General features: G+C 43.2%; 2 protein-coding genes across 6 annotated transcripts; both read left to right on the forward strand.

The window, feature by feature from the left end:
• The first annotated feature begins 5,131 nt into the window (after window positions 1-5,131).
• Window positions 5,132-23,507, forward strand: LOC132378909 (leucine-rich repeat-containing protein 20-like). The gene is made up of 5 exons (XM_059946214.1): window positions 5,132-5,311; window positions 5,847-5,921; window positions 9,929-10,078; window positions 15,170-15,337; window positions 22,132-23,507. Exons 2-5 carry the CDS (start codon window positions 5,852-5,854, stop codon window positions 22,263-22,265), a joined length of 522 nt encoding a protein of 173 aa, XP_059802197.1. The 5' UTR covers window positions 5,132-5,311; window positions 5,847-5,851; the 3' UTR covers window positions 22,266-23,507.
• A 16,916-nt stretch (window positions 23,508-40,423) lies between these two features.
• tbrg1 (transforming growth factor beta regulator 1) lies at window positions 40,424-90,334 on the forward strand. 5 transcript variants are annotated; one of them, XM_059946216.1, is made up of 10 exons: window positions 40,424-40,839; window positions 43,684-43,850; window positions 48,456-48,513; window positions 52,256-52,944; window positions 63,408-63,490; window positions 68,333-68,369; window positions 72,491-72,553; window positions 74,292-74,531; window positions 83,751-83,821; window positions 88,189-90,334. In XM_059946216.1, exons 4-10 carry the CDS (start codon window positions 52,588-52,590, stop codon window positions 88,541-88,543), a joined length of 1,206 nt encoding a protein of 401 aa, XP_059802199.1. In that variant the 5' UTR covers window positions 40,424-40,839; window positions 43,684-43,850; window positions 48,456-48,513; window positions 52,256-52,587; the 3' UTR covers window positions 88,544-90,334. The 5 variants fall into 5 exon arrangements, with proteins under 5 accessions (XP_059802199.1, XP_059802198.1, XP_059802203.1 ...); XM_059946219.1 differs by lacking the exon at window positions 52,256-52,944 and having other exon boundaries at window positions 40,443-40,914; window positions 88,189-88,430; window positions 88,752-90,333; XM_059946215.1 differs by lacking the exon at window positions 52,256-52,944 and having other exon boundaries at window positions 40,436-40,914.
• The last annotated feature ends 39,487 nt before the right edge of the window (window positions 90,335-129,821 follow it).

Consider the following 129,821-nt stretch of genomic DNA (forward strand, 5'->3'; position numbering starts at 1 on the left):
ATCTGGGAGGATAGAATATAGGGCTGAGCATCAATCTCTACTTCAGCTGGGTCAGACTATCACAACAGGTCATCTGCCTTAGTATTCTTCGAGCTGGGTTGGTAGGAGATGGCCAAGTTGAATTGTTCAAAGAAGAGGTCTCAGCAAGCATGACGTGGATTAAGTTGGTGGGTCCTTTGAATGGATATGAGATTGTAGTGGTCAGTACCGATCAGGAAGTCTCAGTGTTTCCCATTTGCCAATATTTCCATTCCTCTGAACCACTTAATGGCATGTAACTCCCTGTTTCCTTCTCCATAGTGGCACTGTGTAGAATTGAATTTCCAGAAGACACGTGGGTGTGTCTTCCTGTCCGGTCCTTGTTGGGAGACGATGGCCCCATCAGATGCATCTACCTCTACCACAGAAATCCGGAGGGGTTTGGATGGAGGAGAATGGGAGGGTGGTACAGCATCTCTTGGCCTCCTCAACAAAGTGATCCATTGCACCAGACCAGGTTATCTATGTGGTAGGTGAGGGGAGTGGCAATTTGGTTATAGCTTCTGATGAAACAGAGGTAGAAATTGGAGAAAGCCAAGATATGCTATAGCTTTTGAGAGGGTGCACATTTGGGGCCGTTCAACAATAGCGTGCGCTTTCTCTGAGACCATGGTAATGCTTTGGGGTTAAAGCACATAATCCAGGAAGCAAACGGCTCGGGTGTGGAGCTGGCATCTCTCTCACTTGCAATACAGTTGGTTTTCAAGGAGATGCTGAAGGACTGAATGGATGTGACGGATACAGTCTGGGGGTCCTTGGAGAAGATGATGTTGTCAAGGTAGATGAACACATACTTGTATGGCATGCCTCATAGGATCTCATTGATGAAGGCTTGGGACACAGCTGCACTGTTGGAAAGTTTGAATGGCATCCTCCAGTGTTCACAGTGGTCAGCATGTATTGTGAGTGCTGTCTTCTGATGGGTGCAGATCAGGTTGTATGCACTCCATGGATCCAGTTTGGTGAAGATCTGGGCTCCACGAGGTCTTCAAACGCACTATCCATCAAGGGAGAGGATAGTGGTTGTTAATGGCAAAGTTGTTAAGTATCGATGCAGGGACAAAGACCCCCATCTTCCTTCCTGATGAAGAAGAATTCTGCATTGGCTGGGGACTGGGTTTGTCAAATGAAGCCGTGCTGTAGCGCTTCGATGATGTTGTCATTCAGGCTTGGGTCTCCAGAGGGGAGAGGGAGAACAGATGACATCGGGGAGGGGTGGTCAATCAGCAGGGTGCTGGCTTCTCTTATATTGAAGATGATGGCTAAGTCAGGAGTTTGGTGAGAATGCTTCCTCCGTCTCCGTGGTGTTACAGCTGAGATTGCAGGCAGGTGGCCTGGCAGGACCCTGACTTAGCAGGGAGCTAAATGACCAGGCAAAGAGAGTGGAGAGCCAGAGCTGTATCGAGGCAGAGTTGGTAGAGTGGAGAGTAGTTGGCCAATGGTTTCCTGCTGCTTCTGGATAATGTGCTCCTGTTGATGGATGACTTCATTTAGGCAAGCAAACTCTGCTGGGTGAATCTCTGGTTCACCCATCCTGTCAGGAAACATAGAGGAAGCTTCACCCAAACACAGAGGAGCAGAGACAATTTGGCGGTGAGTGAGATCTTTGATCACAAGCAAACTGAAAAATAACAATGCACAGGGGGTTGGGGCACAAAACGAGAGAGAAGATACTTGACACGACAAGGCAACATATTCTGCATCTTGCTTATAAGGACAGGTACCCCATGTGGCTTCCTTGTCACCTTACCTATCTGTGACGTCACCTTTAAGGATCCATACACTTATTCACCAATGTCCTTCTGTTCCTCAGAACTCTGTATAGCCCTACCATTCATACTCTTAGTAGATCTCTCAAACTACTATGCCTTGTATATCAGGATTAAATTCCATCTACCATTACTCTAACTTAGCTACTGATCAATATTGTTCTTTCTACCAAAACTACCCCTATATCTATCCACTGAATCTGCTCTTTATACATTTTGATATACATCTTCCAATAACTTCAATAAATTGTTCAAATATTTTCTTTCAGGAAAAACAACGTGATGTCCATGAATCAGTCGAAATTACTTCTGACATCATCAGAGATTCAGTTTCATTTATCACATGTACATTGAAACATTCAGTGAAATGTGTCATTTGCATTAACAAGCAACACTGCCAAGGATGCGCTGGGACAGCCCACAAGTGGCACCATACATAATAGCACCAACACAGCCTGCCTGCAGTGCTTGGAATAACAACACAGAACGCAGCAAGCAATGAAACAACAGCAAAACAAGCCGTTTCTCCCCTTCCAAGAGTTTCCATTATTTTCCTGATAACCAGTCCGTGTTTCATTCCTCTCCCACCATCTCCACTTCTGTCCTCCTGTCCCATTTCATCTTCTCATCCCACTCTTCTCACCCTCCCTCCTTTGCCACATTGCTCTACCCCTCTCCTGCTCACTTCATCCTACCCTTCCCTCCCTACCTCCATCCTTCTCCTCCCTCCCACCCTCTCTCCTCTTTCCATCCCAGTTCCACTCCCTTCCTCTCCCTCTCCTGTCAACCTTTATTTCCCACTTCCCTCCCTCTCTACACACCCACCCACCTCCTTTTCTGCTATTGCTCCTCCGTACCAACTCACTCCCCACTTATGCTCTCTCTCCTATATTCGTACATCTTTCTCCCTCCCACACTCTTTTGCCACCTCCGTCCTTCTCCATTTCTTTCTTCCCTCTCATCTCCCTTCCTTGTCCTCACCCCTTCCTTTCTCCCCCTCATTTCCTCTGTCTCCCCACCTTGTTTCTCAATCTCACCCCCCTCAACCTCCTCTATGCCTCTCCCCACACACTCACTCTCCCTCTTTCCTGCCCTCACCCAGCCTTATGCTCTCTAGCCACCTCCCATCTACTCCCTCATTTGCCCTACCTCTCCCTCCCTCACCATCTTTCCCACTCCCCATCCTCCTCTCTCTCCTCCACTCCATCTACCCAATGAACCCCCTCCCTCATATTCCATCTTCCTCTACCTCTCCCTCTTCCTCACTCCCACCCCTCCATCTCCCATTTTCTGTCTTTTTCTGTCCCCTTCCCCGTCCCTCCCTCTCTCACCCTTCCTCCCCTCTCATCCCTCCCTCTCCCCACCCCCTCTTCCCACTTTCTTCCTCTTCTCTCTCTCCATCCTTCCATCACACCCATATTCCCTCCATCCCTTTCAACACACTCTTTCCCATACCCTTCTCTCCCCTCCACCTTCTTCCTGCCCTTCCTTCTCTCCTTTCATCTCTCCTCTTCCCTCTCTTCCTCACCTCCCTACCCATGTCCCCCTCTTCATATCTATCTACCCCTCCCTCCCTTCATCTGTTTCCTTCCTCCATTTTCCCCTCCCTTCCATACTGCCCTACGCCATCTTACCCCTCTCCCTTCATCCCACTGTCCACTCACTCCACACCCACTCCCTCCCACCCTCCCCATCCCTCAGCCTTCGTTCCTCTCCCAATCCCATCCCTCCTCCCCCACTCCATCTCCCCACTCAAACTCTTGACTCCCCCTGTCCCTCTACCACCTCCCATAATCATCTCCCTCTGGTCTCCTCTCCCTTTGTCCCTCTATCCCCATTACACCTCTCCCACACTCACTCTACCTCTTCATTCCTCTCCTCCCTCCCTTTCTCTTTCCAAATATTCATTCCCTCCTCCCTCCCCATGACACCATCTCCCACCTGATAACCATCCTCTCATTCGCTCACTCCCACTGCCTCTTCCCTCTTGTTTGCATCTCTCTCCCTCCCCTCCTCCCTACCCTCACACCTCTCCCTCCCCTCATCCACATCCCTCTACTCTCCTCCTCATAATCCTTCCTCTGCCCCATGTACCTCCCTCCCCTCATCCTTTCCCTCTCCCTCCCCAATCTCCAAACCATTCACCTCCCCTTGTTCCCACTTTTTCCCTCTTACTGCCCCATTCCCCTCCATCTTCCCCCACCCTTCTCTCCATTCCCTTCCATCACCCCCACCCTCTCTCCTCCCCTCCAGTCATCCCTCCCCTCCTCCCCCCCACCCTCACACCTCCAATTTCTGCTCCTCTCATTCCATTCCTCCTCCTCCCTCTCCACCCACCTGGACCCCGTGCCACTCCTTCCCCTCCTCCCCATTCTCTCCCCCTCCCTTCCCATTCCACAAATTTCACCCCTCCTCCACCACCCTCACAACTCTCCCTTCCCTCATCCCCCACCCTCTCATTATTCTCTCCCACTCACACCCTTTGTTCCCCACCTCTGCCCCCACTCCCCTTGTCCCCCTCCCCACTAACTCTCCTCGTTCCCCTCCCTCTGCTGATCTACCTCCCTCTCCTCCACACCCTCAACCTCACTCCGTCTTCCCTCCACATCCCCTCTCCCACCATCTCCTCCTCTCCCTCCGCTCATCCCCCACTTATGCCTGTCCCTCCCCTCATCCCTGACATTCTCCATTCCCCCTCCCTCTCTCACTCTCCTCATTTCCCTCCCTCTACTCCACACCCTCAACCTCACTCCATCTTCCTCCCCATCCCATCTCTTCCTCTCCCTCTGCTCAAACCCCACTCATGCCTGTCCCTCTCCTTGTCCCCTACCCTCTCCCCTCTACCTCCCTAGTCTCCACCCTTCTCCATCTCTCATTCCCCTCGTCCCCATACTTCACACCCTCTCCCTCCCCTCATTGCTCACCACCTCCTCCACTCCCTCACTCTCCTCCTTTCTCCATCCCCTCCTCCTTCCTCTACCCTCTCCCTCCCCACCTCCCCTCCTCCTGCATCCTCTCCCTCCCTTAGTTCTGCCCTCCTCCACCCTTTCCCTCCCCTCACCACTCACCATCCCCTCCACTCCCTCACCGCCCGCCCTTCTCCATCCCATCCTCCCTCCCCACCTCCCCCCTCCCTCCCCTCAATCCTCTCCTCCTCCACCCTCTCCCTCCCCAACCCCTGCCCCACCCAATGCTCCCCTCCGTTACCCTGCCCACCCTCCCCCTCTCTCTCCCCACCCCTCCCTCTCTCCACACTCCCCCGCCCCTCCTTACCCTGCCCCCTCTCTCTCTCTCCAACCACGTACTCACTGACAGTACCTAACCCACGCCAGCCGTTCCCCACACCCACCCAACTCTGCACCCAAGACCTCCCCCTCTGACTCCGCCCTTGCCCGCCCCGGGCCGAGGCTGGGCGGCGCCCGTGTCCCAGTCACTGTCGGATCAGGTGGACATTGGTAGTTTCGCTGTCGTTGGAGGCACCGGTGCGGAATCCCAGAACTCGGGTGAGTCTTGTCGGCGGAAGAAGCGCGGCCCGGAACCGGCGTGAGCTCAATCCGGTAGGGTTGGAGTCGGGGTGGATGGGTCGGTGCTGGCACTCTCAGCCCGTCCCTGGGCCGGTACCCAGAATCACAGCTCCCGGCTTCCATTGGTGGGGAGGTGCTACCCCCAACTCGTAATGCCCGACTCTCCGTGCAACTCCTGAAACGCAATGTACACAGATCCCTCTGTAACTCCCCCACCGCGATGCACTCGGTGCCTTCTCCGTGCATCCCCACTCTCTCTGAAACCTCCGTCTCCACTGTACCCCCAACTCCTCCGTATCCCAGACATCACCATATTTCTGATGCCCTCTCCCACCTTACCCCTGCCCTCCATATCTCTGTCCCCTTTGTACCCTGATGCCCACTCTACCCTGGATGCACAGTGATGACAAGTTCCCAAGTATTGGCTGCATTTCAGTGTTCAACAAGTCACTGGATTTTCTCAGTACTGGAGCTGGTCAGAGTTGTAGCTTATCTGGTCGTCATTGTGTTGCAGTCAGAATGGCGAGGGACGCGGCGAGAGTTGCACGGATCGTGAACGAAACGGTGGCGGAGGGCAGGAACTCTTTGGGTAAGTGCCCTGGGATGAAGCTGAGCCCTGGTGGTTTGGGGAATCGGGTTTCCATGCAGCTGCCTCGGATTGAAGTTAACACCGTGGGATGCAGGGACATTCCTCTGGAAGGGGCAGTGTAAGACTATCTATGTTCCAATTGCTTTGGCTGCGGCTTAGAGAGAAAGCTATACTTTTTTTTTATATAGCTAAACCAGTGTGGCAGATAATACGACTCAGAACCCAGAAGGGCAAAGCAGGAAGAGTGTATAGAAATATAGGCGGTGCAGTGATGCAGAAGCTGGTTGCTAGGCAACTCCAGGCTTGTATTTTAACTTTGTACGCTGTAGGCCCAGATGGAGAGCCAGAGTGGTTAGGATTTTAACAATTGGAAAGGACGTGGAACCGCAGGAAATACTGGTCTGAGGCAGGTGACTTGTGCACAGAGAACACAGGGTGACATATTAAGCTGCAAATTTGATTTTCCAATCCTAGTCCCCATTGTTGGAGATATACACGTAGTGGGTCCTGATATCTGTTGGCAGAAAAGTGGAATTTTGCTCAAAAACCAAAAGTCGTTTATTGTCATATGCACAAGTATGTGTATGCACAGGTCCTATGAAAAACTTAATAACAACAGCATCACAGGTACATAGCATTAGAGACACAAGAATAAAAACTAAACATAAATTGTGCAAAATTAGACCAGAACAAACACAACTAGAACAGAAAAATCCCCATTGTACTGCACAGTGGTCATAGTGTTGCTACACTAGGGTTGTGTAGGTTTGTTTAAAAACAGAATGGTTGAAGGGAAGTGGCTATTCTTGAACCTGGTGTTGTGGGACTCCAAGCTTCTAACCCTTCTGCCTGAAGGTAGCTGTGAGAAGATGGTATGGCCGGGGTGGTGGGGACCTTTGATGACAGAAGTTGCCTTCTTGAGGTAGCACCTCATCGAAATACTGCAGATGGAGGGGAGAAATGGCCCATGAGTATTGGGCTGAGTTCAGCACTGTGTCACTTCTTACATTCTTGCATCTTTGAATTGTTGCACCAGACCATAATGCAACCAATCGGGATCCTTTCAACAGTACGTCTGTAGTTTATTAGAGTGTTCAGCATGCATTTATAAGGTTATTAGAATGTTGTTAACCTTCTAAATAAAGTAAAGATGCTGGTGTGCCTTTTTTGTAATTGCATTAGTGTGCTGAGCTCAGGATCAGTCATGTGATATGTTAACACCCAGGAGAGGACATTTAAAGTTGCTGACTCTCTCTATTGCTTATCCTGCAATGTATACTGGCACATATTTGTCCTCCTTTCCCTTCATGAAATTTATGATCAGTTCTTTAGTTTTATTGATGCCGAATGCGAGGTTGTTACAGCATCAATCCGGATCACTTTCCGGTAATACTTCTGGAGATGCAGCCAATTGCACGTAGAGGCAACCAAAATCCAGTTGTGCATCCAGCTGTGAAGTTTTCCTTCAGCTGAAAGCCTGTGAATAAGCAGCTCTGGTTAAATGGAGAATGGCTGTGAACATGGCAGCAAGAGGTCTTTCTTGGGACTGTGCCAAGCAAGAATTCTGCGACATTGAGAGAAGAAGAGGACTAGTTAGTCAAAAATAGAGGTGGAAAAAGTCAGGACTAATCCCCAGGTTAAAATCCTAAACTAGAGCAATGTTAATTTTGATGATGGCAGGAACTTGCTAATATTGATTGGGAAAGGTTTTTAGCAGGTAAGGGAACACAGGCAAGTGGGAGGCTTTAAAAAGACATGTTAGAGTGAAAGGCAATGTTGGCAGGATTAAGGAACCCTGGTTAATGAGGGATATTGAGGCTCTAGTCAGGAGAAAGGAGGCATATTGTCAGGTTCAGGCAACAGTGATGAAGTATGACCCTCGAGTAAAGGAATATAGAGGAGTACATTTAATATTCTATCAGTATATTAAAAACAAAAGGGTAAATGGGGAAGAGAGTAGGACGTCTTAAGGATTAGTGTAATGATGGTTGTGTGGAGCCAGATGAAATTGGTAACGTCTTGAATGAATGCTTCCTGTCTGTTTTTAACAAGGAGAAGAATGTAATAGCTAATGGGTTCAGTGATGTTCTGAAGTGTATTGACTTTAAAAAAGAGGAGCTGGTGGTGGTCTTGATACACCTCATAAGGTGAGGTATATCCTCAGATGTTGAGGGATAAAAAGGATGGATGAAATTACTGAGCTTTGGCAGATATCTTTGTACTTTCATTAGCCACAGGTGAGGTAACAGAAGAAGGGGGATTGTCTGATGTGGACAAGACAGAGAACTATAAGCCGGTGATAAAATTGAAGGGTGTAGATAGGCTAGATAGGGGTAGTATTTTTCCCCAGGGTAAGGGAGTCTAAAATTACAGAGCATAGTTTTAAAGTGAGGGTAAATATTTAAAAGACAGAGGATGGTGGGTATGTGGAAGAAATGATAGAGGTGGGTGCAATTACAATGTTTAAAAGACATTTAGATGGGTTCATGGATCAAAAATGTTTAGAAGAATATGGGCCCATGGCAAAAGGTTTCAGCTCAGGTCTGCATGGGTGAGTTTGGCTAGAGAACCTATCTCTGTGCTACATCTATCTCCATGAGTATACAGTATATCAAAACATGGAACTGGTAAAAATGCCAGTGTGTGCAGTGGGCTTTTGCAAATCGGGACCCTGATCACTGCCTGGCTCTGTGTGATTATTTCCAAATTTCTAATGTGCCTAACTTTTATATGTTTATAAGAACAGAATCATTGTCTGCAGTCTGCTCCACAACTACAATCAGTTGGGGACAGAAGATAAACCCTTCATAAAGGATTGCCAGCTTTGCCTTGGATTTTGCTGGGAATTAAAGTGACATTGAATTCAACCCTTGCTCATCCCAAACTACTGCTTGCACTCTATCTTGCAGCAGGTTACAGGTGTGCTTCCTGTCCATTTCTGGGTCCTCTGTAGGATTAGGGTGGAAATCCTTCCTTTAAAATTCCCTCTGTGGCTTCTCCCCCTTCTTCCCTCAGAAAAGTGTCCAGGCCCTTCAGGCCTGTATGTAAGGAGCCACTTTTGTCAGATGGCTATAAGCTTGCTGCATAGTTGGGTAAATCTTTGGTAATACAAGTAAAGTAAATAATGGCCATATTTGAGGTACTTAATGTAATATTTACAATTTTTATGGAATTCTTTCTGAAGGAAATGACACTGATTTTCAGCAAAACTTTATAAGCTACTAATAGGGCATTGAAGAGAGTGGACAGCAAGAAATACAGTACTGTACAAAAGTCTTGGGCACCTTAGATATATATATCTATCTGCCTAAGACTTTTGCACAGTACTGTATTTCTTGTTTATGGTTCAGATGCAATGTTGAAGTTAAGAATATCAAAGATATGGCTATTCCATAAATTAGTAGAAAAGGAATTAGATAACAATTAGTTACAGGAATATTAGTTAAGGGTATGTGGGGAATATTCCTTTCACTGATTAATAAATAAGTTACTAGGGAGATAATCATTCACGGGTTCGTGGCTAAGAAAGGGTTTTGAGGGACATGGAGCAAATGCAGGCAAGTAAGACTAACTTTGATGGACACCTTTGTTCTTCATGGATGTGTTGCAGCAACAGGACTGTTTCCATATTGGATACCTCTGTGACTATGACTATAGGATCTGTGTCAGAAGAATAACTAGATGAGAAGAATTTAGGCACTAACCAGAAACCGCAGGGGAAGTAGAAATAGCTTCTAAAACAAGTAGATTTGTCTTTGAAAAAGAGTAGAAGTAAACGATAACATGGGTAGCGATAAGAATGGAACTAAGGGGTGAGCCCAATCAAAACAAGACACAGAATAATATGGTAAGTAGCATCCCATCAAAACAAGGATGGAGGGCACTTTGGGTTCATTGGAATCCAGTCAGTGTGAAGGCACGGGGCAATGGCATCCTCTACACTGTGAATTTTTCTGATTATTTATTTTCCTTCTGACAGCGTACATTTGTTATCTTTGTTTTCCCAGACCTGTCGAACTGCAAGCTAACCTCTTTTCCAGTTGCGCTCTTCAAAGTTATGAAGGACGTGCTGGAGAACATTCACTTCGTTTCTCTGGAAAACAATGAACTGAAGTCCATCACCGATGACTTCATGACTAACTTTAGCCAGATGCGGGGTAAGGCTTCTCCAGGTTACCTGTGTCTTATAATGCTAACTAGAGCATCCAATAGTTGTCACTGAGTAAATTCCCTGTTCCTTCCCTGACAACAGTTACAGCATCATGTCACAAAAAAAAATATACAATGAATGCATTGTTGAAAAGTACAATTCATTACCCCTTTTCTGTTCTGAATTTGGCTATTGCCTAGTTATACATACAATTCTTCAATCTCTTTCGAGCTGGAACATTGGATGCAGAATCAGGAGTAGATCATTCAACCCCTGATACATTCTTTCACATTTGATAAGGTCATTGCTGATCTTTTATCTCAGTTCCACTGCCCTGCCCTCAGTCAAAATACTTTGATTCCCAAAATACTTAAAAATCTATCAATTTGTCCTGATTCCAAATGATCAATAGATCAATTGTTTGGAATCAAATCAAAATCAAATAGAGAGTTCTGAAGATTTACTACCTTTTGCATCAAGAACTTTATTTTCATCTCCATTCTGTAAAGTTGACCTTATATTTTGAGGTTATGACATACGATGTATAGACATCTCACATGAGGGAACTATCTTCCCTGTATCTCAGCTGTCAAGCCTTGTAAAAACATTCTCTCTGTTTCAATGAGATCATCTCCCATTCTTTCATACTCTTGACAGCACAAGCCCATTCTATTTAGTCTCCCCAAAAAGGACAAATGAACCATTCTAGGAATTGGATGAACTGTTGCTTCACTCTAGAATATAGAAGAGTGCAGCACAGGAACAGGCACTTCAGCCCACGATGTTGTGCCAAACTTATTAAACTGGTAACTATAATCACTAGATTCTGCAGATGCTGGAAATCTTGAGCAACACACAAAATGCTGGAGGAATCATCCAATCAGGCAGCATTCATGGAAAGGAACACATAAATATTTGATGCCTTTGTCCAAGAACACAGCCCACCCCCACCACCTGGATGTCCTAATGAAGGGTCATAGCCTGAGATGCTGACCAGTCCACTCGCCTGCATAGATGCTGCCTGACCCACCTAGTTCCTCCAGCATCTTGTGTGTTCCTTAACCTAGTAATTAAATAATTAACCAAACTAATCCCACAACGTCTGCATCTACTCACATAGGTACTTGCCACATCACCAGTTTGGTTAATTTTTTTTTCCCATTGACACCTTATTAGCACGGAACCACTAGGGGATATTTGAGACTGAATACCAACACCCCAAGCACAGGATTCCAGTTACTGCTCCAAGATCAAATAACTGTTCAGACCATTAGGACAGTGTCTTTATTTAATTGGATTGACTTTAAAAAGAGTCTCATTTAATTGTGATGGATTCAAAATAATGTGTTAAACATCGAATTGTATTGTGTGTTTTGTTCCTGAGGTGATCTTACTCCTATGTCCTTTATTCTGCTCTCACCCCCAGGAAACTAATAATGGAACACAATGGTGTCTTCTGTAAACATGTGAATGATGGTAGGATGCCCTCCTGCAGGAATTTGTACCACCCTCATAGTTACTGAGAAACTCGTCACTCTCTTTCAAACTACTCAGAAGATTGTCCTGTATGCTCGTTGAGTGTCAATGGGGTCACTTTCGTTCTTCTGATTTTGAGAGAATAAAAGTTTAGCTTACTGATATGATGTGCTTCCCATCACAGGAAATAGTCCAGTGAATTTTTGCTCGGTCCCTTCATAGGAAGAATCTTCTTCTTTAGGAGAGACCAGAACTGTACACAGTGCTCCACTCATTGTCTCACTGAGGCCTGATATAACTGTCATAATATTTATGTACCTTAACACTCAAATTCACTAAAATTATTTTATAGGAGATTGCATGTTAAAGCCACTGACTAAACAGTACATGAACCATAACAAAGCATGAACCCTACTGTATATCATGAAATTATTGAATTTTACAGCACAGGACTGGGCCCTTTTCCATGCTTATCAATGATAAATCCATTTGCCTTCATCCCTCTAAACTTTTCCTGTCCAAATGCCTTCAAATGTTGGTAATCATTTCTCCCTCTACCACTTCTTCTGGCAGCTCATTCCAGAGAACCACTACCTCTGCTTCAGATCTCCTATAAAGCCTCTGCCCTTAGCTGTAAGCTCCACTGCCTGGAATAAAGAATGACAGTCTATCCCAGCTCATGTGAGTCAAAGATGATCTGGGACGCAGGATGGCCAGCATTTATAGGATTCTCTGTGAATGTGGAGCAGTGTATATCAGCCAGACAGGGCACATGGTGGAAACTCGTACCAAAGAGCATAAGAAGTGTATCTGGGTTGTCCAGAGAAATCAGTGGTAGCAGAACATTGCATTCATAATGGCCATAGGATTGACTTTGACGACACAAAACTACTGTGCCCTGCCAATGGCTTTTAGGACTGCCTGGTGATAAAAGCCATTGAAATAAGACTAGAGAATAAGAATTTTAACAAAGATTAAGCTCTCTCTATAGGTAGGAACTGGAATTCAATTATAAACAAGGTGGGACTAATCAATCAGGAGGGATAGACAATGGGAGTATATATACCATCAGACTGAACATGCTTAGGCTTCATTACTGGTGAAGATGTTGGAGTTTGTCATTGATATCTCATTTAAAATTGATACCTGTACCTGGCTGGAAGTCCAAGAAGAGTTTATTTGACTGTCTAAACTATTTATAATTTTATGAACCTCAGTAACCACTATAAAGCCATGCCTCAGCCTGCTATGTTCCAGTGAGAATAAACCCAGCCTATTCAATCTCTCCTTAGAACTACATCGCTCCAGTCTAGGAAATATCCTGGTGAATCTCTTCTGTTCCCTCTCTATTGCTACTACATCGTTGCTAGAGTGTGGTGACTGGAATTGTACCCAATACCCCATGTACATCAAGGTTTTGTTCACCTGTGATGTGACATCCCAACTCTTGTACTCAGTGTCTTGGCTTATAAAGGCAAGCATACTAAGTGCCTTCTTCTCTGCCTTATCCACCTCTGTAACCACTTTTAGGTAACTATGGACTTGCACCCCAAGGTTACATCCCGTTGCTCCTAATGTCCCTACCATTTACTCAAAATGCAAGAAATTTTTTGTGTTGCCTAAAACTTATTAATTAGAGCCTCTGATCTCATTCATTTATATGAATTAAGAACAAAAAGGTACCAGCTCCTGGAGTATACCGCTTGTAACAGGCTTCCAGACAGATAAATACTCATACACAATGGTCTTTGCTTCCTATCACCAAACCAAGTTGGATCCCACTGTCCCAAGGTTCATGACAGAGAGAAAGGCTTGTTTCTTCTCAGTAAAATGGAGAATGCTGGAAATTATCCACAATTCTTGTGGTATTGAATTGAATTGTCTTTATTACTTACATCTTTCATATAAATGAGGAGTAAAAATCTTTATGTTACGTCTGTCTAAATGTGCAATTTATAGTAATTTATAATAAATAGTATGTACAACATTATTAACTTAGAAATACAGTTGTGTCAGCATGAGTTAAGCAGTCTGATGGCCTGGTGGAAGAAGCTGTCCCAGAGCCTGTGGTCCTGGCTTTTATGCTGTGGTACCGTTTCTTGGATGGTAGCAGCTGGAACAGTTTGTGATGGGGTGATTCAGTTTCCCGATGATCCTTTTTACACACCTGTCATTGTAAATGTCCTGAATAGTGGGAAGTTCATGTCTACAGATGCGCTGGGCTGTCCACACCACTCTCTGCAGAGTCCTATGATTGAGGGAGGTACAGTTCCCATACTAGGCAGTGATGCAGCCAGTCAGGATGCTCTCAATTGTGCCCCTGTAGAAAGTTCTTAGGATGTGGGGACCCACACCAAACTTCTTCAACCGTTTGAGGTGAAAGAGGTGCTGTTGTGCCTTTTTCACCACGCAGCCAGTATGTACAGACCACGTGAGATCCTTGGTGATGTAGATGCTGAAGAACTTGAAGCTGTTCACCCTCGCAATCCCAGATCCATTGATGTCAATAGGGGCTAGCCTATCTCCATTCCTCCTGTAGTCCACAACCAGTTCCTTTGTTTTTGTGACATTGAGGTTGTTTTCTTGACACCACTGTGTCAGGGTGATGACTTCTCTGTAGGCTACCTCATTATTATTTGAGATTATCTCAAATAATAATGAGGCAGTGTAGTGTCATCAGCAAATTTAGTTAGCAGATTGGAGCTGTGGATGGCGATTCAGTCATGGGTGTACAGAGAGTAAAGGAGGGGGCTCAGTACACAGCCCTGAGGGGCACCTGTGTTGAGGATCAGAGGGGCGGAGGCGAGGGAACCCACTCTTACCACCTGCCGGCGATCTGACAGGAAGTCCAGGATCCAGCTACACAAGGCAGAGTGAAGGCCGAAGTTTCTGCGCTTCTTGTCAAGCCTGGATGGAACTATGGTGTTGAATGCAGAACTGTAGTCCAAGAACAGCATTCTCATGTAAGCATCTCTCTTCTCCAGATGTGTAAGAATGGTGTGTAGAGCTGTGGCTATTGTGTCATCTGTTGATCGGTTGTGTCAGTAGGCGAATTGTAGAGGGTCCAGTGTGGGTGGTAACATGTTGCAGATGTAGTAGTCTGTGGAGAGAGAGAGCTGATATCTAAGATCACCGAAACATTAAGAACTGATTCAGTTTTGTTACCACAGCCATGCGTCATGTTGGTTTGTGGCAGTAATACAGCGCAAGACATAAAATTACTATAAATTACAAAAATAAATAGTGTAAAAGACAAACAACGAGGTAGTGTTTATGGGAGCTCGAACCATTCAGAAATCTGATGGCCGAGGGGATGAAGCTGTTCTTAAAACATTCAGTATGGGTCTTCAGGACCCTGTACCTCCTCCCTGATGGTAGTGATGAGAAAAGGACATGTACCAAATAGTGCAACGCACACAAAATGCTGGAAGAACTCAGCAGGCCAGGCAGCATCTATGGAAAAGTGTACAGTCAATATTTTGGGCTGAGACCCTTCACTAATCCTGCTGAATTGTCTTAGATTTCCACCATCTGCAGTCATTGGATTTTGGATTTTTTTTTTCTTTCCCTGTTTCTCTTACCCTTATTAAGCTGGTTTATTTTACCAAATCTTTGTCCTCAGAATTAAATCTTGAAGGCAATTTCCTGAAGCAGCTGCCTGATGAAGTCAAGACTCTGACACACTTAAAAAACATAAATCTTGCAAGAAACAAGTTCTCTAGCTTTCCACACCAGCTAACAGAGCTGACAGCGCTGGAAAATATTAACCTAGAGGCAAACGAGATCACTGGTGAGTGTTGTCGGTCATTTGTTTCAGATGTGGCTGGCAATAGCAAGGCCAGCTTTTTTTTGCCCCCAGGAAGGTGGCAGTGAGCTGCCTTCCTGAACTCGTTAACTCTTCTCAGTGAAAGTACGCCCACACTACTGTAGGGTTGACAGTTTCAGAACCTGGAGTCAGCAATGATAATTCGATGACATATACTTTCATGTAGTGAATTTGAAGTAGAGAGAGAGAGAGAGAGAGAGACAGAGACATCATTGCAAGATAGGAGCCATTTGAAAAGAACAAGTCTCATTGGGAGTGAGTTTTATTTGAGCCAATAAGGGAGGTGTAAGTAGAATTGTTGGAGTGGACCATTGTTAGAGTGGTAGTTTTTAGTAAGCTTTTCTCTGCTCTTCCCCCCCCCCCTCCAAGCTTTGTTTATTTGTACATAGGTTGTGCAATGAGAATGGGTCCAGATTTAGAGATATGGTCTTTGTGTGAACTGTGGGAGTCTTCAGGTCTCCCTGATAACTACACCTGCATGTACTGAGCTGCAGCTCTTAGGAAGTGTTAAGGAACTAGAGCTGCAGCTTGATGACCTTTAGCTGATATGGGAGAATGAAAATGAATGATAGAGTAACGGAGGTAGTCACCCTTAAGTTGCAGGAGGCAGGTCCCCGGGTGACTGTCAGGAGAGGGAAAGGGAATAGACGGTCAGTGCAGAGTAGCCCTGTAACCATCCCCCTCAATAATAAGTATATTGCTTTGAATATTGTTGGGGGGAACAACCTACTGGGGGTAGCCATGGCAATTGGATCTCTGGAATTGAGACTGGTTTGGTGGCTCAGAAGGGAAGGGGGAAGAAGAGGAGTGCTGTAGTGATCGGAGGTTCCATATTTATTGGGGCAGACAGGAAATTTGGTATACATGAAAATTAAATCCTGATAATATTTTGCCTCCCAGGTCCCAGGGTCAGGGATGTCTCGGAGCAGGTCTACAGCACTATGAAGTAGGAGGGTGAGCAGCTGGATGTCATGGTACATATTGGTACCAATGACATAAGTTGGAAAAGGGAGGAGGTCCTGAAGAAAGAATATGGGGAGTTAGGTAGAAAGCTGAAGAAAAGATCTCCTGCTGTAAGTGAGGGGACCAATATTCTTGTAGGCAGGTTTGCTAGGGCTGTTGGGAGGGTTTAAACTAATTTGGCAAGGGATTGGGAACCGCAGTGATGTGGTTGAGCATGAAGCAGTTGGTAAACAAGTAGATGCAGTGTGTGGTGAGAATGTGAGGAAGGACAGGCACTGGAATGAGTTGAAGTACAACACGGGGCAAAATTGAAAAGGATGATGAATACAGGGCTGAAGGTGTTACATTTGAATGCACACAGTATACAGAATAAGGCAGATGATCTTTTAGCGCAGTTAGAGATTGGAAGGTACGACATTGTGGGCATCACTGAGTAGTGGCTGAAAGAAGATCATAGTTCAGAGCTTAACATCCAAGGATACACATTGTATTGAAAGGATAGGCAGTTAGGTGTCAATGTGGAACGGATTGCGAGTTTGTAAATTTGGCAAGAGTAAAGGATGTTGGAAATGGTGAGGGGAGTGGGACAGATGGCAGAGAAGTACCAGGGGTGGGGGGGGGGGGGGGTGGCATGGGTGCAGGAACACCCAGCCTTGAAACATTAGGCAAGGTCATTTGGTTCCAAACAATTGGTTAATTGATCATTGTATAATGTTCTTCTGGTGCTCCTGGCTGCTTCCCCACTCCCTTCCACTTTTCCCAACCATGACTCCCCTTTCCCACTCTCAGTCCACAAGGGAGACCCATATCAAAATCAGGTTTATCATCACTCACATATGTCATGATTTTTTGCGGCACTGGTAGAGTGCGATACAATTACTACAGCACTGTTCAAAAGTATTAGACACTCTAGCTCAAAATATACATGTAAGGATTCTGCACAGTTTTGTAGTATTAAAAGATGCAGAATCCTTGTGGATAGAGTTAAGAAGCTGCAAAAGTTAAAAAGTCCCTGAAGGGTGTTATATACAGCCAGGCCTCCGAATAGTACTGGGAATGTGGGATACAAATTACAATGGAAGATGGAAAAGGCATGTAATGATAGTGATGGGGGTTTCAATATGCATGTATATTGTGAAAATCAGGTTGGTGCTGGATCCCAAGATGGGGAATTTGTAGAATGCCTAAGAGATGGCTTCTGGTTGAGTTCACCGGGGGAAAGGCAATTCTGGATTGGGTGTTGTGTAACGAACCAGATTTGATTAGGGAGTTTAAGGTAAAGGAAGCCTTCAGAGGCAGTGATCATAATTATGATAGAACTCACACTGCAGTTTGAGACGGAGAAGATAAAATCAGATGTCTCAGTATTACAGTGGAGTAAAGGGAATTATAGAAGCATGAGAGAGGAGTAGGCCAGAGTTTATTGGAAGGAACACTAGCAGGGCTGATGGCAGAACAACAATGGCAGGAGTTTCTGGGAGCAATTCAGAAGATGCGGGATGGATACATCTCAAAGAAGTAGTATTCGAAAGGTAGGATGAGGCAACTGGGGCTGAAAAGCCAAAGAAAGCATAAAAGCGAAAGAGGGCATATAATAGAGTAAAATATAGTGGGAAGGAAAGAAAAGATGAAATATGAAGGTAAGCTAGCCGATCATATAAAAGAGGATACAAAAAGTTTTGTTCAGATATATAAAGAGTAAAAATGAGGTGTGAGTAATAGTGGACCACAGGAAAATGACACTAAAGAGGTAGTAATGAAGGAGACAGAAATGATAAATTTACTTAATAAGTATTTTGCGTCAGCCTTTGTTGTGGAATACAACAAAAGTATACCAGAAATTTGAGAGTGTCAGGGGCCAGAAGTGAGTGTAGTTGCTATTACTAAGGAGAAGTGCTTGGGAAGCTGAAAAGTCTGAAGGTAGATAAGTCACTTGGACCAGATGGATGACACTTCAGGATTGAGAAAGAAGTAGCCGAAGAGATTGTGGAGGCATAAATAGTGAGTTTTCATGAATCACTAAATTGTGGAATGGTTCTGTAGGACTGGAAAATTGCAAATATCACTCCACTCTTTTAGAAGGGATGTTGGCAAAAGACAGGAATACACCACCTAGCCTGACTTCAGTGGTTTGGAAGATGTTGGAGTCCATTATTAAGGATGGAGTTCGGGGTACTTGTAGGCACATGATAAAGTTGGCCAAAGTCAGTATGGTTTCCAGAAAGGGAAATCTTGCCTGACAAATCTGTTGGAATTCATTGAGGATAGATAAAGGAGAGTCAGTGGATATTGTTTACTTAGATTTTCAGAAGGCCTTTGACAAGGTGTCACACATGAGGCTGCTTAACAAGATAAGAACCCATTTTACTACAGGAAAGATACTAGCATGGATAGAAGATTGACTGACTGGCAGGAGACAAAGAGTGGGACTAAAGGGGGGCTTCCCTGGTTCGCTGCCAGTGACAAGTGGTGTTCCACAGGGATCAGTGTTGGGACCGCTTCCCTTCATTGATGACTTTGTTGCAAGGTCTGTGGATGATATGAATATAGGTGGAGGACAAGGTAGTGTTGAGGAAGAAGGGAGTGTGCAGAAGGACCTTGATGGATGAGGAGAATGAGCAAAGAAGTGGCAGATAGTGTAGTGAAGTGTATGGTCGTGCACTTTTGCAGAAGAAATAAAGGCACAGACTATTTTATAAATGGGGAAAATATTCAGAAATCGGAGGTGCAAGGGTACTTGGGAGTCTTCATGCACAATTCCCTAAAGGTTAACTTGAAGGCTGGTGGTAAGGAATGTAAATGTAATGTTAGCATTCATTTTGAGAGGACTAGAATATAAAAGTAAGGATGTAATGCTTATACTTTATAAGGAATTGGTCAGACTGCAGTTGGGGTATTGGGAATAGTTTTGGGCCTCTTATCCCAAAAAAGATGTGCGGAGAGGGTTGAAGAGGGCCTAGAGGAAGTTCATGAGAATTATTTTGGGAATGAATGTGTTGATATGTGAAGGGTGTTTGATGGCTCTGAGTGTACTCGCTGGAGTTTAGAAGAATGAGGCATTGAATGAATGACTCTTTGAAACCTATTGAATACTGAAAGGCCAAGATGGATGTGGAGAGGATGTAGTTGGGGAGTATTGGCCCATAGGGCACAGCCTAAGAATAGAAGGCATATCTGTAGAATAGGGACAAGGATGAACGTATTTAGCCAGAGCGTGGTAAATCTGTGGAATTCATTGCCAGCAACAGCTGTTCAACCGGGTTCAAGAACAGTTATGACCTCTCAACCAGTAGGCTCTTGAACAAAATGGGACAACTACACTCATTTGAGGACTCTTCTATCTTGTTATTTCATGCGTGTTGTTTATTGCTATTTATCTCTATCTGCATTTGCCCATTGTTCATGTGTAGTTACTGCTTGACAGATTTGCTAAGTATGCCCGCAGAAAAAGAATCTCAGGGTTGTATGTAGTGACATGTATGTACTCTGATAATAAATTTTACTTTGACTGCGGGGGCCAAGTCACTGGGGACAGTTAAAGTTGAGGTTGGCAGGTTCTTGATTAGTAAAGGTGTCAAAGGTTACAGGGAGAAGGCAGGAGAATGGTGAGAGGGATAATAAATCTGGTTTGGTGGAGCAGACTTGATAGACTGTATGGCCTTCTTCGTACCCTCTTATGGTCTTGCTGTTTTTAATAAACTGCCACATAAGGTACTATTGATCAAGGTTGGAACTCATCGTACTATGTGTTATATACTGATGTGGATTGAGGATTAGTTCATGGATAGAAACTAGAAAGAAGAATAAATGGATCTTTTCTTGGATTGGAATCTGTGTCCAATGGGGTTCATTAGAGACTTCTAACAGATTAGTTAATGAGAATCGTAAGAAATTCCACAAGTCTATTAAGAACAAAAGTAAATTTTTTACTCAGAGAGTGATGAGTGCGTGAAATGGGCTGCCGGCAACGGTGGTGGAGGCAGATACGATAGGTTCTTTTTAGAGACATTTAGATAGGCACAAGGAGCTTAGTAAAATAGAGGGCTATAGGTAAGTCTAGTAATTTCTACATTAGGGACATGTTCAGCACAACTTTGTGGGCTGAAAGGCCTGTATTGTGCTGTAGGTTTTCTATGTTTCTAAAAGGTTAACCAAGGATCAGTGTGGTTGTCTATGGTGAGGTGGCACCATTGAGAAAGGAAGAGGCTATAAGATAAGAGCAAAAGGCAGCACAATGATACAGTTAGTAATGCTTTTGCTTCATAGCCCCAGAAATGTTGTTCAGTCCTGACCTCAGGTGCCATCTGTGTGAAGTCTGCACATTTTCCTGTGACTATGTGGGTTTATTCCCACACCCCAAAGACATGGGCTGACATGCTAACTGGTTGCTGTGAAATGCCCCTACACAAGCCACGTTGTGGAATCTAGGGGCAAGCTGAAGCAAATATGGAGAGAATAAGATTGGTTAAGGGTAGAATTAGTGTAAAAGTGGATGTTTGTTGATCAGTAAGGATTTGCTTGGTGAAGGGCCAGTTTTCACACTGCATCTCTCATTCTAATTCTGTGTGACTCCTCAGGCTGCTTCCCCCTCAAGTTGTAATGTGTCATTTCTGGTTTATAAACTGTGTGAGGAAACGAGGAACATTGATGATGAGCTTTGCTGTTAGTATTCTAAGCAATTTAATTTGCCAAAGAACAGAAAATGCTGGTAACACTCAGCAGGTCAGGCAGCATCCGTAATTAGTGAAACAGAGGTAATGCTTCAGGGCAACAACCCTTCATCACAATTGGAATGTGAGAAAACAAGTTGGTTTGAAGATGCAGGGAGGGTGCTGAAGGGTTGGATAGGACAAAGGTTTCCAGAGAATAAACCTTTCCACATATGTTGCCTGGCTTGCTGATTACTCCACACCTTTAAAATTTTATTTCAGCTTTTAAGCATCTGCAGGTTTTTGATCGGTGAATAACAGTTTATACAATGCTTAACCAGCAGAGAAACAGTAAATAGGAACATGATAAAAAAACACGAAATGCTGGCAGAACTCAGCAGGCCAGACAGCATCTATGGGAGGAGGTAATAACGACGCTTCAGGCCAAAACCCTTAATCAGGAGGGACATGAATAGGAACATGAATAGGCCATTCAGCACTTGAAGCCTGCTTGACCATTCGGTACTAGCTAAGCTGATTATTTATTTGAAAACAACAATCCCAATCTCTAGTGCACATTAGCAGACTCGCATATATAAGTAATATACACATATCTGAGTTATAGACTGAAGTCCCAGTTTGTCCACAGAGCTGTGACTTGACCCCTAGTCTCTGCTCCTGCCATCCTTTCTGAGTTGGTAACAAAACATTTTACAAAGCAGACGTTTCAAGCTACTAGTGTCTGGCATTTGGACCTGGTTTTATCCTGGTAAGTGCCATGGAGCTGTCCAGGAGGCTGAAAACCTGTAGAGGAAAGAGAGAAAGTGTGTATCCTTCTTGCTCTTCTGGAGTTGAAGGAATACCTGCTGGTGATCAATGTAGAATTGTCAGTTTTCTCTCCTGGCATTCCGTGAAGCTCTTTGGGATTTTAATGCTGAATTCCAAATACATCTTTCCTTCGAACACTGAACTGTGATATATTACATTAATAAAATGTGGGAATTGTGTTTTGTACAGCAAGGTCAAACTTGCAGCAGCAAATTAAATAATCAATGTATATTATTAGTGGTGAGGGAGAAACAGTGGATTTGGATTGTTCAAGTTTATTGCATGTTATAGTAGAATGACTTTTTTTGTTTTTTTCAGAGATGCCACTTGAGACCCTCAACTCTATGCCTTCCCTCAAGTTACTAAATATGAAATTAAACCCTGTGAACAAAGAAACCCTAGCAGTTGAACAAATGGAATTAAAATTTGAATTGCTGGTAACAGTTGAATAGCTAATATGGATTAGAATCAGAACTTTGATGTTTGAAGCGAACATTGCCATGTGCCACGCAACTACTCTCTCTTAGTAACTATGGCACCTCCCCAGGATTTGGATTATGTGTGGCTAAATTTGTTATGGGTGTGTGAGACCTACTGGTGATCATCTGACAATGAAAAAAACATGAAACATTGTTTACAAACAAGAGAAAATCTGCAGATGCTGGAAATCCAAGCTACATGCGCACAAAATGCTGAGGAACTCAGCAGGCCAGGCAACATCTATGGAGAAGAGCATAGTAAACGTTGCTCATCAGGGTTGGAGAAAAGACGAGGAGTCGTAATAAGAAGGTGGAGGGAGGGGAGGAAGGAACACAAGGTGATAGATGAAACCGGGAAGGTGGGGGGTAGAGGGGTGAAGTAAAGCTGGGAAGTTGAAAGAGATACAGAACCGGAGAAGGCGGAATGTGATAGGAGAGGACAGAAGGCCATGGAAGAAAGGAACGGAAGGACCACCAAAGGGAGTTGATGGGCAAGTAAGCAGATAAGGCGAGAGAGAAAAAATGCAAATAGGGAATGGTGAAGGAGAGGAGGGCAATTACGGGAAGTTCCAGAAATTGATTTTCATGCCATAAAGTTGGAGGCTACCCAGATGGAATATAGGGTGTTGCTCCTCCAACCTGAGTGTGGCATCAAAGATGCTGCCTGGCCCACTGAGTTCCTCCAGCACTTTGTGTGTGTGTGTGTAAATTGTTGTTTCTTCAGATTAACAATGAAATGTACAATGATTGTGCTGAATTCTGAGTTTTAATGTGACATATAAGATGTTTTTCCCTTAGAGGCAAAGCAATTATATTGTTAACTGTTTGGACTTATAACTGACACAGAGCCTCAACACGAAACATCAATATTTTGTTCCACTCCATAAATGCTGTCTGATCTGCTGAGTTCCTTCAGCACTTTATCTGCAGAATATCTTGTGTTTGGATTTGTAAGTGACAAGATTAAAACATATTTGGAATATAAATTATATGCAATTGAGCAGCAAATATATAAATTGCAGAGAAAATCTGTTTTTTATTTGGTAAACTTTTGGTTATCACCCTGTGAAATCTTCCAGTGAAGAACTTCCACTTGAAGTGCATCGCCCATGAGCTGGAGTGTATTTTTGATGTAGTGTTGCCTAGCTGATTAAAAGTAATTGCATGATTGCATTGAATGATTTACAATTTGAATTAAAGAACTGTTGTGTTTGATTCTTGTAAAGTTCTCGTTATGCCCACTGATACACCAGCAATGAATGAATGTACAGTGGTGCCCCCTGCATCAGTGTTCTTGTCCTACAAATTTTGAAGCACTGACCTTAATCAGTCAGGGCACTGACTATAGAAGCTGGGAAGTCATGGTGTGGTTGTGCAGGACATTGGTGAGATTGCAATTGGTGTACTGTGTTCAGTTATGGTCACCATGCTATAGGAAAGATGTAACTGGAAAGAGTGAAGAAAAGATTACAAGGATGTTGTTATAACTCAATGCCTTAGATATACAGAGAGGCTGTACAGGCTGGGACTTTTCCTTCTCTCCAAGGAAAAAGAGATGACTTTATGGAAGTGTTCAAAATCATTACATGCTGCACTGAGGTAGAACAAGGTACAATAATCATACAATGCAGAATAAAGTGCAGAGCAGGGAAACAATAAGGTGCAAGATGATTATGAGGTCAAGAGTCCATCTTACTGTACTGGAGAACCATTCAATAGTTTTTTTTAAACAGTGGTCTATTGTGAGATGTGTGGTATGTGCTTTCAGGCTTTTGTATCTTCTGGTCAATGGAAGAGGGGAGAAGAAAGAGGGAAAGATCTAATAGGACCTGAAGGACAAGTTTATTTCACACAGGTGGTATGTGCTGTGTGTGGAATGAGCTGCCAGAGAAGTGGTTGATGCAGGTACAATAAAATTTAAAAAAAAAATTTGTATTAGAGTAGAGCAGTAAGTCATGGATGAAAGATTGACAAATAGGATTGGCTTGACTGGTCCATCTTGGTCAGCATGGACCATTTGGCCTGAAGGTCCTGTTTCCAAGCTGTATGACTCTTTGTCATACTGGAATGTATGATATATAGTATCAAACAATAATGTGCAAAAGTCATAGAAAACCACAGCACAGAAACAGGCCCTTTGTCCCATCTAGTCTGTGCCAAACCATTTAAACTGCCTAGTCCCATCAACCTGCACCCAGACCATAGCACTCCATACCCATCCCAGCCATGTACCTATCAAAACTTCTCTTAAATGTTGAAATCAAAACTGCACACACCACTTGCACTAGCAGCTCATTCCACACTCTCACCACCCTCCGGATGAAGAAGTTTCCCCTCATGTTCCCCTTAACCATTTCACCTTTCACTCTTAACCCATTGTCTCTCTTTGTAGGCTCACCCAACCTCAGCGGAAAAAGCCTGTTTGCATTTACCCAATCTATACCCTTCATAATTTTGTATACCCCTGTCAAATTTCCTCTCAATCTTGTATGTTCCAAGAAATAAGATTCAAACCTATTCAATCTTTCCTTGTAACTCAGGTCCTCCAGTCCCAACAACATCCTTGTGAATTTTTTCTGTAGTCTTTCATACTTATTTACATCTTTCCTGTAGGTAGGTGACCAAAACTGCACACAATACTCCAAATTGCAGAGGAGATTCTGCAGGCCAAATGGCCTAATTCTGCACCCAATCTTATGGTCTTAAGCCTCACCAACATCTGAAACAACTTCAACATAACATCCCACCTTCTGTACTCAATACACTGATTTATGAAGGCCAAGGTGCCAGAAGCTTTCTTTATGACCCTATCTACTTGTGACACCACTTCCAATGAATTATGGACATGTATTCCCAGATCCCTTTGTTTTACCACTCACTGTCCAACCTAACCTGGTCGGTCCTCCCAAAGTGCAACACCCCACACTTGTCTGTATTAAATTCCAACTGTCATTTTTCAGCTGGTGCAGATCCTGCTGCAAGCTTTGATAGTTTTCCTCCCTGTCCACTATACCCCCAGTCTTGGTGTCATCTGTAAATTTGCTGATTTGGTTTATCCAGATTGTTGCTGTAGATGCAAACAACATTGGACCCAGCATCAATCCCTGCGGATCTCCATTAGTACAAGCCTCCAGTCAGAAGGCTTCTCCCACGAAGCCAATGTCTAATTTACTACATTATTTGAATACCAAGTGACTGAACCTTCTTGACCAACTTCCCATGCAGGATCTTGTCAAATGTCTTGCTGAAGCCCATGTATACAACATCAACTGCCTTACTTTCATCAACTTTCCTGGTAACTTCCACGAAAAACTCTGGTTATACACAACCTGCAATGCACAAAGCCACTATCACTAATCAATCCCTGTCTATCCAATCATGGTTCCTTAGAATATCTTCCGATAACATTCCCACTGCTGATGTCAGGCTCACCAGCCTATAATTTCCTGGTTTATTCTTAGAGCCATTAAACAGCAGAATAACATTAGTTATCCTCTAATCCTCCGTTACCTCACCTGTCACTAAGGATGATTTAAAGATTTCTGCCATGACACCTGCAATTTCTACACATGCCTCCCACAGGGTTTGAGGGAACACCTTGTCAGGCCCTGGCAATTTGTCCACCCTGATCTGCCTCAAGACAGTAAATATCTCCTCCTTTGTAGTCTGTATAGTATCAATGATCTTCTTGCTGTGACCATCTCCTGAGTAAATATCAATGCAAAACTCCATTTAAGATCTCCCCCATCTCCTTTGGCTCCACACATAGATTGCCATTTTGATCTTACAGAGGTCCAATTTTGTCCCTTGCCTCCCTTTATTCTTAACACATTTATAGAAGCCCTTAGGATTCTCCTTCACCTTGTCTGCTACAGCAACCTCATCCTTTTAGCCACCCAGACTTCATTTTAAGTGTTCTCTTGCATTTCTTATATCCTCATGTATGTCATTTGTTCCTACCTGCTATGCACCCCTTTTATTTTCTTATCCAGGGCCTCAATATCTCTCGAAAACCAAGTTCCCTAAACCTATTGTCATTGATTTTTATTCTGACAGGCACATACAAGTTTTGTACTCCCGATGTTTTATTTTTGAAGGCCTCCCACTTACCAAGTAAACCTTTGCCAAAAAATGGCACTTGCCAGATCCTTTCTGATACCATCAAAATTGGCCTTTCTCCAATTTAGAATCTCAGCCTGCCAACTAAACCCATCTTTTTCCATATTCACTTTAATGGATCAATAGGTACAAAGTCTTCCCCTACACACCCTTCTGTCACCTGCCCTCTGCCATTCTCTAACAGATCAAGTATTGCACACTTTCTCATTGGGACTTCTATATACTGATTAAGGAAACTTACCTGAATACATGTGACAAACATTTAGTCCTTTTCCAGGGTGGAGACACAGTCAATACATGAAAAGTTAAAAGTCACCTACTATCATAACCTTATGTTTCTTGCAACAGGCTGCAATCTCTTTACAAGTTTGTTCTAAATCCTGCGGACTGTTGGGTAGTCTGTAATATAGCCCCATTAATGTGGTCATGCTTTCCTTATTCCTCAATTTCACCCATAAATCCTCAACTAGATGAGTTCTCCAGTCTGTCCTGGCTGAGTACTGTGTTACTTTTTCCCTACCACCCCTCTCCCTTTAATCCCTCCTGCTCTATCGTGTCTAAAACCGAACCCCAGAATATTGAGCTGCTGGTCTTGACCCTCCTTCAACTGTCTCCCTAATGGCGACAATATCATAATTCCATGTGTTGATCCATGCCCTGAGCTCATCTGCCTTTCCTACAATACTTCTTGTGTTTAAGTATATGCAGCTCAGAACATTAGCTCCACCATGCTCAACCTTTTGTTTCCTTACTTTGTCAGAGGCCTTAACAATATGTGCCTCCACAACCACTCTAGTATCTGTTCTGGCACTTTGGTTCTCACTCCTCTGCAACTTTAGTTTAAACCTCCTCATACAATACTGTACTAGCTCAATGATCTGAAAATCTCCCTCCTACACCAACTCCTTACCCTCATGTTGAACTGTGTGGTCTTCTTATTTACGGCCTGACTAACAGGTGGCATGGTTCACAATACTGAGATCAAAAACCTGGAGGTCCTGTCCTTAAACTTAGCACCCAAATCCCTGAACTAACTTTGCAGAACCTTACCCCCTTCCTACCTATGTTATGGCCATGACCTCTGGCTGCACATCTTCCCACTAAGAAACCCTGAAGTCTCGATCTGAGATGTCCCAGACCCTGGTTTCCATAAAGGCAACCTACCATCTGGGAATCTCATTCTCATCCACAGAACCTCCTTTCTGTTCCCATAGAACATTACAACACAGAGACATGCCTTTTGGCCCTTCTTGGTTGTGCTGAATCATTTTTTTTGCCTAGTCACACTGACCTGCACCTGGACCATATCCTTCCATACACCTCTCATCCATGTACCTGTCCAAGTTTTTCTTAAATGTTAAAAGTGAGCCCACATTTACTTCATCTGGCAGCTCATTCCACACTCCCACCACTCTCTGTGTGAAGAAGACCCTCCCCCCACATTCCCTTTAAACTTTTCCTTTTTCACCCTTAACCCATGTCCTCCGGTTTTTTTTTCTCTCCTAGCCTCAGTGGAAAAAGCCTGCTTGCATTCACTCTATCTATACCCATCATAATTTGATACACCTCTATCAGATCTCCCCTCATCCTTCTACGCTCCAGGGAATAAAGTCCTAACCTATTCAACCTTACTCTGTAACTCAGAAGTCCTCAGAAGTGGTTGTTTCTGAAGTCCCGGCAACATCCTTGTAAAATCCTTCCTGTAATTTGGTGATCAAAATGGCACGCAATACTCCAAAACTTGGCCTCACCAATGCCTTATAAAACCTCACCATAACATTCCAACTCTTATACTCAATACTTTGATTTATAAAGGCCAATGTACCAAAAGTTCTCTTTACAACCCTATCTACTGGTGATGCCACTTTTAGGGAATTTTGTATCTATATTCCCAGATCCCTCTGTTCTACTGCACTCCTCAGTGCCCTTGTATGTTCCACCGTGGTTTGACCTTCCAAAGTGCAATACCTCACACTTGTCTGTATTAAACTCCCATCTGCCATTTTTCTAGCTGGTCCAATTCGCTCTGCAAGCTTTGAAAACTTTCCTCACTGTCGACTACACCTCCAATCTTTGTATCATCAGCAATTTTGCTGGTCCAATTTACCATATTATCATCCAGATCATTGATATAGATGACAAATAACAATGGACCCAGCACTAATCCCTGTGGCACACCACTAGTCACAGTCCTCCACTCAGAGAAGCAATTCTCCACTACCATTCTCTGACTTCTCCCATTGAGTCAATATCGAATCCAATTTACTACCTCACCATGTATACCTAGCGACTGAATCTTCCTAATTAACCTCCCATGCGGGACCTTGTCAAAGGCCTTACTGAAGTCCATGTAGACAGCATCCACTGTCTTCCCCTCATCCACTTGTAACCTCCTCGAAAAACTCTAATATATTTGTTAGACATGAATTACCACGCACAAAGCCATGTTGACTCTCCCTAATAAGTCCCTGTCTATCTAAATACTTATAGATCCTATCTCTTAGTACTCCTTCCAATAATTTACCTACTACTGACGTCAAATTTACCAGCTTATAATTTCCAGGATTACTTTTAGAGCCTTTTTTAAACAACGGAACAACATGAGCTATCCTCCAATCCTCTGGCACCTCATCCGTAGATACCGACATTTTAAATATATCTGCCAGGGCCCCTGCAATTTCAACTCTAGTCTCCTTCAAGGTACGAGAGCATACCCTGTCAGATCATGGGGATTTATCTACTCTGATTTGCCTCATGATAGCAAGCACCTCCTCCTCTTCAATCTGTATAAGTTCTATGACCTCACTATTTGTTTGCCTTATTTCCATTGACTCCATGCCAGTTTCCTTCATAAATACAGACACAAAAAACCCATTTAAGATCTCCCCCATTTCTTTTAGTTCCATACATAACTGACCACTCTAATCTTCTAGAGGACCAATTTTATCCTTTTGCTCTTAATATACCTGTAGAAGCTCTTTGGATTATCCTTCACCTTGACTGCCAAAGCAACCTCATGTCTTCTTTTAGCCCTCCTGATTTCTTAAATTTTTTTTGCACTTTTGGTACTCTTCAAGCACCTTATTTGCTCCATTTCCTATACATGTCATATATCTATACATGACTAATCTATTGGAGTTTTTTGAGGATGTGATCAGGAAGTTAGACAGGGGAGATCCAGTGGATGTAGTTTACCTCGATTTTCAGAAGGCATTTGATAAGGTCCCACATAGGAGATTGGTGGGTAAAATCAAAGCTCATGGCATTGGGGGGAAGACATTGACATGGATAGAAAACTGGTTGGCAGATAGAAAGCAAAGGGTAGCGGTGAATGGGTGTTCCTCGGAATGGCAGGCAGTGACTAGTGGGGTACCACAGGGCTCGGTATTGGGACTACAGCTGTTTACGATTTACATCAACGATTTAGATGAAGGCATTGAGAATAACATCAGCAAATTTGCTGATGATTCTAAGCTGGGTGGCAGTGTGACGTGATGAGGATGTTAGGAGAATTCAGGGTGATTTGGATAGGCTGGGTGAGTGGGCAGATACTTGGCAGATGATGTTTAATGTGAATAAGTGTGAGGTTATTCACTTTGGGAGTAAGAACAGGAAGGCAGATTATTATCTGAACGGTGTAAAGTTAGGTAAGGGAGAAATACAAAGAGATCTAGGAGCCCTTGTTCATCAGTCACTGAAGGTGAATGAGCAAGTGCAGCAGGCAGTGAAGAAGGCTAATGGAATGTTGGCCTTTATTACAAAGGGAATTGAGTACAAGAGCAAGGAAGTCCTCTTGCATTTGTACAGAGCCCTGGTGAGACCACACCTGGAGTATTGTGTACAGTTTTGTTCTCCAGGGTTAAGGAAGGACATTCTGTCTGTAGAGGAAGTGCAGCATAGGTTCTCGAGGTTAATTCCTGGGATGTCCAGACTGTCTTACGCAGTGAGGCTAGAGAGACTGGGCTTGTACACGCTGGAATTAAGGAGATTGAGAGGGGATCTGATTGAAACATATGATTATTAAGGAATTGGTCAAGATAGAGGCAGGAAATAAGTTCCAGATGCTGGGAGAGTCCAGTACCAGAGGGCATGGTTTGAGAATAAGGGGTAGGTCATTTAGGACAGAGTTAAGAAAAAACTTCTTCTCCCAGAGAGTTGTGGGGGTCTGGAATGCACTGCCTCAGAAGGCAGTGGAGACCAATTCTCTGGATGCTTTCAAGAAGGAGCTAGATAGGTATCTTATGGATAGGGGAATCAAGGGATATGGGGACAAGGCAGCAACCAGGTATTGATAGTAGATGATCAGCCATGATCTCAAAACGGTGGTGCAGGCTCAAAGGGCTGAATGGTCTACTTCTGCACCTATTGTCTATTGTCTATCTCTCTTTTCTTCAGGAGCAGGGAGGTTCTACTGCAGTTGTACAAGGCCTTGGTGAGACCGCACCTAGAGTATTGTGTGCAGTTTTGGTCCCCTAATCTGAGGAAAGACATTCTTGCCATAGAGGGAGTACAGAGAAGGTTCACCAGATTGATCCCAGGGATGGCAGGACTTTCATATGAAAAAAGACTGGTTCGACTAGGCTTATACTCACTAGAATTTAGAAGATTGAGGGGGGATCTTATTGAAACGTATAAAATTCTAAAGGGATTGGACAGGCTAGATGCAGGAAGATTGTTTCCAATATTGGGGAAGTCCAGAACGAGGGGTCACAGTTTAAGGATAAAGGGGAAGCCTTTTAGGACCAAGATGAGGAAAAACTTCTTCACACAGAGAGTGGTGAATCTGTGGAATTCTCTGCCACAGGAAACAGTTGAGGCCGGTTCATTGGCTATAGTTAAGAGGAAGTTAGATATGGCACTTGTGGCTAAAGGGATCAGGGGGTATGGAGAGAAAGCAGGTACAGGGTTCTGAGTCGGATGATCAGCCATGATCATACTGAATGTTGGTGCAGGCTCGAAGGGGCGAATGGCCTACTCCTGCACCTATTTTCTATGTTTCTTTATCAGAGTTCCAATATCCTTTGAGAACCAAGGTTCCTTATTCTTATTCACTTTGCCTTTAATCCTGACAGGAACATACAAACTCTGCATTCTCAAAATTTCTCCTTTGAAGGCCTCCCACTTACCAATCACATCCTTGCCAGAGAACTATCTGTCCCAATCCATGCTTTTTAGATCCTTTCTCATTTCTTCAAATTTGGCCTTTTTCCAGTTTAGAACTTCAACCCGAGGACCGAATCTATCTTTATCCATGATCAAGTTGAAACTAATGGTGTTATGATCACTGGAACCAGTGTGTTCCCCTACATTGACTTCCGTCACTCGTCCTAACTCATTTCCTAATAGGAGATGTAATATTGCATCCTCTCTAGTCAGTACCTCTATATATTGATTTAGAACACTTTCCTGAACAGATTTTACGAATTCTAACCCATCTAGACCTTTAACAGTATGGGAGTCCCAATCACTATGTGGATAATTAAAATCTCCTACTATCACAACTTTATGTTTTCTGCAGTTGTCTGCTATCTCTTTGCAGATTTGCTCCTCCAATTCTCGCTGACTATTGGGTGGTCTATAATGCAACCACATTAATGTGGGTCATACCTTTCCTGTTTCTCAGCTCCACTCATATGACCTCAGTAGACAAGCCCTCTAATCTGTCCTGCCTGAGCACTGCTGTAACATTTTCCCTGACTAGCAATGCCAACTCCTGCACCCTTCATCCCTCTGCCTCTATCACGTCTGAAACATCAGAACCCTGGAACATTAAGCTGCCAGTCCTGCCCCTCCTGTAGTCAAGTTTCACTAATAGCTATAATGTTGTAATTCCATGTGTCAATCCACAACCTCAGCTCAACAGCTTTCCTCACAATACTCCTCGCATTGAAATAGACACATATCAGGAGATTATTACCACCACACACAACCCTTCTATTTGTGCCTTTGCATGAACTTCTAACATTAATTATTTTCACCCCCTGCTCCACTATCTGCTCTGGCACTCTGGTTCCAATCCCCCTGCAAATCTAATTTAAACCCTCCCCAATTGCACTAACAAACCTCCCTACAAGGATATTGGTTCCCCTGTAGTTCAGGTGTAACCCATCTGTCTTATACCGGTCCCACCTATGATCCTGAAATCTGAAACCCTGCCCCCACAGCAGTTCCTCAGCCACGTGTTCATCTGCCAGAGCATCCTATTCTTACCCTCACTAGTATGTGGCCCAGGTAGCAATCCTGAGATTACCACCCTCAAGGTCCTGCTTTTTAACTTCCTACCAAGCTCTGTATACTCACTCTTCAGGACCTCCTCACTCTTTCTTCCTACGTCGTTGGTACCGATGTGTACCATGACATCTGTCTGATCACCCTCCCACTTCAGAATGCTGTGCATGCGACCAGAGACATCTCTGACCCTGGCACCCGGGAGGCAACAAGCCATCTGGGAGTCTCTGCCACGACTACAGAACCTCCTCTAACTATCGAGTCCCCTATCACTACCGCTCTCCTCTTCCTTCTGCACTGCAGAACCAGACCCAGTGCCAGAGATTCGGCTGCCGCAGCTTGTCCCAAGCAAATCTTCCCTCCCCCCAACAGTATCCAAATCGGTATACTTGTTGAGGGGAATGGCCACAGGGGAACCCTGCTCTGCTTGCCCTTTCCCCTTCCCTTGCCTGATGGTAACCCAATTATCTGTGCCCTGCTCCTTTGGCATAGCTACCTCCCGGAAACTACTATCTATAAACTGCTCATTCTCCTGAATGATCTGCTATCAAATCCCCTATCACCATAGCTTGCCTCTTCTCCCCTCTTCCCTTCTGAGCCACCGAGCCAGACTCAGTGTCAGAGACCTGACCGCTGTTACTTTCTTAAACACCCTAGACTTTTTAATGTGGTTTCTGATGGTATGGCCTCCACAGAACCCTGATCTCAACACCATTGCCGGAAGAGACAAAAGCAAGTGAGGCAACTAAAGTCCACAGAAGAACTGTGGCAAGTTCTCCAAGATGCTTGAAACAACCTACTGACTGAATTTCTTATAAAACTGCATGACAGCATACCTAAAAGAATTAATGTAATTTTAAAGGCAAGGTGTGGTCTCATCAAATACTGATTTGATTTAGTGTTTTTTTTTCTTTGCTGTTTGCTGCGTTTCATAGTAATTGTTTATAGCTGGAAACTTTTCCTTTCAATATTTTTGTAAGCATCTTCACTTTACAGAATTTTTTTACGTATGCGTAAGACTTTTGTATATATTGTATTGAGTAAGTAGTATACATATTGATCGTATAAGCATACCTCTGGGAACAAGGTGCAAAACATAATACAAATTTCACAAATAGCACATAACTAATATTAACAGATAAAAATTTGTTCCGTAGATGTACGAGTTGATATAAAGTTAGCCAAATATACAACATATAGCTAAATATACAACTGTATAATGCTCGTGGCACTGTCATAAATAATGTGTGCTGGGTGGTAGCAGGGTGTTCAGAAGATTGCTAGTTTGCCTGATAACAATACTCCTTTGGGCGGTCTTTTGGTGCAAAGATGACTTGCTTTTTCTTTAGTTCTATGGATGAAATCTATGTGAGGCCAGAGGTGCTTGACAGAGTGGTCGGGTCATTTCCAACTGATGCTCTCTTTCTGCCATTAACTGAGCATATCTGTGTACTCTGAATGCATGTACACAAGGTTTCCAGTGCCATCTGAATGCCGCTTTCCTACTTTGGTTATGGCCAGGGATCCTCAGGAGTTAATGGTAGGGTTATGCTTTCTCAAGGAGGCTTTGGAAAATTTTTCAAATCTTTCCTGTCAATGAAAATATATTTTGCCATTTCTAAGAGCTCAGAGTAAAATATCTGTTTTGGGAGTGGGGTCAAGCATAGAATCAATCTAGCTTTCCCGATGGAACCAGCTAAGTATAATTAGGGTCCTCTGCCCATGCTTCTGAAGTTACCTATCAGATTTGTCTCCTTTCTTGAAGATGGGCATGATGAAGGCATATATAAGGTACTTGGAATGACGCCCCTCTTCTCAGATATAGGATAGTGAATTTGTAACTGAGGTCCCTCTTCACAACACTTCAGAATTTTATCAGGGATATTTTCTGCTCCTGAGCCTTATTTAATGGGCAGTGACCAACACTGTCTTTGTTAAGTTTGTAAAGAGATTCTGCAGGTGCTGGAAACCCAGAGGACCAAGCACAAAATGCTGGAGGAACTCAGGGGGTCAGGCAGCATCTATAAACATTACTCTCTATAGACACTGCCTAATTTACTAAATACCTCCAGTATTTTGAGTTTGATGTTGTTCATTTGTTGTCAGTGAGATGGGCTCTTGGGTGTTTGGGCAAAAACTGCATGTGCTGAAGATTCTGTATGTGTGAAGGTTTCATTGAGTATTGAGCCTTTTGTTTACCCCCTATCTGCTCTTTAAGTCACAAGTTATTTCTTGGATGTAAACCTTCTAGTTGTTTTAGAGATGTTTCTTTTTCCTTGAGATGTAGTGGAGCATGGAAAATGCCTGAAGAAGTGTTTTAGACAATAATCAATGCAAGGGTCATTGGTACATGTCATAGCATGGGTAATAGGATATCATTATGATTCCTTACCCAATTGGTACCAATGCCTTGAGTTGGGTCTTCACCTTGAGATCTTGTGCGGGTATCTGTTTTGTCAAGACTTGTACTGCAAGCGTGTTGTCAGAATTCTGTTGAGAGTTCCCCTTCCTTGCTGATCATGCCTTGATGGAGAACAGTATCTTGTTTAAACCTCAGTAGTGAAATTGTCCAGAGGATTGATTTGATTACCTATGTTCTATGATTACCTCTAGAATGAGGCCAAGGATTCTTCAAGCCTGTCAAGTTCTCTTTGGCTAAATCTATATCTTCCAAGGGTAAGGTATAAGGACTACTGATGACTGAGGAATGCCAGCTCTTGTATTAGTGTGAGGGTCATGAGATATTCACTTTACCCCAAAGGAGTGATGCTGAGACCATGAACTAGCTCACTCTGTCATCAAAACTTGCCCCATCAAGATAGAGTTCCAGAAAGTGTGCCCACTACATTTTTATTTAATCAGATGAGGTTTAACATCACTGGCATATGTTGTGAAATTAGTTGTTTGTGGCAGCAGAACAGTGTCATACATAAAAAGCTATAAATTACAATAAGTATATACATATAAAAGTTACATTAGATAAGTAGTGCAAAGAGAGAGAGAGAAAACTGAGGTGGTGTTCATGGTCTGCTCAGACATCCGATGGCAGAAGGAAAGAAGCTGTTCCTGAAACATTGAGCATGTGTCTCCAGGCTCCTGTACCTCCCCTTAATATTAACAATGAGAAGACAGCATTTCCTGGGTGATAGGGGACCTTAATGATGGATGCCACATTTTTGAGGCTTCACCTTTTGAAGATATCCTCGATGTTGGGGAGGCTAGTGCCCATGATGGAGCTGGCTGAGTTTACAACCTTCTGCAGCTTTCTTCCAATCTAGTGTAGTAACCCCTCCGTACCAGTCGAACATGTAACCAGTTAAAATATTATCCACAGGAGGTGTAGAAATTTCCAAGTGTCTTTGAGGAGTGACACACCAGTTTTCCTCAAACTCCCAATGAAATATAGCCATTGTTGTGCCTTATTTGTAATTGCAACAATATGTTGACACCCAGGAACTTGAAACTGTTCACGTTTTCCACCTCTGATTCCTTGATGAGGACTGGTGTGTGTTCCCTTAACTTCCCCTTCCTGAAGTCCACAATCAATTCCTTGGTCTTACTGATGTTGAGTGCAAAGTTGTTGTTGCAACACCACTCAACTAGCTGATCTATCTTGCTCCTGTAATCATCTGAAGTTCTTCCAACTATAATCGTATCATTGGCAAATTTATAGACGCCATTTATGCTGTGCCATGTCACACAGTTGTGGATGTAGAAAGAGTAGAGCAGTGGGTGAAGCATGAATCCTTGAGCTGCGCCAGTGTTGTCAGCAAGGAGGAGATGTGACTTCCAATCCACACTGTGGTCTCTCAGTGAGTAGGTGAAGGATCCAGTTGCAGCGGGAGGTACACAAGCTAAGTTTTGGAGCTTGTTGATTAGAAATGAGCTGTTGTCAATAAACAACAGCCTGATATAGGTATTACTAATGTTTTGGTGATCTGAGGCTGAGAGGAGAGCCTGTGGGGATTGTAAGCTGGCCGTCTCCTGCCCATCATGTCACATCCATGTCTAGTTCACAGCCTCTTCCACTATTCCCTTCACCTCTGTTACCTTTGATCTTCCACATCCCTGAATCTCTCCATGAGTGTTCAACCACTCTCTGTTTTAGATTAGCTGCCAGATGTTAAGTTCTGGAAGCGAAACTTTCCCAAGGGGTTGTCCAAAATGGTCTGTTGACATTTGTCCTATGTGTATATACAGAGTAACATGGCAACAAGGACCATCTTGCTGGCCCAAAGTATCTGGGATTTAAGTGTCACTATTGCTTGTAGGATTGGCCCTGGAAGGCTGCCCCAGGATGCCTTGAAAGTTTTGCCTGTCCCCAGTTATAGAGAACACAGAACATTACAGCACAGGCTTTTCGGCCCACGGTAAGATCAATATAACACACACACACATATATATATTTAAGAATTTTGCACAGAACTGTATTTATAATTTAAAAACATTAAACATTCTGCAGTCTCCAGAGAGACATGTAGACTGGATGGAGAAGCAAGTAGAACCAGTAGAACAAACAGTTCCCAAACAATCAGTAAGTTCAGGACAATGAAAACATGCCCTGGATTTGCTTCCATCTCAATGGGGAGATGCTAGTAAATCCATTCTTAAATCCAGTATTTACCAGCAAAATCAGCCATTGACAATGAAGAAGTTGCAGGAACTCTGAAATTGAAATGACGATAGTTGGTAATACTATAGTAGGCACTCAGCTGTAGAAAGAGAGAGAGAGAGAGAGAGAGAGAGAGAGAGCAATTTTGTTTCAGGTTCAGAACCTTTCCTTTGTCAGCATTCTCTGTTTCTAATTTAAGCCACTGTCATTCACAAGCGGCAAAGGACAGCAGAGTTATGCAGAAGGTAGAGTTCAACAACCCACGTTCAGCAAAGACCGCCAGTGCTAACCACGTGAGGACCATGTTCTCCGTGTGTCTCTGTGGGTTTCCCCTGGGTGCTCCAGCTCCTCCCACTTTCCAAAAAAAAACATGCTGTTGGGTAGGTTGTCTGCTGTAATTACTCCATACATATGGTGGTGGAAGAAATAATGGAGGATTGGTGGGCATGTGAGAGAGAAAAAGTTACTGGGAAATAAATGGAGAATGTTTGCTCTGTGCTGGTAAGGCTTTGAAGGGCCAAATGGTTGCATTCCATGTCATAAGATGAAAACAGAGACTCAAGATACTGCAGATGCTGGCATCTGAATCAACACAAGGCACTGGAGGAACTCAATGAGACAAGCAGTATCACTGGAGGAAGATGCACAATTGTCATTTTGAGCCAAGAACTTTCATTTGGACTGACTTGATATGAAAGTTTCCCCAACAGGTACTAATTCCTGCAGGTTGGTAACTCAGGGGATAGACATGAGAACTCAGTGTAAATGATAAAGGGTGTATGGGGTGTCTAGGGAGGGGTTGCACCTCTGATGAGGGGGCCTGCCGTGCCCTGTTCAGGGCAGCTCATCCACCTTTGGTCCCCACCTGGCGCTCAGCTTTCACCTGTAGCTCCAAGTAGCTGTAACACGTGCAGCCGCCACACCCCGGTAAACCATCTCAGCAGATGGGCCAAACCAGGAGAGGGTAGCCGTTGGGTCTTCAACCCTCAGTGAGGTAGGGTATCTGTCTATCCCAGCGTGTGAAGTCTGGCCCTGGCAGATTGAGCGGAGGAGACCGATCAATGGTCCAACGGTCAAGAAGGCAAGCCAGCAGGCGTTGTGGAGTGCTAAGAGCACAACAAGACACTTGGATGTCCTGGTCATCCACTGCAGCAGGAGAGGTCTCCAGCCATAACATTTGTCCGTGCCACTGGATCAAGGTCTCTTCTGCTGAGAGAGTGGGATTGTCCCTGTGCAACGGCTGTTCCACTTAAAATTCCATCACGCACAGGTTTCTGAAAATTGAGCTGCAGTGTGGAACAGGCCCTTTGAGCTGCCCAGCAACCCCGATTTTAACCCTAGACTAACCACGGGCCAATTAACTTATCAACCTATTAACATCTTTGGATTGTGGGAGGAAACCCACACGGTCACAGGGATAAAGTACAAACACCTTACAGAGTGGCGGGAACGTGAGACGTTAACTTTTCTCACCACAGATCCTGCCAGACCTGCTGAGCGTTTCCACCATTTTCTATTTTTATTAAAAACACTATGCAGTATGTATTTTCAACTACTTCATCTTCCTCTGAGGTTCTTTGTCTTTAACCCCTCAAAATATTTTTCCATTTAACCCATATTTCTTGTGCCTTCCCAAATGCATTACTGTACATTCAACTGCCATTTCCACTCCATAGACCGGAACATCCACAACCTTCTGCTGTTTAAAGCCTTCCTTTTCACTGTTAGTACCCGGACGAATTTAGAATTGTATATCAGCTTCTTCATCGTGCTCTTGGAAAGCAGGATACCATGATGAAGCCTCAGCTCACCCGTATCCAGTTTCTGAACCCCTGTCCACCAAGCTACTGGAGTTGGAGGGGCAGTGACAATTGTGAATGCCTTGAAGTAGTGGTCGCCAACCCATCAATTGTAATTGACTGGTTGATCTTTGAGACTTTCCCAGTAGATCCCGAAAAAAATTGAAAAATAAATACACAAATACTGTTCAGAGATTGTTTCCGGGTTGCGGGGTTTTAGTTCCGTTCTTTCTGCCCAGTGTGCATGCATGTAGCTCCCCCACTACGCGCTGGTCCTCAACCACCAGGCCGCAAGGAAACAATACGAGTCAGCTGCACCTTTCCTCATTCTCTGTCATGCCCACTGTTGAACTTGAATACATGCGAGGTCATTACCTAAGCGTGCCAGGAGTCACTGGTTGGCCTCGGGTAACCGGCGCTTTGTGTGGCTGGCGAGAAGTGCCGTTGCTACCGGCTTGGAGCGTGGACAGATGGGCATCGCCTCTAAACCTGTTCAGCACACCAAATGTTGGTGGGGAACCTGGTGCTAAAATATTCACAGATGACCTAATTCGGGCTCAGGGTTTCGTAAGCAGCAGAGCAGCTACCTCGCTACGATCTACTGAGCCAAACTTTAGTTGGCCGATAGATGGTACAAGGTGGGCGGGTGCATCCTGTCACACTCCTCGCTCAGTCGGTCGGTCACTGTCTCCGAAATGCGACCGTCGCGGCCCTGGTACAGGAACAGACGCACCTGGCCAAAGTGGCCGGTGGGAGGGTGGAGCTCAAGACCAGAGGCTGTCTAATGAGGCAATGAAGCCCTCAGAACTGTTTCAGCACTGATGCACCATCAATAACTCACACTGAGACGTAAGGTGAGATATCGGCTTTTATTGACTGGAAGAAGGAACCAGGAGTGAGTGTCCATCATACTATGAGCTGGAGACTGAGGCCGAGCGTCAGGCCTCAGATCGCCTTTATACAGGGGCCTGTGGGAGGAGCCACAGGAGCAGTCAGCAGGGGCGTGTCCAGACAGGCACATAGTTCACCACAAGCACCCTGCACTTAAAATACAAACCCACTGAGTTTTTTTCCAGCGTTAAAGCCGTGAGCAAGTGGGACAGAAGCTAAGTGCTGAGAGCCACGTAAACTAAATTGCGGAATAGACTGGCCATAAGGAACCTGCTTCAAGTATCGCTGTATTCCGGTCCCCCACCCCCCGTTGGCCGGTCCACAAGAATATCGTCAATAGTAAACCGGACGGCAGTGCAAAAATATGATGGTGACCCCTGGTGTTCATACATTATTTCTACTTCCGGGTTGCAGGGTTTTACTTCTGGCCTTTTCTGCTCCGGTGTGCATGTGTGTAATCGATTTGGAGTCGATCTTGCCTTTCAGTAAGGCCGAGGCAGGGGATCATGGGCTTAAAAAAGTTGGTGACCACTACCTTAAAGGAAGGATAAAAATGGAGTCCTGAGCTCTGCCGGAACTATCCGAGCGTTAGCGGAGGGACCCGAGCTCTGCCGGAACTATCCGAGCGTTAGCGGAGGGACCCGAGCTCTGCCGGAACTATCCGAGCGTTAGCGGAGGGACCCGAGCTCTTGCCGGAACTCCCGAGCACTGGCGGAGGGATCCGAGCCCCGCCGAGAGCTACCTGACCGCTTGAGAACCGTTGGGCGGCCTGTTGCTCCACTCTGTTATGGAGTCTCACAGTTTGGAGACTGAAGGGGAGATCCTCCACAAGTCGCCAATGATCCACGGGAAGGAGCAGCTCCGACATGGACACAAACCCGCCGTCCTGCTGCCCGTGGTGAGTGTCCTTGCGGGGCCCAGGGCTTTTTCCGCAGCAGCAGCAACAGCAGCAGCTCGCCTCTCCAGGACTCAGGTTAGGACTGGAGCTGGATCTTGCGGCAGCTTGGAGGGCGGTGACGGTGCGATTGGGGTCTTTCCCCCTAAACCACTGCTTCCCCTTCCACCGGCCGACCCATCCCCTGCCGCCCGTCCTTTCGTAGTGCTTTTATAACGTGGTTGGCAAGGGATTTACACCCAGCGAGTGAGGGTACAATAGTTACTCGTCTACACTGTATGTCTCATGTAAGTGTACCTGCGGCTATTCCCTTATGGTAGTGTGGGAGGTGGTGTTAGAGGAGTCGGCTAACAACTGCTGAACGTTTTGTGGATGGTTAATCAGAGACCTGCTCTTGTCGCCACTGTATCTGTGTGGCTGGTTCAGTTGAGTTTCTGGTCAGTATAACCTTTTAGATGATGATGAGGAACTTAGTTATGGTAAGTCACGGATAGGTAACCATAACCATATAACAATCACAGCACGAAAACAGGCCATCTCGGCCCTCCTAGTCCGTGCCGAACCCTTAATCTCACCTAGTCCCACCTACCCGCACTCAGCCCATAACCCTCCACTCCTTTCCTGTCCATATACCTATCCAATTTTACCTTAAATGACATAACTGAACTGGCCTCTACTACTTCTACAGGAAGCTCATTCCACACAGCTATCACTCTTTGAGTAAAGAAATACCCCCTCGTGTTTCCCTTAAACTTCTGCCCCCTAACTCTCAAATCATGTCCTCTAGTTTGAATAAGGTAGACTTTATTTTGTTGGCGGCGGTTGTCACTTGTATTTCTGTAATATAAATAGTACTTGCGACTTATCAGCCCATGCCTGAATATTGTTTTAGTCTTACTGGATACAGATCTGGAATGCTTCAGTTTTTGAGTTGCAAAAGAATTGGTTAACTTGTGCTGGAAGGTATGTCATTGATGAAAGAACTGAAATGGCAAGGCGTAGTGCACGTGAAGAGCTTTTGTAGTGATGTTCTCAGTCTAGATGATTCAACAAGAACCACAACTATCTTACTTTTTGTTAGGTGTAACATCAGAGTGTTTTCACCCTGATGTCCATTTGACTTCAGTTTTAACTTTTTTTTGCAAACAGAACATATCTGGGCAATTTTGTGGTAGCTGGATAGAGGTTGGTGATGTAACAATACTGGAACAGCTTTTCTAGATGTGTGGCATATGCCAGATTACACCTTTCCCCTCTTATCAACAGAATTAGATTTGTCCTGTAGTTTTGTGTGCTGTTGGGTCGATGCCAGTTAGCTGTTGTACTGGAAGATGTGGCTGCAGTGTATGTCTTTAACCCTACAGCAAGGATTTTATGGCCTTTTGCTGTATCCAGTGCTTTCAGCTGATATTGCTGAAGTAAACTGTATAGGCTCAAGGCAGATTTCTGTGAATCAGGCATCTCAGGAGGAAGCTGAGGTGAATTTTATCTGGTGAACATGGATACAGGTGCTTCAGCCTGGTCCTTTCCACTCCTGTTAATTCTTTTTGTTATTGAGCGTGGGATGGTTTCAGATTGGCTCCTGCCCATTAACCATTTAATTGCCTATCACCATTCAGGGTACTGTTGTAGGACAGGAGGCCTGTGATATGATCCTTCCATTGTGAAGTGACCTGGCCCTTTCTATTGCGTAAAGATGAGAAAATCATGCTGCTTTAGTTGTTTAGTCTGATGGGGTTGGTTTTTAATCTATGTGTTCTTGCAATAGTGAAAATATCTAGAAGCCAGGTTTGTAGTCATTAGCAAGTTCATTTGGGGACTTAAGGGGAAATTTCATTCTTTGGAAATAATTACGATAAGGAAAATTGTTGCCGTGTAGAGTCGCTGAGATAAATAACGTAGATGTGCATTTAAGAAGATTTTGTAAGAGCGGGAGGAACATTGTGTGGTGTGAATGCTGTTAGAAAATTGGCTTATTTTATTTTATCTTTGCCTTTGTAGGATTTTAACGTTCAGATGTAACAGTAGTTACGGCACAGCTGAAGGATGGGAGTGCAGTTCTGGTCACCACAGTGTAGAAATGATATGAGAACATTATAAAAGATGCAGAACAGAGTCATAGGATATTTTCTGGGCTGGAATGTTTCTGTTATTGGGATTGTATTAGCTGGGTTTATTTCTTTGAACCAGAGGCTGGGATCTGAAAGATATATGTAAGTTTATGGTGAGTGAAGATCAGGTAGATTGTGAAGAATCCTTTCCCCATAGTTATATGTTACAGAGGAAATACGTTTAAAGTAAGGGGTAGGAGAGTGGGTATAAGGAGGAATACCTTTCACCTGGGATGTTGTGCAAATCTGGAATGTGCTGCCTGAAAAAATGATAGAGGTTAATACTCGCAGCATTGAAGAAGTATACAGATGAATACTTGAAGTACCATGATATAGAAGCTGATGGGCCAGATGGGAGAAAATGAGATTAGTACAAAAAGGTATTTGATGGCTGGCATGATCATGGTGGGTTAAAGGGGTTTTTCCATGCTCTGTGACCCTGACTCAAATCCATTTCCAATTTCTCTGCACAATTTACCAGTCATGCTTGGTGTGGGCTAAAAGTAGACATTTCATTTGCTTGTCATGAACTTGCCTTTAAATAGTTTTAGCAGAAGCTTTTGGAAAATTAACTCTTGGTTTGTAACTAAGTTGATTTTTTTTTTTGCTAATTATTAATAGGAAGGCCAATAAGGAACACCCTTTTGTTAAATCCAGAGCAATATTAAGTGTTGCCTGCTTAATAAGTGGAATCATTTTGAATTAATGAGAGTTACATTTTTTTTCCTTTGAATAGTCCACAAGCAATCATTCTCCAGAGACGTCTCTTTCTCCAATAGACACCATGAATTCTCTTTCCAATTTTGAATCGGAAATGGATCATGATGGACAAGGGAATTATTCTCTTTTCCCAGCCCTCGATAATGTGACCATCTTGCCTGCAAACAGTGAAGCACTAGAAGCGTAAGTTTTGTTGTCAGTGATTTCATTTTAATGGTGGTTGTAGGAATTTTTTTTAACCACAAACTGTCTCTTATTGGGAATTCTGAATACAATTTTTCATGCTTACTAACCACCCCTTTCTCTCATCTTTTGATGGGGTATTCTGGTCAATGCTTAACCTTAAGTCAGCATCATTTCACAGGGAATTGTTTGCAGGATTCTCTGTGTCCTAAGCTGCAATTACATTTACCTGCAATCAATTCCTGATGACACTTCAAGATTGCTTCATTACCAGTGACACATTTTTGGGGCATTCTGAGTACTTTTATTTCAAATGTTTGCTGATTTTTTTCCCCTTTCAGCTCTAATCAGCTGAGCACCAATATCCTGTAATATTAGGCACATTAAAAAGCAAAACATTTGAAAACCTAAAAGACATTTAAGACCTGCTGTTTCCCTAAAAAGGATTCTTTTGCCGTTGGTGCGCAAGCAGTCTCCCTGTTTAGAAATGGGCATAATCCATCCCTATCTGATGCTGCCTCACACAGGGAACAGGTCGATTTCTCATGAAATGCAGTTCAGACTTTGCCAGAAAATGTTGGAACATTATGTCATATCCAGTGTACATTACCTTGGAATTTGTGAGCTGAGTCATACTTTGAGAAAGAGCAGGAACGCTGATGGAAGAACATTGGACGTATGAGGGGAAGATGTCTTGGAATTTCGCAAAGTTAAGACTGAAGCCTTTGGTTGGGTTGAATAAGCAGTAATGTGGAATGCAAAGACCTTGGGATTGATGGGTGTTTAGAAAGGTGTGAGATCCAGACTGAGTGTGCTAACTAGTGGAATTTTAAACATTATCTACAGGAAGAATATACATAAGGCTGAAAGAGTGCAGAGAAAATTTACAAGGATGTTTCCAGGACTTGAGGACCTGAGTTATTAGGAAAGGTTGATTATGTTAAGGCTTTATTCCCTAGGATGTAGAAGGTTGAGGGGAGATTTGATAGAGGTGTACAGAATTTTGAGAGGTATAGCTAGGGTAAATGCAAGCAGGCCTTTTTCACTGAGGTTTGTGCGGCTACAATTAGAGGTCATGGGTTAAGGGTGAAAAGTGGAATGTTTAAGGAAACATTTGGGGAATTGTCTTCACTCAGGTAGTGAGAGTATGGAATGAGCTGTCAGCGCAAGTGGACGCAGGTTCAGTTTCAACAGTTAAGAGAAATTTGGATAGGTACGTGGATGGGAGGGGTATAGAGGACAATGGTCTGGGTGCCGCTCGATGAGACTAAACAGATTAACTGTTTGGCCCAGACAAGGTGAGCCATAGGGGCTGTTTTTGTGCTGTAGTATTCTTTGACGAGATTCTGAAGATGTTGGAAATCTTGAGCAATGTGTACAAAATATTGGAGGAAGCTAGCATGTCAGGCAGCAATTATGGAGTGGAGTAAAGAGACAATGAGACAATGCTGAGACCCTTCAAAACATTGACTGTATGTTCCCCTCCAGAGATACTGCCTGACTTGCTAAGTTCCTCCAGCATTTGGTGCATGTTGAAACTGATGGAATCTGCCTTTTAATGGGAGCAACTTCACATACTTGTTTGCTGGAGGAGCTCAAGGAAACCTCTTGGAAAATCTTTACTCATTATTACTTTCTGTCAGCTTGTGACTTATCTGAAGCCTTCCTTCTCTTGAGTCTATGGCATGGATCTAGGCCATTTGCCCCACAACACAGTTTTGATCAGTGGGCATCCATCTGTACTAATCTCACTTTATAGCACTGGGCTCTCTAGCCTTATAGACTTGTGTATTAATTCTTGGCTAGACCCTTCTCAAATGCTATGATCTCACTACTCTCTGGGTGAAAACGTTCCCCCTCAGATCCCATCTAGATCTCTTGGCTCTAAATCCAAATTATATAGCTTAATTATGTTCATTCTTATCAGTCACCCTAGAACCAGAGTGGAAGCAATAATCCTTACTCTGAAGGGACTAAAGAGGATACTGTGCAGATATACATACATTGTGAAATCAAAGTTTGGAAAATCCTTGAATCTTTTACTCAATTCACAAGGTAGTTGCTTTTTATGACAGAGCTTGGACTAGAGTGTCTGTTTTGAAATCTGCTTTGTCGTTCTAATGGTGTGGCCTTACCTATCATGGCTGACTGAATGTAGTTAGAACCTCATTTCTGAGGATGTTGAAGATGATTGTTCACTTATTCTTCCGGTGAATTTGGAGGATTTTGTAGCATCTGTGATTTTTCAGTGCCTTGAGATACCTGTGTAGTTAGTCCAGGTCTCAGAAATATGTTGGTAAGTTGCGAACACTGCTACCCAGGAGCCATGTACAGTGTTTTCTATCAAGTTTGAAGTCTACAAGCACCCTTTCCCTCAATTGATCAGGGTCATTGCTGATATATTCAGTGTGATGGAGGATTTCATCATCAATACCTGTCTTCACTGTGAGTGACTCTTGATTGTTTAAGAAGTTCACATTTTCTAGAATCTTGCCGTGAACCCAAAGGGCATGCATTTAAGGTGAGATGGGGTAATTTTAAAGGTGATGTGAGAGGCAAGTTTTTTTTAACACAGAGTAGTGGGTGCCTGAAATGCAGTGCCTGAGATGATGGTAGATTTTTAAGAAACATTTAGATAGGTACAGGAATGTGAGGAAAATAGAGGGATTACGTACCTTGCGTTTGCATAAGGGATTAGTTTGGTTGGCCATTTGATTTATAATTTAATAGGTTCTGCACAACATTGTGGACCGAAGGACCTCTTCCTGTACTGTTCTATGTTGTTCTGATGGAAGGAAGTTTAATGAATTTTGTTCTGAATATGTGCTTTGATAATATTGCTGAAGCCTGACCATTGCCCTAAGGTACTACTGCAATCCTAAAGTGAGGATGAAATGCTTCCAAAATTATTGCAATATGGGAGGGATATCTATGGCTTTGAGAGAAAATTTGGTGAATAAGAAGTTTCTTTACCCATGTTTGACCTGACACCATGAGACTTCATGGAATCTCAAGACAAAATCAAGGATTTTCAGTGCTACCTAGTTTTGTGCCACTGCTCCACTTTCTGTCGTGGTTTGGCCCAGAGATTAGTTTCAAAGGAAAAGGCTTATAATTTTGTCCAAAGTAAAAGCAGCTTACTTGAGCACCTGGAAAATTTCACAATTCAACAATGGGGGAAAGGAAAAGTAGAATGTAAGAGTAGTCAAGTGTAAACATAATAATCTGGGAAATTCTTAGATACAGGCCCTCCCTGGGTTATATACACTTGGCTTAGACACCCATACACAGGAACGAACTCCCATGACTATTATAAAAATTCAAACAAACCAGTCTTGGGGGGGGGGGGGGGGGGGAATAAAAACATAGCTCAATAAGTAGTCAGCCCTCATCTGCAGATTCCGCATGTGCGTATTTAACCAACCGCAGATTGGGAAAACCCGGAAGTTCTCACTCCAGCACTCGTTGTTAGAGCATGTACAGACTATTTTTCCTTGTCATTATTCCCTAAACAATACAGTATAACAACTTTACATAGCATTTACATTGTATTAGGTACTATAAGTAATCTAGAAATGACTTAAAAGTACAGGTGGTCCCCGGGTTATGAATGAGTTCCATTCTTGAGTCCGTCTTTAAGTCGGATTTGAAGTCAGAACAGATACATCCGGTATTATTTAGTGTCAGTTAGTCAAATGTTTTTCTTAGTATATAGTACATATTTTACCTTTCTATGCAGATAAAACACTTAAGAAACATATGTATTTCAAAAATTAATTCACTGCGTTGCTTAGTAATAATTGTAGCCTTTCACATGCTCCATTAAAATTGTTCTGATTGTTGACCGACTGTAGCCTAATGCTTTTCCAAAGACCGATGGCGTTTCACCTCTTTCCGATCACTTTATTACTTCCACCTTATTTTCAATCGTGATTATTTTCGTGAACAGAAACACTGCGGATTCAGAGCTGTACCGCCAGGTCCTAATGTCCACCACACTGAGGCAGGTTAAATAAGGTCTGGGGTTCTGCTGGGTCCTAAAGACCACCGCACTGAAACAGGTTAAATAAGGGACTTGAGCATCTGCGTTTTTTGGTATCTGCGGGGGGGCGCGGAACCAATCCCCAGTGGATAAGGAGGGCCGACTGTACTGAACAGCCTTGTTGAACTTTACTTATCATGCACCTTTCATCTTCCGGTTATTGAAACTAGCAAACCCCTTGTTTTGTCTGAACCAAATTTTAATCCAACTTGCCACTTACTTAAGGGTCATTTAAGTTTTTATTTTTATGACCACTGCCATGTTGGATTTCATTAATGGCTTTAAAGCCATGTAGCTTACCTTCTTCATTAACCCTTGTCAGAAAATTTAATTATCAGTCAGGCATGACATTCCTTACAGTTCTATGCTGAGTTTCTTTGATAAACCCCGTTCCCTCTAAGTGTTGTTTTATGCAGCCCCATTGGATTTTTTCCAGCAAGTTGCCCAATGTTAGATTGATTGACCACTCTCCTGTTGATAGCAATGAAGCATTATCATCTTAAAGGTATTCACGTGTTGACATGGACAAGGGGAAATAAACTTTTTTTTTATCTCCTCCCTAGCGAGCCAACATCTGATGTGAGTGACAAGCCAAACATGACGTGGTTGGATGCTGCTCAGGTAAGTGTCATTATTTGCCCAACTTTTCATTGGTATTGTCTGTTGCTGTTTGAGGTATGTGTAAAGCAGCATGTATTTCTTGTATCACTTTAGAACTACCTTTTCCCTGATTCATCTGTAACACTTGCCCAACAGGCTGGTATATGTCTAGGGGAAAAGGAGATCCAGCCACACACCACCCCCACCTACCGTACACGCAGGTGCTGTGAGAATCGAGTTTATGCCTCGCGCCCGCCCACAGTATCAAACCCACAACAAATACCGTTGTGAAATACACTTTAAAGAGTTTACTAAAATTAAAAGAGTATTAGGCAATACAATATACATGCAAGGGAAAAAAACAAAAAGGCGCCAACTTATCAAAGTTCAGTCAGTTTAGTGCACATCGTTGGAGCTCAAACATCGAACCATCCGACTCCTCGTCGCTTGCCTCCGACCTCCACGTCTTCGCACCTAGGACCATGCCCGGTGGTCTTCCGAGCAGTGCAGCGCACGTCCACCTTCCTCAGCGTCTTCCTCCCGAATCCCCACCAAAAGCCCGCGAAAACCCCTCCCCCAAGTTCCCAGCCTCAAAAGACAAAATAACATTCCCCATTGGTTAACAAATGAATACAGTTACCATATCAGCAAGTATAAAGCAAAACAACTGCGAGAGAAACACTTACCAGACAAAGAAGCATTCCTACTCTTAACAAACCAAAAAAACCCATTTTGAGTAACATACACAGGACATTGTACATTCTCTCCCCACCAGCAAATGTCATGCCCTCATGACATTACCAGAGTTCCCCAACACTTCTTGCAACACACAAAACCCAACCCAGGTGCAGAAAACAGTGACATAACTACCCAGAGCAGTAGAAATCACACTCGGTTCTCCTGGCACCACATATGTCAACCACTCCGGGGGGGGGGCGCCTAATTCTCTGAGATCTCCATACCCCTTCTGCCCCACTGGGCTCCCTCTTCACCTGCGAACCCACTGTCTCGGACTCCCCAGGTCTACCTGACAGACCCTCACCCCCTTCTTCACGGGGGTCCTCCCTCACCTGAGATCTCTCCGGCTCACGCTCAGGTTCCACCCTCTCTCCCCCCGATGTTGGCTGCCTCTCCATCTGACCCTCAAGACCTTCCCTCCGCTCACCCAACTCAGTATGGGAAGGGCCAGGAGCCTCCTCTTCTGGTACTGGAGTGCCAGCGAATGGGAACAGAGACCACTGATCTGAGTCGTCCTCTTCCGAATCGGTAGCCATTCCCGGGTGGGGAACCCGTCCCCGCTCTTCAGCAGCGTGCTCTCCCCTTTCTCCACGCCCTCGCAGAGTCCTTGTACTAGGCGCAAACTCCCACTCGGGCTCCTTATCCACCTGCACCGCTTGACCCAGGGGCAGCAGGTGATTCCAATGGAGTACCTTGATAGGCCCTTTCCCATCCTCAGGTTTCACCCAGTAAACTGGCAGGTTCGGCATCTGGCTCTCTGTTACATAGGGGCTGGCCTCCCATCGATCGGCCAGCTTGTGCTTACCAGGGAGTCCCAAATTCCGTAAAAGGACCCGGTCGCCCAGCAATAATTGGACAAACTTCACCTTTCGATCACACCGCATCTTATTCCTCTGATTTTGTTTGGTAGCCGCCACCTCGGCCAACTCGTATGCCCGCTGTAACTCCCTCTTCATGTCGGACACATACTTCAGATAGGACTTCCCGGGTAATTCACCCACTTCACCCCCAAAATACAGGTCAATTGGCAACCTCGCTTCCCGCCCAAACATCAGATAATAGGGTGAGTACCCTGTAGCATCATTGCGAGTACGATTGTAACAGTGAACCAATTGTCCAATATGACGACTCCATCTACTTTTCTGCCCAATCTCCAGCGTCCCGAGCATATCCAACAGGGTCCTGTTGAACCTCTCAGGCTGAGGATCACCCTGTGGGTGGTAAGGGGTAGTCCTGGATTTCTCAACCCCAAGCATAGTCAGTAATTCATGGATAAGGGGGCTCTCAAAGTCCCGCCCCTGATTACTATGGATTCGCCTGGGAAGGCCGTAATGAACAAAATACTTCTCCCATAACACCTTCGCCACTGTCGTCGCCTTCTGATCCTTAGTGGGAAATGCCTGAGCATAGCGAGTGTAATGATCGGTGATGACTAAGACATTCGCGGTGTTGCTGGTGTCAGGCTCAATCGACAGGAAATCCATACATACCAAGTCCAGAGGTCCCGCACTCTGCAAGTGCGACAGTGGAGCCGCCGACGCTGGCAGGGTCTTCCTCCGGATGCAACGACTGCATCTCCTACAGTATTCTTCGACTTCCCCCTCATCCGGGGCCAGTAGAACTGATCTTTGAGTAATCCATAGGTCTTTTCCACCCCCAAGTGTCCAGAATCATCATGTAAGGCCTGGAGTACAGCCTGTCGATACTCCTCCGGCAGGACCAGTTGCCAACAGCGGGGTTGGTAAGGAGGCGCCATTACCCGGTACAAGATTTGGTTCTTTAACTTTAACCGAGACCACTCCTTCAATAACAGAGGCACAAATGGGTGTTTCGCCTTCTCAGCCAACACCACATCCCCCTTCTCGACCGCTCACCACACAGTGCCAATACTCGGGTCATTTTGCTGAGCAGCTGCCACTTCCCCCGGACTCAGTTCCGGCAACTGTTTAGTCCGCAGTGTGATCAGGTCACAGTAAACTAGGGGTATGGCGTCGTCAAAAACCCCCAAGTGGTCCACGGCTCTTTCCATCCTCCCTCTTCTCTTGGCCTTCACGGTGATAGCAAACTGACACATCGCCTTCACTCCAGGGGCAGGGACACTCTCCCACTCCTCGTCCTTCTCCTGTTCCCCCGGCTCCCAACGTGACAAAGCATCCGCATCGACATTCTTGCTTCCAGGGCGGTACCTCAGGCTGAAATCATATACAGACAAGGCCGCCAGCCACCGATGCCCTGTGGCATCCAGCTTCGCCGAAGTCAAAATATAAGTGAGGGGATTGTTATCCGTTCTCACCTCAAACTTGGCTCCGTACAGGTAATCGCCCAGCTTGTCCACCACCGCCCGCTTCAGCGCCAGGAACTCCGACTTGTGAGTGAGATAGTTTCTCTCCGATGGCGACAAGCTTCGGCTGACAAAGGCTACCGGCCTCAATGCTTTGCCATGCTCCTGGTACAGAACAGCCCCTAGACCCTCTCGGCTGGTATCTGTGTGCAGCACATATGGCTTCTGGGGATCGGCAAAAGCCAACACCGGGGCCTGGGTCAGTGCCCTTTTCAAAGATCGGAACGTCTCTTCACATCGATCATCCCATCTCGAGCCAAAAGGTTCCGCCGGGTTCCAGTATCCTCCAGTATCCTGCCTCTGGTCCCCCTTCCATTTCTTTCCCACCGGGGGATAGCCACACAACAGCTGAGTCAACGGGTGACACACTTTGGCGTATCCTTTCACAAATCAGCGGTAATACCCACAGAACCCCAAAAATGAGCGCAGAGCGCCCACTTTCTGGGGTCTCGGCCAGGTGGTCACGGCATCTATCTTGGTTGGATCAGTAGCCACTCTCTCTTGCGAAATGATATGGCCAATGTAGCTAACTGATGACTTGCAGAACTGGCATTTGTCCAGGGAAAGCTTCAACCCTTCTTCATTAAGCCGGCCCAACACCTTCAACAGCCTCTCCACATGTTCCTCCAAAGTCGATCCGAACACTCTACACCAGCACCTCTAACAGATTTATATCCCCCACAGTTCTCTCCATGAGCCTCTGGAAGGTGGCTGGAGCTCCCGATATGCCTTGGGGCATTCGTTCGAACTGAAAGAACCCCAGTGGGCAGATAAATGCGGTCTTCTCTTTATCGCCTGCACTCATCGGGATCTGGTAATACCCACTTCTTAAGTCCAGCACACTGAACCACTTCGCACCGCTCAGGCAGGCCAACGCATCCTAGAGTCTTGGGACAGTATATTGATCAGGGACAGTTCGCCAATTCAAAGTCCTGCAGTCAACACTCATGCGCACTCTCCCATTCTTCTTCCGTGCCACCACTATTGGGGATGCATAAGGACTTCGAGACTCAGCTATGATTCCGGCCTCCTTCAACTTGCACAAGTGCTGTCGCACATCCTCAACATCTGCCGGAGCCAGCCACTGGGATCTCTCTCGGAACGGGGTGTCTTCCATCACCCGGATGGTGTGGCGAGTGCTTTTGGAGCAGCCAACATCAAACTCGCCCCGAGAAAAAACAGCTTCCATCTTCAGCATCTTCTCCATTAGCCTGAGTTTCCACTCCGGCGACACAGGGGAATCCCCGAAGTTAAAGGCTTCAGCGGTCAGCTCCCTTCGATGCTCCAGTCCCTCCCTATTAGGTGTCCTCACTGGTGTACTAGACATTACCGTCACTGGGAACAGATGTGCCAGCGGCATTCCCCTCTTAAAGGTGATTTCTCTTGCTGTAGTGTTCCTGACGCTTATAGCTATACGCCTCGCATGTACCACCCCTGGTCTCTGCACTTTGGGCCTCACAGCGACCCCGTCAGAAATCGTGTCTCCCCTTCAAGATCGTCCGGGGCGTCTACTAACAGGGCTTTGCCCTTCGGCGTTCCTGGGAATCTGGGGGTCCCCATCACTAGTGCTACCTCCCCTGGTCGGATCACCTTGGGCCTCGCCTGCGTACACCACACAGTCCCTCGTTTACACTCCGGGTCCAGCTCTTGGGAGGCAACCCCTTCTTCGAACACCGCTCGAAACACTGGATGCACTGAGAGGGTCTCCAGAAAGTCTTCCCCACCCCCCCCTTCTCCATACAAGCTCCCAGGAGCCGTCGCACAACAGGGGAGTTAGTCCCCACCAGGAGGGCAGCACCACCAGTTTCCACCGGGTCAGGACACACCAACACCAACGTCTCAATAGCTTCAAACACTCCCACATCGCCCTCCGAGAACTCCAATCTTACCGATAGGTACCCATCGTATGGGTAGTCACCCTCTCTCACACCCCAAATCTGCAGGGCGTCAAATGGGGTTACGGGCAAATGCTTTAGATATTGATTGTAGAAAGACCGGTACAATAAGGTCACCTGCGATCCCATATCAAGAACGGTTTTTGCGTAAACTCCCTCTATCCCTAGACCCACACTGGCACAGGGTCCTACCAGCCCATCCGGAATAGAGGCGTGGGCACCTGGTGGTCTTCCGGCTGATCTCTGGGAATGTGTTCCTCCAGAGGCTCCAGTCCGTTCCCTCACTGGGCCTCTCCTAAGTTTCCCGACACCTCTCCCTTCTTAGTCACAGGGGGGCTTGTCCTCCGCGGGACTCCTTGTCTCTCACAATCCCGCCTAAAGTGTCCCTCCTCTCCACAGCGATAGCACACCTTCGGCTGCCTGCCGCCCCTCCTCTCCCAGGACGTCTCCTGCTCCCAACCCACTGCACTGGTCGCCCCCGGGAGTGGGTACCTCCCGTGTCCCTCCCCTCAAGAGGGGGTTCCCTACTCCCCGGGGGGTTGTCAATCCTCCACCCAGCCACCACTTCCTGTATCGGTGAGGATCGCTCCCGTAGGCCTGCGCCCCTTTTCTGCCCCAACGCTCTCTCTTCCTCTTGCACCTCTAAACAGTTGCCCAAATGATGGAGGGGGACCTTTCCTATAAGCCTGCCGGATAGTCCACGCCATCTTGTCCTCCTCCAGAGAGCCACTGAATATCTGACTCATCCTCACGCTAGCCACGTCAGGCGCCTTCACTACCCCCTGGCGCTGCAACCCCGTAAGCATCCCCTCCATCCTAAATATGTACTCAGAGAGCTTTTACCCTCTCCGTTGTTCCAGGCGTTGAAACTCTGCTAAAAGCAGCCAGGGTTCCCCTGACAACCCAAACGCTCCCTCCAAAACTTCTATGCATTCCTCCACTGAGGCCCCAGGCTTCTCAGCTTTCAACTCCTGGACTGTTTTGGCTGCTAAACCACTCAAACTTCCCACCAATCGCTGCCTCTTCTCCTCCTCCGAGCCTGGCCACTCCTCTAACATCAAAGACGTATGCTCGATCCAGGTCTCATTGTCCACCTCCCCATCCGGAGTAGGCTTGGCTCCGGAGAACACCCCCAGCTTCAGCTGTGGCCTCTCGGCCACTCCCACCAGGAAGTTAAGTGCGGCTGCCAGCTCCGAGGCTTCCATCCTACCTGGGGAGTGGGGCCTAGTCACGACTCCCTCCTCCCATCTCCCTTTACTAGTGCCAGGCACCTCTCTGGGGTTCACCTCTAGCTCTAGCTCCTCAGCCTCATCCTCGGAGAGGGTGTGGAGCCCCCACGGCCCCGCCTCCCCAGAACACTGACCGTCGCCGGCAGTTCCAACGTCCTGACATCAGCACTCGTACAAACCAACACCCAGCCAGACTCCACCTCTTTACCACACCGTCTAGCTACCAATTCTACCTGCCCAATACCCTTCACCGAACTTAAGCCCCGCACTAACGCGTCTCCCGAAACTCGAAAATCCACTCCGCTCACTGCACAGGCATACTGCACCGGTACACCTTCAAATTCGCACCAGCTAACAATCGTATCTCTGTCCATCTCCGCTCTGCTGCCTGCGCGATTCCACAGCCCCTGACAATCCAATCCGGGACGAGCACCCCACAAATGTAACACTTGCCCAACAGGCTGGTATATGTCTAGGGGAAGAGGAGATCCAGCCACACACCAATCCCACCTCCCGTACACGCAGGTGCTGTGAGAATCGAGTTTATGCCTCGCGCCCGCCCACAGTATCAAACCCACAACAAATACCGTTATGAAATACACTTTAAAGAGTTTACTAAAATTAAAAGAGTATTAGGCAATACAATATATATGCAAAGGAAAAAAACAAAAAGGCGCCAACTTATCAAAGTTCAGTCAGTTTAGTGCACATCGTTGGAGCTCAAACATCGAACCATTTGACCCCTCGTCGCTTGCCTCCGACCTCCACGTCTTCGCACCTAGGACCATGCCCGGTGGTCTTCCGAGCAGTGCAGCGCACGTCCACGTTCCTCGGCGTCTTCCTCCCGACTCCCCACCAAAAGCCCGCGAAAACCCCTCCCCCAAGTTCCCAGCCTCACAAGACAAAATAACATTCCCCATTGGTTAACAAATGAATACAGTTACCATATCAGCAAGTATAAAGCAAAACAACTGCGAGAGAAACACTTATCAGACAAAGAAGCATTCCTATTCTTAACAAACCAAAAAAACCCATTTTGAGTTACATACACAGGACATTGTACACATTCTGCCACTGCCATCTGCCCTGTAGGGTATACTTGTCCACCTACAGCTACAGAGAGACTACAGCTCCCTTGGTGATCTCGGCACCCAGAACATCCTTAACTACAGAATCCAAAACCACCCAAAATCATTTTTTCTCCAAGTACCACCTCCCCCCAATTTCCCTTGTATGGGAAATCAAATACCCTGGTCTACTTAGAACCATAGAATATTACAGCACAGAAACAGGCCTTTTGACCCTTCTTGGCTGTGCCGAACCATTTTTCTGACTAGTCCCACTGACCTGCACCTGTTCCATATCTATATGTCCAAGTTTTTCTTAAATGTTAAAAGTGAGCCCGCATTTACCACTTCATCTGGCAGCCCATTCCACACTCCCACCACTCTCCGTGTAAAGAAGACCCCCCCCATGTTCCCTTTAAACTTTTCCCCCTTCACCCTTAACCCGCGTCGTCTGGTTTTTTTCTCCCCTAGCCTCAGTGGAAAAAGCCTGCTTGCATTCACTCTATCTATACCCATCATAATTTTATATACCTCTATCAAGTCTCCCCTCATTCTTCTACACTCCAGGGAATAAATTCCTAACCTATTTAACCTTTCTCTGTACCTCAGATTCTCAAGTCCCGACAACATCCTTGTAAACCCTCTCTGCACTCTTTCGACCTTATTAATATCCTTCCTGTAATTCAGTGACCTAAACTGCACACAATACCCCAAATTCAGCCTCACCAATGCTTTATACAACCTCACCATAACATTCCAACTCTTATACTATATACTTTGATTTATAAAGGCTAATATACCAAAAGCTCTCTTTACTACCCTATCTACCTGTGATGCCACTTTTAGGGAATTTTGTATCTGTATTCCTAGATCCCTCTGTTCTAATGCACTCCTCAATGCCCGACCATTTACCTTGTATGTTCTACCTTGGTTTTTCCTTCCAAAGTGCAATACCTCACACTTGTCTGCAATAAACTCCATCTGCCATTTTTTCAGCCCATTTTTCCAGCTGGTCCAGATCCCTCTGCAAGCTTTGAAAACCTTCCTCACTGTCCACTACACCTCCAATCTTTGCATCATCAGCAAATTTGCTAATCCAATTTACCATATTATCATCCAGATCATTGATATAGATGACAAATAACAGTGGACCCAGCACTGATCCCTGTGGCACACCACTAGTCACAGCCCTCACTCAGAAAAGCAATTCTCCACTACCATTCTCTGACTTCTCCCATTGAGTCAATGTCTAATCCAATTTACTACCTCACCATGTATACCTAGCGACTGAATCTTCCTAACTAACCTCCCATGTGGGACCTTGTCAAAGGCCTTACTGAAGTCCACGAAGACAACATCCACTGTCTTCCCTTCATCCACTTCCCTTGTAACCTCCTTGAAAAACTCTAATATGTTTGTTAGTCATGACTTACCACGCACAAAGCCATGTCGACTCTCCCTAATAAGTCCGTGTCTATCTAAATACTTATAGATCCTATCTCTTGGTATTCCTTCCAATAATTTACCTACTACTGACGTCAAACTTATCGGCCTATAATTTCCCGGATTACTTTTAGAGCCTTTTTTAAACAATGGAACAACATGAGCTATCCTCCAATCCTCCAGCACTTCACCCGTAGATACCGACATTTTAAATATATCTACCAGAGCCCCCGCAATTTCAACACTAGTCTCCTTCAAGGTTCGCGGGCATTCCCTATCAGGTCCTGGGGATTTATCTACTCTGATTTGCCTCAAGATGGCAAGCACCTCCTCCTCTTCAATCTGGATAGATTCCATGGCCTCACTACCTGTTTGCCTTATTTCCATTGACTCCATGCCAGTTTCCTTAGTAAATACAGACACAAAAAACCCATTTAAGATTTCCACTATTTCTTTTGGTTCCGTACATAGCTGACCACTCTGATCTTCAAGAGGACCAATTTTATCCCTTACTATCCTTTTGCTCTTAATATACCTGTAGAATATTGACTGCCAAAGCTACCTCATGTCTTCTTTTAGCCCTCCTGATTTCTTAAGTTTTCTTATACATGTCATACATCTCTCTCTTCTTCTTTATCAGAGTCCCATTATCCCTAGAGAACCAAGGTTATCCACTTTGCCTTTAATCCTGACAGGAACATACAAACTCTGCACTCTCAAAATTTCTCCTTTGAAGGCCTCCCACTTACCAATCACATCCTTGCCAGAGAACAACCTGTCCCAATCCATGCTTTTTAGATCCTTTCTCATTTCTTCAAATTTGGCCTTTTTCCAGTTTAGAACCTCAACCCAAGGACCAGATCTATCTTTATCCATGGTAAAGTTGAAACTAATGGTGTTATGATCACTGGAACCAAAGGTTCCCCTACACATATTTCCGTCACCTGTCCTAATTCGTTTCCTAATAGGAGATCTAATATTGCATCCTTTCTAGTTGGTACCTCTATATATTGATTTAAAAAACTTTCCTGAACACATTTTACAAACTCTAACCCATCTAGACCTTTAACAGTATGGAAGTCCCAATCAATACGTGGAAAATTAAAATCCCCTACTATCACAACTTTGTTTCCTGCAGTTGTCTGCTATCTCTTTGCAGATTTGCTCCTCCAATTCTCACTGACTATTGGGTGGTCTATAATACAACTCCATTAATGTGGTCATACCTTTCCTGTTTCTCAGCTCCACCCATATGGCCTAGGTAGACAAGCTCTCTAATCTGTCCTGCCTGATCACTGCAGTAACAATTTCCCTGACTAGCAATGCTATCCCCCAACCATCATCCCTCTGCCTCTATCACGTCTGAAACATCGGATCCCTGGAACATTAGGCTGCCAGTCCTGCCCCTCCTGTAGCCAAGTTTCACTAATGGCTACAACGTCATAATTCCACATATCAATCCACGCCCTCAGCTTGTCAGCCTTTCCCACAATACTCCTCACATTGAAATAGACACTCCTCAGAAGATTATTACCACCACATACAACCCTTCTATTTGTGACTTTGCATGAACCTTTAACATCATTTATTTTCACCTCTGCTCCACTATCTACTCTGGCACTCTGGTTCCCATGCCCCTGCAAATCTAGTTTAAATCCTCCCCAACAGCACTAACAAACCTCCCTGCAAGGATATTGGTCCCCCTGTAGTTCAGGTGTAACCCGTCTCTCTTGTACAGGTCCCATCTGCCCCAGAAGAGGTCCCAATGATCCTCAGATCTGAAACCCTGCCCTGTACACCAGTTCCTCAGCCATGTGTTCATCCTCCAGAGCATCATATTCTTACCCTCACTGGCACGTGGCACTTCATTTTGTTTCCTCTTAAACTGCGATGGATCTAAGCCATAGAAATCTCTGAGATATCCTAATTTCACCTAGAGTCACCCTGATTACTCCATTATCTATAGTACATCAGAGAACAGACAAAGATCATGAGGTTCCTTAACTCTGCAGTAGTAGTGCCAGGCAACTGGAGGATAGCTAACATTGTTTAGGAAATGAGGTAGCTTTAAACTAAGTTATTAAGTCCCATTGGATTTGATTTAGTAGATGATTTACTGTCATCCATTCTAAAGAACAGTATGTCTTGATGTAGAAATACACAGACTAATCAGACTATACAGGTGGTAAAGAAGGAGTATTGTTTGCTTGCCTTTATAAGTCAAGGAATTGAGTACAGAAGTTGGAAGTTTCAGCTTTATAAAACTTGTCACATATAGAGTATTGCATTCAGTTTTGGTTGTCCCATTATAGAAAGGATGTGGAGATTTTGGAGAGGGCTCAAAAAAAATTCACTAGGATGTTGCTTGGATTAGAGTGAATGTGCTTTAAGAAGCATCATGGGGAGTTGCAGAAGACTGCAGCACAGAAACAGCTCCTTTTGTCTATCGAGCCTGTGTTGAATCATTTAAACTGCCGTTGACCTGCACCTGGACCATAGCCCTCCATACCACTGCTATTGATGTACTTTCCCAAACTTCTCTTAAATGTTGAAATCAAAATTGCATCTTCCACCTGCGCTGGCAGCTTGTTCCACACTCTCACCACCTTCTGAGTGAAGAAGTTCCCCTCATGTTTCCTTAGATATTTCACCTTTCACCCTTAACCCATGACCTCTAGTTGTAGTCTCACCCAAACGTGTGGAAAAAGCCTGCTTGCATTTACCCTCTCTATACCCCTTATAATTTTGTGTATCTCTATCAAATCTCTCCTCAATCTTCTACTTTCTATGGAATAAAGTTCTAACCTATTCAATCTTTCCTTATAACTCAGGTGTCGGCAACGTCCTTGTAAATTTTCTCTGCACTCTTTCAATCTTATTTACATCTTTCCTGTAGGAGACAGAAATGGCACACAATACTCCAAATTATTTCCAACATATTATACAATTTCAAAATAATATCCCAACTCCTGTAAGCTTTGAAGGCCTATGTGCCAAAAGCTTTCTTTGCTACCTTATCTACCTATGAAGCTACTTTCACAGCTTGGGTTGTTTTATCTGAAGTGGCGGAAGCTGAGTAGAGATCTGATAGAGGTTTATGAGATTATGAGAGGCATAGATGAAGTCAGTATAATTTTCCCACGGTTGAATTATCTAATACTAGAGCACATGCATTTAATGTGAGACAGGGAAATTCAAATGAGATATGTGAGAAAGATTTTTTTTTAACAGAAGAGTGGTGGGTGAATGGTGGAGACAAATATGATTGAGGTATTCAAAAGCTTCTTAAATAGGCAAATGAATGTGCAGGAAATGGAAAAATGTAGATGATGTGCAGGTTAGAAGGGATGAGTTTAGTTGGGCATTTGATAACAAATTGAATTAGTTCTGAACAACATTGTGGGTTGAAGGGCCTGTTTTTGTGCTGTATTCTTCTATGTTCTAGAGCCAACCAGTGTGGATTTGAGAGGGGAAGGTCGTGGTTGACTATCTTAGTTTTTTTTTGAGGATGTGACATGGAGGGTCAATGAGTACAATGTAGTCAATGTCATCTATATGAATTTCAGATAGATCCCAAGCCTTGGACTTGATCAGTACAGTTAAAGCTCATAGGATCCATGGGAGAAGCACGCTGGATCCAAAGTTGGCTTGGTGGCAGCAAGCAGAGGGTAATTGTTGATGGATATTTTTACAAGTCACAAGGGCTCAAGATTTGCGACTTTTCTCTGTTATTCTCAAATGATTTAGACAGGAAGGAGAATGATAGAGGAGTTTGCAGATGATACAAAATTGGCTGGATGGTACAGAGATAGGCCAGAGGTAGAAAAGTGATAAATGAAATTTTATTTGGGGCAGTGTACTGAGGCAAGGGAGTACATAAGAGAGTGGAGATGTACATCTTTGGAGTTAATGCCCACAGATCCTTAGGAGTAGCTGGACAGTAAAGTCCAGCTATCTTATAAAGGCATATGGAATGTAGTCCTTTATTAGTTGCAATAAGCAGGAGTTTAGTAGAAGGGGGGAGATTATGCTAGACTTGTCTGTAATAGTGGTTCGGTCACATCCTGAGTACCGTGCCCATGTTTTGTTCATCATACTTAAAGAAACTGAATTGAATTAAAAGAAATTTTTGAAGGTGTCCAGGGTTAGAAACTTGTATCTGAGGAATGATTAAATAAACTGGGGATATGAGACCACTGATGTAGGAATAGGGAGCAACATACAAAGTGCTGGAGGAACTCAGCTTCTATGGAAAGAAATGTACAATCAGTAATTTGGGTCAAGACCCTTCATCTGGACTGAAAGGAAGAGGAGAGATAATATAAGGGGCAGCAATGAGAAAGAGCTGGCAGATAGATGATTGGTGAATCCAGTAAGGGGGATTATAGGCAGATGAGGGAAGGGGGGAGAGTGGGAATTATGTGAGAAACTGGGAGGTGAAAGTGACAAAGGGCTGAAGGTGATGGAATATGTCAGAAAAGGAACATCGAGTATGGAGATGAGGAGTGTGTGGGTGATGAACAGATGGAGTGGGTGAGAGAGGAGAAAGGTAATGTGTTGGGGGGGGGGTCAGGTAGATCAGGAAGAGAGAAAAGGAAAATGGAACAGGGTGAGTGGTTACAGGAGATTTTGAGAATTTGATGTTCATTCCATCAAGTTGGAAACTTTCCAGGTGGTTCCATGAGGTGCTGTTCCTCTAACTTACATGTAGTTTGATTTAGTGGAGGAGGCTGAGGCCAGATGTATCAGTGTGAGAATGGGAAGTGGAATTAAAACGACTGGGCACTGGGAGATCCAGGCTGGCATGGCAGTTGGAGGAAAGATGCTTGGCAAAGTGGTCACTCGGTGTGCACCAGGTTAGACAAGCTTAGGTTGTTTTCTTTAGAACAAAGGAGGCTTGAGAAAGATTTAACCAAGGTTCATAAAAATTAGGTTATTGAATAAGAATGACATGTTTCCCATAGCAGCGGGGTCAAAACAACAGTTTTTATCTATTCAAAGTAAGGGAAGGAGGGATTAGAGGAGAGAGGAGAAAAGTGTTTCTAGTGGGTAGTAGAGGTTGTAACTCTTTTCCTGAAAGGGTGGTGGAAACGGGATTCCTCACCATATATATGCTTGCATATATATTCAAAGAGCTTTGAGTTGGAAAGCCATTTACCAACAGTGGAGACAGGATGAGCTGATTGTTCCACTCCTGTGTCATAAACTTTGTATGTGTAATGTTTTTAAGACTTGGTTTCTCCTGGATCTTTAGTTGTGCCACTGGGCTGGACCTCATCCTGTCCCATCAGATCTTGAGAACATCCATCAGAAGTTTAACTGAATTAGTTAAAAGTCAAAGTTAAATTTATTGCCATTGTGCAGGAACATGTTTGTGTAGGTGTACTAAAATCTTAGCAGCATCACAGTTACATAGCATCAGATAGGCAACAATCGCAGGAAAAACATAAATCATATGCACCTCTTACACAAAAGAACACATTAGGACAGAAAGAAAGATTATTGTTATGCAAAGTGGTCATAGTGCTGCTGTACTAAGGTGTTAGTTAGGTTTGTGCAGGTTGGTTCAAGAAGCTGATGATTAAAGGGAAATACCTGTTCCTGGACCTGGTGGTGTTGGATTTGAGGCTTCTGCCTGATGGTAATCTGGCCTGGATGGTGGGGATTTTTGATGATAGATGTGTTCCGTTGATGATACTGGGTAGTTGTCTTTGATGCAGGTCACCATGCTGTTGGGCACTGGTACAGTAGATACCTTTTTCAAGCAGGTGGGAACCTCAGATTGCAGAAACAAGAGGTTGAATATGCCCATGCCATTTGAACTACATAAACCTTTAGTATTCAGCCAGGTGGACTAGCTAGACCAGACGGCTTTCAGTGGTTCACCCTCCTGAAGGATGCATGGATGTTGGCCTTGGAGACAGATTACAGTGTGATCCAGAGATGTGGGCTTTGTGTGGGTGTGTCATAATTCTGAAAGTGTGTTTAAGAGGCATGGAACTCATGGCATGATGGGTTGCTGCCACTTGTGCTAACTGAACTTGCCTTGTAAGTAGTAATAACATGGGGTTAAGCCCCATTCAGATCTGAGCATCCAATTGAGAATGTCTCTTACTGTAAGATTTGACTGTCACTTTACTGTTGTCTTACTTATGGTTTATCACGTGAAGCTGTTGAAAAGTGTTCAAATGTTTTGCCACAGATTGTTCTGGAGGAAGCTGGAAGACCCCTGTACATCAAGGAAATCAAACAGCGAATACTGGACCGAGGACTCGTGCAGTCAAAGTGAGATGTGTTCTATATTGGCCCAGCCACTAGGTAGATCTCAGGTGGATGTGGATTGATGCAAAAACCTGGTGTCTTAGAGCTGATCATTGGTCAGTGATTGTGGTTAACCTGCACTAATCAAAAGATCTTGTGGTTTATGGGTTAACAATGAAAAAAAAAGTCAGCCCATTTTCCAAGTTACCTCTTCTGATGTTAAATGAATGTTTGAATATTCATCAGGATTGGGGTAGCTGATTAGAACTGGGCGTAGTCTTGAGGAAGAAGAATGTGTAATTGGTGGATCTGGAGAGCTTCTGTAGGCATTCAGAACTTGCACATCAGACAGCTGCTGATGGCCCATTGTTGTCTAATTGTTCCGAATATTGACCAAGGGCCACTGGGGGGAGGGGGAGAATATTGGTACAGGGAGACTTCCAGAAGTGTAATCCTACTGGACTGAAACAGAGAGTGGGCACAAACTCACTTGTCGTGGAGTAGAGCTGTGCCCCTCAGTAATCATCAGTCCCGTGGGGTATTTTACTGTCAGAGCTTCCTGAAGATTTCTCACTGAGTGGCTGATTCACTGTTCTGTATCTGATCGGTGACATCATTCCACCACTGGAGCAGCATCCTTACTTTCAATTTCTGGTTTCTTTGACTGATCACTGTTTTGTGTTTTTCATATTGTTCTAATTCCACTTCCCAGAAGTGTAGACACATAATGCAGAAGGGCCCCCTTTTGCCCCTTATCCCTTTTCCTTTTAATATTTATGAAATGCTCCTGCCATCTTTTCACTTAGCATATTTCAGGTTTCAATGAATAAGATATTTTCCTCACCTTCCCTCTTTTTGCAGATTATTTTAAATGATTGTCCTCTGGTTGCAGCCAAATATTTAAAATAGTCTGCAAATATTTATCAAAACCCATTATGATTTGGGTCACTGGAGCCAGTTCTGGAGAAGTTACATGAATCAGCTGCATAAGTTGCACCTGAACCACAATGGGGGCAATGCCCTGCAGTGAAATTTGCTAATGCTTTGGTGTGGGTTTAATCTAATTTAGCAGGGAAATGAGTCACAGTAGGGGGGAGAGGTGCAGTCAAACGTAGAAGGGAAATTGAGTCCAGTATGCAAAGCACGCAAGGATATGATAAAGTATATATGTGCAGAAAATGCTAGACTAGATTGTATCTAGATTTAATGTAAGACTTGAGAAGGCAAATGAACTCTGACTGTTTATGCATGAGAATATGATATCATGCTATCAGGGAGATATGGTGCAGGACTGTGACTTCAGGTGTGATGGAAGAAAGGTGTTAATATAGTGGTGGTACTACCATATTGACCTAGTAGTCCATCACTGCATCTACAATATCCTCCTTAGGACAGAAGAATTTATTTAAGACATCACTCACATTGTCTGGCTGTAAGGAATAAAAGATTCTAAATCTCTATACTCACCTTGTCCCTTGGGTTCTACTCTTTCCCTGAATACCCTCTTGGAAGAGGATATGCTAGAGACTCTTGAAGTGAGACCTTATGACTAGAGCTTGGGAACAAAAAGATGGTGATTACTTTGGTGGGATATGCTACAGTTTTTCTCACAGCCAACAGGAGATAGAGGAGCAGGTGTATAGATATCACCTCAGTAGAGAAGAGGCAGTGCTGAACCTTGGATATCAGTGAGAATTTTTTTTGGAGATATCGGGTACTGCTCTACATTTTTAGGTAGCAATAGAAAGGAGTCAGAATGATCCCGAACTTGATGTCCTGAACTGATGAAGTAATACAGTTAGTAAAGACCTTTCAAGATGGACTGAACCATTACTTGCTGGAAGTTTACACCCGACAAGTAGGGGTATTTTAAAAGAGAAATAATGAGCATTTCAAAACATGATGTTTGCATGAGGCTGAAATGCGAGGGCAGTAGGTCTAAGGAACCCTGCATATCAAGGAATAGAGGATTGGGTAAAGGAAAAAGTGAAGCATGTGATCAAGATATGAAAAATATGGAGGTTGTGGAGCACAGAAAGTATATGAGGATACTTAATAATATTTAGAAGTGGAAAAAGTAGACAAGAAATAACTCTAGCAAGCAAATTAAGGGGAATCCCAAAGCGTATTAAGTGTATTATGGAGAAGAAGGTGACCAGGGAATGTGTAGAATTCACTGAAGACTGGGGTTAGTGGTCTATAGAGAGTTTAACAAATTCCAAGTTCATGGGATCTAAAGTCAGATGGCATATTGGATCCAATATTGGTTTGGTGGATATTGATGGTTTAGAGCTTTTGTATGATTGGAAACCTGTGGAATCACAGGGATTGATGCCTGGACCCTTAATATTGGTTTTATACACTAAGTAGCCACCTTCTCATTAATACAAATATTTAATCAGCCAATCCTGTGGTAGCAATTCAATGCATTAAAACATACATACATGGTCAAGAGGTTCAGTTATTCGGACCAAACATCACAATGGGGAAAAAATGTGATCTAAGTGACTTTGACTGTGGAATAATTATTGGTGCCAAACTAGGTGGTTTGAGTATCTCAGAAATTGCTGATTTCCTGCATTTTTCACATACCACAGACTGGAGCTCACAAAGTATGACGTGAAAACAAAAAAAATAGTGAGTAGCAATTCTGTGGGCAAAAACTCCTTATTAATGAGAGAGGTTGATGAGAATGGCCAAAGTAGTTCAAGGTGACAGTAACTCAAATAGCCATGTTATAATAGAGGTATGCAGAAGCGCATCTCTGAATGCATAGCACATTGAACCTTGAAGTGGATGGGCTACAGCAGCAGAAGATCTCAAACATACACTTGGGTGCCACTTTATTAGGTACAATAGGTATCTAATCGAGTACCCACTGAGTGTATATTAGTGATTTGGATGTGAATGAAGCAGTAAGGTTTGGTAATTTTACAGATGACACAAAAAATAGTGCTTCTTGTAATGAGGAGGATGGTCTTCAAATAAGTAATGATATTAATCAGTTGGTAAGACTGGCAGAGCAATGGCAGATGGAAATCAATCCTGACTTGTGAGGTGATGCACGTTTAGAGGAGCAAGGAGAACATATGACCGACACAATGAATGAATGTGCAGAGGTACAATAACACTCTGATAATCCTCTAATCTCCTGTTCAGAAATTGTAATGGTTCGACATCTGGAAATATGTATGGTTTGAGAAATGATTTAAGCTTGGAATATTTTAAGTTACTTGGGGTGGGTGGGGCAAGAGGAAAAAAGGATGTGCAGTACTTTTTACTCTAAGCTAAGACTATCGAAGTATCATTTGGAACTGGAAATTGTAGCTGCAGTGTAGAAAAGAAAAGAAATCAACAAATAATGTGATAATTTAAGAGGAGAACTTTAATCTTAATTTTTTTTTGGTTAATCAAGTTAGAAAGGTAGCCTACAACAATTAATTTATAGAGTGATTTCAGGTTATGGAGTCAAGCAATTAAGCTATCTCAGATCATGTAATGAATAGGTAATGAGGCACATTTAATAAATTACCTCAAAATAAAATATACCATAGGAAGTAAAAATCTAGGCATTATAAGGTCTTATAATCCGTTTAAGTACAAGAAACTCGGATTAGAAACCGTTTAATATAAATAAAGGATTATACACTGGAACATGATTATGGTTTTGGCTAAAATGGGTGAGTTGCATTGATTAGTAAGAAAAAAACGGGGAAGCAATAATAGCAAGCATTTAAAGAGGTAATTCATGGCACTCACCAATTACATATCGCAGCATGGAGGAAGAGTTTTAAGGGTTGTTTAGAGCTGTTTACAATGTATATTGGAGAAAGGAGGAAAATGTACAGCAGTCAAATTTGTTGACAGAACAAAAGTAAGTGAAAACACCAGCTGGAAAGAGATACAGACAGAGGTAATGATTGGATAGTAGATTGGGGAAAACATTACCAAATGCTGTAAAATATGGTAAACTGTGAAGTTTTTATCTTGTAAGGAACAATAAATATTAATATTTAAATGATGGAAAAGCTTCAGAAACTGAGATTGGGCTCCTATGCATGAAACAGTTTTAGTGAACAAGAACAGAAGGAATACTTGCCATTACCTCAAGGCAGTCGGAATACAAAATAGGGAAGTCTTATTGCGTCTGCCTGAAGCTCTTGTGGGGCTGTGTCTAGAATACTGTGAATAGCTTAGCATCCCAATTAAGAAAAGATGCTATTTAATTTTGTGGAGGATCACTGGATGGTCTTTGGTATGTAGGGACTGCCAATTGAGGCAGAATTAAACAATGGATCTCTACTAAATAGTGTTCAGAAGAATGTGGGACAATTTTATTTAAAAAAAACTTCCAGTTGTTGGGGGCTAAACAGGGTAAATGCTGAGAGAGAGTATTCTCTAATGAGAGATGGGAGATTCCTGAAAAAGAGGACATCTACTTCAGACTGAGGAAGGAATTCAGTGTCCTGAGAGTCTTCAGAACCTTTTGCCACCGACATCTGTGGGCACACTGTGGGTATAGTTAAACCTGAGACAGATTTCTAGTTGGTAAGGGCATTAAGGGTTGTGTTGAAAAAGTAGGAAGGTGGATTTGAGGAATATCAGATCAACTATGATCTTACTGAATGGCAAGATAGGCTTGAAGGGCTGAATGGCCTTATCTTTCAGCTTCTTGTGGTCTTAGGATTGTAGAACAGCTCTGAGACAGAAAGAGAGGGATGCCATTTGGCTCAGTGACTCTGACAGTCCACAGCAAAAAAAACCTTTCGTTGCCATTCTCCTGCTATAATGTAAAGCATCTGTAGCAATGCCAGTATTGAAGTATCTTTCACTACTCACTGAATGTCTTGTTTTTCATCCTTGCAGCTCTAAATCCAGCCTGGAAGCTGTCCTCTATCGAGAGGTAGGCATTTTTGTTGTTTCTGTCTGAATTTGCACCAACAATGGTTTTCCTTCTTTTGGTGAAAGATTCTGTTTGCAATGCTCCATAATGATTGCTGTAAGATGAAGTCTGACTTGTGTCATAGTTCTAGTCACCCTACCATGGAAGTGATGATACTTACCCTGAGAGGGGACAGGACTGATGCACTAAGCTGGTGAAGATCTGAACCAACCCAGTTCTTTTGAGCTATTTTACTTCTGGGTTTAACTTAGTAATTTCAGTTATCAAGTCCTACACCATGTAAACAGGACATTCAACACATCACATCTAAGCGACCAGTGAGGACACATCTGAATTATCCCATGCCTTGCCAATTTAAGTGCTTTTCTAGACCCTTCTTAAATGCTGTCCACAACTCTGCCTCCATCATTCTCTCAGACAGTGTATTCAAACTACTTGCCACTCTCTGGATGAAAAAAAAGTCCTCCTTAGATCCTCTAAATCCTTTATCCTTTACCTTGAAACTATGTGCTCAAGGTTTATCTCTTCCTGATGTATGCATAGTTCAGTACAGTTTACCCTATTCATAAATCATAATTTTATTTTCCTCAATCTTGTCCCTCTTAACCTCCTCCACTCCAGAGTAAAGGGTATTGCCTTATTAGTCTCTCCTCATAAATGAAGTGCTCTCTCCATATGACACCTGGATGAATCTCTGCACCCTTTGCAGGGCTAATATTATCGTTCCTATAGCGTGGTGACGAAAAGGTACACTACTACAGCTGTGATCTGACTAATGTTTTATAAAGTTAAACATAACCTCCTTGCTATTGTATTCAATTCCTGTACAAATGAAGGCCAGCACGGATCTGCCTTCTTAACCATTTTAACTACCTGTGTTGCCACCTGCAAGGATCGATTAACTTGGTCTTTCTGTTCTTTACTACTCTAGGATTCTACTATTCATGGTTCATTAGTACTTCAGAAATGCGTCACCTCACACTTATGTGGGTTAAACTCCATCTGCTACTTCTCAATCCATTTCACTGATACATTCATGTAACCTTTTAGCCTAAAATTAGCCTCCATGCCATCAAGAACCCCACCAATGTTTGTGCATCTTATAAACAGAAGATTCACAGCACCCTGCGGTACTTTTCTGTCCACTCTTCACACCCTGCTGATCTCCCTCCTGCATTTCACCTTGCAAGCTGGATAAGTGCTACACCTGCCTCTTCACCTCCTCCCTCCCACCATTCAGGGTCCCAAACAGTCCTTCCAAATGAGACAGTACTTCACCTGCAAGACTGTAGGAGTCATCTACTGTATCCAGTACTCCTGGTGTAGCCTCCTATACGTCAGTGGGTGAGACACAGCTGGTGTGTCGAGTACCTTTGCTCTGTCTACCCTAACAGGTGGGATTTCCTGGTGGCCGCCCATATTAGTATTACTTCCCATTCCAATTCCGACATGTTGGTCCATGGCCTCCCATTCTGTCAGGTTGAGGCCACTCTCAGGTTGGAGGAGCAACACACTGAAATCCAATCTGAAAAACAGCCCACTAACAACACTCACTGTCTTCTTGCCCTTGATTCCATGGGCCCTAACCATTTAAACCAGCTTCTCATGGGCCTTCCTGAAGTTGATGTAAATTGCATCTTTTGTACTCATCTCATTAATACATTTATGTTACCTCTTCAAAAAATTAAATCAGATTAATCAGGCAAGATTTGACCTTGAAAAAGCCAGGTCGGCTATGTTTAGTTTCAAGAAATCATTAATCATATCCCTCAGTACTTTTATCTATTACCTTCCCTACTACTGATGTTAGGCTCTCGGGTCTGTATAAAACCATAAGATAGAGGAGCAGATTTAGGGTCATTCAGCCCTTTGAGTCTGCTCCGCCATTCCATCATGCTTGATCCCAGATCCCACTCAACCCCACACATTTGCCTTCTCACCATATCCTTTGATGCCCTGACTATCAGGAAACCTTAAAAATACACACGGACTTGGCCTCCACTGCAGTCTGTGGCAGAGCATTCTACAGACTCACTACTCTGGCTAAAAAATTCCTTCTTACCTCTGTTCTAAAATGTTGCCCATCAATTTTGAGGTGGTGTTTTCTAGTTCTGGATACCCCTACCATAGGAAACATCCTTTCCACATCCACCTTATCGAGTTCTTTCAACGTTCGGTAGGTTTCAATGAGATATCCCCGCATTCTTCCAAATTCCAGTGAGTACAGGCCCAAATGCTCCTTATATAACCTCTTCATTCCCAGGATCATCCTTGCGAACCTGCTGTGGACTCTCTCCAATGACAAAACATCCTTTCTGAGATATGGGGCTCAAGGCTTGAGAATACTCCAAGTGGGGGCTGATTAGTGTCTTATAAAGTGTCAGCATTATCTCCTTGTTTTTATATTCTGTTCCCCTTGAAATAAATGCCAATGTTGCACTTGCCACCTTTACCACAGACTCAACCTGTAACTTAACCTTCTTAGAGTCTTGCATGAGGACTCTTAAGTCCCTCTGCACCTCTGATGTTTGAACCTCCTCCCCATTTAGATATTAGTCTGCACTATTATTCCTTTTACCAAAGTGCATCTGTAGATATCAAGTTTTTTCCTGCTGCCTTTCTTGAAAAGTGGGGCGTGTAGCCAGCAAAAGTTTAAAAACCTCAGTCAGAGTCCTAGCAATCTTTTCTCTTGTCTCCCGTTGCACCCTGGAGTAAATCTCATGTAGCCCTGTTACCTTATCTATCTTTAAAGCCTGCTAAGGTATCAAGTACCATTTTTATGGAAATTTTACCTTCTCTGCTGACTTCTCCAACTTCAAAGCTCATTTCTTATAAATACTAATGAAGGATATCCATTTAGAATCTTTTCTCTCTTTGTGGCTATGTCCATAGATTGCTCATGTGGTTCATAATGGTACTATTCTTTCTCAGGTTGTTATTTTGCCATTGGTAAGTATTCAAAACACCCTTGTATATGCCCTCATAATTCCTTTTTAAGTGTCTCCCTACACTTTTTATACTCTTGATTGGTCTCCTATTCATACCACAAACTTCCTTTTCATCTCTTTATTCAATATTTGATGTTCCTTGAACTCCAGAGTTTCCTGTATTTGTTATGCTTGGCTTTCATCCTTGTAGGAACATGTTGACCCTGAACTCTCGTTATTTCTCCTTTGAATGCTACCCACAGTGCAGATGCAAACTTAACTGCAAGTAGATGCTGCCTGTTAACTTTTACCAGGTCCTGTCTTATTTTAATGATTTTTGCTTTCTTCCAGTTTTCTTGCTTAATTTCTGCATTCAGTTCAAGGCATGCATACTGTAGAGTTTATTAATTCCATTAGTTACCAACTCTCTCTAGCCGTGTACTGACTGGGCTGTTACTACACATTAGAAGTGTTTGGTCATATTTGCTAGGTGACACAAAATAGTCCTGAAAGGGTCCTGTTGTTCAGGGTAGATGGTGCACAGAGTCAATGAGGACCTGGCTTGAACATAGGAATTCTGTAAAAACAAGGTAGGTTTCTGCTCCAGCCAATGATCTGAGATTTTGGGTTCACTTCCACATCAAACACCAGGCCAGTTCAGTCAGAAACATTTGCTGTCTGAATGAAAATCAAATGTATATTAATCATTGCTATAGATGATCTCCTAAGCTTCTGGAAAAAAATTCTTTCCACTGGCTTCTAAAAATGTGAACTTTTCTAAATTGGAAGGCCGTGATTAAATTGAGAAAAAAGTATTCATTATATCACATTAATTGCGTTTCATTAAATGTGTTGCACTGAATACCACTCAGTTGAATCATATTTTGATGCCAGCTAAAGGGCAATGTTGCAAATGAAATGATATTTATATGAATTATGAGGGATGATGAGAGTGCTGTTGGTTGAGGTAAGACCAGAAGCAGGCACTGTAATTTGAAGATACTTGGTGGGGGTGGGGGGTGAGGATGTATATGCTAACCTCATAATGTACATGTACTCATAACTTAATATTGTGTATGTAGTTTGCATGACTGTCAGTGGCCGATGTCTTGTTTGCCCTAATCCTCCTCTGTGCATGCTGTAGGTGAGAATGTATTGAGTGTGATCAGTTCTCTCTTTGCTGCTTTCTTATAGACTCAGAAAGGAAGTAGACGATTCAAGAGGCTGGAGAATAAAAATGGGATATTTGCCCTACAAGTAAGTGTGTTACCCAGTGTTATTTTCATTACCATGGTGGTGGTTATCATTCGTTTACTTCTCCCCTTGATGGGGGATTTTCTTATTTGAAATCTGTTTCACAAATAAACACCAGAAATACTCAGCAAATCACTTGGCATCACTGGAGAGAGGTAATGCTAGTTTTATGGTTTCTGCAGGTTTTATTTTGCCACCATTTTCTAATTGCTTGTATGATCTGTTTGTAAGTATGATTTAGGAAACTCTCTATTCCCTCTTGGAAAGCTCTACCTTCCCCCCCTCACCCCAGTCCCCCTCATTTTTATCCCCACTCCCTCAATAAAAGTCTCTAAGGGATATCATTTTGCATTCTGCAAATCAGAGAACACTCTCTTTATCCCACTGTGCATCCTATCCTGTGTATTTGTAACCCATGTTAGAAGGCTGCTGCCAGTATTTTGTTAATGCAGATCTGAAAAGTCCTGATCTTATGTGAAAAGACCTCAACATTTCCTCATAATTCTTCCATAATGTGTAGTCAATGGCAAGCTGCCGGAGGAAAATGTATAGTTTGTATAGAAATGGCCCCAAGGATCACAGAAGGCCCCTTTGTATCTACAATGATAATTCAGTTATATGAGAGGACCATTCTGCAACCATGCATGGGTGCTTAAATGATCTTAATGGCTCTGCTGAAGCTGAGTTTACCAAAACTATCAAAGCACTACATTTCAGAAATATTCAATAAAATGAACCTTTAAAAAAAAATTTAACCAGTATTTTTGTGCACTTTAAAACAAAGAGTAAAAGTCTAAAGCTGTGAGTGGCGACACAGTGAAACAGCTGGTAGAGCTGCTGTTTCATGGCTTCAGTGACTCAAGTCAAATTGTGATCACTGGTTCTGTCTGCTTGGAACTTGCACATTCTCTCTGACGAATTTAATCGATAGCTGAGCTTTGCTGCAACCTTTCAGTAATACTCTCAATTGTTGAGTAACCCATTAACGTGCAAACACTCAGGATGACTAATCCATTGACATACCTAGGCGATTAGTAGAAGAAAGGTATAAAGCTAAATCATCAGGTTCTAGGGAATAAGAATGATGTTGCCTGGATTGGGGAGCATGCCTTAGGTCGAGTGAACTTGGCCTTTTCTCTTGGAGCAACAGAGGATGAAAGGTGACCTGATAGAGGTATATAAGATGATAAGAGGCCTTGATCATGTGGATAGCCAGAGGCTTTATCCCAGGGCTGAAATGGCTAACAGGTGGTATAGTTTTAAGGTGCTTGGAAGTAGGTACAGAGGGGATGTCAGGCTAAATTTTTCACAGAGAGTGGTGGGTGTGTGGAATGCACTGCTGGCAACAGTGATGGAGGCAGATACAATAGGGTTTTTTTTAAGAGACCTTTAGATAGGTACATGGAGCTTAGAAAAATTGAAAGCTATGTGGTAGGGTAATTCTAGGCATTTTCTGGAGTAGGTTACATGGTCGGCAGAACATTGTGGGCTGAAGGGCCTGTAATGTGCTGTAGATTTCTATGTTTTGTGTTCTAAGAAGAACATATTAGATGCATAGAGCTATTGAAGGTAGTCTATTTTAGTTTTCACAGAATAGCCCTGTTTAAAAATATTAACATGTTTGTATCACACCAGAAGTAAGGTAAAACATCTCAAGGTGCCGTACAAGTGCACAGCCATAGGAAGTTTTGCTGCTCTCGGTACCAGGCTCTGTATAATCAGGTTTTACTTTGCCTTTCAGATGGAAAAAGAACATCAGCAGCTTCTCCCGAGCTACACAACACAGCCTTTCCTTGTGCCTGTGACTCACCCTACTGAGTATCCTAATCCCCAGTTAATGGACCATCTCCCCAACTTCCCTTCCCCCTCCATGTTCCAGGACTCCAAACCTAAACTGAAGAAAGTTCTGAAGAAAGCCCTGAATGAGAAGTACAGGACTAAGTATCTCAGACTGCGGAAGACTGTAAAAGCTCTGATCTTTGTGAGTATTTGCTGTACAAATTGTGCCATTTTTGTTTGTCATGGGTGGCAGGGTAGAGTATGTCTCCTCCAAAGGTGGAGTAAGACACTTCTTCCCTCAACTAGCCTGCAGGTCACCCTTGAGCAAGGTGTAGTACCTGCTTAGCCTTCCCCAATCGGAGTCCCGTGAAACCATGAGAGCAGCTGATGGATGGTCGTATGAGTAGCTGGTACGTATCACAAGTCTTGGTTATGTGACCACCGATGCCAGACAGACAACCTCTGATAACTCTGAGGTCACCCATCTTGTAAAGACCCTACCCAGAAGAAGGCAATGACAAACTACTTCTGTAGAAAAGATTTGTCAAGAAGAATCATAGTCATTTGATCATGATCACCCACGTCATACGATACGGAACATAATGATGATGGTAGATTGTCAATCTAATGAGGTTCCAAAAAATTGATAAAACAAGAGGAAGGGAGGAAATTGCAGAAGAATACAGCCCTAATGGATTATAATGTTTTAAAAAAACCTAGATGTGCCAGAAGTATACATTTGCTTCAGACTCCTTATATAGATATTACTTCTCCATGTTTGTTTTCTCCCTCAGGCTTCCAGTAGGCACAGTTAGGTTTTGAGTTTTCTCTGTTTTATTCCAGGTATGTTTAATCTTTTAGCATGCCTGTGGTTCTCTTATTATCCTCATTCTGCCTAGGAGCCTCATTGCTGCTGCTTCAAGTGGAGTGTGCTGTAGAGCACTAATTGTGCATTTGGTTCATGTGTAGGAGGAGGAGCTAAATAATGTAATCAACATGTATTTTTATGTCAGTACTGTGCAAGTGTTTTGAAGAAACAAGTGAGAAATGCAGAACTCTTGAGATAAGAGCAATAGTGGGGCTCTCTCTTTCGAAGCTAAAATAGCTTTTTGTGCTACCTCTGTATATTAGTCCCAGAGGCAAGATGGGGTTCAGAGTGGACAATGCTAATTCAGAAGAATGTTAATTGATTATTGATTGACATTGACATTAATTGCAGATTCAGTCATCTTCTGATACCACCAACAAAACATTGCCAAGATAAGTTGATATTTGGGGCATGTATGATTTTAATATAAATATTGCACATCGTAGTTGATTTTTTTTACTGCAAACTGTTGTCTTCTGAGGAGTTGGTTTGCTTCTTCCCTTAAACTTTGAAGATGAGAATCCTCTTTGAAGCTCCGGGATCAATCAGGAACTGCACTCAAGACATCTTTAGAGTTATGTCCACTCCTAATGAAGGGTCTCAGCTCGAAATATTGACTGTTTACTCTTCTCTGTGGATGCTGCCTGGCCAGCTGAGTTCCTCCAGCATTCTGTGTGTATTACTACACCTTTAGGGTTCCTCTGTTATCTGTACACCTATCTGTTAGGCAGGTGATGGAGGCTGTATGGTACATCAGCTTCTCCAGGATATTACCAGTAAGAATAAGGTAGCAGTTAGACCTGTTGCTTTGGCTAGATTCCAATAAATGGTGGGGGATGTCTGTCTCACTTACGATACTCAAGAACAGTTTGAGGTTGGTCTTAACTGCAGCAGTTTTGAAGGCTGGCTACTAAGGGTGGCAGGCTACATGGTGAAGGCCTAGATTGGAGGGTTGCTAAATAAAGTATAGGAATACTACAGCCAAAATGTTACACATCCAAGTCATTGATATACTGAAATCAATGCACAAAGGAGATGGAGGAATTCAGCAGGTCTGGCAGCATCTATGGAGGAATGTGAAAGTGGAAGTTTTGGGTCGATAACCTTCATTTGGATTTGAAAGAATACTGAAGTGTGTTTTAGGTACATTGACTGTTCTGGGGAAATGTTTCTGCATACCTGCCTGGTATTACTATGCATTCCTTAGTATAGGAAGCAGAAAAGTTTGTTTATGGTTCCCTGGTAAACTGCAGGCTCTTCAGAGAGACAAATGAGGAGGTTAATGTGGAATAGGTTATATTTCTGAATGGGATGTGCAAGATGCATTGTTGGCTACATCTGACTATGAGCCCTTCCCTACCTTGCCTCAGTGACCTACAATACACATAGCCATCCTGTTACCTTCCGTAAGTGCCTTATGCAGCTCTCATTGCTTGCGATGGAATGTGAGGACCTTGATACAATAACTATCACTAAAGAGGTAGTGCTGAGCAAATTTGTGGGCCTGAAGATAGACGAGTCCCTTGGTCCTGATCAGGTGCACCTCAGGATACTGAAAGAAATTATAGTAGAGGTTTCGGTGATAATTTATCAAAATTAGCCCCCCAGAGCTGTGTGCTCAGTCCTCTGCTGTTCACTCTGCTGACCCACGACTGTGCTGCAACACACAGCTTGAACCACATCATCAAGTTCGCCAATAACACGACCGTGGTGGGTCTCATCAGCAAGAACAATGAGTCAGCTTACAGAGAGGAGGTGCAGCGGCTAACGGACTGGTGCAGAGCCAACAACCTGTCTCTGAATGTGAACAAAACAAAAGAGATGGTTGTTGACTTCAGGAGGGCATGGAGCGACCACTCCCCACTGAACATCGTGTGCTCCTCGGTAGAGATCGTTAAGAGCACCAAATTTCTTGGTGTTCACCTGGTGGAGAATCTCACCTGGTCCCTCAACAACAGTCCCATTGCAAAGAAAGCCCAGCAATGTTTCTGCTTTCTGCGAAGGCTGAGGAAAGTCCATCTCCCACCCCCCATTCTCATCACATTCTACAGGGGTTGTATTGAAAGCATCCTGAGCAGCCACATCACTGCCTGGTTTGAAAATTGCACCATCTTGGATTGCAAGACCCTGCAGTGAGGTCAGCTGAGAAGATCATCGGGGTCTCTCTTCCCACCATCACGGACATATACACTACACGCTGCATCCACAAGGCAAACAGCATTATGAAGGACCCCACGCACCCCTCATACAAACTCTTCTATCTCCTGCCGTCTGGGAAAAGGCACCGAAGCATTCAGGTTCTCACGACCAGACTATGTAACAGTTTCTTCCCTCAAGCTATCAGACTCCTCAATACCCAGAGCCTGGACTGACACCTTACTGCCCTATTGTCCTGTTTATTATTTATTGTAATGCCTGCACTGTTTTGTGCACTTTATGCAGTCCTGGGTAGGTCTGTAGTCTAGTGTTTTTTCCCCTGTGTTTTTTAGGTAGTTCAGTCTAGTTTTTGTACTGTGCCATGTAACACCATGGCCCTGAAAAAATGTTGTCTCATTTTTACTGTGTACTGTACCAGCAGTTATGATCAAAATGACAATAAAAAGTGACTTGACTTGAAAATTCTCTGGACTCTGGGCAGGTCCCAGCAGATTGGAAGACGGTGAATGTCATGCTACTGTTCAAAAAAGGCTGTAGGGAGAAGGCAGGTAACTATAGGCCAGTTAGCTTAACATCTGTAGTTAGGGAAAATGCTTGAAGTTATCACTGAAGAAGAAAAAGTGAGGCATCTGGAAAGAAATGGATCCATCAGGCAGACGCAGCATGGGTTCAGCAAAGGCAAGTCCTGTTTGACAAACTTACTGGAGTTCTCTGAGAATATAACTAGCGCAGTGGATAGAGGGGAACAGATAGACGTTATTTACTTGGATTTCCAGAAGGTGTTTGATAAGGTGCCACAAGAAAGACTTATCCATAAATAAGGATGCATAGAGTTGGGGGACAATATATTAGCATGAATAGAAGATTGTTTAACTAATAGAAAGCAGAGAGTTGGGATATATGGCAATCAGTGGTGAGCAGTGTGCTGCAGGGGTCAGTGCTGGGTCCACATCTGTTCACATTTCTCTAAGCTCACTTCTCATTTTCCTATGTTCCTATGTTCAAAGGAATAAAGAGCTATTGGGGCTAACCTCTTCCTATAACTCAGGCCCTCTAGTCCTGGTAAGATCTTTGTAAATATTGTCTGTGCTATTTCTGTGTGTTATATAGAAACCACATCTTCTCTATAACAAGGTGACCAAAACTGTACACAGTACTCTGCAAATTCAGCCTCACTAACGACTGAAGTGAAGTGACCAGCACATGATGTTGCAACTCTGATGCGTAGTGCTCTGACCGAAGAAGGGCAGCATGCTAAACACCTTTTTCACCATATCCGTTTTCCATATAGTATACACTTGTACTCCAAGGTTCCTCTGTTCCATTACTCTCCCTATTACCCCACCATTCATAGTATGTCCAGTGCTGGTCTGACCTTAGAAAATGCATCACCTCACACTTATCAGTGTTGGAAACTACTAATTTTAATAGTACTTTTTATAAGATTTATATTTTTTAAACAAAGTCATGTATTTTTCATATATATGGTGGTTTACCTCCGCTTACTGGCAGAAAGTGGTATAGCACCTTTCTCATTTTTTCATTAGTTAAAATTAGTACATAACCCATGTGATGTAATTGTTTTAATTATGTAGCCTATTAACTAGTTAATCTTTATCTAAGGAATTTCTTATCTATAAAAGTGATGGATTCTTAAGAGGCACCATCTTTATTCCTTTTGTCTTCACATTCATATCTTGCTTTTAACATCAAAGAAGAGAAAATCTGCAGATGCTGGAAATCCAAGCAACACACAAAATGCTGGAGGAACTCAGCAGGCCAGGCAGCATCTATGGAAAAAAAGTGCAGTCGTTGTGTCAGGCTGAGACCCTTTGGCACAACTAGCACTTCTTGGATTCCCCCTAAGCTTGCTAGCAGGGCATTGTTGACAGCTTTGCTGAAGTCCAAACAGTAAACATCCACTGCACTACCCTTCCTTATCTAGTCATGGGGAATTTCACTATGCAAGTAGATTGGGAAAATCAAGTCGATGTGAATTCCCAGGAAAGGAAATTTGTAGAATGCCTGTGAGATAGCTTTTTTGAACAGCTTGTGGTTGAGCCCTCTGGACAATTCTGGATTGGATGTTGTGTAATGAACCAGATTTGATTAGGGAGCTAAGAGTAAAAGGACCCTTGGGTGATGATTATAATATGATAGCATTTACCCTGCAATTTGAGAAGAAGATGATGCAGTAGAGTACTGTATTACAGAAGAGTAAAAGGAATTACTGTAATATAATGTAATAGAAACACTATTACAGTGGAGTAAAAGGCATGAAAGAGAGGCTGGCCAAAGTTGATTGGAAAGGGATACTAGCAGGAATGACGGCAGAACAGCAAAAGCCTGAGTTTCTGTTAGCAATTCGGAACACATAGGATAAATGCATCCGAAAGATGAAGTAGTATTCTAAAGGGAGGATGAAGCAACTAAAATAGCCATACAGAGAGAAAAGATGGAATATGTAGGCATTCTAGCCAATAATATAAAAGAGCCAAAAGGTTTTTCAGATACAGTATATAAAGAATAAGAGAAGCTAGAGTGGATATTGGACCACTGCAAAGTGACACTGGAGAGGTAGTAATGGGGACAAAGAAATGGCAGACAAACTTAATAAATATTTTGTGCCAGTCTTCACTCTGGAAAACACGAGTAGTATTCCAGAAATTCAAGAGCATCGGGCAACAGAATTGAGTGTCATTGCTATAACTAAGGAGAAGGTGCTGGGAAAGCTGAAAGGTCTGAAGGTAGTAAGTCACCTGGACCTGATGGATTACACCCCATATTTCTGTAGGAGGGAGGGTGAAGAGATTGTGGAGCATTAGTAATGAACTTTTAAGACTCACTAGATTCTGGAATGATCCTAGAGGACTGGGAAATTGCACGTCACTCCACATTAGTGGTGTTACACGGGTCGGTGTTGGGACCACTTTTCATATTATATGTCACCGATTTGGATGATGGAATTGATTGATGGCTTTGTGGCCAAGATTGCAGATGATAGGCAGAGAGTCAGGTAATGTTCGGGAATCAGGGAATTTGCAGAAGGACTTGGACAGATTTGGAGAATAGGCAAAGAAGCGGCAGATGGAATGTTGTGTAGAGAAGTGTATGGTCATGCACTTCGTCTCTCGCTCGTTGCTGCCAGTTGAAGCTGTCTACATGTGATGGTCTCTCTCATTTGTTGCTGTCGGAGAGTGGTACCGGAGGTTTGTGGATTGGACGGTAGTTCCTGGTTGTTCTTTTTTCTGTTGATATTATGCTATTTTGGGTGACATTGAATTGGGGTGGCCTGCAGATGTTGAACACTGAGCTGAATTGAATATGGACTTTTCAATTCTGTATCTTTGCTTGTTCTTTCTTGTTGCCTTTTGCATGAGGAAGGCGGGGTTGATGTTCTTATTGCCATTTGCCATTACTTGTTTTATTGCGTGTGTGGGGGAGGTTGATGTTTCTTTGAACTGGTTTCGTGGTTTTCTTTGCGTCATGGCTGTCTGTGGGGAAGATGAATCTCGGTCGTATACTGCATACATTAATAATAAATGTACTTTAATTCCTTTGAATCCATGAATCCTTTGGTAGAAGGAATATAGGTGTAGATTATTTTCTGAACAGGGAGAAAATTCAGATATCAGTGGTGCATAAGGACCTGGGAGTCCTTGTGCAGGAGTCCCTGAAGGTTAACTTGCAGGTTGAGAGTCAGTGGTAAGGAAGGCAAATGCAATATTAGCATTAATTTTGTGAGGACTAGAACACAAGAGTAAAGATGTACATCAGACCACACTTGGAGTATTGAGAGCAGTTTTGAGCCCCTTGTTAAAGAAAAGATGTGAACCTCTGGACCTTCTCCAATGCCAGCACAAGAATAATCCCGAGAATGAAAGGATTAATGTATGAGGTGAGTGTGATGGCTCTGGGTCTGTACTTGCTAGAGTTTATAAAAATAAGGTGGGGGGATCTCATTGAGACCTATGGAATATTGAAAACCCTAAATAGAGTGGATGTGGAGAAGATGTATTTTTATTCTGGGTGAACCTGGGACTAGAGGCACAGCCTCAGGAGGAGGTGCATCCAGTCAGAACAGAGATGAGTGGTGAATCTGTGGAATTCATTGCCCTGGATGGCCGTGGAGGCTAAGTTATTAAGTATTTTTAAAACAGAGTTTGATTCTTGATTAGTCAGGGTATTAGAGGTTATGAGGAGAAGTCAGGAGATGGGGTTGAGAGGGATAATAAATTAGCCACAATGGAATGATGGAGCACATTCAATGGGCTGAGTGGCTTAATTCTGCTCTTGCGTCTTATGGTCTTATGATCTTCCCATAAACAACACTCTTTTATGTTAACTCTTTCTAAACAGACTCTTGTCTATCTAAATTCTGGTGGATCCTGTCCCTCATAATTTTCTCCAGCAATTTCCCCACTTCTGATGACAAGCTTCCAATCACATAAGCAATCCTCCATCAGCAGCATCTTGTCACCAACATTACCTAATGCTTGTAAGTGTGGTCACCACCATGACTTTTGCAGAGGTAGATGAATGCTTTGCAAATACCCTCAGTTTTGGAGGCTGTGGGAGCCACTATATGGTCTGCTCTTACTTATTCTGTATCTCAGCAACATGGCTATCAGGGCATGCACCAGGCAGTGTAACTAGGGATAGTGAAGGTGATGGTAAATGGAAGAGAAAAAGTTTTCTGATCAGAGTCTTTCAATTCTATGGCCTCTTGTTACCATCATTGCTTTCAGATTCCTGCTTCCTTGCTGGCAAAGAGGTATTCTTCTCTTTGATGCTGGTCATTTGAGTGCTTATGACCATAGCTAGGATATATGCCTTCATATTCAAGATCCCATTCTAATGTGATTGCTGCATTCACTGTGTTGTGATGATGACCAGTGTTTTCATTAACTTGCTCATCCTGACAAACACCTCTGACATGGTTTCTTTCAAACATGAGGCAGGCTCCATTACTCTCCACAGTTTGCAAATTTAGGTTTGGCACCAGAGGTCTTTAGCAGTTTTTCCAGTGCAGCTGTACCAAGTGGATGAGCTTGGATGGCCGTGCACTTTGAGCTAGTGTTCGTATTTCCTTTATACTCCTGCTCGCTTGGATTCCTGGGGTGTGGTGAGAGGTGATGTACAAATATCTAATGGAAGAAATGCAGAAGCTCTATGTTAGTGCTCTGCTGAGTGACTTCACAAGGAGCTAACATTGTTGTCATTGGTGTCATGTTAAACAGTGGTGAAGGCTTAAGGGAAATAGAAAATGCCAATTAGAATTTTGAAAGTAAGAATCTTAATTTGTGACTGAGTCTTCAGATGAGTGAGTGCATGAGAAGCATTTTGACGAGATAAATGAACTTCTATCAACAAGATCTTCTGATTTAAAAATACACGCCTGCACCAGTTACATACACACCAATCTTCCTACTTCCTAATCTTTGAGTTACCTTCAGGTCCATCTCCTCAGCAGATGTAAAAGACAATTTAACAAAAGAAGCAAGGATGGTGGTGAGGAAAACTCTGTTGATTAGAGAGCAGTTGTGATCTGGTAACAAGATCAGTCAGTGCCTTCCAAAGGGATTTCATATGAATTAATTTGGCCTCTTCCAGACCTTTTCTCTTTTTATTCTTGTTCTGGTATGGAGTTCCGGAGTTTTTGACACTATCATATACATATAAACTGTTATTACTGCCCATGTTAGTTTAGTTTAGGTTTAATTTTTTTTCAATATATTTTTTTTTCTTGTATTTTTTTAAAAAAAAAATTTCTTTTGATGATTATTCTTACTCTTTTTCATGTATAATTAATATAGGTTTGATTTTTGCTGATATTTTAATAAGATATTGTTATCTTATTACTAGTTCAACTTCAAGTCTAGTGCACTTATAATCTATTCAATATTATGATATGTTTTTTTTATTTATGAAATTCAATAAAAAGATTGAAAAAGAAAAGTGCCTTCCAAAGGGAATTGGAATGGCTCTGGTGAGGGAATAATTTGTAGAGCCATGGGCAAAGAGCAAGAAAATAGGATGATGGAATTGGTCAATAAGGAGCTGGCGATGTCTACACTGGCAGAACAGCTGCTGGCCATGGCAGACAATTCTGTGATTTATTATCTTTTAACTGGACCATGAGTGATGAGAATTTTATGAATAGAAGAGAATAAGGTATATTTGATCATGTTCTGGTTCTTCCATCATGTGTAAATGCAGCCATTCACCAGTTGTCAGTCTTCATTTGTAAGGTGAGTATACAGAGTTCACTTGTGAAGACAGCAGATGTGTGGCATTACCTGTCGTATCCTAGGACCGTTGGACTTAATGCATCACTAGAGTTAATAAGGAATGAAGTGGCTGTGTCTGATTATGGGTGTGATAACTCTGTTTCAGGAGAATGCTGCTCTGTGTGATGAAATTGCTTATATGGAACTGAAGTTTTTCCGAACTAAAGAGGAAAGAAGGTAGGGAATATTGTTACAGGCCGGTACCTCAGAGTTGTATCTCAGGTGATTAGTCCTGTGACTATTACATAGGCTATTCAGCTTGTTTTCTATTTTGCTGCAGTTTGTGTCCTTGTAACAAAGAAGGAGACTGTTCACGCCCTCAAGTCTATGCTGACTGCTGCAGCAATACTATCAGTTACTTCCCCATACTTTATTTTCTTGTAGCCTGTTCTCTGTCACATGCCCATTAGCTCCCCCAGTATTTCTTCTACATCCCACTTACATTCTGGCCAATTAACCTACCTACCTGAATGTCTTTGGAATGTGGAAGGAAACCACAGTACTCAAGGAAGCCTATGCTTAGAGTATGGAAACTCCACACAGATAACACTAGAGGTTAGGATTAAATCTGGCCTGTTGGAGCTATGCCCATGTGATGCCCTGTACTGGCCTTAAGCTGTTCCCCTGAAAGCTGTGAGCTTGTAACTTCACAAGTGATCGAGCTCAGATATTGTAAACCCATCAGCATTCAGCTATCAAGCATGAAGTAGTAAACACAAGCTGAAATATTGTTGACTAAATGTATGTATCTGCTGCTTATAATTGTACAGTATAAACAGACTCTATATAAGCACACAACCCAGATTGTATTGAATAAGGGTGTTCATGTTTAAGTATATGACCTTGAAGATGTTCTTGAATAATTCCAGTGTTATAATCCTAGCAATGCAAAAATTAGCAATGTCTTGGGCAAACTAGAGACTTGAATTCACATTTTATTCTGGATCCAAGGTCACAGCAAAGTCTGTATGTGTTGCTTATCCCTAATTGTACTTGAGAAGATCAAGTTAACAAATTGCACATCACTGTGATAATAAACCTGATTCTGATTCATGGTAAGCCATGTTGTCCCCTATTGAAGACAATATTGCCTAAATACCAAGAGTTCCAAACTTAATCCCAAACACACTGAAGGTCTTGTGCTATATTTCTGTCAGAATGGTATACATCTTGGAGGTGAACCTATGGACACAGATGTTCCCAATTGCAAAAACAAACTAGAGTCCATCATTATATGTGCTGGGTCGTTTTATAACCTAGTGCATTGTACACAGCTCTATGACGGTGAATTAATGTATGATAAGTGTAAGAAAGTTCTTTAAGGATATTACCTGCCAGCTGGAAAATGGGAAACCAGTGACTGTAGTGTACTGTTCAAAATAAGTTCAATGCCCTTTACAATTTTGGACCAAAGCATCTACAGAAATAATAATCGGTGCCAAGTGGCCAATTGTATACAGTCATTTAGCACAGAAGCAGGCTCTTTGGCCAAACATGTCTATGCCAACCAGCAAATACCCATCTATTCTAATCCCATTGGCCAGAACTTGATCCACAGCTGTCAATGTCTTGATGATTCAAATGCTTATCAAGATGGTTTTTAAATGACAATAGAGTTTCTGTCTCCTCCACTTTCTTAGACAGTGTGTTCCAGATTGCAACCAACCACCCTGTATTTGGGGGGGGGGGGGAAGACCCCGGGGGGATTCTTGTTTCCCTTTAAATTTTTTGTTCTTTACCTGAAATCTGTGTCCTTTTACCTTGGAGACACCTACCATGAGGAAAACTTATGAACTATCTACCATATCTATCTATCGCATTTTATAGTGTTTTATAGTGGATAAGATGACAAAGGAAATGTGACAAGATTCCTTAAGTAAAAAGGAGTACGCAGTGTCTCAGGAGGCTTAACAGTGGATAAATTCCCAGGGCTAGTTGAGATTATCCCAGGCTGCTGTGGGAGGAGAGGGAAGCAGTAGCTGAGGCTCTTGTTAAGTTTTTTATATCTTTGATTACCTCATTTATGGTACCAAATGACTGAAATATGGTGAATGTGATTCTCATTTTCAAGAGGGGCAGCAAGGAAGAACCTGGTAATTATTGATCTGCGGGCACGTCATCAGTAGGTAAGGTATTAGAGAAACAAGTTGCTGAGAGACAAGATTAATGATCACTTGAAAAGATGGGAATCTAAGATAGCCAGCATAGCTTTGTCAAGAGCAGATCCTGTCTGATCAACCTGAATTTTTTGAACAGTATTGACGAGGGCTTGTCAGTAGATGTGGCTTGTGTAGACTTCAGTAAGGCTTTCAGCAAGGTCCAACAGCGAGAGCCCTTGAGATCCGGTGCAGGTTCACAAATTGTATCCAAAATTGGTCTAGCAATAACGTTGCTTCATTAATCGAGGCATTAAGGAGCAGGGCTCTGTCTCTGCTCACCCACCATGACGTGAAGGTGCAGAGAAGATTCATTAGAGTGTTGCCTGGGATGGAGAGTCTCAGTCATGACGAGAGGCTTGGTCTGTTTTCCCTGGAGCAGAGGAGTTTGAGGGTAGATTACTGAAATACATTAAATTATGAGGGGTATAAACTTTCCCCATCTCGGGTAGATAAAACCAAAGGACATAGATTTAAGGTGAGGGGTAGGAGATTTAGAAGGGACCTGAGAGGGACTCTTTTCACCCAGAGAGTGGTGAGTACCTGGAACACACTGCCTGAGGATGGTAGAAACAGAATTATTAAGAAGTGCTTGTATAAGCACTTGAACCATCAAGTTATAGAAGACTCTGAACCAACATACAGGTGGGTGCCCAGTAGTTGTGATTGATGTGGTGGACCAAATGGCTTGTTTTCATGCTGTATGTCTCTGGCTCTATCATTTTTGTCACCTCTTTTAGGTCCTCCCTTAACTTCTTCTGTCCAAGGAAAGCAAACTTTATCCCAGGCAACATCCAAGAAGAACCTACTCTGCACTCCCTCCAGTGCAATCATGCCCTTCTTAATGGTTGTGGTGACTAATACTGCACGCATTCTGCTAGATGTGACCTCTCAGTGTTTATAAATGCTACTATCACCTCCCTGCTCTTGTGTCTGTGCCCAGCTAATGAAGGCCAGCATCTTGTTTGTATTCACTCCATCTAAAAGGACCTCCACAATCTGTAATCTTTAGATTTGCACGTAGTTCCTCCTTAAATCTCCCTCGGGCCTTAGCGTAGGACACATTTGAATACGTGAGCAGGAGTAAGCATGAAGTGCCAAAGCAAACAACGAGGAAATCTGCAGATGCTGGAAATTCAAACACACACAAAGTGCTGGTGGAAGACAGCAGGCCAGGCAGCATCTATAAGGAGAAGCACTGTCGACGTTTCGGGCCGAGACCTTTCAGGCCTAACTAAAAGGAAAGATACCAAGAAACTTGAAAGTAGTGGGGGGAGGGGGAAATGCGAAATGATAGGAGAAGACCGCAGGGGGTGGGATGAAGCTAAGAGCTGGAAAGGTGATTGGCAAAAGTGATACAGAGCTAGAGAAGGGAAAGGATCATGAGACGGGAGGCCTCGGGAGAAAGAAAGGGGGAGGGGAGAGCACCAGAGGGAGATGAAGAACAGGCAGGGTGATGGGCAGAGAGAGAGAGAGAAAAACAAACAACTAAATATGTCAGGGATGGGGTAAGAAGGGGAGGAGGGGCATTAACGGAAGTTAGAGAAGTCAATGTTCATGCCATCAGGTTGGAGGCTACCCAGCCGGTATATAAGGTGGTGTTCCTCCAACCTGATTGTGGCTTCATCTTGACACTAGAGGAGGCCATGGATAGACATATCAGAATGGGAATGGGACATGGAATTAAAATGTGTGGCCACTGGGAGATCCTGCTTTCTCTGGCGGACCGAGCGTAGGTGTTCAGCGAAACGGTCTCCCAGTCTGTGTTGGGTCTCACCAATATAGAAAAGGCCACACTGGGAGCACCGGACGCAGTACACCAAACCAGCCGACTCACAGGTGGAGTGTCACTTCACTTGGAAGGACTGTCTGGGGCCCTGAATGGTGGTCAGGGAAGAAGTGTAAGTTTAAGGGAGGCAGAGTCAATTAAATGTGAGTACCTGGGATCCTCAGGAGGTCCAAATTGAGAAGCTCGAAAACGGATCCTGAAGCCAACTGGAGTCGGTTGGCCGTGGAGACACATTACAAGTTGAAGTGCCAAAGGACTTGTTTCAGTGCTATATGACTGTATATAACAGGCTACTTGCCACTGAGTTACTAAACTTTGGCCTAAAGTTTTAGTGAATTGATTATTTTTTCAGTACAATGGTTTCATCAAAACATTAGAGTTAAAAGAAACATTTATACTTAATGAATTAAGATTGGAAGTGGAAAATGTATCAAAGGAGCTTTCTCAAGCACTTCCATCTCTGCAGCTGGAGAATTAGTTGTTTACCATTTTTTTTTTAGCTCTGAATTGAATCTGGTTCTATTACAGATGTATAAAGGAGATAAAACTGATAATAAAAGAGATATTTACATCCTTTTCTTTATTTATCTTTGCCTTAGGTTCCTGTTAAAGAAGTTGTTGCAGCACCAGAGCTTCAGTGATGGCACAGATCTGACAGGCAGTGCTGGCACCATACTTGCCCCCACCATGTACAGTGTACCCACAGGAAGCAGCCAAGTGGCAGGAGTTTCAAGCCTTCCCACAACACCAGTCGCCAGTACTTCAACTGGAGAGGAGGCTTTAGGTAAAAAGTCAAAGAAAGACAAGCGGGACAAAGGAAAAGATAATGGCAAAGATGATGGTAAGTATTTGGGTAAACTCAATGCACTGATGGAGTGTTCAGTGTACTTACTCAATACACAATGGTGCGATAAGGTCAGTGTTAAAAAGCTTGACTTGTGTTTGGTGTTATAGTTATTAACTTCCGTTACAGTTAGGTTATTAACTTCCATCAGAGCATTGGTATCACCATGGGTTGCCTAACTAGCATATCGTTTATTAACTCGAGCGACTGTTTTATGTCAGTACACCTTGCTATGTTAAAGGTGAAACAAATTTGAAGAGGTTCTGATATAAGGTCACTTAATGTCCCTATAATGTTAACTTTTTTTTCTCTCCACAGATGCTGCCTGACCTGATGGGCATCTCCATTATTAGCTGTTTTTATTTGAGGAGGGAAATATTGACAGATGCAGGGCAGCATGGACAGGGCGGCATATCCAAGAATAGAGGTTAGGCCTGATGTACACAGATGATGGAAACAAGATTTGGAAGGTGATGATCAAAGTAAAGGGCAGATGTCAGTTAAATGTTGCTTTAAATCTGTAGAAATCTTGGATATATTTGCTGACTAGTCAGACTTCATTATTTCCCAGTTTATGGTGTTAGAGTGATTATCAGCATCAATAGAGAAACATTGGAGGATATACATTCAGTATTCCCACAACTGGAGTGCGGAGACCCCAGTTATCCCCATTTCCTTTCTCCAGTGAACCTACTGACTACTTGTTCCTTGAATTTTACCAACTCCTGAATACCTGTGTATCCAAGATCTCGTGTAATGGTATTTTATAAATGAGGCAGGATGGAGTCCAAGTCATACATTATGAAAACTGATCCTTCGACCATTTAGCACCTATTTTATACAAATACAATTGTTGTCTCCGCATTCCCATAAAATTAACCTCCCAGATTCAACCACTTCCTACACACCAAGAGCCATTCACAATGGCCTTTTAACCTACTAATCACTGTGTGATGTGAGAGGAAAAGGAATTATCTAGGAAAATCTGATGTTCACAGCAATGATGTGCAGGCTGCACACAAACAGCATTAGGATTGAACCTGGGTCATTGGAACTGTGAAGCAGCGGCTTTACCAGTGGTGTACTCTATATCAAGGCCACGGTGTACCAGCCACGGGAATATTTGAGAGTGCTTTACTCCATGTCCTTGCCAAGATGAACCGGCCAAAATGCATTTATGGAGCAATGTATAGAGTGCTTTACTTAAATCGTGTACACCCTATCTGCCCTGTCGGGGAGTGTTTGTTGAGTAGAGGGAACTCTGTTCTGTGCAACACAGGTCAGGCATAAGGCAGGAGTGTTTTGTAGGACATTTTGGAGAGAGGTTGACTTTGTATCAAACCTAAGCTGTATCTGTCCTGGAAGAGTTTGATGGAATAGGGCAAGAGTTCTGGAGTGCTGACACCATCAGAAAATGAATACCAGCTCTCCATCAAGAAAATACTTATCAATGTTTGTTTCTTGTCGCAGACTAAATCAATTTTGTTTAGAGTAGGTATTGTGGTTTTTACTTCCAGAGAACTTCTCAGCAGTGTTGGATTAACAAAGGGGTTAAACTGTACAACTATAACATTTTGTTAATATAAACTTGATAGAATATTTTGAATTTATGTAAATATGCATTTGTTATTAAATTTTGTCTGTTTGAACCAAACTGTGAGACTTAAATCTTTGCTAAACTCAGGTTAGAACAGTATGTTCCTGCATTGACAAGAATGTAAAAGCTGTACTCTAGTTTGATTTTAAAATATACAGTTTAATATATAAAATGCAGTAGTTTCTCTAGAGGAAGTAACAGTTAACATTTATTTTTAAATAAATGTATTGTATATTGCTACTATTTATTCCTGTATTCATCTGTTCAATAAATTCATTTGGCATTTGAAGCAAAATAAAACAGGTCTGGTGTGGTAATGTTTGCAAATGTGTTCAGGGCTTAAATAGACTTCTATAGATAAAGGAAAGCTAAGAAGTTTAAGAAATCTGAGGGTTTCTTTTATCACAGAAACACTTGAGGTGCATCTCAAATTTCTTGTGGAGGCAATAATCAACAGATGTATCAAAAGTAGCTTCAGCTCCTCACATGTGAAAGGTGTATTGCCTCCCCTATCTCAGCTGTTACTTCTGGATAACAAATCTGGGAATATCTTTCTTGAAATTCAACCAGTTGCTTGATAATTGAGTCAAATTCGTCCACACAGTCCATCATTTGTAGTCAAGATGAAGGCACCAGAGCTCCAGGAATGTCATAGTTGTGAGAGCATCAGAGTTGAATGGCCTTACTTATTTAATGTGTTGGAGAAGTTTAATTTTAGTCCGATATTTATATCATGGATTAAATTGATTTATCATACTCCAGTAGCCTCAGTGGTTACCAATAATCAAAGATCTCCCTTTTTTCGCCTATTTCGGGGCACTAGACAGGGATGTCCTCTTAGTCCATTACTATTTAACATTGCCTTAGAACCTTTGGCAATTGCCATCAGACAATCACAGGATATTTTGGGTATTAATCGTGGGACAGATATTCATAAGTTATCTTTGTATGCAGATGATTTATTATTATTCATTTCTAACCCGGAGAAATCCATTCCAGCAGTTTTATCATTATTGGCTCAATTTAGTGAGTTTTCTGGGTATAAGTTAAATCTTAATAAAAGTGAATTGTTCCCATTGAATAAATGGGTCCCAATTTATGGAAATTTACCCTTTAAATTAGTTAATGACTCTTTTACTTATTTAGGGATCAAAATCACAAAAAACCATAAAGATTTGTTTAGATTTAATTTTTTACCCTTAATTGATCAGATTAAAGATTTGTTTACTAAGTGGTCACCTTTGTCTCTATCCCTAATAGGTAGGATTAATGCTATTAAGATGGTTATTTTACCTAAGTTTTTATATATTTTTCAAGCGATACCAATTTTTATCCCGAAATCTTTTTTTACTAATGTTGACTCTAAAATTTCTTCATATATATGGCAGTATAAAAATCCCAGGTTAGGTAAAACATATTTATAGAAGACAAAAAAGGAAGGCGGGTTAGCATTACCTAATTTCAGATTTTACTATTGGGCAGTTAATATTAGATATTTGTTATGTTGGTTGAAAGATGGGGGTGGATCTTTTGGCCCTTGTTGGGTGAGTTTAGAAACTAAATCGGTATCAGCTTATGCTTTGGGTTCTATTTTAGGGACTTCTCTCCCTTTTGCTCTTTCTAAATTGCCGAAACGAATTGACAACCCGATAGTTAAACATACATTGCGTATATGGTTTCAATTTCGGAGATTTTTTGGGTTGACTCAATTCGTTTTAAATAGTCCTATTGTATCTAATTGTTTTTTTCACCCTTCCATTATAGATCAAGCTTATTCAGCTTGGAAAACTAAGGGATTACTAAGATTTTCTGATTTATTTTTAGATAATTGTTTCATGTCTTTTGAACAATTATCCAACAAATATAACTTGCCGAGATTTCATTTTTTTAGATATTTACAGATTAGACATTTTTTAAGTTCTGTACTCTCTACGTTTCCAAATTTTGTGCCTTCAGGTACTTTGGAGAGTTTATTTGAATTAGACCCTTTTCAAAAAGGGCTTATTTCAAAACTTTATAATATAATTATGAAGATACGTTCAGAGCCTCTTTATAAGACTAAACAGGATTGGGAAAGAGAGCTTAGTTTTAGTATTTCTAGTGAGAATTGGGATAGAATTCTTCAATTAGTTAATACATCATCGTTATGTGCCAAACATTCACTAATACAATTTAAGGTCGTACATAGGGCCCATATGTCCAAGGATAAATTAGCTCATTTTTACTCTCATATAAGTCCTATTTGTGATAGATGTCATTCTGAAATTGCGTCTTTAAATCACATGTTTTGGTCGTGTTCATTTTTGGAGAAATATTGGGAAGATATTTTTGATATTATTTCTGCGGTTTTGAATATTGATTTACAACCTCATCCTATTACCGCAATTTTTGGTTTACCAATGTTAGATTCACTGCATTTATCTTCTTCAGCCCGTCGAATGATTGCATTTCTAACTCTGATGGCTAGAAGATCTATATTGTTGAATTGGAAAGAAATTGATCCTCCCACTGTATTTAATTGGTTCTCTCAAACTATGTTATGTTTAAATTTAGAAAAAATTAGAAGTGGTACTTTTGAGACTTCTATTAAATTTGAAAAGTTATGGAGACCATTTATTCAACATTTTCATATGATGTAATATGACCCTGTGCCAAGTTCATTTGATTTCCCAGTTTTCAGCTTATGTATTTTGAGAGGACCGGAAGTGACGGCATTGATGAATACTTATTTTTGTGAGATATTATAAACAGCCCGTTTTTTTTTCCTTTTTTGTTTTTTTTTCTTTTATATTACTTATTAGTTATAGTTATTAGATTAGCTAGTTCTGCATTATATAAATTTTTTTTTGTTTGTTTTTCTTTCTTTTTTCTGTTTTTTTTATATTATACATTATGAAATATTTAGATTTACTATGTCCATACATATATCTTATGGCTTATATCTTGGTAAACTCATTTATATTGTAACTATTATGTAAGTTTTTTTTTCATATGTAATGGAATGTGTATGTTGGTAATTTCTTTATCAATATATCATCTGTATTCTGTCCATATTACTAATATTAATAAAAAGATTTTGAAAGAAAGTTGTGAGAGCATCAGCTGAGAAAATCTCAAAGTACAAATGGGCCTTGAGATCCTCATTATAATGCTGCGTCTTTTTCTGCACAGATTCACAACGGTTCTGACAACAAACCAGACCAACTTGTTGATTTTCCAGCAGCTGAAAAATGACTGATAATTTTGGTCAAATTTAAGTATTTTCTCCAGCATAAACTAGTCTCCACACTAAGATGACAGCTACAGCGTGTGGCGTGATGTGAGGTATTCATCTACATCTCGTGCATTAGCATCTTTTCAGAATTTTAAGAGATCGCTCAATCTTTCAAGCTTGTTTCACCATTCTATTACATCACAGATTAATCTGTAACTTGAAGGTCTGCAATAATGAGAAATAGTGCTGATAGTGATGATAAGTGCTGGTACTATGTTCATTGTTCACAGGTTGATTTGGTTCTGACATTGCAAGTATAGTTTTGAAAGTTGTAAATGATGTCAAACTAACTGTGGTTAACAAAGGTGAATTCTGACAAGATACAGGAAGGTTTATAGAATGGGGTGTAACTGACAAAGGAACAAAATAGATAAGTGCAACAGAGTTTAAAGTAGATAGGAAAGAATGAGAGGCTGCCTGCTAGGTCTACAGCAGATGAAAGTTATTAAAACCAATCTAAGGCTGCAAAGATCTGTACATATTTGTACATATTCCTGTTGATCTACACATAGTCGTCAGAGGGCAAAATTGAAGAGTAATATTAAATCTGTAAAAGCCATATTCAGTCTGCATGTATTTATTTTTAATTACTTAGAGATACAGTACAGAACAGGCCCTTCCAGCCCAGTGAGCCGAACCATCCAGCAACTTAACTGTTTAACAGGGCAATACTGCAAAAAATTAACCTACTAACCATTGTCATTGGAACATGGGAGGGAAGTGGAGCACTCTGAGGCAGCGTCAGAATTGAATTCCGGTGCCCTGAGCTGTAATAGCGTTGCGCTAATTGCTGTGCTACCTTGGCACCCCACCATTGGTAGGGATAAGTACAGCCTGGCCTGCTGCTATGGACAACATTTACTAGAGTGATGACATCATTACAGTTGCATCCAAGGATGGAAGAGGCTGAGGGATTTTATGGAGGGGATCCAGGGAGAGTTAGCTAACTGCATGTAGAATTGGCCCAGTTGTAGGAAGCAGAACATAGTAGCAGAAGGTTCTTTTTCAGACTCAAAGTTTATGATCAATAGTGTTCCATGGTGCCTGTTGTTTGGCATTTAGGTGAGAATGTACAAGCACAGTTAGTAAGTTTGCAGAAGACATTAAAGTATGTGGTATTTATAAAGTAAAGGTGGTTATCAGAAATTAAAGGGTTTTCTTGATCAGCTGGGTAAGTGGGCCAAGGAATGGCAAATAATGTGCAATCTAGTTGAGTGTGAGGTGTAGCATTTTGGAAATTTAAACTAGTGTAGAATACTTTGAGAAAGTTGAGGCCCTAGTGAATGCACTCAGTCTTTTTCCCAAAACTGGGGAATCGAGAGCTGGAGAGCATAGGTTAAGGTGAGAGGAGAAGGATCTAACAGGAACCTTGGGAGTGGCAACTTCACACAAATCACGAGGGAATGAGTAAGGAAGGAAGTTACTCTGAAGACCATTATTGGAAGAGTTCTATATACAGCTAGGTATACAGAGAGAGGTATCGTACACCTATACTGGGCAGATTTTCCTCCTAATTTGACCCTTTTATATCTAGTATCATTCCAGTGAATTGCTACTGTACACTGTCCAAGGTCAATATACCCTTCCTTAAAGTGCTGTGTCAACAAACAGGAATCAATTCTGATTCTGAGGATGGATCAGTGAAAATGTTCCCTCAACAGAGAGCTGTCTGTAGTTGAGGATGTAACATTAGGATGAGGGGATATTGAGAGGGATTTTTTTCATGCACAAGCATTTGGAATCTGGAACACAATACCAGGGGGGTGGTGGAGGCAGTGACTCTCATAATATTTAAGAAAAATCTGGGTGAGCACGAATCGTCAATGCAAAGGCCCAAATGCTGGTAATTGGGATTGGTATAGATAGGTACATGAGGATTAGCATGGATATGGTCTGCTTTCTTGCTGTATGCATCTCACTAGTTGCTCCATAATTGATTGCAGACTTTTCATATAGTGCATATCAGATCTACAGGCTATAATCTGTGCCTCACAGCCTGAAGTTGCTCACAGCACAGGGTTTGATGGGATCATGGTTGCTCAGATAAACAAGACCTCTGTGTTCTACCTCCCTCATCCATGTGGTTGTTCTTTCTCTGTTGACAGACTGCTTGAAAGTTTGTTCCACTCTTCCTAGGGATGATTGCAGCAAAACTTTAGTAGATAGGACCTTCTCACAGAGCTCCTGACAGCCACCCCATGGTTGGGAAACATACTGCTTTAGTATGTCACAGATCTGGCCAATAGAGTGGTTTTTTTTTGTGGAGAATCCAGCTGGGTGTTAGTGATAAACTGAATGCATGGTTAACACACCAGAAGACTAAAACCCAGTTATTGAAAATAATGTTTTACCTGAACAGTGCCAACCCATCATGTTCACCTCCATCAACGCAGGCAATCTTGAAGTGGCATCCAGCTGTTACGTTATGTTGTGACAATGCTCAGCAATACTGTAAGTTGTTCTCAATGTGTTTGTTCAAGGAAATGATGGCCTGCTTTCTTTGATTATGTTTTTTTTAAGGTCTTGTTCTGAGCAGCAAAGGAGAAGCATTCATATGCACCTGATATGTATGGCGTGGTAAAAATGCTAATGTGCGATTGGTTCCAGGTCTGAGAAAATTATCAGAGAGGAAGTGAGTGGTTGAGAAAAAACATTGACACTGGTTCAGCCAGTCCCTCTGGACCCTTGTGTAAAGCTGAATTTTCAACTGTGCTGAGGACTAATCTCACAATTTAAGAGAGATTAGGATTCTCATTTGTTCTTTGTAATTCTAAGAGAATCATTAATTGGCAGGATAATTGATTTTGCAGCAGCAGCTTTAAGGAAACTATAATAAGTTGACAGAGTTTGGAGGGGCTGGGTGGTTAGTGAGATACTGTGAACTATCAGAATATCTACCAATGCTGTACCTGCCACGACCCTGTTTCAAGCATAGGTGCGAGAAGATTTGTTCCATATTTAATTTATGCCATAGTCAGCCATAGTAAAGTTGCCTCCTCTGTTACTTTTAAGACAGAAGGTTGTGGATTCAAACTTGAATGCATTAGCTAGACTGACAATCCCAGTGGGGTAATGAGGGACCAACGTCTCTTTCTGAATGTGACATACAACCTGAGGCTCAGTCTGTCCTTTGGAGTGGCTGATGAGATCTATAGTCCATTCCGTGCTGTTTGGGGCAATGCTTACCGACAGACAGGATCACAATCTGACCAGTAAACCATCACAGTCTGTGCAGGCTCTTCAGCAACACACAACATCATTTTGCATGTATTTCAAATGATGTTACAGTTCAAAAGCAATTCTTTAGCAGTAATATTCTTTGGATCAGAGAGGCTTATAACCATATAACAATTACAGCACGGAAACAGGCCATATCGGCCCTTCTAGTCCATGCCGAACGCTTACTCTCGCCTAGTCCCACTGGCCCGCACTCAGCCCATAACCCTCCATTCCTTTCCTGTCCATGTACCTACCCAATTTTACTTTAAATGACAATACCGAACCTGCCTCTACCACTTCTACTGGAAACTCATTCCACACAGTACCACTCTCTGAGTAAAGAAATTCCCCCTTGTGTTACCCTTAAACTTTTGCCCCCTAACTCTCAACTCATGTCCTCTTGTTTGAATCTCCCCTACTCCCAATGGAAAAAGCCTATCCACGTCAACTCTATCAATCCCCCTCATAGTTTTAAATACCTCTATCAAGTCCCCCCCTCAACCTTCTACACTCTAAAGAATAAAGACCTAACTTGTTCGACCTTTCCCTGTAACCCAGGTAACATTCTAGTAAAATCTTCTCTATACTCTCTCTATTTTGTTGCTATCTTTCCTATAATTCGGTGACCAGAACTGTACACAATACTCCAAATTCGGCCTTACCAATGCCTTGTACAATTTTAACATTACATCCTAACTTCTGTACTCAATGCTCTGATTTATAAAGGCCAGCATTCCAAAAGCTTTCTTCACCACTCTATCCACATGAGATTCCACCTTCAGGGAACTGTGCACCATTATTCCTAGATCACTCTGTTCTACTGCATTCTTCAATGCCCTACCATTTACCATGTATGTCCTATTTGGATTATTCCTACAAAATATAGCACCTCATACTAATTAGCATTAAACTCCATCTGTCATCTTTCAGCCCACTCTTCTAACTGGCCTAAATCTCTCTGCAAGCTTTGAAAACCTACTTCATTATCCACAATGCCACCTACCTCAGTATCATCTGAATACTTACTAATCTAATTTACCACCCCATCATCCAGATCATTAATGTAAATGACAAACAATATTGGACCTAGTACAGATCCCTGAGGCACACCACTAGTCACTGGCCTCCAAACTGACAGTTATCCACCACTACTCTCTGGCATCTCCCATCCAGCCACTGTTGAATCCATTTTACTACTTCAATATTAATACTTAACGATCGAACCTTTATAACTAAGCTTCCATGCGGAACCTTGTCAAAGGCCTTGCTGAAGTCCGTACAGACAACATCCACTGCTTTACCCTCGTCAACTTTTCTCGTAACACTTCAAAAAATTCAATAAGATTTGTCAAATATGACCTTCCACACACAAATCCATGCTGACTGTTCCTAATCAGACCCTGTCTATCCAGAGAATTATATATACCATCTCTAAGAATACTTTCCATTAATTTACCCACCACTGACATCAAACTGACAGGCCTATAATTGCTAGGTTTACTCTTAGAACCCTTTTTAAACAATGGAACCACATGAGCAATACGCCAATCCTCTGGCACCATCCCCATTTCTAATGACATTTGAAATATTTCTGTCAGATCCCCTGCTATTTCTACGCTAACTTCCCTCAAGGTCCTAGGGAATATCCTGTCAGGACCCGGATATTTATCTACTTTTATATTCCTTAAAAGCGCCAGTACTTCCTCCTCTTTAATCGTCATAGTTTCCATAACCTACCTACTTGTTTCCCTTACATTACACAATTCAATATCCTTTTTAGTGAATACCGAAGAAAAGAAATTGTTCAAATTCTCCCCCATCTCTTTCAGCTCCACACATAGCTGTCCACTCTGATTCTCTAAGGGACCAATTTTATCCCTCACTATCCTTTTGCTATTAATATAACTGTAGAAACCCTTCAGATTTATTTTCACCTTACTTGCTAAAGCAACCTCATATCTTCTTTTAGCTTTTCTAATTTCTTTCTTAAGATTCTTCTTACATTCTTTATATTCCTCGAGCACCTCAAGGTGCTCTTTAGATGCAATCCTTTTATAATGTTGCCCCTGTTATGGGAATGTTTGATAGGCACTGGCGTTTGAGTTCAGTGGGCTGTTTATAGGTTGGAACAGCAGAGTAGGGGCTGAAATTCTTGGACAAGCATGTGACCGTGTTCTATGTTTTATGCTATTTGCCAAAGTCCCAGCTTACTTATAAGGTTTATAATTGTTCTTCACTTGAGTGATAGATACTCAAATGAGATTCTTGTTTGTTAAAGGGCTTCACTCTGCCACACCACTGCCAGTCCGATGTTCCCCTGCTTTGGATGTTCATTGAGTACTGATGTCCCAGAAGGTCCCTCTGACAGATCCTCCCATGTGACGGTCTTAGTGATCACGAATTTTCCAGCGTGATTCTCTCACTCTATCCTCCACACAACAGCATAGAATCCAGAGAAATGCTCTGTCCTATTGTGCACTGTCTAGGAACTATTAGAAGGACTCCAGTGGGGCTGTCTGAGGTTCGCTGTGTGTCAATATTTGTTTGGGAGTGTAATTTGGTTTCTCTGGTGCACATAGGCTTTCCTCTGTGTCAAACTTTACTTTACCTGGATGGCAGATGAAGCCATGTGGAGAGCCTGTAATGTTGAAACTAAATACCTGACAATTGAAAAGTTTGTCTGTACTAGGGTCTCAAATCTTAATGAAATTTAATCACAAGTTTCTAGAAAATGAATACATGCAATTTGTCAACCTTGCCTACAATGTCTTTGTGGTACATCAGTTTAGGAGTGGTCCCAAGGTTAGCAGAGCTGCAGTCTTGCAGTTAAAGTGACCCAGGCTTGATCCAGATACCTGGCACTGTCTGTGTGGAGTTTGCACACTCTCCCTGTGACTGTGTGTGTTTGCTTTTGGACCTCGTTTTTCTTCTTCATCCCACAAATTTTCTGGTTAGTAGATTAATTGGCTGCTGTGAATTAGCCCTTGTGTGTAGGTGAGGGTCAAATCTCAGGGAGGCTGATGGGGAACGAGTGGGAGTATAAAGTGGGATTGGTGTAAATAGGTGTTTTATGATCAAGTGCTTGTTTTTGTGCTGTGTGACTCTATAAACAGTAAATTATAACCATCAGTTTCTAGCTGCAAGGGCCAGGCTGTGTTGTCCTGCATGGATATCAGAGCAACTACAGACTGTCAACAGCTCCTGTATGGAGAGTTTCTGAGTGATGAGCGATCTCTCCCTGATGGTCAGCTGCTTTAACGGAGGAAGGTGCTCCAGGCATACCATTTTCTAAGTGGAGGTTAGATGATACATTAATTCCAGGGAAGGAGCTGGATCAGCAGGAACTGATGAGCCCCCGATGTCGACCGATGAAACCCGTGCTATGCTGGTGAAATGTCTAAATTAGTTACTTCGGCTTCAGTTTCTGTAGGCTCTGAAGGAAACAAATTTAGCCAAGGTTCCTCTGCCTGACTGCTGCCCAGCAACTCTTCCTGCCCATACTTGCTGGTCAGTATGTGGCTGACTAGAGACTCGATCACATCCTCAGTACTCCCCTGGAGTGTTATACACTCTGATATCAGGAGTGGTATCTGAACTAGTTCACACAACTCCAGTGTTTTCCCACTCCATATGCAAGGATACTTTGGATCTCTGAGTGTCTACAGAAAAAATGCAAAAGAGAAACCTGGTTTTATCTCACCACATCTCTCAGAACCAGTGTCACATAATTTTCAATGATGGAGCTGTGGCAGTCTGTATTGTGGTTATGGCAGGATTCTGTGCCTGCAGTGTGTGGTAGAAAGTGTGCTGATCGGTCGCATTATGGCTTGATATGAGAACACTCATGTTTTTGATCAGAAAATCTGACAAAAAGTAGTGGATTCGGCAACGCCCTCCCAACCATTGAGCACGTATACATGAAACATCACTGTAGAAAAGCAGCAACCATCATTAAAGATCCTCACCAACCAGGGCATACTCTTTTCTCGTTGCTGTCTCGGAACTCCAAGTAACACACACAAACTGCTAGAGGAACATTTTGGCTCGAAACATCGACTACTCATTTCCATAGATGCAGCCTGGCCTGCTGAGTTCCTCCAGCATTTTGTGTGTGTTGCTCGGGTTTCCAGCATCTGCAGATTTTCTCTTGTTGCCAATGATTTCCAATGATTTCACTTTAAGCAGCCTTTATCTTGTTATTTCATTTTCATTATTTATTGCTATTTATTTATGTTTGCATTTGAACAGTTTGTTGTTCATTGACCCTGTTTACAGTCACTGCTCCATAGATTTGCCAAGTACGCCCGCAGGAAAAAGTATCTCAGGGTTGTATGTGGTGATGTGTATGTACTCTGATAATAAATTTCACTTTGAACTTTGAACACTGAAATGCTCATGCTCACTGGTCACCAGTTACCTCGGTCCAGTCAGGCACTATTATATGATGCATGTCTTAGCCTGGTTGATGGATTGAATCACTGATTGGACACTAAACTCGGCTGGTTTGAATGTTGGATAATTACAGACTGATTATGCTTTTGTGATGAGAATGTGAGGTTTTGTAGCACTTGAGGATATAACAGTGTGAAGCACCCTGACCAGCTGTCAAATCAAAGCTGGTGGAAATTGAAAGGCCTGGATAAAGTGGACATGGCGAAGATGTTTCTAGCAGTAGGAGAGTGTAGGATCAGAGGCAGAGTCTCAGAAGGATGTCCTTTTAGAACAGACATGAGAAGAAATTTCTTTGCCCAAAGGGTGGTGAATCCATGAAACTAGTTGCCAGAGGCAACTATGATTTAGCACATATATCTAATTCTTGAATATATTGGATGATTTGGCCTCCACAGTCTTCTGTAGAAAGATTTACATAGTTTTATAATCCTCTGGGTGAAGGAATTACTTCTGATCTCCACTCAAAACTGGGATTGCCCTTATCCTGAGATTATGATCCCAGGTTCTATGCTCTAAGTACTAAACCCTCCAGCTCTCAGGAACATCCTCCCTGTATCTCTTCTGTGTTTTTCTGTGTAACCTTCTCTCATTCCTCTAAACCCCAGTAAATATTGGCCTAATTACTCCAATTTCTCCTCATACATCAGTACTGTCATCCTAGTCTATGTTTGTTTAACTCCGTGTGTGGCAAGAACATCCTTCTGCAGCTAAGAAAACTGCAGACAGAATTGGAGATGGCATCTCATTCAAGCCTTGTATAGCTACACCTGTATTCATTGATAGCTAACATATCATTTGCTTTTCAGACTGCCAAGTTCAATATTTCCCTACAATTTATGAAGCTCTCATTGCACCTTCCCTTTACCCTGTGCCCCCACCCACCCAAGAAAAATAACTATTTGTTTATATTCTTTCTTATCAACTGATTGCCAATCCTTGTCATTATAATATTCCCAATCTGATGTACCTTAACTTTAGGTGCCAGTAGATCAATATCAAGCTGCTTTCCGAAGCTCTAGCTATACCACTCCCCCAGTTCACACTGACCTATTCTACAAGTTATGTCCCCAAAAACCTTAAATTAGTTTAGCAAAATTTCTTTTTCATAAATCAATGTTACCTTCATCCAATTCCTTTAATGCTTTCCATGTGGTCTGTAAATGCAAGTCTAGCAACAGATTCTACCATTTCCCACCACACTAATTCCATGATTGGCTGATTAGATATTTGCATTAGGGAGCAGATGTATATAATAAAATGGCCGCTAAGTGTGTATTGAAGAGTCAATGGGTTTTGCTGGATTTCTTTCACGCAAGGAAGTTGGATAACCAGTGAGCATTCCTGGCTACAGCATCAGGACCACGTCAAGTTATTGATGTAGGGACAGGGTGGATACTGGAGAGAGAACATGGCAGTGTTTGTTCAGTGATTGCCGATGAAACAGCAGGGGTAATAATGGTGGCTAGATGACGGAGGAGTAGGGTGATCTGTGAGGCAGGTGTGAGAGAGTTGAAGGAAAGAAGGGTAGGGAGATGGATGAACGGGATAATGAGATTGGATAGTTGTGGGACCGAGAGGTAGAAAGTTGGGTGAAAACTGATGAGAGAATTGTGGGGGTAAGGAAATGGGTGAACATGACTGGGAGAGTTGTGGAGTGGAGGGATAGGGAGCTGGGTGAATGGGATGGAATTGTTGTTGGATAGTAGGATAGAGTGTTGTGTAAACAGGATGGGAGAGATGTGGGATGATAGGGTAGAGGACTATGTGAATGAGGTGGATAAGTTGGGAGGGGTTTCGGGAGATGGGTGAATGAGGTGGGAGAGTTGTGTGGGGTATAGGGAAATGGGTGAACTGAAGGGTGGGGTGGGGAGATGGGAGAGGGGATGTGAGAGGTATGGGACAAAGGAGCTAGGGATGGGTGAATTGTGGGAGACGGTTGAACAGGATGAGGGACTTGTGGGATATAGGGTAGGGGGATATGTGAACTGGCAGAGGGAGTGGAGATCAGTTACTGTGGAGGAAAGAAGGCACATTGGTGGGCAAAGAGTGGTGTTGATGGGAGGAGGGGATCAGACAAGGCCACATGGGCAAGGACTTTGTGTGATTCTCCTTGTGCATAGGCCTTCAATGGTTCTTTGCTTGACATCGTTATCATTTGATTACTGCTTCACTGCAATTAAACTTAAACTGGAGCCATGTTTCCCAGCAGCCTTTGTTACCTCAGCTGCCATCTCCACAGCAACAGATTACCTCAGCACAACAGAGCAGCCTGATCTTAACATTGCCCTTGGCCACGATGAGCTCAGGCTTTGACTGCGGGCCCCCTTCAGCAGAGTGTAACATTAATGTTGATGGGTGAAAAGATCTAACCTGTTGACCACCTCTTATTAAACTTCTTTCCTATTTGTTTCTAATTAGCTCCTCAGCTGTCACTCAGCTCACTGTCTGCCAGCACTGAAGATCTTTGCAAGTCGCAGGTGGTTCTGTCCATATTCTCACAGGGACATGATTTGGTGGGTATTCGGGGCCTGGCTATGTAGTATCTCCACCAGAACATAGCACCAACCAGTGTGCTGATAAAGGAAACCGGGGTCAGTGGGATAAGTGGCAATATATCCATAGGCTCCAGCAGCATCCAGTGAAACTGCCAAGTGGATCCAGTGGATTTGTCTGCTGCATCATTCACAGCCTCGTCTCTTTCATGCTCTTCTGCCCAGGAGAACCAACATCCCACAGGAAAGAACTTCCTAGAGTTCAGATTGTAAAAGTGTTTCAATCTATGGTGAGGATGTACATGGCCCCACTCCTCCACCGAGTACACAAATGTGCTGAGAGCGTTAAAGAGGGAAGAGACACTTAACCCCTTTGCATCAGTTTTTTAGATGTGAAAGCTCTTTGAGGGGAAAAGTTCAGGTTCCCACACTTCCTGAGGTTACACTGGGTGAGTCTGGAGACAAACGTCAAGATTGCTAGCTCTGCTCTCAGTGGACCTGCCAACCCCAAGGATTCCTCTTGAGGTGTTGAATGCAACCCGTCTTCATATATGTGATCAAGAAGCATCTTTGGGGATTATGAGAATTTTTATGATTGGTCATTTGCACTAACTGGAATAGTATAAAGGTAGCTTGCCGGACACCAGTTCTATCCCAACTACATTCAGATCTCAATCTGAATCCTTGTCGATGTACTTTTCACTGTTATAATTGTCTTCGCTTTGCCAGATCATTATGTGGTTATATGACACATAAACATGCGGTTTAGTGGCATTTATGAAGAAAGAAAATCCAAGTCTGTTGCAATCCATTGTCAACATCTCGCAGCCAAAAACCTCAGCCAGCGACTTTTATCAAGCATGACTCTTGTAATATCTGCTATCAACAAAGTTAAAGCTCATCCATTAAATAACGGAATATGTCATCAGTTATGCCAAGATAACAATGAAGAGTTGAACACTTACTTCTTTGTATTGAAATGTGTTGGCAGTCAAAAGGCTGCTGGTTAAAATGTTTCTTTGATCTTTTTGCACTGTGGTTGAACTTTTGGTCAAAGTCGATAAGAGCTTGTGAAACAAGATCGAACTTCTACATGGAGAAGTGGCATACATAGCCGATCTGTATGACAAAATTAACTTTCTAAATATGACACTGCTGGGTGAAAATTTAAATTAATCCAGGCAAAAAGTGCAGTGTCCACTTCTAATTGAAAATTTGAACTATAATAGAAAAACATTGGGAGAAGAATGCTCTCACAGTTTCTTGCATGGATAGTATGGCACTCTCTTTCACAGACAGTGATTTGCAAGAGTACTGCTTACTGTCACTGTCACTGAAGAAGGATTTTCAGAATCAATTCAAGGATTTGAGCGATCTGGAAATTCTGGACTGGGTAATTAATCTATTTCTTTGCAAGGTGGAAGAACAGGAAGAGAGCTTTTAAGAAGAAATTAGTGAAATTCAGAATGATGAAGCAAAAATGCTTTTCTAAAAAATCAGCTTTTGTGGTATACGAAGTTTCCTGGTGTTTGGAGAGTAGCCAAGCAGTTCATTATTGCATTTCCATCTTCATACCTTATTGAAAGAGGCTTCAGTATGGTGACTATGTACTCACAAAAGCAGAAACCATTTGGATATTGTTCCATGTGGGAATTTAAGCCTTTTTCTGTCACAACTTGAAACAGATATTTCAATTCTTGCTGAAAACCATCAAGCTCAAGGATCACATTGATACTGAAGCTGCTGTACAGTGCACAGGTACTGTGTAAACTAGTTTTGAAGACAAATTAAAAAATAAGGCAGTATCAATTTTCTCATGTTAGTATATGGTAGATGTGTTTTACACTATGGGGGTGTTGGAACGTATATTGTGCCTAAGAGGGGCATTGACAAGTATGAAGGTGCTTTAGGGGGAGTGTTGGGCTAACAAAAGGTTGGGAAACACTGAGGAGATGGAGATAGATGAATGAGTTGGTAGAGTTGTGGAATGGAAGGGCAGACAGTTGTGTGAACAGTATGGAAGAGTTGTGGCAGTTATAGAGGGATGGATGAGGGATGGGAGTTGTGGGTTGGGCCAACTAGAGCCATGTTTCCCAGCAGTCTTTGCTACCTCAGCTGCCATCTTCACAGCAACAGATTACCTCAGCACAACAGAGCAGCCTGCTCTCAACGTTGCCCTTGGCCACGATGAGCTCAGGCTTTGAATGCGGGCGGTCCCCTTTCAGGAAAGTGTATCTTGATGCCAACAGGTGAAAAAAATCTCATCTAATGATCACCTTTTATTAAACTCATTCCCATTTGTTTCTAATTTGCTCCTGAGCTGTCAATCTGTCAACATTCAAAGACCTTCACCAGACTCAGGCTGTCCCATTCCATGTCTTTACTGGGATGTGTTTTGTTTTGTTAGTAGGGACTTTGTCATATAGTATCTCACTTCAAGATGCTACCAACCATTGAGCTGATAAAGGAACCCAGGGTCAGTTGGCCAAAGGGAAAATAACCACTGACTGCTTTTGTGTCCAGTGGAGCTGTTAAGTAGATCCAGAGGATGCATCTGCAACATCATTCACATCCGCATCTCTCCCCAGGAGACCCAGCACTCCATGCTAAGGAACTTCCTAGAGTGTAGATTGTGAGTCAACATTTCCTCTCATCTCTATCCTGAATCATTGGCCCTTTGAGGCACAGACTCCTGTGTTCCAGGCACACAACCCAAGGAAACATCATCCACTCAGTCAAGGCTATGCAACTGGTCCTCATGGTTTAATCCCTTTTCCAGTGGGCTATCTGCTGCTTTTTACCTTCATGCTGGGAAATATGCATCAAATTCCGTTATGCATACAAGTGCAGCTGAGTGAAACGTCCACACATGTTTCCATATCTCTGCGCAGGTCGCAACATCTCGAGGAAGGAAACCAGAGGAGATGTGGCCAGCAGAATTATCAGATAAAGAGGTTAGGAAGTGCAAAAGAAAACTAGTTTAACTGATAAGCAGGAAGAATCACCTAAAACATCATCCTGTGACGGTAAGACATAAGAGCAGAATTAGGCCATATGGTCCATTGAGTCTGCTTTGCCATTCAATCACGGCTGATTCTTTTTTCTCCCCCTTCTCAGCCCACTGCCGACCTTCCTCTAGTAACCTTTGATGCCGTATCTAATCAAGAACCTATCAATCTTTATCTTAAATACACCAATGACCTGGCCCCCACAGCTGCCCGTGGTAACAAATTCCACAAATTCACCACCCCCAGTTAAAGAAATTTTTCTGCATCTCTCTTTTAAATGGACGTCCCTCTATCCCGAGGCTGTGCACCCTTGTCCTCAACTCTCCACCATGGGAAACATCCTTTCCACATTTACTCTGTCTGGGCCTTTCAAGGAAGGTTTCAATGAGCTCCCATCTCCATCCTTCTAAATTCCAGCGAGTACAGGCCCTGAGCCATAAAACAGTCCTCATATGATAACCCTTTCATTCCCAGAATCATCCTTGTGAACCTCTTCTGAAACCTCCCCAATGCCAGTGCATCTTTTCTGAGGTAAACAGCCAAAACTGTTCACAATACTCGAGGTGATGCCCCACCAGTGCCTTATAAATCCTCAGCATCACATTCCTACTTTTGTATTCTAGAAGTCTTGAAATGAATGCTAACATTGCATTTGCCTTCCTCACAACTGATTCAACCTGCAAGTTAACCTTTAGGGTGTTCTGCACAAGAACTCCCAAGTCCTTTTGCATCTCAGATTTTTGTAGTGTGTTTCTTCCCATTTAGAAAATAGTTTGCACATTCATTTCTTCTACCAAAATGCATGACCATGCATTTTCCAACATTGTATTTCATTTACTACTTTCTTGTTCAATCTCCTAATCTAAGTCCTTCTGAAGCCAACACACACAAAATGCTGATGGAACACAGCAGGCCAGGCAGCATCTATAGGGAGAAGCACTGTCGACGTTTCGGGCCGAGACCCTTCGTTAGGAAGTCAGCCAGTCCTGATGAAGGGTCTCGGCCCGAAATGTCAACAGCGCTTCTCCCTTTAGATGCTGCGCCTGCTGTGTTCCACCAGCATTTTGTGTGTGTTGTTTGAATTTCCAGCATCTGCAGATTTCAATCGTGTTTGCTCCTTCTTCAGCCATTTTGTTTCCTCAACACTACCTGCCTCTCCACCAATCTTCGTATCATCTGCAAACTTGGCAACAAAGCCATCTATTCCATCATCTGAATCACCGATATACAGCCTAAAAAGAAGCGGTCCCAACACCAACACCTGTGGAAAACCACTAGTCACGGGCAGCCAACCAGAAAAGGATCCTTTTATTCCCACTCATTGCCTCCACCAATCAGCCAATGCTCTAATCATGCTAGAAACTTTCCATGGGCTCTTAACTTGATAAGCACTCTCCTGAGTGGCACCCTGGTAAACACCTTCTGAAGATCCAAACATACGACGTCCCTTTATCTATCCTATGTGTGGTCTCCTTAAGGAATTCCAACAGCTTCATCAGGCATGATTTTCCTTTAAGGAAACCATGCTGACTTTGTACTATCTTGTCCTGCATCAGCAAGTACTCCATAACCTAATCCTTAACAATTGATTCCAATATCTTCCCAACCAGAGGTCAAGCTAACTGGTCTATAATTTCCTCTCTGCTACCTTCCTCCTTTCTTAAACAGTGAAGTTTCATTTGCAATTTTCTAATCCTCTGGAACGATGCCAGAGTCCAATGATTCTTGAAAGATCACTATTAATGCCTCTGCAGTCTCTACTGTTGTCTTTCAGAACCCTGGAGGTATAATTCATCTGGTCCGGGTGACTTATGTACCTTTGGATCTTCCAGCTTTTTGAGCATCTTCTCCCTTGTAATAGTAACTACACTTGCTTCTCTTCCCTCACAGCCTTCAACACCTGGAACACTGCCAGTGTCTTCCACAGTAAAGACTGATGCAAAATACTCATTTAGTTCATCTGTCATCTCCTTGTTCCTGTTATTGTTTCTCTGGCCTCATTTTCTATGGTCCTATATCCAATCTCATCTCTTTTATTTTTGATATACTTGAAAAAGCTTTTTCTATCCACGTTGATCAGATTTCATCTTTTCATCCCTAATGATTCTTTTAGATGCTTTCATAAGTGTTCAAAAGCTTCCCAATACCCTATCTTCCTGCTAATTTTTGCTTTGTTGTATGCCCTCCCTTTTGCTTTTACATTAGCTCTGACTTCCCTTGTCAGCCACGGTTGAACTATTTTGCCATTTGAGTATTTATTTGTTTTTGGAATACATCTATCATGCACCTTCCTCGTGTAAAGGGGGGTTTCTTCTTTTTCTTTGTTACTGCGTATGTTAATCAAAATGGCTTCTTTGTTTTGTTAGCAGTAGGATCGCTTCTTTGTTGCGAGAGAGTGCTGGAAGCTTGTTTGGGTTAAAATTTACTGATAACGAGAATTGTATTCCTTTGTAAACCAATTGCGATTAATGTTGTTCTTTCTTCTGAGTCTGTAAGCTATTGTTGGAGGGCTTTTGGGGAGATCGGCGCGAGGGGGTGAGAGAGAGAAGACACGATGCTGTAAATTGGGTGAGGAATGGACCTCAAGCGGGGGTCCGAGGCCAGGAGGTACCTGAGGAGAGGAGTCGAAGATAGAAGTGCTTGGTTGACCACTTCGGGTGGTCCTGAGCTGCGAGTCGAGGAGTTTGGAGGGGATCGAATGGTGGCCAGAAGACTTCAGAAATTGAGCTCCAACGGTTGTGCACGAAGTGGTTTGGACTTTGATAAGTTTGGCACCTTTTTCTTTATTTTCTTTTCCGTCATATATACTGTATGGTTATTAATCAGTTATAGTAATCTTTATAAATTGTACTCATTTAATCACATATGGTGTACTATCTGTTTTTGGGCGAGGCGGGGACATCATACAGCATCCACACCAGCTGACTACCCAGTTTGGCGGGGCCGAAGGCTGCTCCCCCCTAGACGAGAACGAGCTGAGCGAGCCTGAGGCGACCCAGGGGGTTACACTCGTTTTACCCAGAAACTCAAGCCATTGCTGCTCTGCTGACATCCCTGCCAGTGTCTACTTCCAATTTACTTTGGCCAACTCCTCTCTCATATCACTGTAGTTTCCCTTACTTCACTGAAATACTGCTTCTTTAGACTGTATTTTCTCCCTATTGAATTTCAATTTGAACTCAATCATATTGTGACCACTGTCTCCCTTTACTTAAGCTCTCCAATCACCTCCGATTCATTACATAACACCCAATCCAGTATAGCTGATCCCCTAATAGATTCAACGACAAAGTTCTCTAAAAGGCCATCTTATAGGCATTCAACAAATTCACTCTCTTGGGATCCATTAACAACCTGATTTACCCAATATACCCACAGGTTAAAATTTCCCATGACTATTATAACATTGCCCTTTTGCCACGCCTTTTCTATTTCCTGTTGCAATCTGTAGTCCACATCCCAGCTACTGTTTGACGGCCTGTATATAACTGCCAGCAGGGTCCTTTTACCTGAACTCAACCCACAAGGATTCAACATCTTCTGATCCTACGTCACATCAATCTACTGATTTGAAGCTATTCTTAACCAGCAGAGCCACATGAACCCCTCTGTCTGTCTTCCTATCCTTCCAATACAATGTGTAACCTCGGACATTCAGCTCCCAATTACAGCCATCCTTCAGCCACGATTCAGTGATGGCCACAACATCATACCTGACAATCTATAAAAGTGCAACAAGATCATCCACCTTATTTCTTATACTCTGTGCATTGAGATATAACACTTTGAGTGCTGTATTTGCTACCCTTTTTAACTCTGCATTCCCAATGCACTGATACTCACCCTGCCAGCTACAAATCTGTCCTATCCTTTGCCTGCCCTTCCTAACAGTCTGAATGCACGCTGTCTTTGCTTTTTTACCATCTGTCCTACCCTCAGTCCCTTCACTCTGGTTCCCATTCCGCCACCAAATTAGTTTAAACCCTCCCCAACAGCTCTAACAAACCTGCCTGCGCAAATATTGGTTCCCCTCAGATTCAGGGGCAACTTGTCCCTTTGGTACAGGTCATACCTCCCCCAGATGATCCAAGAACCTGCCCCCTGCACCAGCTTCTCAGCCACACATTTATCTGCCAAAACATCCTGTTTCGACTCTCACTGGTGTGTGGTACAGATAGCAAACCAGAAACTACTATCCTGGAGATCCTGCTTCTCAGCTTTCTGCCTAGCTCTCTAAATTTTCCCTTTAGGAATTCATTGCTTTTCCTTCCTATAACCAGTAGGTATCAAGACAGCTGGCTGCTCTCACTCCCTCTCCAAAGTGCTGTAGACACAATCCGAGACATCCCCGATTCTGGCACCTGGAAGGCAACATACTATCCGGGTGTCCCGTTCACATCCACAGAATCTCCTGTCTGTTCCTCTGACTATTGAGTCCCCTATCACTACCGCTCCCCTCTTCTCCCTCTTTCCTTTCTGTACCACGGACCCATGCTCAGTGCTAGTAACCTGGTCTCCATGGCATTTCCCTGGGAGGTCAACCCCCACAACAGTACCCAAAGCAGTGTACTCATTATTGAGGGGAATGGCCACAGGGGTGCTCTGTGCCCTCTGCCTATTTGCCTTCCCATTCCTTTTTCTGACAGACACCCAGCTACTCGCCTCCTGCAGCTTGGGGGTGACTAATTCCCTGTAATTCCGATCGGTGATCTCACTTTCCTGTACAAGCCCAAGGTCATCCAGCTGCTGCTCCAGATCCCTAACTCGATCTTCAAGCAGCTGCAGCTCGATGCTCTTCATACAGATGTAGTTCCCTGGGGGAATCTGGGTCTCCCAAGACACCAAAATCTGGCATGAAGAACACACAATAGCCATTTAAACTACACTAAGTGCCCCTGACACAGTAAGAGAAAAGGGAACCTTAACAGAAATTGTCCGGATAACTTACCCTGAGCCGAAGTCTGACACTCCCACTCCCACTCCCAACAACGGGCGCTCTGTTTGTCCCTTCTGTACTTTTATTTACTCCTCTCTGCTCCCGCCACTGATTGGGCCACCAGAATGACACCAAACGCGCGTGAAGCTCTCCTTTTAACTGAGCGCCCCCGACCTGCTAGAAACCTTCTTGCTGTGCACTGCTGATTGGGCCACTGGAATGACAGCAGTGTGTTGGGAGGGTCGATTGAGTGATTGTGTATAGTATGGAACCAGGACCTTCAGCCTGGCGTGAGCTGACCGCCAAACACCCATTTTGGGTGGGTAGTTTAATGTACGAGTTCATTGTGACTGGGATGTCTCAATGTGGCACATGAGGACTGGATGATGAGATAGGTTTTAGACATGTAGAAATGCTTCAGAGGCAGAGAGGGTGGGTGGGAAGGCAGGATGCTGTAGTGATTCAGATAGTGGATCAGGAAGCAGGCCCTGGGGCAACAGTGCAGGGGGCATGGTGAAATCCTACTCCAGCAGCGAGGTTTGAATTCAGTTCACTAAACAGATTGGAATTGGACCCTACAGAATAATCGTAGGATTGAATACTACATCTATTGCTTCTGAACTAGGTTATGTGCTCGGAGATACGAAAGACCAGGAATATGGAGCAAACAGTAAAGATGCTGGAGGAACACCATGTGTCAGGCAGCGTCTGTGGAAGCAGGAGGGTGCTGGACATTTCAGGACTGGATTCTGTCGCCGCTGAGGCAGTAATAGAGGGGGAGAAAATAGACTGTCCCGGGTACTAAATATTCCTGAAGACTGGAAAGGTAGGGACTTGAAGAAAGAGGGATGGCTGTGTTAATTGAAGGAGAATATTTCAGTGCTGGAGAGAGGAAGTCCCATAACTGGCAGAGACAGTGATCAGGGGAAAAGATTAAAGGCCTGAAATGTTCCATCCATCCAGCTGAGTGTTTCTGCATTTCCTCTTTTTTTCAGATTTTTAGTATCTTACCTGGATTTTACAGGTGGACTGCATCTGTTGGTTAGAATTAAGGAAGCTTTGGAGGTGTAATTACATTGACACCATTCAACACAGGAAGGGAAAACTGGGGAATTACAGATCCTTCCAAGTATGGATGAGAACAGGGGCAAAAGGAGAGAGGAATGTTTGAAGTGCATTCAGAAAAACTACACATTCACATTCTTGGCCTGTGTATCTTGTAGGAGGCTAGGATTGTTGGACGTAATTCTTGGAAATGAGACAGAACAAATAAAGCAAATATCAGTGGAAATATTTTAAGGAGCAACAATCATGATATCAACGATTACAATATGAATGCAGAACAGGCTTAGACCGCCATAAGGTAAAATAAGTCAGCAGGGGAAAGGCCAGTTTCAATGGGATGGGAAGAGATACTTTGAAATGAGATTGACGGGCAAAAGTAATTGAGCAATGGGCCTTTAAGGAGCTGGTTTGGATACAGTCTAGGGACTTCTGCAGCATGCTACCACTTACACTGGATCCCCTATAATTTGCCTACCGACACAACGATCGACAGATGAGGCAATAGCCACAACTCTACACACCATTCTTACACATCTGGAGAAGAGGGATGCTTATGTGAGAATGCTGTTCGTGGACTACAGTTCAGCATTCAACTCCATAGTTCCATCCAGGCTCGACAAAAAGCTCAGAGACCTCGACCTTCACCCTGCCTTGTGTAGTTGGATCCTGGACTTGCTGGTTATGCTGGTTGTGTGCTACAGGAAGAATGGAGACAGGCTAACCCCTGGACATCAATGGATTTGGGGTTGAGAGGGTGAACAGCTTTAAGTTTCTTGGCATAAACATCACTGAGGACCTCACGTGGTCTGTACACACCGGCTGTGAGGTAAACAAGGCGCAACAGCGCCTCTTTCACCTCAAACGGTTGAAGAAATTTGATCCCCCAGATCCTGAGAACTTTCTACAGGGGCACGATTGAGAGCATCCTGACTGGCTGCATCACTGCCTGGTATGGGAACTGTACTTCCCTCAATCGCAGGACTCTGCAGGGAATGGTGTGGACAGACCAGCGCATCTGTAGATGTGAACTTCCCACTATTCAGGACATTTACAAAAGACCCAAAGGATCATTGGGGACCCGAGTCACCCCAACCACAATCTATTCCAGCTGCTACCATCCGGGAAATGGTACCGCAGCATAAAAACCAGGACCAACAGGTTCCAGGACAGCTTAACTCATGCTGACACAACTGTATTTCTATGTTATATTGACTATCCTATTGTACATACTACTTATTATAAATCACACACTGCGCTTTTAGGTGGAGAAGTAATGTAAAGATACTTACTCCTCTTGTATACGAAGGATGTAAGAAATAAAGTCTTTTCAATTCAATTCATACCCATTGTGGAACCATGATGGGAAATTAAATCCAGAGTTCTATGGATAACCAAAGAGATAGAGCGTAAAGCAGAGCAAAATGAGAGGGAAGAGGAGTTGCGGGATTAACGTTGCTGATGGCAGCAGAGTCTGGTGTTGGGTCACTGTCTAGGGTCGAGGGGCAAACCACTTGAGGAAGTTCTCCCAGCGAGTGGTGAACCTGTGAAATTCCCCACCACATAAAACTACTGATGCCAAAGTATGAAATGTTCTCAGTCCCAGAGAGGCCAGAACAATGGGGAGAAAACTGGAACAGGGGATTGAACCTGGGTGATTAACCATAACTACGTGGAGCAGGCTCAGAGAGTGAATGCTCTCCTCCTGTTTGAATTTTATCCATTTCATAAAGAGAGGTTATTGCACATGAGAACAAGGCTGATTACAGAGAGTTTAAACAGGGAAAGGAGAAGGATAAGGAGTGGGTGTGAGAGGAGACTGGTGGCAATGTAATTATCTCCCTTAGGGTTGGAAAGAAGGCATACTGTGAGTTGGCCTCCATTAGTCGAGTTATTGAGTTCAGGAATTGCGAAGTAACATTGAGCTCTATAAAACCTGGTTAGACATACTTGGAATATTGTCTTCATTTCTGATCACCTCATTATAGGAAGGTTGTGAAAAGTTTAGAGAGGATGCAGAGAAGATTTACCAGGAAACCTCTTGGATTAGAAAGCATGTCGTACAAGGATAGGTTGAGCAAACTAAGTTTTTGAAGCGAAGGAGGATGAGAAGTGTACAAAATGATGAAGAAAAGATTGAGTGACTAGCCAGAGACTTTTCTCAGGGTGGAAGTGGTAATGGTTAATGAGGGGCATAATTTTGAGGTGATTGGAGGAGAGTATAGGGGGAATGTCAGAGGGCAGAGTCACTGAGGTCACTGGAGGGAGAGGCAAAGTTATGTGTTATTCTGGGTGGAGTCAGAGGGGATGCTGGTGAGAGTGCAGAGTTACAGAGATTACAGGAGGAGGAGTGGAGTCATGGCCATCACCAGAGTCTTGTGTGACTCCATCTTGCTCCTGTGACCCCTGTGACTCACTGGGTCACTGGCTCTGCTCCTCCTCCTGTAATCTCTATAACTCTGCCCTCTCGCCAGCATCCCCTCTGACTCCACCAGAATGACTCACGATTTTGGCTCTCCCTCCCGTGACCCCACCACTCCTGCATGCCATAACACTAAACAGCTACACTCTCAGACTTCGCATTATCTCCTGATAGGAGGCCATTTGGTCCATTGAGTGTGAGAGAATCCCATGAACAACATTCCTCTGTGTCATCTTCTCTCCCATCAACTCTGCCCTCGTTCTCTCACCTCCCACATGGGGACAGCTTGCAGTAGCCACGTGACTTTGGGCCATGGAGGAAAATGGAGCACTCGGAGAGAGCATACGTGGTCACAGGGAGGACGTGCAAACTCCACACAGACATCAGAGCAGGCCAGATTGTCAGTGACTCTATCCACCTTTGCAAGCTGGTGTGATACAGGAGTGTGGTGCTGATAGGGTCAGGGATCAGAGACGACTGTGGAGGGGCTGAGCAGCCAGGTGGCTGGTGGCAACAGCTGTGCCCTGTGTGTGGAGAATGATGATGTGGGTGAGATGTGCTCTGTGCCTGCTGGGGGAGACAGTTCTCCACCACTGATCTCTTTGTTCAGTGACTCACACACTGCAAGTAGCTGATACTTGGTTCAGCCCCATTTTAGCTCCACGCAGACGATGCACCCATCACATTGTTCCTTAGATTCAGGATCAGTTCCTGAGGATTGGAGAATGGCTAATGTTATCCCACTTTTTAAGAAAGGAGGGAGGGAGAAAACAGAGAACTATCGACCTGTCAGCCTGACATCGGTGGTGGGTAAGATGCTAGAGTCCATTATTAAAGATGAAATAGTGGCATATCTAGATAGCAGTGATAGGATTGGGCCGAGCCAGCATGGATTTACCAAGGGCAAATCATGCTTGACTAATCTATTGGAGTTTTTCGAGGATGTAACCAGGAAGTTAGACGGGGGAGATCCAGTGGATTTAGTGTACCTTGATTTTCAGAAGGCATTTGATAAGGTCTCACATAGGAGATTGGTGGGTAAAATCAAAGCTCATGGCACTGGGGGGAAGACATTGACATGGATAGAAAACTGGTTGGCAGATAGAAAGCAAAGGGTAGTGGTGAATGGGTGTTTCTTGGAATGGCAGGTGGTGACTAGTGGGGTGCCACAGAGCTCGGTATTGGGACCACAGCTGTTTACGATTTACATCAACGATTTAGATGAAGGCATTGAGAATAACATCAGCAAATTTGCTGATTATACTAAGCTGAGTGGCAGTGTGATATGTGATGAGGATGTTAGGAGAATTCAGGGTGACTTGGATAGGCTGTATGAGTGGGCAGATACTTGGCAGATGACGCTTAATGTGAATAAGTGTGAGGTTATCCACTTTGGGAGTAAGAACAGAAAGGCAGATTATTACCTGAACGGTGTAGAGTTAGGTAAGGGAGAAATACAAAGAGATCTAGGAGTCCTTGTTCATCAGTCACTGAAGGTGAATGAGCAAGTGCAGCAGGCAGTGAAGAAGGCTAATGGAATGTTGGCCTTTATTACAAAGGGAATTGAGTACAAGAGCAAGGAAATCCTCTTGCATTTGTACAGAGCCCTGGTGAGACCACACCTGGAGTATTGTGTACAGTTTTGGTCTCCAAGGTTAAGGAAGGACATCCTGGCTGTAGAGGAAGTGCAGCGTAGATTCACGAGGTTAATTCCTGGGATGTCTGGACTGTCTTACGCAGAGAGGTTAGAGAGACTGGGCTTGTACACACTGGAATTAAGGAGATTGAGAGGGGATCTGATTGAAATATAAAATTATTACGGGATTGGACAAGATGGAGGCAGGAAATATGTTCCAGATGCTGGGAGAGTCCAGTACCAGAGGGCATGGTTTAAGAATAAGGGGTAGATCATTTAGGACAGAGTTAAGGACAAACTTCTGCTCCCAGAGAGTTGTGGGGGTCTGGAATGCACTGCCTCGGAAGGTAGTGGAGGCCAATTCTCTGGATGCTTTCAAGAAGGAGCTAGATAGGTATCTTATGGATAGGGGAATCAAGGGATATGGGGACAAGGCAGGAACGGGGTATTGATAGTAGATGATCAGCCATGATCTCAAAATGTGGTGCAGGCTCAAAGGGCTGAATGGTCTACTTCTGCACCTATTGTCTATTGTCTATCTGACAGCTCTGTAGGTCCTACCCAGTGGCTGAGGGGTCTGCTGTACTCAGCTCAGGTGTTGGACAGGAGCACCCTCGAGTGTGAGGGGCATCTGTCTCTTCCCTCAATGCTTTTGTCTAACTGAAGATAATGGAAATGGAGCTAACTTCCCATTCTTGGAGGGTGGATGGGTATTGGGGTTGGTGCGGAGGGTAGGTGTAGAATTAGAGCTGTGAGTTTGTGTGTGTGTGTGTGTATCTGGGTGTTCATGTGTGTGCATTTTCACATGGGGTGTATGAGTGTGTGAACAAGTACCAGTGTGAGGGAGCAGAATTCACCGTCTGGGAAGCCTGGCTGTCCAATTGGGGAAGGAGATCATTCAGCCCATCATGTTCATGCTAGCCCACAGCGCAATCCCATTCCACATCAATTTCCCCGGTAATGAACTCTTCCAACGTTTCCCACGGTTCCACCAGCACCAGCAGTAGAGGCAATCTACAGCAGCCCAGTAGTCTGAAGGGTTTTAGGATGTGGAAGGAGACCAAAACATTCTGGTAAATCCACACGGTCACAGGGATGAGCAAACTCCACACAGACAGCAAGTGAGGTCAGGATTGTACCCAGAGAAAGTCATTGAACTGGAGAAGTGAAGCAGAGGCTCTGCTAGCTGTGCCACTCTATGTGTGAGGTTTCCTTTACTCATCTTCAAAGTGATGGTATCAGCTCATCATGGGCTGGATGTTGTTGTTACCCATTTCCTTAGAGGTCTGAATTTCAACATTTATCTAAATATTTGGTTCCGATCCTTTTTGAATAAGGTTGCCACCAGAGTACTGTGTGCACTTGTGGTCTTCTCACTAACGGAAGGAGGTGGTTACACTGAAGAGTTAAGTCTTTAGTTGAACACTCCAATCATGACAACAAGCTAAAAGCTGATTCCTGGGTAACATGTTTAATGTACATGAGTGCCAGGTGGCTAGAATGGACCTGATGGAGCAGAGAGAGTGCCTGCTTTCTTGCTGTACAATTCGACGATCCTACAACTTTGGAGCGTACAGTCTCAGAATAAAAGATTGCCTCTTTAGAACAAAGATGAGGAGGTATTTCTTCAATTGCCCCTTTAGAACAAAGATGAGGAGGAATTTCTTCAATTGCCCCTTTAGAACAGAGATGAGGAGGAATTTCTTCAGCCAGACGGTGATGAAACTGTGGAATTCTTCACCACAGGCTGCGGGGACCAAGTCATTGGGTATACTTAAAGCAGATATAGATAGGTAATTAGAAAGGGCATCAAAGTTTATGGGGAGAAGGTAGAAGAATAAGGTTGAGAGGGAAAATAAATCAGCCATGATCAAATGGTTACAGCAGACCTGATGGGTCAACTGGTCTAATTTTGCTCCCATGTCTTATGGATTCTCCTGGGCTGCCCATCCAAAACCTGTCCCCACCACTGAACTGTAGGATTTTGTGAATAAAGCATGTGAGAGTCATTTATGTGTTTAACAAAAGCTGCAGCCCTTTACTTTCATTACGAACAAACCAAAAACAGTCACTTTAAACTGATGCCACTACGTCAGACATCGTCTCTTATGAAGTCGAGCAGAAACGGTGAGGACTGCCACTGGCCCATTGTAGTTCTGTGTCTTTCCATTTTACTAAGCCAGTGGGGACCTGATCTAGCTTTCAAAGTTCAAAGTACATTTATTATCAAAGTATGCATCCATTAAACAACCTTGAGATTCATCTCCTTACAGGCAGTCACAAAACAAAGAAATCCCAAAAGAACTTATTTTAAAAAAGACCATCAAACTCCCAAAGTGCAGAGAGAGAAAAATATCATGCAAACAATAAAAGTAAGCGAATAACTTCAGAACTGAAGTTTAACAAAAGTCAAGCAGCACCACAGCCAGAGCAGGCCACAGCCAGAGCAGGCCACAGTCTCAGTTTAGTGTGGAGCTGAGTAAACATCGCAGAGCAGCGAGCAGAACTGAGCAGAGCCAGGTAGAACTGGCCCTTGCTTCAACTCTGGTCCTGACACCCTGACCTTTTCGATCTAGCTTGGTGCTTAAATTGTCCAGATGTCGGGTTGTTCCTCGCTCTCAGGCCATTCTGGGGCCTGAATCCCATTGCCACGGCCCTTCACTGACCTTTCCAATTCAGACCCGCACTTAAGTGGAGCAGATGTCAGGATTTTCCTTACTGTCATGGATACTATGCCTCTGCCTTGCCTCTGCTTTCGCTTGCTTCAACCATTCCCTCCCTGCCACTCTGCCTCCACCGTCACACAGTTCCACTTTCATCAACCAATTCTCACCTGCACCTCCGCCATTGCACACCTCTGTACCATTAACATTGACCATTATTGATAAAGAGTTATCGACAAGGTATTTAGTAGTTTTGTGAAATGCTAGTGGTGTCACCAGGGTGGGTGAGGAGGATTGAACTGCCAGCTCAGGGTCAACTCTCCAAGGCCTATCCTGAATAAATGATAAATATGAGAGATTCTGCAAAATCTAGAGCAACACAAAAAAATGGTGGAGGAACTTAGCAAGTCAGGTAGCATCTGTGGAGGGGAATAAACAGTTAATGTTCTTAGCTTCTTCCCCCACTTCCTTTCCAGTCCTGATGAAGAGTATTGACTGGAATCATTGACTGTTTATTTCCCCCCATAGATGCTCCTGAATGTCTGGGAGAGGTGACCCTGTCCTGTCACCGCACACGTAGTGCGGAAGGCTGCTTGCTAGCCTTAGCCTGAACGATGCATGTCCTCTCCAATCTTCTGTGGACAGCTCCAACAACCCAAAGTGCCTCTCCTACACCTCACACACTTCAGTGTGACTCCCAGCTCCAGGCACTGCCCCTTCCAGAATGCTCACGGGTTCTGCCAGTTCCCAGGTATGGAACAGCTGGCTGTCATTGGAAGACATTGAACGGAGCAGCACAGGAGTGGGTCCTTTTGATTCATCATGTCTGTGCTGAACCACAGTGATAAGTTAAATTAATCCATTCTGCCTGCTCCTGATCCATATCTCCCCTTTCCCTGCAAAGCCTCTGTTGTGTTTGGCTGCACCACCATCCCTGACTGCATATTCCAGCCACACACCACTCTCTGGATAAAGAACTTACCCCAAACATCATCTTTAAACTTCCCCCTCTCACCTTAAACTATGCCCTCTAGAATTAGACATTTCCACACAGGGATAATGATTCTGTTTAACCCTATCGAAATCTCCCACAATTTTATAAACCCCTATCAGGTGTCCATTCAGCCACCTCCACTCCAGAGAAAATAACACAGGTTTGTTCAACCTCTGTGTACAGTACATCATCTCTTGCACACCCTCTCCACATTATTCTTATGATGGGGTGACCAGAACTGCACACAATATTCCAAACACGAGGAAATCTGCAGATGCTGGAAATTCAAACAACACACACAAAATGCTGGTGGAACACAACAGGCCAGGCAGCATCTATAAGGAGAAGCACTGTTGACGTCTTGGGCCGAGACCCTTCATCAGGACTATATACTCCAAATACAGCCTAACTGAAGTTTTATACAACTGCAGTATGACATGGTTACGAATGTGCCGCAACTCTGAGGGGCCGAAGGGTACAAAGTCGCCCCCCCTCCTTTTTGAGAATCGCAAGATCGCTATTAATTCCGGTCTGGGACCCAGGAGATGAGAGAGAATCCACAAGGTTTGGAATGTGTCCTGGCCTCAGCGAAACAAGGCCACTGATAACAGCCATTGTCTCTTGGAGACAGAATTGTGTATTGAGTACTGTACTATTCATTGAAGCCCCTCAGGGGACGGCCAGAGTGGGCTGGTTGAGGGATCGCATCATCCCAACCTGATTGACATCTGAGACCCCGTGAGAAAGGATTAAAGAGGGGTCTGGGGAACAACCCCTTTAGACGCACCAGGAGAAACGCTAGAAATCCCGCGACAGCGTTTAATAGCGACAGCCGATGGGGGGCTCGTGTGCGTCCTTCCCTTGCCTGGGATTGGCGGGCTCGCCACGGAAGAACGGCTTTAGCTAAAGGAGAGGCCACGAGTGAACAGCCACACCAACGGGACTCCCGACGGATCGAAATCATAAAAGGAAAGCCGGCAAGTTTTTCTCCCAAATCTCTCTCTCTCTCCAACCATTGCAAACCCAGCAGTCCCCAAAGGCTGCAGCCTGCATGAACTGAGTGACTTCTATATTTCCATCGGACAATACATTATCCCCTAGAAAACAGTAGAGAGTATTTCTTATTGATTATTATTATACCCGCACTTTTAGATTTAGTATTGACGATGTATGTTATCTATATAATTGCATTGATATCATTTTTTGTGTTTTTACTAATAAATACTGTTAAAAATAGTGCCATCAGACTTCAACGGACGTCTCCATCTTTGCTGGTAAGTGACCCAGTTACAGGGTTCGTAGTATGACATTCTCTGTGCCCACAATGATGAAGGAAATCATGTCATGCACCTTCATTACCACCCTATTTTCTTGTGTTTCGGCAGCTGCAGAGTTGAACTCCAAGCTTCCTCTGTACACCAAAGCTGTTAAGGCTCCTGCTGTACTCTCCCCTTACATTTGACATTCTGTCACTCTGTTAGTGATGTGCTGACAAGCAAAAGTGCATAAACAAGAACAAAATCATTTAAAGATAATGTGGATCCTTTATAGACAGAGATGGGAGAAATTAAATAGAGGTACAAACAAAAAGTAACCCATTAAAACTGGGGAGGACAAGGGTCAATGTGAATGCAGAGCTAAAAGAAATTAGTTATTTAAAAGTAATTAGAGAATGAATAGGCCTAGATGCCCAAGTACATCATGGGGTTTGAAGATGTGAACACTAGTGGTCGCCTTCTAAAATATTGGTATTCTAGAAAGGTTCACAGAAACAGGAATGTCTCAAACGCGATCCTATCATTTCAGAAAGGAAGGAGAAAGAATACAGGGAGATAGACACCAGTTGTCTTGCGGCAGCAGTAGAAAAGATGCTGGAATCTATCATTAAGGAAGGACTGGGTAGAATCAGGAAGGGTTTCTGAAAAACCTGGAAAATTTTTGAAGTTTGTACAACCTGAATAGATAAAGAGAACCAGTTGATCAGGGTGTGTTTGAACTTTCAGAAAGCTTTTTTGGAGGGCTTCAGACATTGTAAGCACTTGCTTGTTGGAGAGTGGCACAAGGTTTAAAAAGTGTTCGGGGACTTTCGGGACTTTTTGGCAGGCTTTTATAATCATGAGCACTCGCTTGTTGGAGAGGTGGTATGGTGTTTATAAAGAGCTCGGGGCCTTTCGGAACTTTTTGGGATTAGTATCAATGTATCCTTTTCATTCCCACCACCCTCTGAGTGAGGGAGATTCCCCCTCATGTCCCCCTTAAACATTTCACCTTTCACCCTTATCCCATGCCCTGTGTTTCTAGACTCACTCAACTTCGGTGGGAAAAAACTACTTCCATTTACCCTATCTATATGCTTCATAACTTTGCATAACTCTATCAAAGCTCCCCTCATTCTCCTAGCTCTAGGGAATAAAGTCCTGACCTATTCAGCTTTTCCCTATAACTCAAGTCCTCAAGACCTGGAGACATCCTTGTAAATTTCTCTGCACTCTTTCAATCTTATTGTCATTTTTCCTGTAGACAGGAGACCAAAACTGCACACAATACTCTGAATTAGGCCTCACCAACATCTTATACAATTTCAGAATAACATCCCAACTCATGTACTCAACACTTTTATTTATGAAGGCCAATGAGCCAAAGGCATTCTTTATGATCCTCTGTTCACCCATACTTCTCAGTGCCCTACTGCTCACCGTGTAAGTACCCTGGTTTGTCCTTCCAAAGTGCAACACCTCACACTTGTCTGTATTAAACTCAATCTGCATTTTCCAACTTGTATTGATCCTGCCCCAGGCTTTGATAGTCTGCCTTGCTGTCCACTATATCCCCAGTCTTGATGTCATCCACAACTTCGCTGACCCAGTTTACCACACTACCATCTAGACTGTTCATACAGATGACAAACAACAATGGATCCAGCAGTCTTCCCTGCGACACACCACTAGTCACAGGATTCCAGTCAGAGAGTTAACCATCTACTACCACCCTCTGACTTCTCCCATGAAGCCAATGTTTAATCTAATTTACTACCCCGTCTTGAATACCAAGCAACTGAACCTTTTTGAAAAACCTCACACATGGGACCTTGTAAAAGGCTTTGATAAAGTCTATGTAGAGAACACCCACTACCTTGCATTCATTAACTTTCCTCAAAAAATTCTCTTTGGATCTTTACTAAAAGGTGATCTAAATACAAGAGTAATAATGTCTTACTACAATCATATACAGTAGTCATTTTATGCATTGAACTGTACTGTTGCTGCACATGAAAAAACAAATTTCATGAGATAAGTGAGTGGTAATTACTCTGACTCTGATAAGGGTCGCCATTGAGGACTGCAAGTCGGAAGGTGGCAGTGAGAGGGAAATCATGGTTGTTGCAAAGTGGAAGGGAGTGGGAAGCACCAGAGAGACGTTCCCTAATGATCAATAATCCAATTGTTTGGATTCACCTTGCCTGGTGTTTCAGGGCTGGGTGTATCTGCATTCATGACACCCCTCCACCCCTGGTACTCCTTCTCTGCCATCTGACCTACACCCCTCCCGCCAGGTTTACAAACTCGCTCTCTGCTCCACATTGACAAATACAGCACAGTGCAAAAGTCTTAGGCACCCAAGCTATATTTATGTGAATTTTGCACAGTACTGCAGGTGAGACAGCACCAGAGTACAATGCATTGACCGGCAACATTAACTCTCTTTCCCTCTCCATAGGTGCTTCCTGACCCAATGAGCATTTCTGAAATTTCCTGGTTTTATTTCAGAATTGTGGAATCTGCAGCGTTATACTCTGTGATAATTGAATGGACTTCCTAAGGAATTTGATAAGGTTCTGGTTAATACAGATGTTGCTGGAAGGGATGAAAGATTTTTAATCTGGCTGGTAAATGTGGCTGAGTGACAGGCAAGCTCAAGGACAATGGGATAACAGTATATAACATTACTGCCAACATTTGCAGTCTATAAAAAGTCATGTATGTGTATTTGTCAGGAACACAGGAGTGGGTAGCATTGTAAATCTTGAAGATAGAAGATTGTAAATATAAAGACATTGATCAATCTGAGATTTAATTGTGACATGAATTTTGGACCAAGCCAATATGACCTAATATATATCTAACTTGAAAAGAAGAGGAAAAGTACTTTCTAAATAGTAAAATGTAGAAGCAGTACAGGTCCAAGGTTACTTTGGGTCTCTGTCGACAGCCCCATGCCTGGGAGCAAGGTCAGACCAACCCTCAAGTTACTGAACATGTTTCCTGTGCTTTGGGGAATTAATGGAAGTTGAGGACCACATAGCTATCAATAATTTACATTTGGTTTAATAAATAAATCTCTACAGGTAGAATCTCTGGTGGTGACCACACAACTACCAGAAGATCCTGAAAGTTTTCCCAGCTCCACCAGGGAAGTGATTGATCAGCCTTTGTGTGTGACTCAAGACAGAGTAGTTGACTCTCAACTGCTCTGTGAAATGGTCCAGACAGCCAAGGTCTCAGACAGAACTACGTATTTAGTAGTACACATCCATTTATTAATCATCTGTTGCCTTGCTACTTACAAATTGCTTCCTTATCACATTCAGAGATGACGTGTATTTTAGAGAAGGAGAAAATGAGTCAGTGTAAGCTCCTTATCTGATTTTTCTAGCTCACAGCAAAATGAACAGAAATCTGCAGCCTCAGGGTGTTTGAGTAAAACCACAAAACGGGCCAAAATAGGAGTCAATGTTTGAGCAGGTTCCTGAGATGTTCCTTCCCACAGACAAAGACAAAGGTCTCTGTGCTCAAAGACCAGAATCCGTGTCAGAACTTGGTGCATTACCATCATCTTAAAGGACAAGTAATTCTGGTGTTTTACAGAGCAAAAAAATGAAATTACTATAAATTCCAAAAACAAATAGTTCAGTGTTCACAGGTTCAAGAACCATTCAGAGATCTGATGATGGATGGGAAGAAGTTATTCTTGAATATTGAATGTGGACCTTCATGAATGGCTTCTGTTCTTGGCTCTTGGAGAGGCTGTCATTAATAATTTGGGCTGCAGATGAGGCAGAGGTCATTAGCTATTGTAACCTAAGGCTACCAACAATACCACCATTTTCACACTGTCTATAAGTTACTGATTATACCTCAAAATTCATATCCAGATTATTAATGTATGTAACAAACACTGTGAATTCCAGCACTCATCCCTATGGTACACCACAGGTCACAAGCTCTCAAGCATGAAAACAGACTTCACCATCACCCTCTGCCTCGTCTCACAAAGAGGGTTTGGATCAATTTCCAACTTGCCTTGGATCTCATGAGATCCCTTAGGTTCTTTTTGGACATTTTTCTGTATGGAAGCTTGCTAAAATTTTTAGTGGTCCATGAAGACTGCAGTTATCACTACAAGAAATTAATTTACATCGGTCAGACAGATTCTCTCAACGTCAAAGCCACCTTTGATCAACCTTGGCCATTTTGTGTGTAATCTTATTCCTTGCCAGTTTTTCCAATAAATTATCTTGGGATTCAATAAGGACATTGTTATTGGAGAAAGCAGGATGCACCTTGTAGGTCACGCACCATGAATGATAAGGCCCTAGGGAGTGGTGAGGAACTGAGAAACATTGGTATATTGCTGTGAAGGTCCTTGAAGACAACAGCTTTGCCAACTGATCTGAAGAGGGTAAAGTCAAAGTCAATTTATTACTAAAGTATATACTGTATGTCAACAGATACTACATTGAGATTCATTTTCTTGCCAGCATTCACTGAAAATAAATAAACCAAATATTTATAAAGAGCTATACATAAATAAAGGCTGATAACAATCAATGTCCAAAAGAAGACATGGTGCAAACAAAATAAACAATTAATTAAATCATACTGAGAACGGGAGTTGCAGACTCCTTGAAAGTGAGTTGTGGAATCCGTTCAGAGTTGAGGTGAGTAAAGTCGTCCATACTGAAGTTGAGTGAAGTTATCCCCTTTGATTCAAGAGCCTGATGGCTGAGGGGTAATAACTGTTCCTGTATGTATTTTATTGTATGCTTCGATGTTTTGTTGTACTTGCGACACATAAAACTAATCTTTCTGCCAACACAAACAGGTGGAGCAACACCTCATATTCAGCCTGAGTAGTCTACAACCCAATGTTAGGAATACTAAATGTTCCAATTTTAGGTTAACCCTCTCCCTGCTTTTCCCCATTACCTTTGTCTTTCCTGATCTTCCTCACCACCATTCCCCCCTACCCTTCTCATCCTTCAGTCCTCCAACTTAAGTCCCTCTCCCCACTCTCCCTCCCACCTTTCTCCAGGCCCCATCCATCTATTTCACATACAAGTATCCACCATCATTCCACACCCACTCCCCTTCCACCATGATCTGGTTCCCTTCTCTCCCAATGGTTTCCATTCTCACTTCTCCCATTCTCCCATTACTTATCCATATCCGGCTCTGGTAGTACTTTGTGTTCCTGCTCATCTCTGTCCAGCAGCTGTCTCATATGTTCATTCTCTCCTTGCCCTACCTCATTCCATTTCTAACCCTCCCCCGTTGGCCTCCATCTAACATCCACCTGCCTCAGTCTCCCAACTCCACCTCTGTTCACCTCTCCTACCTGTAACAATCTGCCGGTCAACCTGTACCCCTCATTGGTCCACCGGTCATCTTGGGCTCTTGTATCATCACTCCCCTGATGATGGAGTAGTACAAGGATCAGTGCTTGGGCCAACTATTCACAGTTCAGTTGAGGACACCAAGGATATATTTCCAAGTTTGTTAATAATACAAACCGAGCTGAGAATGAGAATAGACCATCAGGAAGTGCAAGAAAGGTGCTGCAAACCAGCCAGTGTCCTTAGGATCATAGCCCCAGACCAGCAGTGGATAAGGCAACCAGAACTTCCAGGAATATATGTGAAATATGTGATGCTGTCAGTGTCCTACACTGTATGATTCCCCCAAACATGAAGGTTTTCACCAGGAATGTGAGATCAAGTGAGACAGGATGTCACTAACCATGTCATGACCAGAGGGAGCACATCTGTTGTTAGATTAATGGTGAAGATTTAATTTGAGAACATTCATCCACAAAAGGGCTGAGGAAACTGTGCCATTGTGTGTGAATGGTTGTAAAATTCTCATTGTGTGGCCTGGTAGAACGTTTGGTTGGTGAGGAAGGGTTAAAGATTTGTGTGCCAACATGTAATTACATATACACCTGAAGTGTCTCCGAGACACCTGGGAAGGCAATCAGGGTAACACAGCAAGATCCATCAGAGGTGATGTTCCAGTGGAGGACATGGGAACAGACTTGCACAGCCCAACAAAAGCCCTGTGTGTTCCAGCCCAAGGTGGGAAGGTATGGAGAGCTCCCTCAGAATTGAAGGGCAGCTCTGTATTCATTGTTGGGACCTGGACATTGAACCAGCAGTCCTCTTGAGAAGGTGGTGGTGAGGCACCTTGTCAAACAACTCTACTCCCACAGAGCTGATGGAGAGGGGTTGCCTTTGGTGATGACATCAGCCCAGCCACAGACTTCAGAGTCAGAAAAATACGTGACAAGGAAACACAGAATTTAAGGGAGAAGGTTTCCCCATTTATTTTAAGGCATTAAAGATGTGAGGGACCTTTGTTCATTCACACTCAGCAGGGTTAAAAGACAAAGGGCCCTCCCTCCAGTTTTCATAGGATCATAAGACAAACAGTAGGAACAGAAATAGGCCATTCCATAATGGAATAACTTATTATCATTTAATTATTTATGGTTTTATATTGCTATATTTCTACACTATTCTTGGTTGGTGCAGCTGTAACAAAACCTAATTTTCCTTGGGATCAATAAAGTATGTCTGTCTGTCTGATGGTTTACTATCCCTCTCAACCCCATTCTCCTCCCTGTAACCTTTAACGCTATGACTAATCAAGAACCTGTCAGCCTCCACTTTAAATATACCCAATGATTTGACTTCCACAGCCGTGTGTGGCAATAAATTTACTATCCTCTATCTAAAAGGATTCCTCCTCATCTCTATTCTAAATGAACATCCTTTTCTGAGGATGTGTCATCTGTCTCTACACTCCCCATTATCGGAAACATCCACTCCACATTCCATTCTATCTGGGCTTTACAATATTCAAGAGGTTTCAATGAGATCCCCTCTTATTCTTGTAAACTTCAGCTAGTACAGGCCCGAAGTAATCAAACACTCCTCATATGTTAACCCTTTCATTCCCAAAATCATTCTTGTGAACCCTTTTTGGCCCTCTCCAATGCCAACTGATCTTTCCTTAGATAAGAGGCCCAAAACGGTTCACAATATCCAACTAAAGCCCCAGTATTACATCCTTGCTTTTACATTCCAGTCCTCTCAAAATGAGTGCAACTTTATCAGTCTCTGTAGCGGCATAGTGGTCTGTTTTTGGTCTGCTATTTGTTTCCTTGGGTGTATTGCTTGCATTTGCTGTGTTACTATTTGTGTCTTTCTGAGAACTCTGATCAACATGTTATTTTTTTACATATGTTGGTCCCTTTGGTTTACTGATAGGTGACATGCCACAGCTATGGGTTGGAGCTTGTGGTCGTAGATCCACGCGGTTCCTTCTCAGAGGTGTCCTGCACTCTGTCTGAATGTGATAGGAATGCGGAGCTACTTTCTCTTGCACATATCCTTGCGTGCACCATGTGCCAGCATCATGGTCTCGGATTCACACTTGATCTCCAGGCTTCAGGACTGGTAGGCTTTGCACAGTCTTGTCATGATACTGATTCTGTTTTTCTTCCCTTTTGCTTTTGCTGGTTTACCCTTGTGTGCCCCTTTAGGTGTCAACAAGTTGTCAGGCTTTGGAAGTTTAGTGCGTATGCATTGACCCATCAGTATCTGGTCAGGTGAAAGACTATCTGCAGTTCCACTCTTCAGTAAATCATTAGACTTCTGTGGAAATCCATCTTGCACTTTCATCAGGAGGCCCTTCACTACCTTGACTGAAATCTCTGCTAGGCCATTAGATTTTGAGTGATGTAGGCTTGAAGTTATATGTCGAAACCCCCTAAGCATTGGCAAGAGATTCAAATTCACAGCTGGAGAATTGTGGACCCTTGACTGATAATATTTCAGATGGAATTCCATGCCTCGCAAACAGTTTTCTGGAAGGCAATAACTGCTTTGCTGGGTGACCAACTTGAATTAAGCAGTCTTGCACCCTCTGGGTAATTGGAAAAATAGTCCGTTGCAACAACATGACTCTTCCCATTCCAATCAAACAAATCCTCTCCAACTTTGAAGTGTGGCCTGCCTGGTACTAGGTGTGTTGTAAGTATTTCTGCTTGCTGCTTTGGTCTGCAGGTAAGGTATATTTCACATGAAGCGATATTCTGGCTGATGTCTTGGCTCATTCTTGAGCTTTACATTTACATTTTAATTCACCAAGATGTTTTTCGTGTATCTTCTGGAGCATTTCCTTATGTAGCGACACTGGAATCACAAGCCTGTTCCCTTTGAAGACCATACCTTTCACTACCCACAGTTCAGTTCTGCATGCCAAATAATCCTGAATACCCATTGGACAGTCATTCTTAGCTGACGACCATCTTCCTGTATTATATCTTCGAGCTCTTGTTTCATCTGACCCTGAT

Source organism: Hypanus sabinus, chromosome 21 (genome assembly GCF_030144855.1).
Source record: "Hypanus sabinus isolate sHypSab1 chromosome 21, sHypSab1.hap1, whole genome shotgun sequence".
Classification (NCBI taxonomy): Eukaryota; Metazoa; Chordata; class Chondrichthyes; order Myliobatiformes; family Dasyatidae; genus Hypanus; species Hypanus sabinus.

Excerpts from the sequence above, each read along its gene's own strand:
- LOC132378909 (XM_059946214.1), top strand. The coding sequence starts at position 5,852 with ATGGCGAGGGACGCGGCGAGAGTTGCACGGATCGTGAACGAAACGGTG. Across the intron at positions 5,922-9,928 it reads GGAGGGCAGGAACTCTTTGG|ACCTGTCGAACTGCAAGCTA; the intron begins GTAAGTGCCCTG and ends TTGTTTTCCCAG. Across the intron at positions 15,338-22,131 it reads AGAGGCAAACGAGATCACTG|AGATGCCACTTGAGACCCTC; the intron begins GTGAGTGTTGTC and ends TGTTTTTTTCAG.
- tbrg1 (XM_059946215.1), top strand. The coding sequence starts at position 40,729 with ATGGAGTCTCACAGTTTGGAGACTGAAGGGGAGATCCTCCACAAGTCG. Across the intron at positions 63,491-68,332 it reads CGAGGACTCGTGCAGTCAAA|CTCTAAATCCAGCCTGGAAG; the intron begins GTGAGATGTGTT and ends TCATCCTTGCAG. Across the intron at positions 68,370-72,490 it reads AAGCTGTCCTCTATCGAGAG|ACTCAGAAAGGAAGTAGACG; the intron begins GTAGGCATTTTT and ends GCTTTCTTATAG.